General features: G+C 44.4%; 1 pseudogene; it reads right to left on the bottom strand.

The window, feature by feature from the left end:
* Positions 1–72,094: 72,094 nt before the first annotated feature.
* LOC115330381 lies at positions 72,095–120,553 on the bottom strand (annotated as a pseudogene).
* Between the last annotated feature and the right edge of the window lie 23,626 nt (positions 120,554–144,179).

Raw genomic sequence — 144,179 nt, 5'->3', positions numbered from 1 at the left:
CGTCCGTCTAAGACGCGCGAGAACTTTTTCGTGCGAGCCTTCCTAGCAAAACGCTTTCAGCAAGCAGCACTTGGTTTATCTCGCTTTACATTACCTTTGTTTTTCTCCTCGAAACTTCGTGCACTTTTGGGGAGGAACAAAATTTTCCCGCGTTCGTTGCAACTAAAGTTTTGTACGTTTTCATTTACCGGCGGAAAAGCGAAAAATTAATAAAATCCTTGAGTCGCGTCAGAAAAAAAAAAAAAAAAAAAAAAAAAAAAACGTAAGAAAGACAGAGTTATCGCTTTTATCTCCACACTTGTCAAGTCGTTCACTCGGAACAATCCACTGATACGTGAAACCGATATACATTGTGTTTCTTTATGTTGTTCATTGCACGACACTGTTAGCGCAAACATGACATTGGCACCTTTTTGTGTTTTACTTGAAAAAGGTTCTGGTGGGCGCCAAATTTGACCGCTTAGGGTTGCTGGGATATTTGTGCACTTTCCACATCATTAGTATTTTTATTTTTTATTTTTTGACAGTGGCCTTTTGAATAAAAGAAAATCAAGATTAACAGGCGATCGCTTCTTCGTGCTAATAGTGTCGTGCAGTTTGCGTGAAAAGTAAGCGCACAACATTACAGCAGCCGTCAGCTTAATGACAAAATCGTCCACAAAAATGCATTGGCACCTTTGACCGTGTGTTTTGAAACCTGGATTTATGGCTCCACGTTCAGACCACCAGGCGTGGTGAATATTTTGGTCCGTCCGAGAGCGCTGGCAAGAGAAGCTGCCGAAACGACTTTAAACTTTAGTTCCTAGGTGCCGTATATTTATCGGAAGTTGGAAATATAACGAACCCAAGTTTTCTTTACGTCAAAACCAAGAAAGCGTTCGATTATTTGGTATTTTACGTGTCTATGGTATGTGCTTTACACATCTACATACATACTGCAATCTGTTATCCTTGAAAGAAAGTTGCAATAACCTGTTCGCACTCCAAACCATTCGCAGAGGGATGCTTGCAAAGCTTCGTGCGTTTTAAAATTTCTGAAGAGTTTAAAGTAAGAAATAAATATAAATTAACCACCAGAGGTTTGAATCTTCGTTAAAACTATTAGGGGCGCGAGTTTGGACCCTTTAACGTGATTAATTACAACGAATACATCGGTTTAGAAGACACCTAGTATTGCCCACCTTTTCTTTATACCAAACCGGAAAAAAGGTTAAAAAAGGACCCCTTGAAGATTAATACGATTTCGTAGTTATCAATACTGCGCAGGGATTCTGCGCTTGAAACGACGCTCAATAAAAATTCATGTCCGAAAAGATTAAAAAGGACATCACATATTAGCTGTCAGCGTCACTCCACTCAAAAAGAGCGATGCCGTGTTGTCGCGTTCGACCAGAACGGTGCACGGAATCAGTGGAGGCAGAGGTCGAGCAAGTAGAATAATAAAACATATATTTACAACGTAAAGAACACTACTGTTATGTACAAGAAAGTAAATCCCAAAAGTCAAACCCTATCGGTCCCCGTGACCCAGTCCCCTGAATGTTGATCGTCACTCACGACCTTGAAATGCTGAAGCCGGGCAAGCTGCTTCTCGTTGTCGTCTCTGGGGTGCGATGTCGCTATGGTAGGAGTCTTGGAGATCGGTGAGGTTCTTCGCTACACTGGAGCGTGGCCAGTGGCTGGTGGCCTCGCCTCGGAGCAGAGCCAAGGACGTCCTTCTCCAAGTACACCCTTTGCTTCTTATATCCTCTTCTTCCTTCTCTTCGGCTTCCCTGTAGGCCGCTCGCCCTTCCCTAATTCTTCTTTCTCCTTCACAATCGTGACAATGCCCCCGACGTTCCAGAAATTCATACAATAAATTTTCTTCTTTCTTTTTTCCATTTTTTTGTCCTTTCTCCAAAAAAAAAAATTGGGTTGTGTGTGTGTTTATACAGCCTAGAACTTGGTCTGCCTCACAGGGGCGACGAGTCTCCCAGCTGTAGATGAGAAATTTAGCCAGTGCGGTACAGCCGCTAGCCTGGGGTCTTTAACGTGCACCACGCAGTAGTGATACACGACCGCACGCCGGTACGATGCTCATCCAGATCGAAACGGGCAGGGGTGGGGCTCGAACCCAGGATCCCTGGGTTCTGCAGCGCGAGCTTTCGCTCCACGTGCTCCGAGCTGGTGTGCGCTAGACCACTCGGCCAACGATCCCCCCCGTCCTTTCTCCGTAGGCGATTGTTCGGCAGCTGTCACGTGCACGGCACATCTGAACACTTCACTCACAGCACACAGCTTATCACGCCCAGCGCCCGCTTGCCCAACCCAGTACAAAATCGTCGGTGCGGTACTAGCAATATTCTATCTCTCAACACAACCCGCACTTGTGTCGCAGCAGGACTTTCTCAACCTTTAAAACGAAGGTACTTAATTTGACCTGCAATTACCCTATTCGCAACAAAATATAGGATTGTGGACTCTTCAATCCTCACTGCCTTAATTCATGTTGAATCATCCCCCAGCAAACAAAAAGTTAATCCAAAACATACTAGGACACACTCCTCCGTGATTATCATCTAAATCTGCTCCCTCGTCTAAATCCGACTCAAGAAATCAGCGCCCACATTATCTTTCCCTTTGATGTAGTCCACGTGGAAGCTGTAATCTTGCAGCTTCATGCTCCACCTCATGATACGGCTGTTCGTGTATTTTGCCTTACTAATGAACTCTAGTGGTTGATGATCTGTCTGAACCCGAAAGTTTCTACCGTACAAATAAATCGTAAATCTTCCCACCGCCCAAACCAGTGCTAAACCTTCCCTTTCTATTGTTGCGAAGTTCTTCTCCACCCTACTAAGTTTTCGTCTGGCGTAAGCAACTGGATGTAGCACCCCGTCTCTCTCCTGTAGGAGCACCGCTCTCAAGCTTGTGTCTGAAGCGTCAGTCCGCAATGTAAATTCTTTTCCCAAATCCGGAGCCATAAGGATTGGTGGCTCGGCTAGCAACTGCTTCAAGTGAGAGAACGCTGCTTCCTGTTCCTCTTCCCACTCCACTTCATTTCGTGCCCCCTTCTTTGTCAGGTCTGTCAGGGGAGCTACGAGCCCTGCGTAGTTGGGTATAAACTCCCTGTAAAATCCCGTCAGTCCGAGAAATGATCTTACTTGTCGTTTCGTAGTTGGTCTCGGTGAGTCCTGTATTCTCGTCAGGATCTCTTGTTTCGGAGCAATTAATCCCAATCCTATCCGATGTCCCAAAAAGCTTATCTGGTGAAATCCAATTTCACACTTTTTTGGTTTTATTGTTAGACCGGCAGAGCGCAACCTGCTCAGAACTTCCCTCGGTGTGTCGATGTGTTCTTGCCACGAGTCTGTCGCCACCAGCACGTCGTCAATATAGTGGTATGCGTCCGGTATACCCTCTAGCAGCTTCCGCATCAACTTCGTGAAAGTTGCTGCAGCGGTTTTCAGGCCGAAGGGCATGAACCTAAATTGATACAGCCCACTCGATGATGAAAATGCTGTCTTTTCCTTAGACGCCTCATCCATGGGGATCTGCCAATACCCTCTGACTAAATCAAGTTTAGAAAAGAACTTTTTGCGTCCCACCTTCGCAAAAGTGACGTCTACCCTTGGTATGGGTTCTGCATCGGACACCAGTACTTGATTCAGTCGCCGGAAATCTATGCAAAACCGGTTCGAACCGTCCGATTTTTTCACCATCACCATAGGTGCGTTATACGGCGAATTCGATCTCTCTATAACGCCCATTCGCAACATCTCCGTTATCTCTTCCTCCACCACCTCATGTACTTTTAACGGCAATGGGTACTGTTTTATGTGTATTGGTGTTTGGGTGGTCAACTTGAGGTCGCACTTGATCATGTTAGTCTTGCCTGGTAGATCTGAGAAGACCTCTCTGTAGTCAGCCATCAAGTCCAACACTTGGCGTCGTTTCTCCGTGTCCAAACTTGCCTCAATGACTACATCTTGCTCATCTTGCTGTTTCTTTAGAGGCAGCGTTGGGACATCGTCCCCGTCTCCATCGTCATTGACGTCATCGTCAGCGTTGACTTCTACTGCCAACCCGCAACTTAGGGCGACTTGTTCGTGCTCTTCTCTTTCTTCATACTTCTTCAACATGTTCACATGGAACACTTTTCTCTTACCTCCTATATCCAACTCGTAATCTACCTCGTTTCTTCTGGCAGTGACCTCGAATGGACCCTTCCACTGCATCAGCATTTTGTTGTTGTCACTTGGGAGGAGTATTAACGCCTTGTCTCCTGCTTTCATTTCTCGCTTCACACTCTTCTGGTCGTAACGGCCCTTGTACCTTTCTTTAGCACCCTCGAGACAGCGGTGTGCCATCTCGCACGTCTCCTCGAGCTTATTTCTTAACTCCAGGACGTATCCGTAAGAGGTTTTCATTTCTTGAGTCATTGCCTCATTGGACCATACTTCTCTTAAGATGGTCAACGGTCCTCGTACCCTCCTTCCATACAATAGCTCAAATGGAGAAAATCTTGAGCTAGATTGGGGCACCTCTCGGTAAGCAAAAAGTAGTGCTGGCAAGTACCTGTCCCAATCTCGAGGTCTCTCTTGGCACATTCGCCTGAGCATCTGCTTAATGGTGCCGTTGAACCTTTCAACCAGGCCGTTGCACATAGGATGGTAAGGGGTCGTTAGGAGGTGCCTCATCGACAACAAACGGCTCACCTCCTTCATAAGATCCGATGTAAAATTGGATCCTCGATCGCTGAGAATTTCTTCCGGTACGCCGTACCGCGTAAACATGTCCATTAGGGCTTCTGCCACTTCAGGGGTCCCGATTGTGCGCAAAGCCACAGCGTCCGGGTATCTAGTGGCTACATCTACCATGGTCAGTATGTATCGCTTTCCCGAATCTGACTTGGGCGTAATAGGGCCAATGATATCGATGGCTACCCTTTGGAAAGGCGTCTCTATGGTTGGCATTGTGCCCAAAGGCGCTTTGCCCACTCTTCCTTTGGGCACGGTCCGCTGGCACACGTCGCATGACCGCACATATCGGTGAATCTCGCTTTGCATTCCTGGCCAGAATAATTCTTCCGCGACCAGGCCTATCGTATTGTTTATTCCCTGGTGACCCGACATTATGCCATCATGGGCCATGGTGACGACAGTTCCTCTGAACTTCTCGGGGAGAACCAGCTGTTTTGTTTTCCTTCCCGAGCTGAAGGTACAACTCCTGTAAAGCAAATTGTTCCTTAAGAAAAACTTCAGCGTCGTTCTTCCTCCGTGCTTAGCAGTCACCTTGCCGATGTTACGGAAACATTTCTTGAGGCTTTCGTCATTTCTCTGCTCCGTGAGCATCTCTTCCGCTGTTGCCTCTAGTGGTGAAATTTGCGGTACTATCAGCCCGGTTTTCGGTTGTCTTGGTAGATCTTTATTTCTTCCCGTCTCTATCGTGTTCGCAGTGAGCATAGGCTCGTTACTGCGCGGCTCAAAGCTTGGTGAGGCCGTTTGCAATGGTTCTGAAGGACCCTCTTGAACTTTTTCGACAATACCTTCCCGGCTGTCCTCCTCTCTTTCTCCTGTCGACGTCTGCGCTACCAACCTCCTAGCTGGTCTCATCTCTTCAACCTGATTCCAATTTGGGTCGGGGTCGTCCACGCCTCGCACCATGGGCGCGTTCCCGAGCACTAAGTCGTACAACGGGTTGCTCAGGCATTTCGCCATTACTTTTCCCGTAAAGTATGGGGGCCTTACCCGGATCTCCGCTTCCGGAACATACCTTACGGTTCTGTCCAAAAGGAACACCGGACTCAACGTTCTTGTGAACGACTCGGGGGGAATCATCTCCTTTCGAACGACGACCGTGTTACAACCGGTGTCTCTCAAAACCGTTATTTTGCGGTCACCGAGACGTCCCTCCACCACAGGCATGTTTTCAACCAGAAATTTTGGAGCTCGTTCAACAGCAGCGTTCACCACTGGAATCTTGGCGCCGTCCTGAAGTGTCACGTAAGATTTATCTGCCTCGGTACACCTCGTGTGGCTTGGCACCGTCCATACACAGGACGCCTGAGGTCGGTTGTCTAGTGTCGACCCGCAAGTGTTCGCTCGGTGCCCTGTGCGGCCACAGCTCCAACAAGTCAAAGTCTTGGACGTGGACGGACGGCTGCGGCAGTTTTCTGCCTTATGGCCGACCTTGTTGCAGAGAAAGCACCGGATGGTCTTTCTACTTCCACCCCTCGCCGCTCTCTCTGTGTCTTCGGTGCTCGACTTCTTAGCCATCTCTTCCACCTTCGGCTTGCTTGCTCCTGTTGCTATCTGGGCCTCCAGATATAAATCGGCTTTGGAAGCTACCTCCTCTAGTGTGAGGCAGTCTCGTTCCCTAAGGAACACCGACAAGCGACTAGAACAACTCTGTAGAAACTGTTCAACGAGTACTTTGTCCCGGAGGGCCTCAAACGTTCGTTCCACGCCTGCAATCTCTATCCATCGGTCGAAATACCCTGCTAGTCGGGCGGCAAACTGCTTTCTCGTTTCCCCGTCATCGGGTTTTGCTTCTCGAAATCTTTCTCGGTAGCCCTCTTTCGTGTATCGGAATCTCTGCATGAGTGCCAGTTTCACTTTCGAATAATCCAATGCATCCGCTGGGGACATACGGCCAACTACTGTAAGTGCTTCGCCGGTCAAGCACAGACTTAATGTTGTGGCCCATTTTTGCTGGGGCCAATCAAGTCCCGCCGCCGTACGTTCGAACCGCTGAAGATATGCATCCAGGTCATCCCGAGCATCGTTAAATTGGGGAATCAGCTTGTGCGGACTGAAGTGATGTCTCTGTCCGTTCGTCCCTCCTTCTCCATTGTCCCTACTTCCCTCAGAGGAGGTCCCTGCGGCTTCCTGTACCGCTAACCTAAGTTGCAAAATTTCCCGCTCTTTCTCTAGTTTAGCGCATTCTAACTCTCGTTCCTGTCTAGCCATCGCTCTTTCCTCCCTTGCGCTAGCCTTTTCGTCTTCTATCCATTTCCTCAACTCGTCTCCTTGGTAGCCCAACTCTTTCCCTACCGCCAATAATTGTTCGCTATCCATACTGCATCACTCGACTCCACCAATTCGTGCACGTTCCGGCCGGCGTGATCAAATTAAGGGCATCCTGGCAGGCTCGCCAAATTGTCGCGTTCGACCAGAACGGTACACGGAATCAGTGGAGGCAGAGGTCGAGCAAGTAGAATAATAAAACATATATTTACAACGTAAAGAACACTACTGTTATGTACAAGAAAGTAAATCCCAAAAGTCAAACCCTATCGGTCCCCGTGACCCAGTCCCCTGAATGTTGATCGTCACTCACGACCTTGAAATGCTGAAGCCGGGCCAGCTGCTTCTCGTGGTCGTCTCTGGGGTGCGATGTCGCTATGGTAGGAGTCTTGGAGATCGGTGAGGTTCTTCGCTACACTGGAGCGTGGCCAGTGGCTGGTGGCCTCGCCTCGGAGCAGAGCCAAGGACGTCCTTCTCCAAGTACACCCTTTGCTTCTTATATCCTCTTCTTCCTTCTCTTCGGCTTCCCTGTAGGCCGCTCGCCCTTCCCTAATTCTTCTTTCTCCTTCACAATCGTGACACGTGTGAGGAGCAGTCCGTCAATAAAAGTTAGAAGTACCGAAGAAGCTTTATCATAGATTCGGATAGACGCAAGATGAAGCAGGAAGGTAAAGGTGGGAACAGACCTTGGCAAAGCCTGAGCGTTGGTATCGGCGCTCCCAAGAGAAAGACCGAGCAATAAGTCGACAGAAGGGTGGACAATGAAAGCAAACAAAACATTAGGCGTGTTCGTTTTGCCGCTAAGAGTTGGAGTTGTTCGAGAGCTTGTCAGCTGTATTTAGTTTTATACAAAGCGCCATTCCGGTTTTTACTTGCAAAGTAAGTTAAAATAAAACAAGATACAGACCTTACAGGTGAGGTTTTACTGATTTTTTTTGCGCATATTAGGGCGTGATCAGCGATATGGGTCCATCGGGATTGCCAACTGTGACCGCCAATGCCGGCGCCTGTAACCCGCCGTTCCCAAGCGACCCAACGAATGGGACCTTTCCCCTCGAGGTTATTATATTACTTCTACGAAGTGGAGATGTTTACAACTCCCTCGAGCACGGCGGTCTTCATCGTATTAAGCGATGGAAACAAGCCCCGAAAAACCGCTCTTGTACGTGCCAGAATCCCTTGGTGGCTTATGCTCTAAAAAAACAAAAAAGCCCTGCTCGTTTAGCTTCCCACAGAGCTGGGGATTGACCATTCACAACACATCACGAAGTGCGTCCAGCCAATGACAAGGTAAGAAAAGAAAACGGTTTGGCTTGAAACAACCTGCGGGAATCCCACCTTTTTATGTCATACCGTTCTTCGTATTTTGTAATTGGCTCTACATACTCTGCAGATATCAGGGATCGACCCATCGTCCGCCGTGCGGAGAAGCAGACGCGCAGAAATCTGTAGGCAACTAGGCATAACGTTTGCGCTTGCCTCTCCAGTTCATACAAGACGACGCTCATTGCGGACCAGCCAATTTGAGTAATATAACTTCAAGACGTTTTGCTTAGGAACGCGCTTGGTATCCATATAAACGAATATAGACGTAGGTAGTACAGATAGACGATTGAAGAGTCTTGCTTTGTCTTTATCAAAATTTCATTATAACATGGTCGAACATATGTGGAGCGCAAGTTCGTCTGCTTCTTCTGCTTCTTCGGCAGAAGTTGTGGCAAGTACGCTGAGCTCTGATTGGCTATAATTGTAGGATAGTGGGTAGACATAAAGGCAGCTTTTTTTAGGTCTACCTACTATTCTACAATCAGAGCCCATCAGAGTTTGGTGTCCTGACTTCACTCCTACCTCTGCAAAATAAGCAGACGAATTTTCGCACCGCCTACATAAATTAGAAGCGTGCACGTACTGCCGCGTCTTAACGACCAATCAGGCAAGATAAACGTCATCATTACTAACTCACAGCAGTCATCGAAGCATTATTCCTGTATTGGTCTCTTGGCCCTTTGTCTTCGTGTTGAGTGGTAATTTGACAAAGTGTCCGATACCTGAGCCCAAAAGGGTAAACGAGAAACTCGACACAATTCCTCAAGTGTTCTCTTCATCAAACACCTAATGAGCGTATGACTACGGTCGATCTCCTAGGGAACCATCGATAATTATGATGCCGTCAATTAGGAAATAATTCTGCTGAAACCAGGCTGTAGAAATACATGTAGTGTGTTTTTGGTTAGCACGGCTCCTACGGAAAAGAAATCAGATGAAGCTGAGAAGCTGCGCAGCAAAGAACAGAACCAGAACAAAAAGCCTCATTTGCCTAATTTTAAAAAAAGCAAGGGAGAGAGATAAAAAAGATAGAGAGATAGAAATAAACAAACAGAGACAGAGAGAGAGAGAGAGAGAGGAAGGGGAAATGTACAAAAGTGCTACTAAGAGCAAACAATGGCTTCGGTGGCTAGATAACGATAGCGTGGGGACTATACCTTTTTGTACACGCAACGTACGCCTTTGAACGTAGCAATATAAAAAAAAATATACATATATATATATATATATATATATATATATATATATATATATATTTGTGGCGGCATTCAATAAGTTACAGTTTGAGTTACGTCACATTCCCATACATGGCATTGATAATGCGACTGCAGAAATTAGAGAAAATATGTCTATCATTTATCCTGATTTATGTACGAAAAAACGTGAATGTCCGCCACCTTGCCTACGGCCGCATAGGAAAAAAAAAAAGATTCATTAGGCAAAATAAAGTTGAATCATGACACTAAATATACGTTTTTCTGCCTCGCATAACGAGACCGCGGTCGAGCAATTCTACTTCCCGAGTTTAATCTGGATTAGCGCATCTCTGGGTGCAGGTCGTTTTCTGACCGAAAACTTGGAAACTGGCAATAGCAAAGATTAGCCGAAAACAAAAAAAAAATTAAGAGGAGAAAAAAGAGGCGTGCATTCGGCTCTCTTAATTACGGCCCAACGGTAATCCCCGCCTCCCAGCTTAATCCCCGGATCACGCAGCGCAGGAGAAAGCCGCAATCTAACGTGGGCAATCTAACGTGCAAGGACGAGGTTGGCGGGTCACAGTGGGGTACGATCCAAGTCCAGCTTATTTCAAGCTCGCGACAGGTCCTTCATTAGCAGAGGTAAAGCGAGAATAACGGTTATAAGTTCGTTGCGTGTCGGCTTAGATAGCTGGAAGTTAGTGAGCCCCGGTAGGGCTTCTGGTTTCTCCGCTCTAATGCCTCATTCACAATGGCGGTTGAACCACGTTCGCGAAGCGGTTGCGAACGCGGTTGCGTAATGATTCAGCGCAGTTTCAACAGAGTTTCACTCGTATTTGATAACGAAAACGAGCGAATCCGCTTAGTGGTTGCGATTCGAACTCTAGTGGGATTGCAGCAGAAATGAGAAAATGCTGCCAGTGAAGTGCCACGCAGCTATACTCCGTTTCAGCTTCGGTCCGAGCGCGGCCGATGTTATGAGCTGAAGGGCCAATCAAACAGCGAAAGAGGCACAACGTCATGGCGTGCTCTCTGCCGTTGATAGGGCCAGCTGGTATTCGCCGTCTCTCTGTGCGTGCTCCTCCGCCGGCTAGTCCTATCAAGCGCAAAAAAACACGCCATGACGTTGCGCTTTTTGCGCTCTTTGATTGGCCCTTCAGCTCATAACATCGGCCGCGCTCGGACCGAAGGTGAAACGAAGTATAGTGCCGCGCTCTAAAAGCTCTAAAAGCGCGAGCATTGAGTGTATTTCGATCGCTCTCAATCCAGTGGTGTAATGTCCCGTCGGTTTCAAAGTAATCTCAATCGAAAAAGTTACGAGAGTGGGGCGGAAAATTAAAAGGCAATTCAACGATTTTTTTTTTTGCGCAAATGCTGTTTATAACGAATCCATGGCGATAACGACAGCTGCAATAAGCATTCGTTTTCGCCACAGGAAACAGAAGCCGCAAAAAATATTGAAAAAAAACGAGCAGCGTTCACCACCTCACATCGCAGCCAGAACAAGCGGCCACACGATCTGGGGGGCTAAGCTCGCCTCCGGCGGGAATCTCTCCGATGCCACGTCACGAGGGAGGGGAGGAGCTTCTTTTGACTCCGCCCCGGCGAGTTTCCCACTCCCCCTCTTACATTTCCGACCCCCCCGGCGGCGGCGAGTTCCCCAGCGTGGCTCCGATTTTTCCCTACGCTCCGCAGTGAAGGGTTTTTATTTTATTTAAATCGGGGGATCAGTGGCCGGCTGGGCTAGCGCATGCCAGCTCGGAGCACGTCGACCGAAAGGTCCGTTGCAGGACCCAGGATGCTGGGTTCAATCCCCACCCCTGCTCGTTTCGATGTTGATGAGCATCGTACCGGCGTGCAGTCATGTAACACTACTGCGGGATGGACGTTAAAGACCCCAGGCTAGCGGTTGTACGGCACTGCATGGCTAAATTTCTCATCTACAGCTGGGAGAATCTTTCCCGTTGAGGCAGAACAAGTTTTAGGCAGTATCAACATACATACAGCCCAATTTTTTTATTTAAATCGTAAATGACAAATAAGAATAGGTAACAGCAGGGACGCTAATTATACAAACATTGCTTGGATGTGGGCTAGTTGATTGGACATTGTGATGGTTTGCTTCGCCACGTAGATGCAAGAAAAACGCTCTTGATAAAGATATAAACTAAAGCAGAGTATAGACGAAAAACAACATACAGGAATGGCGCAGACTAACAACTGTGTAATTTCTTTCTCATCTTTCTCCCCCCACACCGCCACACAGCCACAATATTTTTTTTTTTTTTTTTTTTCAGAATAGGGTGCACGTGGAGCGAAAGCTCGCGCTGCAGAACCCAGGCTCGTGGATTCACCCCCACCCCTGCCCTTTTCGATGTTGATGAGCATCGTACCGGCATGCGGTCGTGTATCACTACTACGTGGTGCACGTTAAAGACCCTAGGCTAGCAGTCATACTGCACTGGCTAAATTGCTTATCTACAGTAGGTGACAATTGCGTAATGTTCTGGCATGTTCTCCTGCTGTATAAACAACTAACGCCCAATTTGCTTGTCAAAATACGGTGTGGAAGAAGAAAGATGAGAAAGAAATTACACAGTTGTTAGTCTGCGCCATTCATGTATATTTCTTTTCTTCTATCATCTGTTTTAGTTTGAATTTTATCAAGTGCGTTTATCTTGCATCTACGCAGCACAGCAACCCATCAAAATAATTGTAAAAGCCTGTAGGTAATGGTAAATTGCGTTCCTGGTTGCAGATTGCCGTAAAAACACATTTGTTTTTAGGATTCACTTTGTAGAATTTGGATTTAGGATTCACGACGGGGGCGACGGTTCATTCACGGCTCCATCGCCTCAAGCCCGGTTCGCCACGCAGTTCATCGCACAGCCACCTTACCACGTCTTTCGAGAGACGATAGTGTTGTTGAAAATGAACGTCGTCCATGTCAAACACATTGGCGTGGTTTAAATACCTATGCCGACGGCAAAACACGAACGAAAACGCTGCCATTTTGGACGCTTCTTCCTGATCTCGCGCCCAACTCGCCCAAACTCGCCTAGGTCGGAGCCGGCAAGCTCTTCCCATCCGCGGCGGCTTCTGCCACGTCACAATGACGTCACCGCATCTCGCCGCGAGTTCCGAATATGCAACTCTCCGACCGCCTCAAACCCTCCGTTTAACGTCACGATCTAGGGAGTGTCTGCGCGTGTCGTCATGCACGGCGCCGACCAATCGCGGCGGTCGGAGAGTTTGGCGGAGAACTCGCCTCGATCTCGCCGAGCCGAGCTTAGCCCCCGAGCCGAATATATGTCGCCAATGTTTATCGTAGCCACGCGCTGGGGTTGGCAAAGCGCAGAACACGCGCCAAGTTTCACATATTGTTATGATTCGCCTATTGTTGTCATTGCAGAGACTTGACACGGGCCACTACCCGAATGCCTGCCGAGCTATTGATTGTCACGAGCCCAAATCGAGTATTCACGCAATGCTTGGGTCAAACCTTTAAAGGAGCTGTGCAACAATTTTTGTACTGTGCACAAATACCGCTTAAAACGGATCCCTAACGTTAATGACCTATGAAACACGCGTTCGTTTTTCACCCCACGCAATAGAAGTCCCAGAAAAAAATTTAAGAAAAACGAGCAGCGTTCACCCCCTCAACTCGCAGCCAGAACAGGCGGCCACGTGATCTGGAGCCGATTATATGCCGCCAGTGTGGATCATAGCCACGCGCTGGGGTTGGCAAAGCGCAGGACACGCGCTGAGTTCCAGACATTGTTATGGCTCGGCTGTTGTCGTCGTTGCAGCGATTGGACACGGGTCACAACCCGAATGCTCCTCGAGCTAGCAATTGTCACGAGCCCAAGTCGAGTGCCCACGTAATGCTCGGGTCCAATCTATGAACCGCATTCAGATATCGTCACTTGGGTGTACTGCGATCCCCGAGTTACGTCATCAAATTTTGCGAAGGAGAGATTGAATGAAAATGATCGCTTTTGTCCTTGAAATTACACCGCAACAAAGGAGTTTCTTGGCCAATGGCGTTGCGTGTGAGTATCCTTGAGTCCCAGGTGTGCCGGTAAGCTCGTCTAGAGAGAAAAACATTCCAATTTAATATCGTTGCACAGCTCCTTTAAGCCGGATTCAGATATCGTCACAGGGATATTATGCCAACACTGCAACCCCCCAGGTACGTCATCAAGTTTTGCAAAAAAGAGATTGAAAAAAACGCTAGTTTTTGTTTTTGAAATGACACCGCACGAAGGAAATTCTTGGTCAGTGGCGTTGCGAGCGAGTATACTTGGGTTCCACCAGTGCTAATTGTACACTCACACGGCCATTCACACGTCCAGCATAAAGATACCGATAACATAGGTCCCTTTGCAGTCGGCGAATCAGGAAGCGCTCTTGGGTCTCGTGCACATAACATGCGCGGAGGGTCGCAAAATGATTCGCCGCCGATCATAAAGATCCCCTAGCTAAAGGGACCTTTGAGATCGCGTGAATTGGGTATCAGCTTGTGTAAAGTGAAACACAATATAAACGAATATCTCTTCAAGGTCCCTTTAAGAGGACCTGCTATACACGAGCGCAGGTGAAATGTACAAGTGTAGCCGAAGATACCATAAGTCTATAGTTAATAAGCAGAGCGCGCACCCAAGCACGTACCGGGAGGGGGGATTATACGGCAGTCACAGAATTGTGATATCATAAAAATGGACATCTATGCAATGTAAGTCGTAGCAGTAGAATCCTAGAAACAACAAACAAGCATGAAATATAATTTGGAGGACTTCAAAGGAGAGCAGAACAAACAAATGTGACAACAGTGCACGATAATCAGAGCAGCGTAATGCACAGGTAGATGAACGGAAGCTTCAAGTTAAGCTATAGGATGTTCACCAAAACTGATATTTCCATTGAATCAAGTATTCACCTGAAGATATCTTTTACTCAGTACTGTATTAAAAAAAAAACAGACGGCGTCGCGTCTCTTCGCGGCTCTCTTCAGTACTTTCACCTCTCGCACTTGCCAGCTCATAATCCTTAAATCAACAAGGAACCATGATTGACTCCAACCGTCCGACTAAGCCAGAACCTCTCGCTGGAACATTCTCCATCTATATCTGTATGTAATTTCCGTCAACCGGAGAGGTATTTCAATCTGGAGTGTCACTTAGCAGGCCAAGCAATATCGGAAAAAATTAGATTAAGAACCTGTCGCACGTCAGGAGACAACCCAAGAACTTTTATTTTTATATTTGTTTTATTGACATTTGTTTTTTCTTCAAAACTTTTCTAGCAACCTCCCCGTGACCAGCAAACTCTCTTTTCTCAGTAGAGCTATTCCCGACTTCCAGCAAGGTACCAATCCCTCTAATCTTCATGAAAGCTGCCTGTTTACAAATTATCTTTTCTTAGTTACTGTCAAGGCCATTAAGACAAATAACTAAGCGCACCAAATTTTTTGGTACAACGTAGTTTTTTTTAGTTTGATTGTTTACGGCGCATTATTTCCTGATAGCCGAGAGAGAGAAGGCAGCAATCCTCGGCCTCCCCACTGAAGTCTTCGTATTATTAATTTACACATGCTCCAGAGCACAAATAATGCAAGATTGAGTTGAAAATTTTAGACAAATTAAATCCTTACGAACTCAGGATGTACAGGCACTACCATATTTATTCTAAAATAAATCGACATTTTTATGAACAATGTCTGCGCGTGTACTTCTCTGCAACGCTCAAGAGAAGGAGCCATTGCGATTTACAGAAGACACCCGGCGAATGACGAGGCACCGATAACATCAGAACGCAGAAATGAGATCTGTGCGGATAGCATTTTTTTTTTTCAGACGCTGTTTTCGCTTTGCCGTTTGCCGGCTCCTTTTCTAAGTCTTACCGATTGGTCTTCGTCGGGTATGCAGGAAAGCCGACATGCAGGTCTTTTCATAAAAATGTCGACCAGCTATCTAATGCATACGGTAGTACTCTCTTATATAGAAAATGGGTGCACATCCATTTTCTGTCAGCACCCACAAATGGGTGCTGATAAGTTGAGGAAAACAAACAAAATCCAAAAAAAGGGAGGACGAAGCGGCGATTTGTTTACGTCATTTTGTTTCTTTCTCAATATTATTGTATGCATCTGCGACCTGTAATGTAAAATCGTTCGTCTTGATAATCAGTTTGCCTTAATTCGTGCTAATACAAGGTACGTGTCAGGTTGTCTTCTTGGCGTCTGTTAATACCTACATTCTAGTACAGAGTCGGGACTGTTTTTCTTGCACGCACATTTTTGCTAAACAAATATTCGCTATTCACTCCAACGACCGGTAAACTGTAAACAGCACAAACATTTTATGTCCAGCAATAAGAGCGTTAGAAATTCAAAGTGCCGGACTGTGGCAATAATTTCCATCTCGAAACTTTAAAAACCAAATCCCACATTGAAACGATTTTAAACTTCGAAACGTCGCAACTGTTTTCTTTTTCTTTTTTAACGTATATTCATTTGCGAAAATTCTTGAATGAAAGGGTCTCTATGGTGGTCTCCGCTCCTAATGTGGACCTTGATCTCTTCGGTTGACAGCCCCTCTTTCGTTTGGTAACAAAAAAAGAAAAAAAGAATCGCTATCGCACTGCGAAGACCCATCGTATAAAATACAATCTGCACACACTCGCTGAAATATTTTTCTTCCTTCATGAGGGCCGTGCCGCAGTGGTCATTAGAAACGACCTTGAGACATGTATAATAATCCAATTAAAGCAAAATGCATTGAAACATGCATTGAATGGATTGAAACATGTTCGAAGCATTAATGTGTTTCGAAGCTTCGAAGCATGTTTCGAAGCATGTTTCGAAGGGGGACTTGAGGCATGTCCGGAGATTATTCTGGCATCATATCTGCAGCGAACGCCGCGTCTTTTTGTATGATGTATACGCAGTGTGACAGCGGCTTGGGGGTGCAATTTATTATATCTCCGAAAATCACCGGAAATCACTGTCGGCAAAAATCAGATAAACGCTTTGTCTCCGTTTCCTTTAGTTGTGCTCTGTCAGAAAGCTCTCGCGAATTTTATCTTCTCGTTCTCGTCGATACACGGGATGATACATCTCGAAGCATGCCTGCGGGAATGATAAACGACAGCGATGCCCCAAATAAGGAAACAAAACACAAAAAAGAGAGGGAGATATGGGGGTTAAGGAAAGTGCTGCCAAAAGTCTCGTTGGTGCGGAGGGTCTTGTTACGTGGAAAACTAGAGAAACAAAACCAGTAATCGTCGTCCACGTGCCCCACATACATTTTCTAAAAACTCAACCATATAACCTCAACTCGGGCGCTTTGGGTTGTTCGGCGGTATAATTAAATAAATCCGCGTGGTTGAAGAGACCGCGTGAACGGTGCGAGAAACACGGCTTGCTTGCCGTATTTTTACAGAAAACTGGTTTTCTGATGAACATTTTAGAAGAAAATGACCTCTCTGAAGTATTCAGGCGTGGACGTCGGATGAAAGCCATTCTCCGTAGACAACCGCAGACGGAAGTAGGTACGGTGACTAGAACGTGTTTCCAATAGGTAATCACAGGTTTTTTGCGTTTCTTTTTTTTGTTGTTGACTCGCCTTCCCATATTTTTCGGTTAGCTACATCATAACTGGAGACTGCTAAGATTCCCCGGAATCACGGTGGAGACACAGCAGCGAAGGAGGGCATGGCAAAGACCTATGTTGTTGTGCAGATTGCAGCGGCTCATATTCCACGACACATTCATCGGTTACGGGTTGAGACACTGGGACTGCCAGAGTCGACTGCATGAGCTCGTCCTCATTGCGAACACCCCTGCTTTTAAATGCCAAAATTATAAAAACCGGTGAGCTACCTGAGGAACTCTTTTTTGGTGTTTGTTTTGCTGTCCGTCAGCGATTCATGGACGTTAAACAGAACAGTCGGAGAGGGGCTTGTCCCCGCGTGAAGTAAGAGAACCTCGGCGATTCATCCTGAGCTCCACGATCCCTTATGAAAAGGCCCTGCGATCATAATTAAGCGTCTACCTTTTTTGCGGTCTCCACGTCTCTTGGGGTTTGAGCAAGCCAGCGGGCACGGGGACAGTAACTAAGTATTAGTGCGTCATATTTGAACAGGACGACGCGGAAACCTCCTCCACCTACAGGGGCGACCCGCGGTGCCGAAAGCACGCGAAATGTGAGGTATTTGGTCCTGAGCTTACTGATGGTCAAAGCCGCTAAAAGCTTCTTTTTAGTCGAAATACAACATATAAGTGACGCGAAACGTTTCAATTATTTATGAAAGTAGTTTCTGTTTAGTAGTTCAGATTAGAAAACAAACAGTTGCAGTTTATAAAGTCCGGAAACCAAAAATGACCCGTCGACATACCCGCCACCAAGAGGTAAAAAAGGCGGCGCATACTAGAAAGGGGTAGTGGGATCATGTATCGACGAGCGGCGAGCGTAGAAAGGTCCCAGATGTACGCGGCGGCGCTGCGGTCGTTTACAAACTCGTGGATCTGACCGGTTCCGAGCTTTCCGAAGGCCTTCGGACAAGGTGTGGCTTGCTGTTTGGCCGTTTTGCGGTATGGCAGCGCAAAGTGGCTCCCGTTCTGAACTGATCTTTACCCCGTGTATGCTGTTGTTTGTGGCCAATGAAGTATCATCCCGCATTAGTGTTTAATCGCGCAGAAAATGCAAGGCGAGCCGCCCTGGCTGCTACTTCATACAGTCTATCCAGAACCTGCTTTAGGGGCGCCCTCTCGAGCCGTCGACACGGAGTGCGGCAGCCGTCAGCGCTCGCTGAGTTCTCTACCCCTCCTCTGGTTCACGGCCGCTCAAGCGGCCAAAGACGTAATGAAGGAGCTTATTTTTTGCTTGTTTTTGTAATTTTTATTTGCCTATAACTTTTAAAATAAAGTGAAATTCGAGAAGCGAAAAGTTTCATTAAGTTACTACGTTGAGTGCGCTCAGGTTCGGTGCAAATTAAAAACCAGGTATTTATTTTAAACAAAATATGGAAAAGGTGAAGGACAGTTTACATCTATACATTTAAATAGAATAAGCATAAAAAATAAGGTAGATGACCTAAAATATTTTTACATTCATTGAGTGTAACAGTCAAACTTATAGTACTTACTGAAGCCTGGTTATCTAAAGAAGACACGCCACCGTACCCGCAGGATTATAAGGGCGAACATCTGAGCAGAGAAGAAAAAAGGGCGGTGTTATAGACATTTATGTTAAGAATAACCTACAGTCTCAAGTTATGAATGACCTAACAAGAATGGCTGAAAATGTCTAAAGCTTATTAATTAGAACATCTAATACTGTAGTTGCTCTGCCTTGTACAAACTACCCTCTCGCAATGTGTTTGAAATCATGCGATTTCTTAAAAACGCACTATGCATCCTGGGGTCGTTGTTTGTGTCCTTCATTGTTCTCGAAGATATGAACATATATACGCTTTCCAGTAGCCGTCATTCGAGATAATTACGTGATATCATCCATCAGTATGCTTGTAACAATGTGATAACATTGCCAACCAGGGTGACTACAGACACTGCTACATCTTTTCACATGTGCTTCACAAACTATAGATAGTGGTCATATAACAGCTCAAACTATATTATACCCCTGTCAGACGGCAGCTAAAATGGCATTTACGCCAAATGGCATTCAGTGTAAATGTCATTTAGGCACTGCCACACGGCAACTCGAATGGCATTCAACCGAAATGCCATTTCAGGTAAACTGAGTTCGCAAAGCGTACTCTCGTCGGCAGCGCTCGGCACATGTGACGGGATTTTTTTTAAAAGAAGGCATTAATTGCGGAAACAATTTTTACTTCGTTTTAATTACGAAAACAATTAGTTCAACGCATATTTTGCACACACTTTACGTTCCTAAATGTTTAACCTACTCACGGCTCCAGCGATCTAGTAGGCCTAATGGCTCTGAACCCTGCGCTGAACCGCTGTAACTGTCGTGAGCTCGCCTCGGTCGGCTGTTGGTTTGTTGGTTCCATTTCCAGTTACGCTCAACATTTGCGCGTTTTTACGATGTCGGAAGGAGCGCCTGCCGGCAAGAAAAGGCCACCTGTTAATTATACCACCCGCGAGACGTCGGCACAGCTACGTGAGACGAGCACCTCGAATGCCTTCGGTAGCAGAAGCGGAACGGCGGGTTCTGTATCGGCATTCGGGCGTTTTTAGAAGCCCTCGGTTTCCAAGGCAGATGTCGCAGTCCATCACAACACCGAAACCTCGAGGAACATGTTTGAGTAAGATATAACTTTGACGGTGGGTGTAACCAACGTGAGCACGCAAAACCACGACGCGTAAGACAATTAGCGGAGCGGACGGCCGCCTAGTCTTTGTTTTGCGTGTGTGGGTCGTCGCAGCACTGCGTACCTTGAACGAGTTCACTGCACGACCGGCTTGGTCGTGGTTCATACCATTATAGCTGTCTGCGCCTAGCAGCGCTTTAAATTTCGCGTTTGTTGCGCAGGCAACAGCTCCCGAGGTTGGCTGACATGCCTTATCAAATGTACAACCGCCGTGTAGAGATTCTGGGAAGAATGCAAGACGTCAAAAAGAGGTTATTTTTCTTTTTTAAGTGGTACAAATCTTGTAAATTGTGGTCTGTTGTTCTAATAAACGTAGTGTAGGTATTCGCCACCGTGACCTTTTACATTCCCATTGACGTGCTCCAAAATGAAATAAAAAGAAATGCTGCATAAAGTCAGTCTCTGATTGTGTCTATTTCTAGCTTTCTTTGATGTTGGAGAATCCCATTCTGTTTCAAAGCTAAATAAGCTACGTATGTTTACATGATAGGTGCACATTTTTATTCCAAAACATCCCAAAAATCGTTTAATAAGGTATTGCACATATACATTGAATACAGTTGCTGCACAGTTGCTACTTAAGATATCTACATGTTCCAGAAAACATCTGCTGCTGGGGGCCACCATAGAAGTAGGCAAAGTGATCTGGCTACATTACAGAAAAATCTATAAGTTCCTGGGATCGCTGCCTCTACATAACAAGTGCAGTTTAGTTGCAGCCATGGCCACTTATGTGACATTCTCCTCACTTGTTTTCAGACGTGCAATGCAAAAGCACTCCAGAAAGCGCAACCTGTGTGAGGTAACATTGGAAAAGCCGCAATGAAAGAATGTTGCGGGGCTGACAAGGACAGTGCAATAGCCAGCATCAGGGCTGCCACTGGTAGTGACCCTAAGATACCAGTGACAATGTCGGTGATGATGCCACAAGTTCCAGAACAGGCCGACGAAGCAGGCCTTTTAATGCCATCTTTTCCCACTTGGCTCAGTACAGCTTCCAGCCTGGACGGAGAGGCATCGCAGGCCAGCACTATGGGACGTGACACATCGTAGTGTGTTAGAACATCTGAGGATTCTAGCAGACCCTTGGCACGCTTGTAGACCTCTCCTTCCATCTTCGTCCAGGCCCACACCTTATCCTTATCCAGAAGGCAATAAAGGGTTCCAACTCATGGGCAGCCCCCTTCAAAAAGCAACCATAGAGATTCAGAGCTCCCAAGAATGACTTTAGTTCTGTCTTGTTCGTCAATTCTGAAGCTTCCTTGGTGGCCTTCACCTTTTCGGCCGAAGGACTGACGTCATCCTTGTTGGTACGGTACCACAGCTACTATACTTCCTCAACTTGGAAAGCGCACTTGTTAGCGTTCAGACACAGGCCATTGTCCTGGATGCGCTGCAGCACCCTCGGCAGCCTATCGTCGTGTTCAGCTCCCGTTTGTCCTCCGATGAGAATGTCATCCGAAATAGCCTACACTTCTACAAGGCCGTTCAAGAGCTCTTCCATATAAAGATCTGGGGTTCTGCCGGGCACTGTTAGTATATTATTAGAGGTATGAAGGGAAAAAGAAGTGCCTAAGGAAAGAAGTGGAATGACGTTTCAACCAAACGGTCTTCTTCAGGTATACTAAAAGGGGAGACGACAGATCAAAAGGGTCAGATCGGCTTTGAAGTGCAGGGACGAAGGACAGGCCCTTTGATAAAATAACGTGTGCAGGGGCAGTGAGGGGTAAATCGTCAAGTATGGCAACACCATCATTCCGTTGGACGGCAGCCTCATGATTTCGGGGCAAGAAAGTGTCTAGTTTCCTTTGATTTACAGGCGAGACCATCGGCATAGAGATACGAGTTGACTAAAGAATGTTGTCAACAAGTTTGCGTGAGTGAGAATGGAAAGATGAGTCAAGGGACTTGAGGAGCCTTTTAGCGACGGTGAGCTTTTGGCGTAACTGGGCACAGTGGTCATTATGATATCTCAGATCTGCCTTCACTAGGTGGAGAGCAGCATTATCTAATATTTGTGACACTTTTTAAGGGCCGGAGAAATTCTCATTGGCAGGTTGAGAGGAGGGCCGGTGTGTTTGCACGCAAGACATGTCGGAGTGCCGCACGGCGTGGTACCGGGGAGCAAAGTCTGACGCTTTGTGGACTGGTTGCTGCGTACTGGAAAGGATCGTAAGTTGGGCTGTCGACAGGAAGTTAGGGTGGGTGCTTTAAAAATAACTTTAGAGTCTACAAGGTGGGAAGTGGTCTCCATGATTAGTTTGCCGAGCCTGGGTACGGAGGGATGGAACATAAAGATGAGGGGGTTTCGGAGTGGTTGCTATGTACTAGAAGGGATTGTAAGTTGGGCTGACGACGGTAACTTAGGGGGGTGCTTTAGAAACTACTGTAGAGTCTACGAAGTGGGAAGTGGTTTCCATGATTAGTTTGCCGAGCCTGGGTATGGAGGGACAGAACGTAGAGATGAGGGGGTTTCGGAGCGGTCGCTGTGTACTAGAAGGGATTGCAAGTTGGGCTGACGACGGTAAGTTAGGGCGGGTGCTTTAGAAACTACTGTAGAGTCTACGAGGTGGGAAGTGATCTCCATGATTAGTTTGCCGAGCCTGGGTATGGAGGGACAGGACGTAGAGATGAGGGGGTTTCGGAGTGGTTGCTGTGTACTAGAAGGGATTGTAAGTTGGGCTGACGACGGTAAGTTAGGGCGGGTGCTTTAGAAACTACTGTAGAGTCTACGAGGTGGGAAGTGGTCTCCATGATTAGTTTGCCGAGCCTGGGTATGGAGGGACAGAACGTAGAGATGAGGGGGTTTCGGAGTGGTTGCTGTGTACTAGAAGGGATTGTAAGTTGGGCTGATGACGGTAAGTTAGGGCGGGTGCTTTAGAAACTACTGTAGAGTCTACGAGGTGGGAAGTGGTCTCCATGATTAGTTTGCCGAGCCTGGGTATGGAGGGACAGAACGTAGAGATGAGGGGGTTTCGGAGTGGTTGCTGTGTACTAGAAGGGATTGTAAGTTGGGCTGACGACGGTAAGTTAGGGCGGGTGCTTTAGAAACTACTGTAGAGTCTACGAGGTGGGAAGTGGTCTCCATGATTAGTTTGCCGAGCCTGGGTATGGAGGGACAGAACGTAGAGATGAGGGGGTTTCGGAGTGGTTGCTGTGTACTAGAAGGGATTGTAAGTTGGGCTGACGACGGTAAGTTAGGGCGGGTGCTTTAGAAACTACTGTAGAGTCTACGAGGTGGGAAGTGGTCTCCATGATTAGTTTGCCGAGCCTGGGTATGGAGGGACAGAACGTAGAGATGAGGGGGTTTCGGAGTGGTTGCTGTGTACTAGAAGGGATTGTAAGTTGGGCTGATGACGGTAAGTTAGGGCGGGTGCTTTAGAAACTACTGTAGAGTCTACGAGGTGGGAAGTGATCTCCATGATTAGTTTGCCGAGCCTGGGTATGGAGGGACAGAACGTAGAGATGAGGGGGTTTCGGAGTGGTTGCTGTGTACTAGAAGGGATTGTAAGTTGGGCTGACGACGGTAAGTTAGGGCGGGTGCTTTAGAAACTACTGTAGAGTCTACGAGGTGGGAAGTGGTCTCCATGATTAGTTTGCCGAGCCTGGGTACGGAGGGAGGGAACATAAAGATGAGGGGGTTTCGGAGTGGTTGCTGCATACTGAAAGAGATCGTAAGTTGGGCTGTTGGTAGGAAGTTAGGGCGGGTGCTTTAGAAATAACTGTAGAGTCTACGAGGCAAGAAGTGGTTTCCAAGATTAGTTTGCCGAGCCTGGGTATGGAGGGATGGAACGTAATGATGAGGGGGTTTCGGAGTGGTTGCTGCATACTGGAAGAGATCGTAAGTTGGGCTGTTGGTAGGAAGTTAGGGCGGGTGCTTTAGAAATAACTTTAGAGTCTACGAGGCAAGAAGTGGTTTCCAAGATTAGTTTGCCGAGCCTGGGTATGGAGGGATGGAACGTAATGATGAGGGGGTTTCGGAGTGGTTGCTGCATACTGGAAGAGATCGTAAGTTGGGCTGTTGGTAGGAAGTTAGGGCGGGTGCTTTAGAAATAACTTTAGAGTCTACGAGGCAGGAAGTGGTTTCCAAGATTAGTTTGCCGAGCCTGGGTATGGAGGGATGGAACGTAATGATGAGGGGGTTTCGGAGTGGTTGCTGCATACTAGAAGAGATCGTAAGTTGGGCTGATGACGGTAAGTTAGGGCGGGTGCTTTAGAAACTACTGTAGAGTCTACGAGGTGGGAAGTGGTCTCCATGATTAGTTTGCCGAGCCTGGGTACGGAGGGATGGAACGTAATGATGAGGGGGTTTCGGAGTGGTTGCTGCATACTGGAAGAGATCGTAAGTTGGGCTGTTGGTAGGAAGTTAGGGCGGGTGCTTTAGAAATAACTTCAGAGTCTACGAGGCAAGAAGTGGTTTCCAAGATTAGTTTGCCGAGCCTGGGTATGGAGGGATGGAACGTAATGATGAGGGGGTTTCGGAGTGGTTGCTGCATACTGGAAGAGATCGTAAGTTGGGCTGTCGATAGGAAGTTAGGGCGGGTGCTTTAGAAATAACTTTAGAGTCTACGAGGCAAGAAGTGGTTTCCAAGATTAGTTTGCCGAGCCTGGGTATGGAGGGATGGAACGTAATGATGAGGGGGTTTCGGAGTGGTTGCTGCATACTGGAAGAGATCGTAGGTTGGGCTGTCGAGAGGAAGTTAGGGCGGGTGCTTTAGAAATAACTGTAGAGTCTACGAGGCAAGAAGTGGTTTCCAAGACTAGTTTGCCGAGCCTGGGTATGGAAGGATGGAACATAATGAGGAGGGGGTTTCGGAGTGGTTGCTGCATACTGGAAGAGATCGTAAGTTGGGCTGTCGAGAGGAAGTTAGGGCGGGTGCTTTAGAAATAACTGTAGAGTCTACGAGGCAAGAAGTGGTTTCCAAGACTAGTTTGCCGAGCCTGGGTATGGAACATAATGAGGAGGGGGTTTCGGAGTGGTTGCTGCATACTGGAAGAGATCGTAAGTTGGGCTGTTGGTAGGGAGTTAGGGCGGAACGTGATGATGAGGGGGCTGCATGGTGGTTTAGATCTTGGTTGGGGAAATAGGGTTGTTGTTGTTGTTGGATACGTTTTATTCATATTTAGAAGGGGTACGACGCGACCGGTTTCATGCCTTGTCGTGAAGGGGAAGGGAATAAGGATGCAGGAATGGGAGAGGGGGTGCGAGGGCGGGAGGGGGAGAGGGCTTACAGAAGGCTGGCCAGACCGGCCGTCCTCACGTAAGCCAAGAGTGAGTTGAAGACGCGCCTCTTGACGTCTGTGGGGCCTGTCGGTGCCGTCCAGGCCTCGAACGTCATTCCTGGCGGTGGACCGAGCTGCGCGAGTGCTATGTCCCTTTCCTTTCGCCTTGCCGGGCACTCCCAGAGCAGGTGGCGTAGGGTGGCGAGATGCGCTGAAGACTGGGTGTTAATGGAAGTATCGGGGATTAGCCCGGCGGTTTGACTGGCTTGAGGTGGCGATGTAGAAGTCGAACTACACCGGTCGCATATTGCATACTCTGGCGAACGTAGCCCGAAGCGGGCCAGGCGATACGGTGTCCATGCACAGCCGGTTGTGATTCGGCGTAGCCGGACCTCGGCCGCCCGCGGGTATCCCCTAGGGATGGAGGTCGGGCACTCAGGCAGCCGGGTGGACAGGCGCCGCTTAGTTTCGGTGCGCGGGTGCTGTGGTGGTGAAGGGCCTGTGCTAGCGTCGGAGCCAGACGGCGCATCCAAGGGTCTCTGAAGCGGCTGACCGGCCGAGGGGAGAGACAAGAACGCCCTTGCCAGCCGGTGCGCCGCTTCATTGCCCTCTATGCCCGCGTGGCCCGGAACCCAAGCGACCCTGATGTGTGCGGCCGATCCCAGGACCAACTCGAGTCCCGCTACAGCCGCCCGGATGGAGCAGACCGTTGGAGAGCGAGGGGGGGCCGAAGAAACACATGCCTTGACCGCTTCCGCAGAGTCTGTGTGCAGGATGATCTCGGTGGGAGATAGCCCTCTGGTGGCGGTGTCGCGGAGCGCCAGTTCCGCTCCCAGCAGGATCGCCCGGAGCTCAGCCTCCAGCGAGTCAAGCCCCGGTGGAAGCCGGACACCAGTGGTCGATCCCAAGGAATAGGATATAGGGCGTCGTGTCCTATATCCTATTCCTTGGGAATAGGATATAGGGCGCGAAATGTTAGAGACGCGACTGCTCGCATTGCGCAGAACGCCGAGTGGGTAGCTACTTTCAATAAAGAAGGCGGTCATCGTCTTAAAGGGGCCCTCAGGTGGATTCTGAGATCGTCTATTTATTGTCATAACTCAATCTATGGACTCTAAGCATCCTAAGAAACCCGAAATTACATACAAGGGCGGCCAATCTCGCTATTTAAAATTCAATTAAAAATTGGGGCATGCCCTCCTTTCTGTGCCGTGGCGCAGAACGCCAGAGGGTGCCATCGGACGGGAAGGCAGCAGGGGAGGGCACGTGACAGCCAATTACGAATAATGGCTTCCCAGCACACTAAATTTTCGAACATGTGCGCCTTTGAAAAATCAGTCCGCCGCGAAGCCGTCACTCGTGACTGGCTGTCGCGTGCCCTCCCCTGCTGCCTTTCCGTCCGGTGGCACCGCCTGGTGTTCTGCGCTACGGCACAGAAAGGGTGGCGTGCCACAATCTTTAATTGGATTTTTAATATGAAAACCGGCTGGGCCCTTGAATGCTATCTTGGGTTTTTCAGGATGCTTAAAGCCCATAGACTGAGTTATGCCAATAAATAGACGATCTCAGAATCCACTTCAGTGCCCCTTTAAGCTGTTGACGGAAATCAATGTCGTTGCTGCAAATCCTACAAAGGCAAAGGATCTGCAGCCTCAAACGACTTTTTGAACTCCAACACTGGTTTGCCCAGGGGACGACGCTGCACCCTTTTGTCCAAGACACCACACAGTAGACGGTCCTATAGCATGGCTGACAAGGTCTCACCAAAGTTGCAGTGTTTGGAGAAGCGGCGCGGGGCGGGGACGAAATTCGCGATGCTTTCTGCAGGCTGTTGGCTGCACTTATGAAACGCAAAGCACTGAACAATCACTGACGGGCACGGCGTGAAGTGGGCGGCGAGCTCCAACACAATGACCGCATAGGGAGTCCACTGGCACACACAACGAGCATACGACGGAGTAGATTGTCGGTCCACAAACGCTACACAGGACTGCGCATATTGGGGACTCCTCGACGATGTTGTGCACAATGAAGAAAAAGTTTAGTCGCTCCTGGTACAGGGGCCACGCTTCAATCTTTTTGGGTCGAACTCTTCGAGATGTCTCAGCCGCCCCATGATGACAACGTTAGGCTCATCCTTTTTTGCCATATGCTCTCGTCGTTGCCAAGTTGCCACGAAGCTGTCGTTGCTGAAAAAAGTGTGGTTGTGTGCCTCGGAGTTTGAATTTCTTCATTCCCGTCGTTGCCCAAATCTTTATTCAGGCAGCCGACTTGGCCGTGCAGAAAAGAGGAGTTAGACAAGAGGCACATGGTTTACGACGAGTCCCCGGAATGACAAACGGTTCGGTAAAACCAGCTTGACTCGCCTTGGCTTGACTTCTGCTGACTCGCCGATGTTGCCAGATGCACACACACAACACAAGATTCCGTTTCATTTTAAGTGCAAGATCCAGGCTTTCAATGCCGCTACCAAGCATGCACGATCATGCACTGGTAGCATCGTTCAGGGCAACATGCTCATAGCTTCAAGGGGCACTGACACATCAAAATCATATTTTTTTTTATTATCCGAAACGATTGAAAACGATGCCGGGACATTACCCTCAAAATTTGAAATTTGGGAATTCAGTATTAGTGAAGTAAAAAAACAATTTTCAAATGCCGAATTCGAAGTTCCCGCGCGATCGGCGCCGGTGCCTTGACGTCAAAAATTGCGGAGACCTGAGAGTCCGCTTCCTTTCACCACTCCCTGATGTTGCCATGGCGACCCAAAGCGAGGAGGAAAGGAGCGAGCGGAGCGAGCGCCGGCGGACCGGTTTTGAGCGGTGTCGCCTGTTTTCCGTTGGAGGATACAAATCCAGGAGACGGCACCACAACCAACTCCCGATTTTTGGTATTTCAAAAAGAAGGGCCGTAGTGCGTTCGCAATTGCGTTAAAAAACATGTTTTAGGATTGCCGTAATTAAATGTTATAGAGATGTCGCCTACAAAGCTTCTAAATTTCCTGATTTTTGACGTCACCGATCAAAAGAAGCGAGGAGGCGAGAGGCGGGAAAATTAAACGCCAAAAATAAAAAGGCGCGCGCGCGCGCGGTAAAATTTTTTTTCGCGATGCGTTTTTTTTTGCGTGTCTATGACTGCAACTTGCATCGTTTTAGACAATAAAAATAAATACGACCTTTGGGGTGTCAGTGCCCCTTTCAGCTTCACTCACGCATGAAGTAAATGAAACCATGGCTCCTGTGTCCACTCTAATTCTCCAAGTCAGTAGTAGGCTGAAATTTATCCATCACTATAAGAAGTTGGGAGTGATGCTGAGAAGTCTGGGAGGGTTGTCGCATGCACGGAATTGACCGATCGACGTGCACAAGATGATGTCCTGGATTGGGCAAGGTTCGAGCATGTTGGATGGTATCAGGAACACGTGGTTACACAGGATCCATGGGGACACGGCGGTCCCATTGACTTTGGCCATATGTGCCTGGGGCGGCACTGCTTCCCGAGTGCTAGCCAGTGCCAACCTCTGGAACATGGTCACGACACTGCCTCAGCATCCCAACATTGAGATACTGGAACTGGTAGCAGTGGTCTAGGAGAGCCAGAGGAATCACTGTAGTTGGATAGAAACATTGCAACAGATGCATCAGTCCTCTAGGCACAAAACATCTTACACCTTAGTCATATTATTCTTAAAATTGGAGATTCAATGGAGATGCAGAGCAGTTAAAATTTCACCACACAGCTAGCTTGGAACATTTCTTTGAAACTTCACAGAATGGCAAACAACTCTGTAGCTTCTAAACATAGTATTTACAGTGCTAGAAGCTGGCACTCTTGTCTCGTATCTAGAAACAGTTATTCAGTCATTTTCACCTCATCAAGGATGCACAATTGGGAAGATGATCAATCCAGTTGTTTTATTCACATTAAAGCGAATTAATGAATAACTTTAGAATGCTGACAGGAGCCATATCAGTTAGTTTTGAGTGACATTCAGTAAATGGAAGACAAGTGAATTTTTTTTTCTTTTTAATTTTGTGAGTTTCAAACAAGATAGCCTGCATTTTCTAAGAGCTAAAAAAACATGTAGGGATATTATTTCTACTAGTTCAAACTTTTTTTTTTATTATTATTTTTTTTTTTTTTTTGCAAAAAGGGTACTTACTATTTTTATTGTGCTTTGGTAGCCGCTGGTGCTGAAACTTGATGTCCCAGGTGGCATTCCTACAGCGATTCTCTATGACCTGAGGGAGTCCTGGGGCAGTTCGGTTATCCCGTGTGTGTTTAACCGTTCAGCGGTCGCGGCGGCGCTCACGATCTTCGGCCAGTCGCGTCGGAGGGATGCGATCACTTGGCAGTGGTTTGCCCCACGACGAGCAAGTTGGCGATGGTTCTGTCCTCCGCAGGAGAGTATGGCTTTGCAGCGCCGACTCACTTTGTCACTGGGGTGGTTAGGTGCACGCAAGTCACCTGGCCAACCAAGCACTCTATGTAACACAGACACACATTCACATCGCCGGCATCAGCCAAACGCCTGCTTGAAGACGCGGTACGTTAGTAGGTACGGTTAACGTCCCTGGATATTAGTGAAAAAACATCAAGGGACTTTAGGTACGGTAGCCTGTCTTCAAACCGAAGCTCGCGGAATGCTTCTACGACGGAGATGATGGACGGCCTTCTCAACAGGGGAGACGCTCGAACCAAGATCAATTCATACCGCCGTGATAGTGACGGCGGAAGCGCAATACGGCATCCAGGATCCCTCGCAGACGTAGAAGTGAGCACGGTGGCCGAAGATCGAGCGTGAGGGACAACCAGAGCAAGCAAGCACTACCGAAATTAACGAAAGAACTGTGTGAGCATGCCGTCAGCTGTAGTGGCGGAGCGCGGGAGGCCCGGCTTACGGATCGGCTTATGACGACGTTAGGTTGACTAATGGATTTCGCCCCACGCTTCGCTTTATTTTTTCGTCAGAAACTACTGAGCGCAACTTTCTATCCCAGTTTTTTGTTATATTTTCTTGTCCCAGCAGACAAAACACACAAAAACAAGTGTTTTGCCGTGTTAAAATTGTTCATTGACGAAAACGTGTTCTATGTGCACGAGACGAATTTGCGATCGCAATCGTAATAGACATCACTTAAATGTCATTTTAGTTGTCGTCTGGCAGGTCCCATCCTGAATGTCATTTGAAAACCTGAATGTCATTTGGCGTAAATGCCATTTTAGCTGCCGTCTGACAGGGGTATTATACTTCCTTAGTGACCATCTTCCTATTTTCTGCTTTGCATCTTATTTAAGTGGGGAATATATTAACGAAAAACATACGTTTTGGCACCGCCCAATAAACAGCGACTCACTACATAATTTTGGCTACCTTATAGGACAAGAAAGTTATAGTGACGTCTACAAAGAACGTGAGATGGCACGTTCCTACAAATTCTTTCAGAATAAATTTAGACAGAAATAGGATGCTGCGTTTCCCTTGAGAGAGATAAAAAGAAGGAAGAAAATAAGAAAATTGTGAGTATATGGTGACCTGTATAAAAAAATTTAAAAAACGCAAGTATCACGCTTTCACCATAAGCCGGAATCCCTGTCTTTATACTGAATTCAAAGGCTTAGAAACAAACTGAGCTCCGAACTGAAGAGCGCGAAGTGTGATCATTATCAAAATAAGTTTCTGCATGCTTACAATGATGCCAGAAATCTATGGGACACCGTAAATGATTTAACCAATAGTAGGTCAACGCGATATAATTTGAAGGAAATATTAATAGATAACATATATGTATCTGGAAAAGAATTAGCAGACGAAATGAATTGGCATTTTATTAACCTAGGCACGTACAGAGCACGACACTGTTAGAGCGAACAAGCGATCGCCGATTTTTCCAATTTTTCTCTTTGAAACCAAGGAATTTTATCCAAGTGATTATGGATCCGGAAAGATCTCATTTAGTTCTATAATGTAAGCGGTAAAATTTTGTGCTCGCTAATACTATTTAAAAGTAAAATCCGAAAATGCGTCGATGTCGTGTTCGTGCTAACACTGTCGCAATGTGTACACGGGGAAAAATGTCATCGCAGATAACACTGTATCCACGATGAATCAGATGCAGTCTATCATGCTAACTCCAACTACGTCAAATGAAGTTCGAAGAATAATTATAAACCTTTAAAAATATGTTGACGCTGGGGATGATGGAATAAAATCTTTGCCTCTAAAGCCGATCACGGGCATTATAAGTCAATTTGTCCCATATAATAAATATAATGCTTGAGTCTGGTGATTTTCTCGAAGATTTAGGAATAGCCAAACCAAGCCCTGTGTATAAGGAAGGCGGTGAGGCAATATCGTAATACTTATAGGCCAATCTCGATTCTTCCAGTATTCTCAAAGATTTTTTAACGCATTAACAATCACAGGCTAAAGAGTCTTTTTTATTTTATTTTTTTTTTGTCAGTCGCTTTAAATAATAACGCTGGCTTAATACAATCTTAGAAGACTAGGTCTGCGGAACAAGGGCTAATTTATATAAAGAATAAAATTTTGGAAAATATTGAAAACAAATTATTCACTCTTGCTATATTTTTTGACTTAAAAAGCGTTTGATACTGTGGAACACAATATTTTATTGAAAATACAAATTTGAAATTTACTGTACGCGGGGACTTGCACTAAGACTAAAAAACCCGTATCTTTCAGATCGTTGTCAAATGTATCTATAGATAAGTATTTATCTAATAAAGTGGAAATACGGCATGGCGTTCCTCAAGGCTCCATTTTAGGCCCTCTGCTATTCCTCCTGTTCGTTAATGTCATTATGGCAATACCAGGTTCCCCTGAACTAATAATGTACGCGGACGACACAAATATATTCTTCGCTCGTGCGACGAAAACGTGCGCCGAAACGTTGGCTAATGAATAACTTTAGAAATTATCAAAATTGTTGAAAATAAATCATCTACAATTAAATACAAATAAAACCAAGTATTTCATTTTTAAACAAAACAGGCGGCAGTACAAATATTTTTTGGGCGTATGCTTTGCTGAAGACTTTTCATGGAATTGTCATGTAAACAAACTAAAGGCTGATTTATTTCGGGTAACAGGATGCATTTCTAAAATACAAAATTTTATTCCTTCCTTGTTAAAACAGACATCATATTATTCCTTATTCTACTCCAGAAATAGTTTTGGTATTTTGGTCTGGGGAATTACTACAGCTGCGAATTATAATGAAGTTTTACTTTAAGGAAAAATATCTTACGAATGTGTGAAAATCATAAAGGCGACACCAGAAATTTAAGGACACAACCACTTTTCATCAAATATAATATACTTAAGGTACACCAAGTATATCACTTCAGACCTTTACTATGGATACATAAAAATAGATTTTACACCACACCAGCAAACAGCCTAAATGTATATGCCATTCGTACCCCAAAGCGAGGGATGCAAGCCATAAGATCCAACTATGGTCAACATACTTTAATTTTTTAAACAACTAAAAGTCTAATTAAAACGGAGTTCAGCAACAACACGTTTCCTGGTTTTAAAAGGAATTGCAGATGTTTCTTGGTTGGCAGTGAAATCGCATTCTCATCTGGATAGTGTATTGCACCAAGAGCATAATCACTAGGTATACCTAATTTGAAAAATATATGTTTTGCATAGGATACCCTCATATGAACTTGATGTTAATGCTGACATGTAGAAGGTACATAAGATTACATTCTAGTCCTTTTTTTTCTATCTTCGTTTTTTACGACCAACAATTACTGACGTTTATAGTGTATTTTTCTTTACCAAATTAATGTAGTGTTTATTTTATCTTCTTTCTCCGACTTGTTTTTCTTCTTTTATTTTAAGTGTATTATCTTCTGTAGAATCTGTTATTGTGTAACTATTTCAAGCTGCTAACTTTAGGGGCACTGGCTGTGTCAAGCACCGCACCTTTATCTCTACCCCCGATGCGTCAAACTCACAAAACAAATAACAAAAAAAAGAATGAAGTGACGATGCGGAGGTACGTTTCGAAAACCTAGTCTCTGCGAAAGAAATAAAGAAATCCTCACCGCCCAGGCCCACCTAAATGTAACGAGCAACATGAGCGGCTCCTTGTCGGCCAATCAAGAAAATTACGGCACAAAAAAAAAAAAAAACACCTTGTCACAATCAGCGCGCTTTGTGTCCGCCCCCCCCCCCCCCTTCCCAATAAACTCCCTCCCTTCCTCTTGTCCGAAAGTTGTAGCCCCTGGACACTCGTCACTGTTCTTCCAAAGATTCTTCGTTTCTTTTCTCTTTTTGTTAAGAATGTGTTTTGTGTGTATGTGAATTTTCTGCAACGAACTGCTACGCACTGACGCGGGAAACAAAGGCAGCGGATATCGAGTCCGGGTTCCATCTTCATCTTTCCGCCCCCTCCCCAACGCACACGAAGGAAGACACCCCGGATTTATCCAGTTGCAAGAGCCGACCTAACTAACGAAGGACGAAAGTGCGTCCGCCAGAAGATATAAAAATGCTAAGGAGAAATCGAAGCAGACCAAGAGCGCGTCTCTAATACAAATTTCCTCGGCGGAGGCTCTCGGGTGCGTGTTGGTATTTCCTCACGGAGTAGAACCATGGGGCGAATCCGGGTCCGCCGTTGACGTTTTTGCAAGCATGTCGAAAACGCGCGCCTTTCGGCAACTACTGATATGTTAGTGGTGGTGGGGGGGGGGGGGGGGGGGGGGGGGGGGGCTGCACTCCGCGAGGAGGTCCTAACACGCCTGCTGGGTTAAAACGATATTGCGGAAGCACTTCCAAGATAACCGCAGACGAACCCGACATTCGCCCCGGAAGGCACTGTGGCCTTATCCGGTTCCACGATGTTATATCGGGTCACTGGCCAGAACTGACTTGAGAATGTACACGGCGTGAAATGCGGGGTATAGTTGGCGAGAACTTATTGCGGGATCCAAACTCACGAGGAGCGAAAAAGCGGAGAAAGACATAGAAAGATTCGGTTGTGTTTGTGGTGTCTGTCCGCCGAATCGAGCAGCCCGCCGCGGAAAAGAGCAACAGTCATAATGGTGGATTACGAGGGCTGGAGAAGAGGTTTCGTAATATCCTCTACTCTTTCCGAAAGAACAACGACTAAGGAGCGACCAGAGAACGTTGCATGACTAGCCATCCGCACGACGTTGATTTCTTTGTTGTATGTTACTATTGTCGCCATGTCAGTGTTTTTTTTTTTTTTTTTTTGGGTGTTATTTGCCGGTTGGATTGTGTCAAACCGACTTTTTTACTCCTCTTTTTTTTCTCTGAATCATCCATATTCGTAAACGCCGAAACTTTTGAATTTGAACGGTTTTGATTTCAGTTTTGACGACTTGACAAGGAAAGATGCCACAAACACATATATTGATATGGGCAACATATCGTCAAGCAACGCTATAATGAAGCCCAAACAAATTACCCACAACATCATATAGTCAACTATGCACCTCAGAGATAAATCTCCGAGCAGCAGATAGCAACACCGCTAAGACGCTTAGTTTTACGGATGTATAGTATTTTCTTTCACTTCATATGTTAGGAAACTTGAAGCTATAAGCCCGAACATGTTTCCGTGAACGATGCTTGCACAGCACGAGTGCAAGCCCTGTCTTTAACATTTTTTTAGAAACCTTTTAAGGGGCTTTAACACGTGTGGGGAATAAAAGGGAGCATAAATATAGAAAACATTATCAGCAAGTCAACACGGTCGCTCTACAACGTTTCACTAAACCTTAGTTAGAACAGTTGAACAGAGTAAGCGATGCCGAGTACAAAAATATATGTCAAACAAACCACACAAAAACACACCGAAAAAAATTAAAATATCTTATACATTTTATCACAACTTCTAGCAAAAATAACTCTTATTACGACCTATGGCAAAAGCAACTTAGGGCAAAATACCTAAACAATTAAGCCTCTTTTTAGGGCATATAGGAAACAGATTAAAATTGCTTGAAAATATATACATATATATATATATATATATATATATATATATTTTATTCATCTGTACAGCAAGCCAGTGCAACTTTATGCGGCGGATTATTCCAGTTCCTGATAGTTCTAAGACAAGCTTGAATTGCGCTGAATGCCCGAAGCTCGTTCTTGTGGCTTTTGCTACATTCGACGCTGAACTTAAAGTTCCCTTTGGATTTTAAAGATATGTATTCGCACTTCGCCGCGTATGTTGAAACGCGGTAGCGCCTGTGCGCAACTAGCCCGCAACCACTTCCGGTTCTGAACTTCATGGCGGGTTTCGCAGTATTTGCGATATCAAACAGACGCGTTATCCTGTAAAAATGACAAATTACAACAGTGACAGACTTAATTCACTCATATGATAAAAGAATAATGAGTAACAAATTAGGAAATATGCATGAACCGAAAGCGTGGTGAGTCTACCCAATAGATGGCGCTACTGAGTATGTTGCCAAGCAAAAAGGCGAGTATCTAGCAGCCATACACCTTCGGAGCTTTTTTTTTTTACAGTACCTGTTTATGAACCCTCCGTTTCAAGCCGAAAGCCATACTTGCCCCGTTACGCGAAAAGCTGGCGTCGTTGTGACGAAGATAAAGAAAATACGTCGTCAAGCACTTCATTAAGCACGTCATCAAAAATAAAACATAAAGAAAAGCACAGCAACGCAGATCCTTCGTCAAAGTAGCCGGCGGGGCGCTCAAGGTCAAAGCGGACGCGTTAATCAAATAAAACACAAAGAAAAGCACAGCAGCGCAAATGCGAAGCCGTGGAGCCGGCAAGAGCGCCGTGCCTTCGCAGTGGGGGAGCGGGAGCGTGATGTCACCGCCGGACGACAGCTCAAGCAAAAGGAACACACACACACACACACACACACACACACACACACACACACACGCACACGCGCACACACGCACGCACGCACGCACGCACACACGCACACACACACACACACACACACACACACACACACACACACGCACACGCGCACACACGCACGCACGCACGCACGCACACACACACACACACACACACACACACACACACACACACACACACACACACACACACACCGAATGCAATACCGGCAGAACCAACTATTATGCTTCTAGAAACATAACTCAGAAACTCTCACCCGTGGGACCATAATGCATTTGCGTTCCTGCACGTAAGCAGTCGTCTTCGGGCGATTTTTTTTTCAGCCTCCACCGTTCTTTCTACTTTGTTTATATTCAATCAACAAATCGAACAACTTTAGATAATATTATAGGTAGAAAGGAGAGAAGAAAATGGACGATAAATTAAGACTCAAATTGTTTCTGGTTTGGCGATTTGTTCAATAAAAACGAAGCGGTCCGCTGCTTTTTTATTGAACAAATCGCCAAACCAGAAAAAAAAATTTCAATTGATTAACGGAGATTTTTTTTTTCGCTTTCGTTTTGCTCGATATTGCGCCGTTCGCCCTCCACCTTTTTTCCATCCCCTCCTTTTTGCTGCCCCAGTATAAAAACCATGACTTTCGATTTGATTCTAGTGCGACTTTTGTCTGGGGATCTAGAAATATACAATAATGAAAAAGATTTTGAAAAAAGTAGCTCCGCAAAGTTTGGAGCGGCCAGAATCGTGCGGTGTGACATCCATCACTGGTCGGGAGCGATGCAACAAAGCGTCCAGAAAATCAAGTCTTAACAATCTCTCAATACACGGGGGAAAAAACTTCACCAAGGGAAAACAAAAACGGATAATGCTTCATACAATGATTAACTGCCGAAACGCAATTTTCTTGACGGTCGGAAAATGAAATCCCTAGGCGCACGGAAAATAGTTTCGACGATACTGCTTTGTCAGCTCCTTGCTTCCTAAACCCGTAACATTTCACCCATTGGTAAATCTCTTGACTTTGTATCAAATGAAAGAAAAACTCAACCGCAATCAATTCAAATGAAGTACTTACTACGTTGCATTTACCTGTGCCCTTGCGAGCGACACGAATACAGTATGGAAGCTTTCGACAACGGACAACGGGTTTTTGTCTAAACCGAAACCAGGTTCGGTTTCCTGAATGGGTGGGCAAGCTGAGATCGGATCCCGTATGACAGATATAAAAGTCGCTCTTGCTGTCGCAATTGTATCGCAGAGTAGCAATTCACCATTTTTTGCAGATTAAATAATGAAGGTAAAAATATTAGGGATTCAACAAAACGTGATTGCATAACCTACGAAATAAGAACAGACGCCAGAAATATAATATTATTCAAACGTGGGCTCAAAGTGCACGCATAAGAACGTTGCATCGACATTAAAGCTTGACGCGCATCGTTGTCGCAAACCTTGCTCTAATGAAATTTTACCTTCACCAAGTGAGCCCAGCATGCTCGTTCATCTAATCGCGTGTGTTTTCCAAACAAGTTGTGTTGCCTTTCTTTGCTCTTGTACTTTCGTCATTTTTTTTTTAAATCTTCAAAGGCGCCTGCGGCTGTTTATTGTTGTCGAAGAAGCTTCGAAAAAAAAAAAAACGTCTTGGAAAAAACAAAAAAAAAACATGAGGAAACACAAAATATTTCTGTGAGCACGAAGTCAGTGAGTTTTCATAACGCTTCAACCGGCTGACCATACGATGAAATACTGAAGTGGCACGTCGAGAAATGCCGGTATCAGACCTTGTGGAGCAGTGCAATGGCAGGAATACATGATCTAGGGAAAAATGCAGTAAGAAAATATCCGCGATGATTTACGAACGTTCTGCTTATTTTCCTCCCGTCGTCAAGGTAGCTGATATCAAATATTCAATAATCTCCGATTTTGCCCGACTCTTTGATTTCAGCAGACGCCGCAGAATACGGTCTACCCGGAACAATACATCGAATCGATACTGTACGTATTCGAAACCCAGGAAGCGCAAGGCGCGCCATATCGTATTCACACTTCTTGCTTTCATAACCAGGACATACCCTCTAAACCAGCAATACGCAACTTGGCGGTTCGTCTGAAGTTATAGACATAAAGTCGGCAGTTTAATGATAACGGCAGGTATTTCGATTTTTTTTTTCCTTGAACCTATAGGTATATCCAAGTAAGCTTATCTACCTTGCGGGTCATTCGTTCCTCCGACCGGTGTGTGTATGAGTGGTCGTGCCTCCACATTTCGCGAAAGAAGACGCATTGATTTTTTCCGACTCCGCGGAATAGCTCACAGGGCGTTGAGTGTTTTATCTTTCTGACAACGGCGCAAGTCGGCCACAGCAAAAAAGAAAAAAGTTCTTTTTTCTCCGATTGAAGATTGACGACGCCGATTTCCCGAAACTTTCGGATGAGCGAGTCGGTCACCACGAAGGAGAGGAAGCCGTGACGTGCATGATGAGACGCGCGATGACCGAAACGACCGACAAGAATGCCGAAGAGAAAATGGTCGGAACAAAACTACGTCTGAAAACGAAGTTGAGGAGGATTTCCGGTGGCTAGATTGTTTTCCCTTTTTTGCAGGCTTTCCTACGCGTACTATATCAATATGTAGTTGTATCCTTTGGTTTGTTGTCCATTTTTCAAGGAAAAATAATGCGAAACAAGCTAGAGAGAGGGGGTTTAAGAGGACATTGCCAAGTTTATCACTAGAAAAAAAAAACGCGGAAAAAAAAATTAAAGAGTCAGTCATTTATTACCGCACGCTGGCCTCACACGGCCGCTTGTACATGTATGCTTTCGGCCAGAGAATAGTAACCCTACAAAACTACGAGGGGAAAAAGTGCTGCCGCGACTTTGCCCATGAACCAGGCGTGTATGATTTGCTTTCTCAGCACCCCATGGGGAAACACATGAAAAGCTTAAGCAGAAGCCAGCTTGTCTCTTGCCACACACGAATCTAAACACACGAGCCAACGGCGGAACCGTTTAAAACAGATTTTCTTGATTTCTTGTTTTGTTCCTACAATTCAGCATTTCAGGTAAGATGTAAGGTCTGCTAGCACATGCTAAGATTGCGGTAGTGTAACAAGTACTGAGCTTATACAGCAAAAAATAAGTGAAATGGAACATGTGGATTAGAGATTTATAGAACTTTAGACTTCGCGTGATGCTTTGAGGTTTTCTGCCCCGAACTTTGAATATGGATCCTAAAAATTCATTGAGTCTCATTTAACTTGAGAGAGTCAATAGCTGCGGTCTATTGAGTAGGCTCGGCGCAAAACGAGCTTAAAAATACCATAAAACCTTAAAAAAACACAAAAAAAAAACACGATGCGCTGTGGAACTGAGCAGGAAAGAACGCCCTGCTTATATAGTAATACTACGCACACTGTTTCTATGCGGAACGCAAGTTCGTCTGCTTCTTTTGCGTCTGCTCCGTGTTATTCGTCAATCAGAGCCAATCAGAGCTAGGCTTTCAGACGTCGCAACACCCCCTGCAAAAAAAAAAAAAATAATAAAACAAAAAAGAAAAAACAAGACGAAACAATTCGGCGTTTCAGATTCTTTTCTCAGTGTGCCCACTTGTCCATTTGAATAATTTCTGCTCCAGTGCCAATAAACGCGCGAATCGAACTGAAATAGCTACGGCAAGTTGATTTTCAACCAGGGTTTAGAGACAGCTGTGACTATGAAGCTCGAGCGTTTGCTACGCGTTTCAAACGTCGAACCAATTGGTGCCAATTCATTCCACCACCAGAGATTATCTTTTTTTCTTTCTTTCTTAAGTCCCTCCCTAATTTATTCGACGAAACAGAACGCGTACCAAACATCCTTATGAAAACACACACACACACACACACACACACACACACATATATATATATATATATATATATATATATATATATATATATAGTATTTTTTGTGTGTTTTTGTTCTGGCTTTATAATAGTGAAGGACGCGGCAGTAGCTCGGCTCAGATATCTCATTAACTAGCTCCCGAAACGATTATTTTTTTCGCGCAATAGGTGATTAATTAGGTCCCTGTCTACTCAAGAGTCAAACGCTTTTTGTAAGAACCTCGATGTTTAAAGTGAAAAGAATGAAAGAAGCTTTCGCCTATTTTACTTTTTTGTCCCCGAGATTGACTCGTCGATCAATCTAGCATAACTTTTTTTTCGATCAAACTGTAGAACTTTTTTCCCCTTTTGTTTTTAAATGGAGTGCTTACTCTTTATTTTATTGATATATATTTTCCAGAATGTCATGCAAAGCGTATCTGCGTAATTTCCTGAGAGATTAAATTGTCACGTCGGCTACATTGACTACCGGAACCGAGTTTTTTTCCAACCGATTTTCATTGGACTAACCTAACTAAAGCAAAAATGCAGACGAGTTGGTTCTTGACTAGGTTAGGCAAGTAATACGCATAATACGACGAAGACGGAGAGAAGGGCTCGACCTGTGTCTCTCTTACCATCTTCGCCTGTCTGCGAGTTGTATTTTCTTATCTAACTAACCTAAGCTAGTTAAGTTGAGTAAGTGGAATGCAGTGGACTAAGTGCTAAAACAATTCTCTTTCAGTTACGAAAAAATCAACAAGAAAATAAAACCGACGGTCGCGCGTTCCTGTACTAAAGGCGTTAAATTTATAACAGCTACTCCGGTGAACTTGTCTACGAATCAATTGTATTTACAAACTTTGACAGGTGCGTGAGTTTTTGTCCCAGATTCAAAGATTTCATCACTTTAGTGGGCCCAGTAAGGGACTCAACGACCCCCAAAATTCCTACCTAGAGCCTGTCGTATATAACGTGTCCTCGAATCAAAGGAGCCGCAGTCTTGAAGGAAAACAAAGAGACAATACTCTTTTTCCAACGAGCCAATCTGCTAGCGAAACTCTTCAAACAAATGTGCCCCAAAGGAACAAACAATGTTTACGCATGATAGAGCATTAAGTTATACAAGGGCCTCCGATATTTAATGCGGCGCTATTTGCAAGGTGTGTATATCATTTCATTTGAAAGCGGCATAATCTGTTGCATACTCAAAATCAGAACCCTTGCTAAATTCTGGAGTGTTTTGAAAATCTACAGGGATCGACAATCATACTTGGTCATTGTATGGGCGCTTTTATATTATGGGGATTCAACCAAGTTTGATCGCAGTCCAACCGGAAAAAGCTAGCGATTGAAGAGCCCTCAAATTGGCCACTCATCATTCAATAGTAGTTAGAAAAAATTGCGGAAGCATTTGTTCTATGCACAAGGTCAGCGTCCGTACCTCACCTTGCCTCATGATGTGCACCGGCTAAAGGTTCTTGTCGCTATGTCCAATCACGAGAAGGTTAAAAACAGCTTTGTTTGTAACTACAAACCGATACGGAAGTCGACGCAGTATATCACTTGGTTTCAAACTCACTCATGATTGGGCCAGGCTGCCCCCATTTTCAGATATAGTACAGCGTAGGGTGAGACGGGACGTAGTCACTCTAACTTGTTCATATTTAAACCTAGATCTGTTGATTTTCTTGTTATCAGGTATTTTATAATTTTGTCAGGGTTTTGTGGTTCATAACACGTGAGATAGAGTATTAAACAAGAGGGAAAGGACCATATCAATTCTATAAATTACGAAACGCATACCCGGTTTGATCAAACTAAGACAGTATTACAAGCTAACACCCGAGCCAGGGTGAACACATAGAAAAATGACACAACTTGCTGAACTGAAGTTGTATCAAAATGTGTTGAGTACCACAAAAATCAAAAGAATTAACGTTTTCTTTTATTGTTAAATTTTTGCGAAGCACACAAAAACAAAAATTGATGTCCCTGAAGTCATAGTCAATGCAAAGAGTAGATAAGATATGCAAATAGCAAAAGCAAAACGGGAAAGAAAGTCTAAACAATAATTTACCATAAAAAAAAAAAAAAAACGACAGTGAGCGTATAATTTTACGCGTGTGCGCTCTGCGAGAGCTTTCCATTTCCAAACGCAATCTTTTTGTTATGATCACCCAATTTCAAATTTAATCTCATGTTCGTGTCCCTCAATTTTAAATGCTGGCTGGCTTCGAGATTGGAATTACGTCGGAAACTTCAAACACACAAAACAAAAATAACGGTTTTGAACCCACAATATTCCAGAATAAGGGGAAATCAAAGCGGAGCTAATGCTTTGAACCGAAGATACTTTATTAACCAGAAGAGTGCTTCCGGGTGAAACGTTGAAGCAAGGCTGAGCACAAACATGGCGCCGGAACCATCCCACCAATGTGTCAAGTGCTCCATACATAGAAAGACTGTGACTGCCCTTACTACGACGCCATAACACTCAGCACAAAAACGTCAACGCCAGCAATATTATCAATATTAGCCCCGCCGACAAAAAACAAAAGGGACAAATGTGTAAAAAGGGATAGAAAAGAAACAAAAAACGTTCGGCATAAGTCTGACCAAAAAGCAATTTCCCCTCAGGTCATTTTTTGACACGAAGGTAACGAGGTGGCACGTGAATTCACTTCATGTCGCGCGAACATGCATAAATGAATAAAATGGGAATCAAGAACAAAAAGTAACCTTAAGATTACGATACCAGTCAACAACCTCCGACGCCGACTTCATTCATGACGAGAATGCATAACGTAAGTTAGGAAAAACAAATAAGCTACCATATTTATCTTTCTGAAGAGTTCCTGGAGAGTGAGATTAATGGAAATAAACAAAATCTCGAGAGCCGATTTTAAAGGTTTTGACCCCAGGGGAGGTTTAGGGCTTATTTTATTTTATCTAGTTTAAGATTTATTTTATAACCGTCTTTATTTACATTGATATCTTAAAGTAAACTGCTGACATACATTTTCGTTGAATTAAAAATTGGTGACTTCGTATAATTTAGATGTTTTTGTTCCATTTTCTTCATCACTAGTCACGTATTCACTAAAACAAAAATGTGTTCACTATGCGAACTTGGGAATTGTTTGACAACAAAAAGTCCGCTAGTTATCAGCAAACAAAAAAAAAAAAAAAAACTCTGCGTAACTGGCTTGCCGGTAATAATCACTGGAGAAAGGGGAACAAGGGGGACAAAGGACAAGCACAAATCTCCCAACAAAACTAGGTGACTGAAGCACGACCGAAACAATTTTGGTCGCGCACCAGTCACCTAGCGGTGTTTAGAGATTCCTGTTTGTCTTTTGTTCCCCTCTCCAGGGATCGTTATCGTCATTCTTGTCCAGCTAGTTTGATCCTTTGCATTACTTGCATTATCATCGTAGTTGGCTTTTCTGCCAATATACGCAAATGCGGAGAAGCCGCGCATCTCAAACAAAAGAGCGTGTTTTATCGCTTCACCCGTCATTCGTCCTCTCGCCATGACTCTTATTTCTCTTCAAACTTACCATAACGCCGTTCATAATTGTCATGGCGCGTTCATCCCGAACGTGACCGTATTGTATGCAATATCCCAAAACTGGGCTCGCGGAAAGAGCCACTCTCTCGGTGTGGATCGTCCTCCTTCCATTTGAGCGACCAAACTACCATTAAAAGCTTCTATTAACGTGCAAGGGCGGGCACAAAGACCCACATGCGGCGCTCTGATTCTGACAAAGTTCAGCTCAACTCTACATCACATCATGACGATACGTGCTGACCTACATGACGGCACGACTACACGCCAATCTGGTTTAGGAAAGCTGTATGTTGGGCTAGTTGGTATTGGTCTTGGGTTGCCAAAGGCATGGTAGCGCTTTTTTTGGACGAGGACAAAAGAAAGAAAGACAAGACAGACACGAGCGCTGACTGCAACTATTTAATCAACATGGAAATGAGGCATATATACACGCTTCGATCCTATCAATCAACCAACCCCAGGCCTAGCCGCCACCTGCATGAACTGCACTTCCTTATCGAAAAGGTCGATAGATGCAACGCTGACATACCCCAGCCCTGCCCTTTTTATTTCGTCTGCTTCGATAATCTCCCTAACAGTTCTATTTTTATGTTTAGCGAGTACGGAACATGAGTCAAACAAAGGTTTGCATCCGCAGTCATGGCAATGCATTGAAAGGTGGCCATCCCGATAGTTTTTTATGTTTAGACTATGTTTATGTTTAGACTATCGGGATGGCCACCTTTCAATGCATTGCCATGACTGCGGATGCAAACCTTTGTTTGACTCATGTTCCGTACTCGCTAAACATAAAAATAGAACTGTTAGGGAGATTATCGAAGCAGACGAAATAAAAAGGGCAGGGCTGGGGTGTCAGCGTTGCATCTATCGACCTTTTCGATAAGGAAGTGCAGTTCATGCAGGTGGCGGCTAGGCCTGGGGTTGGTTGATTGATAGGATCGAAGCGTGTATATATGCCTCATTTCCATGTTGATTAAATAGTTGCAGTCAGCGCTCGTGTCTGTCTTGTCTTTCTTTCTTTTGTCCTCGTCCAAAAAAGCGCTACCATGCCTTTGGCAACCCAAGATGGTTTAGGAAGATTTCATTCCTTCACTCCTTCATTCGGCGTGTCGACCTGGGCTACGCCCAGGTCGACACGCCGAAACGGGCGAGGATGGCGGTAAATAAATATCTTATACCGCACGCAGAACACTCATCGTGACACTGGTCAATTTAACAGGACACCAAACAATAGATTCGCGAAGGGGTGTTTATCTACCAAAGGCGGCGCGCATTTCATCTCCTTTCCTGCTTCGCATTTAGATTGCTAGTCTGCGGCATTTTTCGCTGCACTCTTAAAGGGATACTTCAACGAAATTTGAAATATTCCCGTCGTGTTCAAAAATAGGTTGAATATGATCCACAATATCTGTAAATGACAATCGCACGTTTGTATCTTGAGCCTGGTGGCTGTATTTTTCGTTATAAACGGCCCACTCTGGCAAGCGCTCGGAGAAGGCCCAGCGGAGACCACGTGACATCCAACGCAATCGTGACGTAGGTCGTCTCGAGACGAGCAAAGCTACGGCGAGGCTGACGTCGAGAGGATGGCCTAGTCGTTCCAGCCACCGAAGCGGCTGCTTTTGTACGAATTTTGAGTGACGGGTTAATCTTCTGTAATCTTGTAGGGGGACAATAGCGACTTCTGCGACGCACAAAAGGCATTCTCGGGAAGAGGGGAGTTCCTCCTGCCCCTCTTCTCTCGTCGTGGCCGGAGACGAGACAACCTCCGTCACTAGCTCTCAAGGTTCCTAAACGGGCATCACAAGCGAGGCGTTAGCGACATCCATCAGGTGCTCTTTGCTAATCGTTTAATTTGTTTTAAAATTCTTTTTCGCGACTTTTTTACAAGATATTGGTATGTTCGATGTGATGCTGCTTTTTTGAACACATATAGACCAAAAAATGAGCGCCGAAATTTTGTTGTAGTATCCCTTTAAATGCGTGGTAAGCTCTCGCTCCTGCTTTTTACTATGCTCCGCTGAGTGGTGTCACCTCCTCTGGAGTTGTGCATAGCATTCTCGAATCAGTGGTTGAGCGCTTCGAGCAGAGATAGAAGGAAATGTTATAACGTAATGCAGTAATGACATATCGCACTGATTTCTGCAACTTATATTTGCATATTTCAAAAAGAAGCAAATGAAAGGAAATTGAAAGGGATTATTTTTTTTAAAATCGTTTGGCGCGCTTCTTCCGAAAAGTGAGAATTATTCTAGACCTCCTGGGGATCTTCTGACGTGCAACCCAAATCTCGCTTACTCGGCACCTTCTCCGCAAATAAGCCTCAATAAAATCACGGGCACGTTAGCCCTGTTTATAACGACCCAAGTGGCGATTGAAATGTCAATACAGTTTGTTTTATGTACTCAAGCATACGCAAAAAAAAAATTGTTCAATTGCAATTGACTAGAAAAAAGTCCGCTAGTTATTACCAGAATAAACAATATAGTGCCGTATACACCTACTGTTGTCCGCTTCTTTTATAAGCCTGCAATTATAGTATGCTGTTGCACAAAATCATTGGGCTACGCTATTCTAAACTCGCTAACGTGTGCTACAAAGTGCATATACAAGTGCGCTCGCACTTTCTAGCTTTTCTTGATAGTGTCGCGAATGACAATCGATGAGGCAATGAGTTACAGAAGGAAACTAAACGTTTAATGGGAACTAACTTGTATCCAAAAAACAAATTAGAAAAAGGCTTGCGTCGCTAGGCGTCGATGGCGGCGTAGCAGCAGGACCGAGCGCTGGTGAGAGACTGACTGAGTCTCGCCACGCGGAGTCCCTTATGTATACGTGTGGACTTCTGGAACAATCGGCCTAGAAGGTTCGGCGCGTAGAACATTCGGACCTCGAACGAGCCGCAGAATTCTCGGATTTACAGGAAAGCGACATATACAAAGACAACAAAAAGGTGTATCCGTGTCCAGGTATCCCACCTGGCCACGGATACACCTTAAAAAAAATAGAACCATTCGTTTTTTTTTTCTTATTTTGCACTATAATTATTTGTCCACGGGCACGTTTGCTCGTAAGACGTGCATGGCAATATTAAGGATGTATACGCGTATTGTTTTATCTCGCGATTTTATGCTTTAGTGTGTGAAGTGATCGACGGTTTCAATTTATTATTTCTTCACGCCTCACGTGAGGTGCTAATTGCAGTTTCCAAGTAAAATAGGGTGGACGGCACGTCAGTATAAAACAAAAAGCTTTCTTTGCTTATACACAAAGGGGGGGGGGGGGGTTTGGGGGGCGGAGGCGCGGCGCTAGACAAATATTGTTGTAGCTAGCGTTGGATAGAAGAAGAATGGTGTTTAAAATTAAAACGGAGTGACGTTTTATTTTGTGCCTCAAAATGTATGTTGCGGATCATTCCCTTGGCGTGGATGCCACTGGAATACTCCCGGCTTTGCCGCTGGGCTCACACTTTTTCCCGAAAAAAGGAACGTTTCCTTTCAAGCACTTAGTCGTTGTGTTGCCTGATTTCTGCTTCCCTCTTTCTTTTCTTTTTTTTTCGCATGCCGCGCATTTTTAGGCCGTTTTCATCCTGCATTCATCAAACAACACAATTCAGAATGCGTCTTCCGAAAAAATCCGTCATGTCTAGTTCTTTACCTGAAACATCACATCAAATTGGTACATTTTTCCGCGGCGCGACATTGTAAACTCGTAAAGTTGCACTAAGACGATAAGTCTTTTTTGTGTGTGTGTGTCCGTGTAAAAGGTATAAAATATATTGGTGCTGAACGTCGGATTCCAGTAGGCAGAAGCCTGTCGACATTTAACCCCAGGGTTTGGGATTTCACACAATAATCGCCTCCGAGTCTCGAAAGTATACTGACAACCAAACGCTCCACCAAAAGAGTTTTTGTCCGATTCAAGTTGGAACATTAATTGTACTGTGTTCATTATTTAACAAGAAAGCACGAATATTTATGTATGTGGAGCATGCCTGACTAGACTTCAAATATTGACACAATTGAAGTTGGTTATACGATTACTAAACTCCTATATAAAATGTTAGAACGCATTGTCGGCCGACATCTTTAGTTTCTAATATATCGTACTGTATAGTCTCCCAGGTCGCGCTACGAGCAAAAGGTTTTTAGTGAACTGCATTAATTTTGGAAAGGGCCCATGCACGTGTGCGCACGAAAGAAGATATCACGGCGGCATGATTCTGCGCGGTCGTTTCGTTTTCAGGGGCTATTGTTAACGAGCCCTTGTATTTATCTTGCAGATGCTGAAAGGAGGATAGATAAAGGGAGAAGAAAAGGAAAGTAGAGTGTCTTTCTCGTCCTCGACATCCGAGCTGCTGCCGATCTGAAAAAACGCTGCGCGCTGAACTCGCTGTGTCCCAGCAGAACCTCGATCGAGTTTCACACGATCGAAGAGCCGACATCGGTATCCATTGCACAAAAACTTTGTGGAGGCGCATGTATTCCCATGACGGGGGCTCACATTTGATGTTGTAAATCCAGCAGTCCCTCCCGTCGTTTAGTTGCGAGCTCGAAACAGTTACGTGGGTTAGGAACAACAGAAACGTGAAACGCTGTCCTCTATCGAGCACACACTAGCTTCTGAACGATATCCTTTGGATTCCAAAGAACCTAGAATACTGAATTTATTTAGGTTTTTTTTAGTCTTTTAGTTTTCACCCTAATGCATGGAGCATGCAATACCATACCCAATGCACATGTAAAGACTCAAATATATGTCAAGGTGCTTTCATTTTGATGAAGTATTGCTGTGGTACGAGTTCCGTCTATTTTAAATTTGGTTTGGTGCACTTTGACGATGTTTGGTTGGCGCAAAATGTGCAGACATTTGCCAGATGTGTCATATATGTCCTTCGATTGCTAGGTTCGCGGCAAACGTAAATTATTTTTTTACGTCCTTACCATGTCGTTTAACACTTGCATTCTACCGTAAGGCCTCGACAACTTGGAACAGTTGAGCATTTTGCTAACGGCATTTCAAGATATTAGTAACCGGAGCAGAGAGAAGATAACTGAAACATTTGGCGTATATGAAAAGAAAAAAAAAAGTCTCGGAAAAACAAAGTCGATTCCCCCCCCCCCCCCCCCCCCCACACACACACATTTATTTATTTATTTATTTATTTATTTATTTATTTACCCTCAGGGCCAGAGGCGTTACAGAGGAGAGTGGGTATTAAAAAGTACAACACAACATACAGAGTACAATAGAAAATATAATACAGTAGTTATGGCTCTTTACAAAAAAATATTGGAAACGGCAGTTTTAAAACACTCGATATCGGGGAATTCGGCAATGGCTCCGCGAAGGTGATTCCACAATGTTGAGGCACTAGGAATAAAAGACTCATAAAAATGTTTAGTACGACAAGAAGGAATGGCAACTTTATGACGGTGATCGATGGATGCTGAAACACAATGAGGTGTTGTTAGTAGTCTTTCTTTTAGAATCTTATTATTATGATATAGCTTTTGAAACAAGCACAGACGGAACATTTTTCTACGTTGTGAAAGAAGAGGTAATGATAGCCTAGACTTCATTGCGGTCACACTGGATGTACGATGATAATTTGAAAGGATGAAACGAGATGCGCGGTTCTGAATCGCTTCTAATTTGGAGATAAGTGATTCTTGACCAGGATCCCAAACCGAAGCTGCATATTCCAATTTAGTACGAACTAATGTTTTATATAAAAGTAATTTTAATGAGCTGGGAGCAAGACAAACATTTCTTCGGAGATATCCAAGCATGCGGTTGGCGTTATTTACAATATATTCAACGTGACACGACCAGGACAGATTAGCAGATATATGCACACCCAGATATTTACACGATGATACGGTTTCAAAAGAGAGATTATTTAGACGATAAGAAGCACACGGAGTATCAAGACGGGAAACACGCATAGATTTACACTTATTAATGTTAAGTTTCATGTTCCACAAATCACACCACTCAGAAACACTATTAATATCTGACTGAAGAAGTGAGACGTCAGAATCGCCGTTAATTTCGCGATAAATGACGCAGTCATCGGCAGAGAGACTGACCGATGAACATATATTAGTGGGCAGGTCGTTAATATAAATGAGAAAAAGTAAGGGCCCCAGAACCGAGCCTTGGGGTACACCTGAGCCAACTGGAGATAAATCAGATTTGATATTATTAGCCGTCACAAATTGGGACCGGTTTGTGAGGAAGGAGCGCAACCATGCAAGAACGTTGGTGTCTAAGTTTAGTTTAGTCAGCTTGAGAAAGAGAAGTTCGTGAGATACTTTATCGAATGCCTTTGAAAAATCGAGGAATATGCAGTCCGCCAGAGATCCACGATCAAGAATGGAATGTAGATCATGTGTGAAACACAAAAGCTGAGTTTCACATGAAAATGACTTACGAAACCCATGCTGGGATGAATTGAAAAAAGAATTGGACTCTAAGCAGTTTGCAAGATGGGAGTAAAAGATATGTTCCATGATTTTACAGGGAATGCTGGTAAGTGACACGGGTCGAAAGTTATTTGGACAATGCTTTTCACCTGATTTGTGCTAAGGGATCACCTTCCGGATCTTCCAGTCCTCTGGAATACAACCTGTATCAAGAGACTGCTGAAACAGTTTACTGAGGATTATAGAGCTATACATCTTAGTATTGAGCAAAAATTTAAAGTTGGCATTATTGACACCAGAGGATGACGACATCTTTAGTTTTTCTATTATTCTCGCAATACCAACTGTGTCAATAAGAACTGGGTCCATTGGAAAAAATCTCGTAAGTGTGACAGGCAGGGTAAGTAGCATTTACATTACTAGAAAACGCCGAAACAAACACCGCGTTGAGAATGCTCGCACATTGAACGCTAGGAACTACTGTACCATCTGTACATCTCAGTGTTATAACATGCTTGTCAGTCTTGTTTACAACATTCCAGAATTGTTTAGGGTTATGTACGAGCATGGAAGGTAAAGTTTAACTAAAAAGTGAGTATTTCGCTTCTTTTAGTGCTACTTTGTAATAGTAGCTGCACATCGGTAGGTGTCCCAACGAGACTGGGAATTGCATGATTTCGCGGAACGAAACAAGCGTTTTTTCTTGTTTGACAACCTTTTCAGTGACTGGTTAAACCACGGTGATTTCCGGTTCGATCTGATCGTTCTCAATGGTATGAACGTATTTGTGAGTGAAGCCACTTCATTTTTAAATAAATTCCAGTTCATATTTATAGATCTCTCATGAAACCCTTGTAGGAACTTATCCAGAAACAGACATAGCTCACGATTAATAGCAACAAAGTCCGCCTTCTTATAATCTCTAATACATTTATAGTGGTTATCTTGATTAGGAACAGGAATGTTCAATGTGAAGTGAAGCAAAGAATGATTGCTTAAACCTGTTAACTAAGTTATGGAACTGACAAGGTCTGGGGAGGTGGTCAATACAAGATCCAAGACACTTGATGATGTGGGCGTAACTCGGGTTGGCTGGGTTACAATTTGCGAGAGATTGAAATCAGCACATATGTTCAAGAAATTGCTACACTCGGTAGAAAAGGGACAAAGATAAGGAGATTAGTACGACCATAAAATATTTGGATAATTAAAGTCGCCTAGTAACATTATTGATGCATTTGGGAAACGTACCATAATTTTATTAATTAAATCATGTAAATTGTCAACAAAAGTCGCACTGAACGATTGTGGGCGATAGCAAACACCCAAGATAAGCGTTTTGAAACGCATGCGAAGTTCAACCCAAGCAAGTTCCAGGCTGCTTACGACATCTACAGTAGACGAGATAATGTAATCGGCAACGGCAATCAAAACACCACCGCCGCGTCTTTCTCCTCTTTCATGCCGAAAAACGTTAAATCGCCTGGTACACTCAAAAAGCTCATTGCTCCCAACCTTTGCGGAAAGCCACGTTTCAGTAAGTACCACTACGTCAGCATCGCATGAGTCAATGACAGAGCTCAGTTCATCACGTTTAGATGAGACGCTTCGAATGTTAGTGAAAAGAAGAGAAAATTTATTTTTGTTATCAGACGCCAGTCCACAACCCCTCACGTGTTGTTATCGCGAAGTACTTGCCGGTGATGCGTCACCTTCAGTGTTCGAACTTCGATTCAGGCTGCGCTGGTTAGGGGTGCTAGCATGTTGAAACACACAGTCATCAACTGGGTTGTAACTGTAGGTCTTGTTATTCATGTAAAGTTGGTTGTATTTTAGTTTAAACACCGAGTTCTGCGTTTTCGAAAATTCAATCAGCTTTCTGCGTGCCTGACGTGTCGGGACAGAATAATCCTCGCTGACGGTAATGCCACTATGCTTTAATTTTGCGCTTGAAAATAAAATCTGTTGTTTTAACATACACAGGAACGGAAGATCAGGCAAAATATTCCTGCGTTGCGAAAGCGCTACTATAACTGGACTTTTCTTGTGGAAATGTTTTGCAAGTACTCAAAGTTCCATCTCTGATTAATTACCCACTAAAAAAAAACCTTTAGTTTTTTTTTTGCATTTATTATTGTTAAGTAATCCGGTTAGTTGACGTCCAAACGTATTTCATGTAAAGTACAAAATATGGTGCGAGTAGTCTGAGTATTCTTTTTGTATTCTCTCGTCCTTTCTTTTACGAGTTGATTAGGATAAATTTCAAAAATATTCTTTTGTGGTTTGGGGAGTGACAAACAAGCCACGTGCCAGCTTTTTTTTCTTTTTTTGTCTTGTGTTGGCAAGGGCGGATTTTTATTTCATTACTTAACCTTAACGTCTTTGCCCGCTTTGATATCTTTTGTTTCTGGATTTAGACTTTTTTTTTGCGTCATGCGTATAAAAAGATGCTGCCGGGGCCCGATTCATTGTTTATAATGACCCGAGAGAAGCGCGTTTCAGAGTTATTTCTTCAAAGTCGCACTTACCAAGACACGTCATGTGTGTGCCTATATTTTTGTCTTAGTTATGGTGGTCATTTATATCGGATGTTACTTCCTTGGTGATAGTAATTTGTTTTGCGAGTTTAACCCATTATTATGGGCGTTACTTTACGTCAATTTGTTGTAGTGAATTATAAAAATATCAATTACAATATATTGCTTGCTGGACTCGTTTTGGCTTCAACATCTCTACCTCGAATGGATTTTGTACGAATTTTACACACCATATTTTTATTTTGTAAGCTTAGAGGTGTCTATTTGCGGGAACGTGTTACGGGCCTCTATTTTTTTTTAGCTGAGTTTATTTTTTTTATATTGCTACATTTTAGACTGTCGTCTGTTCTTACAGTTTTGTCGAACGTTATTTCGTTATCAGAATTTTTTTTTTGTCTAACCAAGTTATACCTCGCTGCGTTCCAATTGAGTATTTGCAGTAGAGGATCTTTTAAGTTACGTAACAACGACCTCTTGCTGATCGATTTTTTTTTATATATAACTTTAGATCTTTTAAATGAAAGGACTTAAAATTGGACAACGATTCCTTGGGGATAAAATTACGAACCATAGCAGCCGTCAGGTTACAAATGTAAGGTGATCATTAAATAATTAATAGCCTAAAATGAAATATTAAACACTTCAAGCATTTTCGTGAATTAGAACAATACAATTACAGGTTTGCTGACAACGTCAAGACATGCCATATTTGCTGTTAGACCGCATAGATCTTTATTTTTCAACTATTTTCATGCAAATTTAGGTTTCGGTATTGCAGTTTTTGAGATACAGTAACCAAGACGGCAAAAGGACGACGGAATTTCCACATGGAAACCACGTCGGCCTCCGCAGCGGGCGCTGGTGGCGACTTATCGTGAGCTGATATGTGACAGCGTTGAGTTATTTGAGGGCTCATGTGGTCGTAGAAAAAGCGCGACACACTCTGATGTCTCCTACAAATCCAAGGTTTCGCCGATTTTTTTTTATCATTCGATTTGGTATGGCGGACTGCAGAGAGCTAAACGTCGCCATGGAATAAAGCGGCGAAGAATGTAGGTAGGCTTCTGTCTCCAAAGTACTGCAATAGCATATTTAGACGAGGGTCAACAAATATATACAAAAAAGTAGTAAGATAGGTTGGATATTTAAAACGATAATCATAAGATTTTATGTGGTTACATTGCCAACTATCACTTCTTAGTCGTGACTACATTTTAGAAATATTATTCTGACACATTTTTTTTTATTTATTTATGATTTATGGCGAATTCCACGGGTCGTTTTGGAGCGCACTGGGATCGACGCTTTCTGGAGCGTGTCTATTTCGTTGGGCGATCGGGATCGAAACGGACGTGTTCCACTCGTAGTTTTGAATCAGCTTCCACTCCAGATCTCGATCCAGATCCGACAAATGTCACTCCGCCAAATTCTGCGGATTCGACCGGAAGCCAGCCTTGCCAGCCCTCAGCGCGCACACGCGACTTCCTTTCTCGCCGGGCATCTCGTTTCGGAAGAATTCGTAATGGCCGCTCGCGAAGTGCCGCCCGCTCTACTGCTGGTGCTGTTTGATGACAGTTCGGCATCAAGTTGCTTGACGAGTTCTTCCAGCAGCAGCGGTTCGAGTAGCAGCGACGACGAGGATTGCTTGTTCGTCCAGCATAAACTCGACCGTCTTTTCGAGCCTTTGCAGAAGAGGCTGTAAATCGAGACGTGCTTGGACACCGCTCACGAGTATTACGATGAAGAGGCAAGTGGACCACGAAGATGCACATTGCTTATCGACAACCATATTTCACATCATGATTCACTTCGCTCGTGCTTTCAACACGTGTTAGCGCCGCGAATGCGCAAACATGTGCTTCGAGATCCGGGACCGCGGTCTGGGGATTTCCGGAAAGGTGAACATGACCACTCCTCCGGGATCGCCTTCCGTCGATCCCGGAGGAGTGGTCTGTTATATTGTGGATCCGGAGGTTGGAGCAACTCCGTTCGGATTGCGTGCTCTATCTCGGATCTAGGCTACTGATCACTGCGCGCCGCAAAATGACCAGTGGAATTCACCGTTAATCGTTTGTGAGACACCCAGTTTAGAAAAATAAAATAACTTAGATGTCTATGGGATAACTGTAAACAGCAGTCCACATTGAAGGTCTACTTGGCGATAGCAGAGTCATGTGTTTAAAAATAAAAGAAGAATTAAATCACAGTTATGTCAAAGAACCCTATTTTTGAAACGGAATCAAGCCACCTCTGAGTCCAAGTTGGCCAAACTCAAACTGCTAAGTAGAAAGCGGTATTTACAAACAAAACACAAGGTCACAACACCAAGTGTGCTTGTATTATTTCCTATTTAACAGCGACTTCCAACTTCCAACGCCGAAGGTTGCAGTCTAGCATTTTAAGTTTATTAAAGGACGAAAAAATTCGACAATTTTCAAAATAAGTTAAGGAAACCGAGAAAAAAAAACACGTAATATTCAAACAGGCGTGAACAAATTGCTAAAATTTTAACACGAAAGTGTATTATCCCAATTTTGTTTTACATCCGCAACAAGTTTATATATTATCTGTAAAAATTAAAGTTAGACCAGAAGACGAAATGATTTGAAACATTCTCTCCTGTCTTACTCCTCACATTTGTACGATTTTATTTAATAATGTGCGTGGCAAAAGTCGACACTAGGGACAATCTATCATATATAAGTCAACCGCAAAATAAATTAGAAACAGCGCGATGGCAAACCGATTGTTTGTCCCCCCTTCCAGCGGAAAGACAAACTGTCACTGGCGAGTTCAAGTGTTCGTCGTGCGTCCGTGAATCAAACTCGGAATGAAATCCGCCCCGGTACAGCAACTGCTAGCTCCAACAATGGGATCACTGGGCCTTAACTTTTGAGGGCTTCATTCCCCACCCGAGTTTCAAAGCGATACGACAATACATCACAATATATCGACGGGGCGCTATAAACAGGGCGAATGGACAGACTGTATTCTATTAATAGAAACAAATTAAAGAATACAAATACGATGATGCGACGAAAATATGCCACGCCGAGTATTTGCCCTGAAAAGAGGCGACTTCCTGTTTGAATTGACATTGGCACGCTACGAGCATGACGAGAATATGACATATGAGATCAGTTACAATAATAAGCAGCAGACACGTCGAGCGGGAGCTCACTTCCGGATGCTTGGCGAAAATGTCGACCAGAAGTTCGACCGCAGTGATTGGATGGCGCCATGGTGGAGCGCGCCGCCGACCAATCACGGCCACCGGATTCCTCGCCTACTTTTTTGCAAAGTGTCCAGATTAAAGCCCCCGAACACGCTCTAAAGATCAAGTAATGTACCTTAGCCGCTCAATACTTCGTTTCAGCTTAAGTCCGAGCGCGGCCTATGTTATGAGCCGAAGGGCCAATCATACAGTGCAAAAAGCGCAGCGTCATGGCGTGCTCTCTTCGCTTTATAGAACTAGCCTGCAGAGGAGCACGCACAGAGAAACGGCGAATACAGGCTGGTCCTATCAACTGCAGAGAGCACACCATGACGTTGTGCCTCCTTCGCTGTTTTATTGGCCCTTCAGCTCATAACATCGGCCGCGATCGGACCGAAGATGAAACGAAGTATAGTCAAAATACAGATAACGTTCCCTTCACTGGACCAGCTTCCAAAGAACAAACAGAGGGTGGGCTCAAATTTCCTGGATTTTTGTGATGCAAAGACTTTTGTATCAATAACAGCAGCTCTATAGTAAAATCCTTGTCCAAAACGTCTATCTCCTTTGGATGGTCACTGAACAATGTAATTTCGTTTTTCAACTCGACTGTGTGGCTGGTAGTATATATCATTAACCTGATGCTCTCAGTCATTATTTGTGTAAGTCTGTAACTGAAATATCTTGCCCTCACGACACGGCGATGAGGGAGGAAGTGTCATGCTACGAATCAGACTCATGGGTAAAGTGTATAAAGCAATAATCTTCAAAGGCAGCATACTCCCCCCCCCCCCCCCCCAAAAAAAAAAAAGAAGAAACAAAAAAAGAAAAGACGAACGAAAAAGATTTATGTATATATATAAAACGTCCCATCTCAACACCTTAAAATATATTTCTTTTTTATTCGAGCTTTTTGTTCTTCTCAATTTATCTACTGTTCCCGCGAATGCGAATTTGGTTTGTGCTACCGACACAAAATTTTCTCGGGGACCCACTCCCCCGAGAGGTTCTCTTCCGAAAGAAGTGCTCTCGTATTTCCAAGAGAGCGGCGCAGAACGTGAAAACACTGGCGTACACAAAGCGGAAGGAGTTGCCTTCAAGAGGCCGCCATGGCCGGAAGTGGCGTCGTAACGAGCGCAAAATTTACGAGCAGCGCACGACTTCTCGAACGAGTTTCCGCTCCACGAATTATCTTTCTCGTCACGGCGGCGTAACCTGGCATGCTGCGGATCGTAAAGCAGTCGATGTCTTTGATTTCCCGAAATCCTGCTTTTGTCGACCAGCGCCTTGGAGGTTGTATCAGAGAAAGAAAGAATCTGAATCTCACGCTGAGACAAACGACGCGAGAAAAAGACGAAGAAGCCTAAATAAAGCGCATCGTTTCTCTTAAATCTGAGCCCGTCGATCGTATTTCGCAGTATGAACCTCTCCAATGAGCGCACTAAGTCTATTTTCCCATTTACTTTACTTTCACACGATCGAAGCAGTCCAGACCGGTCATCGAATCACACGAATAAATTGCCTTATATATTTTAATATAAAAAAGAACAGTCTATCTCTTCAGGTGGTTACCCTGATTACATTTTGCTTATCAGTGTTAACAACGAATGCTTCCTATGTTCTGTGAGGACGGTGATCGTCAAATCGAAGAAATACGGTAAAAATGTTTGATCTTGGCGTACCGAAATCCCCCGCGGCACCGCACGGGTTAATAAAATGGTGCTGTTCTCCAGGTGACCGTCTTGAGCAGCTGGCAAATAAAATATGCCAAAGTTTGACCCTCGAAAAAAGCGTATGTATGCACGCGTTTCTGACGATCTGCTCAATTCGCAAACAAGTTTTGCTGCATTTCTTCTCCTACCAGACAACCTATACCCCGTCGATAATAGTGCCAACTCGCTCAACAGTCATATACGGGTTCTCTAAAAAATGTTTCGTCTGCTACCTCTGCACCTACATGAGAAAACGCCGCCAGGTGCATCACACAATCTACGCGATCTTTACCCCAGCACAGAGTTATTGCCGGTGTTCGCGCCTTATGTCGTAGTTGAAACGTTTTTGATAACATCTCTGGGCCTCGGACATTAGGAGTCATGATTCCGTGACTCGCTGCAGGCTGTGTGCGCATGCGCAATCGACCATCTAGCAGCGCGTGGGAAGCGGCAGCAAAGCTCATTTGCTCCAGTTAGCACCCGACAATGTCGTTTGTTCCGTTAGCGAGATGTCTTACTGCGACCGAGAATTGGCTGCTGCGGAGATAAGTAATTGGCTTCCTATATGCCGGCATTTTTAGCATCTCCCACAGGCATCCAGCGTTTCACGTTGCGGTGCGCGGTCAGCGTTTATAATAGTACGCTTCTAGCTGAAATACGGCGGCTGCGTGCGTTTTATTTGAGAGCTACGAACACCACTATGCTTCTTCGTTGAGTAGCGCAGCATCTTAGAGATTTGTTCATTTTATTAACGATGTTGTTGCATGATTTCCGGAAAGCCCATGGCCCAATCTGCGAGGTGAGTGAGTGAGAATACGGTTTATTGATGCTAATCTGCGAGGTTATGTGCTATCACACCAGCGACCCGCTTTCAAGTTACATGGGTTTTCGACTCAAAACGTGACATTTTATTGGTAGGGCATCCAGACAAGTGTGAAAAATAACAGTTTTTACTGAAAGCAGCAGAAAATGTGTAGGCACGCCACAGATGAATACTCAATAGAATTTCGTAAAAGCTTCTGCGCGCATCGAAAAAGCGAAATGTTATAGGTCGCAATAGAACACATCATATCATTCGTCTCGCGCACCTTCGCGTACGCCCATACCATCCCATATCTCGCAGCAGGGAACTCAACCACGTAAACACGCCAGCCCTTTTTCTACGGAAAGAAGTGACACCCTTCCCTTTGCGGTAACAAAAAAGTCCACAAATTAAACACAAAATTTCAATATAAAGTACGAACCAAATTGTTTCCGCCACGAAAAAAAAATTCAGTGTGTTTTACTTTTAAGTTTATGCCGCGCCCCGTCGAACATGAAACGCAGACTTGTTACGGCCGTGGCACGAATGTCAAGAGTTGTTTCGCACTGCGCATCAAAGACGTGCACTTCAGAATGTCTGTTCAAAGGATGCTCTGCGTTCTTCATTCCCGCGCCGACGTGAATTGCATGTGTCGCTCTTGTTGCACGACGACAGACGAAACACTTGATACGTTGGTGCGTGCGTTGTGTCCGACGAACTTTCGGGCAATAGAACCCACTCCCGAACGTCATGTTGCTTCGACCCCGTCTGAAAGAGCGAGGTGAAGGCACTAAACCCGCCATTACAACTTACAAATTTCAAAATTGAAAATTAAAAAAAAAATGATTCGGAATTTGAAAAATACCGAGATGCGACTTTTCAATGCGAGAGAGCAACGACAGAGCTTATCTTTCTAATCGTACACAGTTCGTGACTGTCAACGGCCGCAAATCTCAAATGGCAGACGTCATCTCCGATATACCGAAGGGTCTTGTTTTTGTCTTTTATTAACGACCTTAAAATAAGTCACCCCCCTCCCCCCATAGACAATGCCGTACACAATGCCATACACAATGCCGTTTCTTCGCGGATGACTCCCTCATGTTTTCGAAATTCATATGTCTCGCCGACCAAATCAACTAAGCGATTGCTTATCACAAGTATCAACATGACGTGCAAAATGGCAAATGTTTTTCAACGGTTCAAAGTGCGTAAACATGACAGCCACCAGCAGAAAACAACAGCTTCCCTTCACCTACATTATTCGCGATGTCTGCTCTGAAACCATGACACTAACTTCAAGTTTATCTTGAAATTTGCATATCAGTGATCTTGTTAAAAAAGCAACGAGAACGTTGTGGTTCTTGAGAAGGAACCTACACAACTGCACCTCTGCGACTAAATCAGCCTGTTATGAGAGCCTCATTAGCCCCATGCAAGAGTACGCAGACGTAGAATGAGACCAGTGGTTGAATACTACCATTAGTGGGCTAGAAACTGTTCAAATAAAAGCCCTGTGGTCCATCTACAATCGGTATGACAGACGGTCTTCAATGACGGAACTCTACAAGCAATCAGGCTTTCCGCACCTTGCTATACGAAAGATAGCTAGCAGGCTAAAAAATTCGGCAGAGGCACTTAAGACTGCTTATGTGTCAAAAAAGGAACTATAGTCCCTCTTTGAAATGTTTTCGATTGAAAAGCATAAAAAGCATTATAGTCTTTTTTTAAAATGTTTTTGATTGATTTTTTCGACATGTGTTAAAGTTCTTTCTGTTGATTCGGTGTGTCTGTTTGCGTATACGTTGGCCACAGACGGGAAATATTCGGACCATTTTGCTGAAGAATGATGAATTTTATTTAAAGCCGATCTTCTATGTCTAATAGCAGGTCTGCCGTGATTATGTCATCATCCGTGGTGACAATGTCTTCGTCGTGAGAAGGTCATGACAAGGTCAAGCGAAGATTATACGCCAGCTATAAGTCCCGTATAGCTGGCGTGTAATACCCCGGATAGCTTCGCATCGTAACGGTTGCGGTGGTGTCGGCGATGGTGGGATGAGGTCGATTCACAGGACCACTGCCTTGTGGTCGGTAAAATACGTTGAGAAGTATTTCAAGTGTTTCACAGCGTTAGTCCCCAACTTTAGTCAGCCAGATGGCTGCTACGTGACGTGTGCGATGACGCGAGCACTAGGCACACCTTTAGTCGGCCAGAACCGTGGAGCCGCCGTGGCGTCGAGCAAACGTGCTCGTCTTGCATCCCGGAGGTCCGGGTTCAATTCCCACCCACACCGAAATGTACAAACTTTTCTTTTCAAAGCCATTAATTTACGTTGTTTACAGGAACCTCCCTGAAACATTTGAAATAAATCCGAGCATTTTTGGCGAGTTTTTGCTCTTTGCATCGTCGGCCATTTTTGGTATCATCGCTCGGTCACGCCGCCGACGACGCCGGATTTTCGCGTTATAAGGAAAATAATGATTTCGCATTAAAAATATTTCCACCTTTTCAACGGCATCAATGGTCTAGATATTGCCGACTATGTTACAACCAACACATGTAGTCTAACCAAGCGAAACACGATACAACAATAAGATAACCTTTCTGCCACAAATATGTGTTTAAGAACAGCTTTTCTTCCACGTATAGTCGCCGAGTGGAACAGACTCCCTCCAGAGCTCGTTGGTCTAGACTCCCTTAAAACGTACTTTGTCAGCGTGCTATCACCCCTATCCAATAGCATGTTCAGCATATGAATAACGATTGACCCCCTGTATTCATCTCTCTGCCACGAAGCGTTCATATATTCAACTCCTCCTTTATTTAGTTTTATTTTGATGTTACACGTGTGCTATCTCATGCTATACTGATAACTTATCACGCTGTCCAATTTATGTTTTTTTTTTGGCAGTACTAGATTATGTTACTGTGTGCTCATGATCCTGTTCAACTCAAGATGTCTTGTTTTTGCTGTACTAGTAGTTCTCGAGTGTTGCCTCTGTCTCTGTACAGGCTGCCGGCAGGTCCTTAAATAAAAATATATATATATATTGATATCGGAACGTGAGATTTCTGACAATTTCAGATAATTAAAATTAAACTCAAGTACTCACAAGCCTTCCGTTTGGTTGATATTAAAATACCATTTGTGGACACTTAGTAAAAAAAGGAGACCGGTTGTCAGAAAAGTATTATTTAAGTAGACAAAAAAAAAATGTTGAGCTGGTCGACAGTTATTTCTTTTATTTATTATGTTATTTCCACTAAATGTCTTTATATACCCGCTAAATGAGATTCGATGCAATGGGCTTATGTTTTCTTGTCCGTTCTTATTTCTTGCATATTTTAATTTTAATTTAATTTTAATTTAGACGATAATTTCGGGAGGTCTAATTTTGTTTTCAGACATGTATATTTGCAAGTTTGCAAAACAAAAAAAAAACAAAAAAAAACATATTGCTTAGTTAACTTAAGACAAAAACGTGTGTCTAGATAAATTTAAGATGGCGGTTGTGGCTCATTCAACACAGTAGAGTGTTCCTAGAGTTAATCGAGCCTAAACTGTCGTTCCTTAGAGGGAGAAGTGCCGTGACGTTTGATCAACTCCCCCTTGTGATGCGGCCAATATCTTTATACTTTAATTTACCCATGTGCCGAAGATTATAAACTATGTTGGTGACAACGAGCATCCCAGTCCCCACTCGATGGCGATCAGACAAAAACGACGTAAGAAACAAATATGTCCATACGCATATAACAACAACCCTCACCGATCATCACATCCAACCCAACTCGGTCATTTTTGTGTTCCTCGTCGTTGTATGCGATATAACAGCGGGGCGAAATATTGCTTTGCACAAATTTTGATAACAAAATACGCATGAAAATGGAAACCCTTGTCCCACGCAGACGTTGACGATGCTATTCTTACTTTTAGGACTTTGCCCAAGAAAGGACAAGGTCCCTCTTTCCCGGAGTTCGCCTCACTAACCAAGGACTCTAAAATATCCATTGGGACGTAGAGACGCCTGTCAACCGAAGAGTCCAGGGAAATCACGTTCAACCTAATGTGTCGCGTCCCATAGCTATGTGCGAATCCCCCCCCCCCCCCTTAATTTTATCTAAATATCTTCCCAAATGTATAACGCCGAAGGTTAACGCTAGATAGAAGATTATTCCCATATGTACTTTTAACAAGGTTTTCCACTTTCCAACCCACTAGATACACCGCGCAGTTCCTTTTTACGTAAATTTATTAAAATATTTCTTCATAAAAATTAACCCTCGAAAGCTATACGTGTTGACGTTGAAGTAGAGGAGAAGATAATAAATGTTTGCGTAGCAGGAGACCCGCAGGGCAAAGCACGACAACCTGGCATGCGATGACGCGCTTGTCAGTAACGCACGAGTCTCCTAGTTCCTCCTGAGCCGTGTTATCTTTCTCCCGGTGTTTTAAATGATCAGAATGTATGAAAAAAAGCAAGGTCTTCAAAGCGCGAAAGTTGCATGAACAAACCTCTTGAAAGTGTCAAGCAATGGCTTCACTCCCTTCGCACTGTTGCCACACTTTTTGAAGTGCCAAAAGATGCGCTTTAACGGCGAGCCAAACGACTCGGTAAATGTGAAGTGCAGCGGCTCTACAAAAAACGGCTGGGCTCGGAACACACGTGCTTTTTTTTATTTTCTAGTTGCAATAACATTTGGAAACATGCAGATCGGAAAGAAACACTGTTCTAATGTCATCTCCCAACAAGGCAAAGCTGATGTTGGAGAAAGCAACCAAAAACCGGTGTTCCACCGCGCCCATCCCTCTCCCCCCTCCCCAACACACACAAAAACACACACACACACACACACGCGCGCGCGCACACACACACACACAGTGTCCGAACGTTCGAACACACACGCTGTGTCCGATCGTTCTGCATACCGCGCGGCGCACACCACAAGGGACTGGCAATGCCTGGTATGCAAAGAACATTGGAGTCAAGCATTCCCGCCGTCAGTATGGATTGAGTGCATGGAATGCAAGGAGTGAGCTCGTAAAAGAGTGCGTTGGTGCATTTCAAGTGTTTTTATTGCAAAGAGTGAAGAGGTTTTTTTAAATGTGTCTCACTGTACCCCACTACGTTGTTTCATTTTGAGCCACAGGACGGGACAAAAATGGAGATATTGTGACTTTCAGATATTGTTGTTTTGTTTAATGTTTCGCTTGCTCCCGTTAAGTAATATTTACTGAGCATAAAGCCGACATCTACCCCCATGCTGTATTCGATTTTAATATTAAAGCAAAAATAAAAATTGTTACTGAAACGAAAATGTTTTGTCTCATTTGGCCACACCTTACCGTACGTACACTCTCAAGCCAGACAACTTCAAGCCTAAACTGTCCCCCGACTACAAACAAAAACGAGGAATTTGCGCGAAGTGCTCGCTGTACAAATCCGCATTTTTATTTTTGAAGCCGTGCACTATGTTCGAGTCTTGGATTGTTACCCTTCAACTATTTACCCGCAGTCACAGTACAGCGCTGGATAAAAACACTCCAACCGAGAGAGCTTTTTAAACAAGCTAAAAAGCCGACGAATGCAGCAATACCCTGATGTATTCACAATAAATGAATGAATGTCTGAACACTTAGAACTCGCGCTGTGAAATGTACCACGCAGAAATATTCTTCCCGAAGAAAAAAAGAATAACACAACCTATGCCATGTGCGGTGGTTCAAGTGCTTACAATTAAAGTGGATATTCATAGCACTATTCTACGAAAAAAACAAAACAATATTCAACATCTCAAAAAAGAAAGCAGTGTGCATGTCGGGTTTCACATATCCTTACGTAATAAACCGCACGAAATGCTTAGACTGTCAAGGATACTGAAAAATATTACTCAATTTGTTGGATATAAAGAGATCGTGGAACGTTGGATTCCAACTACAGCCGAAATGTCTTTTAATTCAGCAAATGGAGAGGAAAATAGACGCGCCAACTGACCCATACCTATGAGGAGTGCCAACGTAAATACCCGGTACTGGAACAACCGCATACAGCAGCGGCCTCGTGCCGAAATATCCGAGTCGAGTTGTCCGGTACCAAAATATTTGTTTTCCCCCTCAAAAAGGCAAAACATAAACATAAACACAAAGATGAAAAGAAGGAAAAAACACATAACCTAAGCTTTGTGGGTGAAGATAGGGCACGAGTATAACATCTCGCAGCATCTAGCAAAAAGAAAAATGACGCGTCATTGCTCCTTGTTGTCCCGTTCCTGTCTACACCGCAACACGTGATTAGCTTTATCAGGCGTCGCCCATTTTTCCTGCCAGCGATTATTGCCATGACCGCAACCACGTTGACGCTTCCTTTTGGTCCGCCAGGGTGGCATTCGCGCCTTGTCTGTATAAGCGAACAAACAATACCAGGGAAAACACGACCAATTGGAAAAGAAGCTGCGACGGTACCTGCGAATTACGCTAATGGATCATTAGCACGGGCTGAAACCATTCACGGTGTTGAGGGCGTCGTCAACACGCAGATATTTTATGTTGATCGCAGCTTTGTTCTTTGTAAGGCTCCCTTTGACAGGAGCGCTGGGCGCAAATCTGCGCACATGTCCACGCTACTCTCTACTATTATTGCAATAATTAGCAGGTACATTCTGTCGGCCCGCCCAAATCCTGCAACAATTCCCCATTTTTCAACGGAACATAAGAGATAAAGAAACGATAGGTGTTGTGACTAGAGGAATATTAGCGTAAATTACTTGTATATATAAAGTGTCCCAAGCGGACCTTCCGTTGTGAACAAGGCGGCAGAATAGGCGTTTGCACATAGAAAGTTCAGGCTTTCACGCATTGTGCACTGAGCAGGTTAGTTTTAGCATGTAAAGATTTCAAGGCGCAGCTGTCTACCTGTAAAAAAAGATTAGGTAAAAAAAAACTTGCGGAAGCCAAGGTTGGGCGCGTTCGCGGACGACCGAATGAGCGACGCTATTTACTCGTGGCGCCATCTCGCGATAGGCCTAGCGAGCAGACGACGCGTAGGGTGCGCTTGGGACAGCCTATATAGTGTCTGACAGCTTTAGAAACGCACAGCGCGGCCAAAACCAACCATATTATTATAAATTTGCAGCCAATGAGTATGGGGGAGTAGCTGACACGAGCACGTAAGAACAAATCACGAATCATTTATAGCGTCAACTTAAAAGCTGGGCCTAGCCTCTCTTAAGCTCTCAATGACTAGAGTAACTGACAATTTAAGAAATGCGCTTAGGTTTGCGCTCCTTGCTTGGTTGTTCTTATTGGCCGTAATGCCGTAATCTCATTTACTGCCGAAAAATATTAAGATGCAAAAGATACGTCATGCCCGAGTTTCTTCGGCTGTCGGTGATTATTGTTCATTCTCTCCATATCAATGACAATTACCTAACAAGATTTAAAAAAAAATGATGTTTATTTTTGCTTCTGTTCTGGCAAGTATAAAACATTTGCTTGAGAGCTGAAAAAGATATATCGCAAACAAAAACCGGCTCGGGGCCACCCTTTTCTGGCCCGAAAAATTAAGTAAGAATCGCTACTTTTTGTTCGCTCGCTTACAGTCAGACCTCACGGGGTCACGTGACGTCATCGTGATGACGTCATCGCCATCGTCAGTGATGACGTCACACGTGAAGTTGACGTCATCAGTGACGCCAACGCGATGATGACATCGTCACTGGTGACGTCACTAATGACGTCATCAGTGACATCATTGTGATGATGACGATGACGATGAGTACGAGGTCATCAGTGACGTCACGCGTCCCATAATGCACCGCGCGGTTACGCCGACGCCGACGGCGACGTCGACGCCGCTCAAGCCGGAAAGGGTCGCCTAAGAGCTGCGCTTAAGTGTTCCAGCACTTATCCTGAAAATTGAGACCAAATTAATCCCAAATTAAAATTCGCACAGCGCGAGCAATAGCCATGCGAACGCTGGTCTCGCGTTCACATTATCTTTACTATTGCAGTAGATCTTTCTTGAAGTGTCGATACACCCATCGTGGCTACAAGAAAAAAGAGTCCGGCAATTCAAATGTAACGACACTAGGATATCAATGAAGTACAAAACGACTACCTTTTGAAAAGGATATTCTAGTCGCAAAGTGCTTCAGTTGCTCCCTTGTCTGCATTAAGCCTGTCACTGTGATTTAATATGGCACTACGTGCTGACCATAATGTACTCTGCTAATATTAACTTGATGGAAAAGTGCTTCATTCAGAGGATATCACGTCCGTTCGGAGCAGCTCTCCTTTCCTCTAACCCCACAAAATTTAAGCTGAGGTCCGTTTCTCCATATATACGTACATATATACATAGCTGCACCAATTTCTGAGATGAGTCAGGATTTTACTTTGTGTAAGTTCATAATCTTGAGCATTTCGTGTTTTTTTATTCCCTCCCCCCCCTTCCCTCCCCCCCCCCCCTTTTTTTTCCACAGACGCCCACGTGCTTTTGTTTTCCCTTGGCCGGAGCCGTTTTAGAGAGAGTTGGACTATTTATTGGGAAGTATAGGAGGCAAATGAGGAGGCGCCATTGGTCGAAAGCGGGATGGGCGTGCTCCATGGCGTCTTCAGAAATTCGAATGTGGCCAACCAGCAGCCGTAAAAATTACCCTGGGGGTGGTCGCCAGAACCTAAATTAGTAAGGGCGTCGGAATATTTCTCGCTGACTGAAAATATGGTCCACGTGATATTGCAATCACGGTCATCCAAAATCATGGCGGAAGAGCGCAACGAGTGAAATGATCGACATAATCCGTACGCCAGGCGCCGAAGGATGTGGCGGTTTGAATCCCGGCCGAGGTGCCCGCAATCTAACGGAGGCTTATTGCGGAGAGGACGCAGTGTAACCGAGCTTTCGGTTGCACGTCAAAAGATCCCCAGGTGGTCTAAATTAATCCTCAGTCCTCCGCTGGGGCGTGCCAGATGCCCGCCGCTGGTTTGGCACGCAAAACCCCCAAATTTGACTTTAGGCGCCGAAGGGCGGGAATCTGCCGTCCGAGCGGTCAAACTCTGTCCGAGCAAAATAGAGTTCGAGCGCACATAGATTGTTACTTCTTTTTGCACAATCAGAATCGAAACATCACGTGTACCATATTTCCAACTATAAAGAGTTACTACATTTAAACCATGCGCTTTCATTGAAACTGTTTCTCGCTACCACCGCTAGGGGATTCTTTTCGGCTTCTGGTTGGCCAAGAGAGCTTGCCAAGCCTTCTATTTGCGTCTAGTGCATACCCTGGCTCTGCCCGCTCCTACCGAACTCTCTCTATACACGGCTCTGCACTCGACCTCCATTAATGACTGCGCGCACTTGGTTCCCTTGTCGTCGCGCGTCTTCAGCGCGTTTCCTATGTCGCCTTTCGAGTGACGTCATGCTCTTTGAGAGTCGATGAGCTGAAGAGGCATTCTGGAGCACTTGCTCGTCGTATATTAGTATATGATTAATGTTTCCTTTTTTTTCTATTTTGATAAAAATAAGTCTTGAAATATCTGAGCCATGTAACGCGCAATTGAGTTTATATATACACTATAGTCCCACGTTTTATGAAAATAAAGTTATAGCGCAGGCAGACTGGTGAGGATTAACCTTTAAAAGAAACTTGAAAGGGGTGAAGAACGAGAAGAATTCAACGTAGAAAAGAAAGCAACAGAACGAGGGAAGGTAACGTCTCAAACTAAACTTTGTCGAAGGAGGTTTAAGTAAATGAAAGATGCTACGTTTAGTGATTTTCTGGTGTCTAGAGCATAGATAAAAATATGACTTATGCACATCTCCCGCCCTCGTTAAATTCTATATTTATATATATTATTTTTTTTTAAATCGCACTTTACAAGAACAGAGGTTCAAAAATATCTCTAACAATTTCCCCCACTAGAGTCAACAACGCCCAACTCTAGCGTCCTTCTTAAAAAATCAGTTGTGGTAGACAGAAAAAAAAATATTTCATTAGAGTATCTTTTTAATGTAACAAATTAAATAAAAAATAAACGAGGTTTACACCTCCCTGTAAGGAGGAATCAGAACGCAGCTCTTGAGAAGAGGAGGGAAGGGTATGGAGAAGACGGTACGCATCTTTTCCTCCTTCCTCATATACTCCTCCCCTGCTCCCCGCCCCCTCCCCCTTCTCTTCCTCGTCCCTCTTTTTACTCCTCCTCCCTCCTCCTTCTCCATCCTCCTCCCTCTCCGCGTCGCGTCAGTGTTGGCGTCGGCGACGCCGACGCGTCGCGAAAAAAGTGAAAGTCGTTTACCACTCCCTGTAACGCCGAATTGGAGCGCAGCTCTTGAGGAGGAGGAGGGAAGGGTACTGAGGGCCACGTGTTCTCGGGGGGGGGGGGGGTCACGTGACCCCCCCCCCGAGGGCACGTGACCTTGGTGGGGTCACGTGGGGGCAAACACGTGCCCCCTCAGAGGTCACGTGACCTCGGGAGGGGGTCACGTGACCTCGGGGTGCCACGTCTCCCCAGGTCACGTGACCAAAATTTTTCCGCTAGATTTAGCGGGGAAATTTTTTCCGCTAGATTTAGCTGAGAAATTTTTTCCGCTAGATTTAGCGGGGAAATTTTTCCGCTAGATTTAGTGGGGAAATTTTTTCCGCTAGATCTAGCGGGGAAATTTTTTCCGCTAGATTTAGCGGGGAAAGTTTTCCGCTAGATTTAGCGGGGAAATATTTTCCGCTAGATTTAGCGGGGAAATTTTTCCGCTAGATTTAGCGGGGAAATTTTTTCCGCTAGATTTAGCGGGGAAAATTTTCCGCTAGATTTAGCGGGGAAATTTTTTCCGCTAGATTTGACGGGGAAATTTTTCCGCTAGATTTAGCGGGGAAATTGTTTCCGCTAGATTTAGCGGGGAAATTTTTTCCGCTAGATTTAGCGGGGAAATTTTGTCCGCTAGATTTAGCGGGGAAATTTTTTCCGCTAGATTTAGCAGGGAAATTTTTCCGTTAGATTTGGCGGGGAAATTTTTTCCGCTAGATTTAGCGGGGAAATTTACCCATAATGCACCGCGCGGTTACGCCGACGGCGACGCCGACGGCGACGCCAACGGCGACGGCGACGCCGCTCAAGCCGGAAACGGGCGCCTAAGAGCTGCGCTCTAAAAGCGTTACACCGACTTGTTACGGTTACGCCGACGGCGACGGCGACGCGTCACAAATAAGCATTACGCTGACGCGTTGCGGTTACGTCGACAGCGACGCCGACACGTCACGAGAAAGCGTTACGCTGACGCATTACGGTTACGCCGACGGCGACAGCGACGGAGACGCATTACGATAAAGCGTTACGCCGACGCGCAACGGCTACGCCGACGACGACGGCGACGCCGACACGTCGCGAAAAAGCGTTACGCCGACGGCGACGCCGCCGCGTCACGAAGAAGCGTTACGCCGACGCGTTACGGTTACGCCGACGGTGACGCCAACGCCGCTCAAGCCGGAAACGGGCGCCTAAGAGCTGCGTTCTAAAGGAAACGTAGTTTTGCCAAAACCGTTTGGAGCGTTCACTGAGCATCCTATTGAAACTGAGCTGATATTCTTCCAGGTAATCTTAGATGCTCACAACTGCTGTGACGACCTTTTAGAGCGTAGCTCTTAGGCGCCCATTTCCGGCTTGAGCGGCGTTGCCGTCGCCGTAGGCATAACCTCGCGGTGCATTATGGGTAAATTTCCCCGCGAAATTTAGCCGAAAATTCTCCCCACTAATTTAGCGGAAATATTTCGCCGCTAAATCTAGCGGAAAAATTTCCCCGCTAAATTTAGTCGAACATTTTTTCCCGCTAAATCTAGCGGAAAAATTTTCTCGCTAAATCTAGTGGAAAAATTTACCCACTAAATTTAGCGGAAATATATCCCTGCTAAATCTAGCGGAAATTTTTCCCCGCTAAATTTAAAGGAAAAATTTCGCGGCTTAATTTAGGGGGGAAATTTCCCCAATAAATCTAGCGGAAAAAGTTCCCCGCTAAATCTAGCAGAAACATTTCCCCGCTAAATTTAGCGCAAAATTTTCCCCGCTAAATTTAGCGGAAAGTTTTCCCCGCTACATTTAGCGGAAAAATTTCCCCGGTAAATCTAGCGGGAAATATTCCTCGCTATATTTAGCCGAACATTTTTCCCCGCTAAATTTAGCGGAATAATTCCCCCCTACATCTAGCGAGAAAATTTCCCCGATAAATCTAGCAGAAAAATTTCCCCGGTAAACCTAGCGGAAAGATTTCCCCGATAAATCTAGCAGGAATATTTCGCCGCTAAATCTAGTAGAAAAATTTCACCGCTAAATTTAGCCGAACATTTCTCCCGCTAAATCTAGCGGAAAAATTTCCCGCTAAATCTAGCGGAAAATTTACACGCTAAATTTAGCGGGAAAAATTTCCCTGCTACATCTAGCGGGAAAATTTCCCCGCTAAATTTAGCCGAACATTTTTCCCGCTAAATCTAGCGAAAAATTTTACCCGCTAGCGGAAAAGTTTTTCTGCTAAATCTAGCGGAAAAAATTTCCCCGATATATTTAGCTGAACATTTTTCCCGTTAAAGCTAGCGGAAAAACTTCCCGCTAAATCTAGCGGAAAAATTTACCCAATAAATTTAGCGGAAATATTTTCCTGCTAAATCTAGCGGGAAAATTTCCCCGCTAAATTAAGCCGAACATTTTTCCCGATAAATCTAGCAGGAAAACTTTCCCGCTAAATCTAGCGGAAAGATTTTCCCGCTAAATTCAGCGGAAAAGTTTCCACACTAAATCTAGCGGAAAAATTTCTCTGATAAATCTAGCGGAACTATTTAGCCGCTAAATCTAACAGAAAAAATTTCCCCACTAAATTTAGCCGAACATTTTTCCCGCTAAATCTAGTGGAAAAAATTTCCCGCTTAATCTGGCGGAAACATTTACCCGCTAAATTTAGCGAAAAAAAAGTTCCCTGCTAAATCTAGCAGAAACATTTCTCCGCTATATTTAGCCGAACATTTTTTCCGCGAAATCTAGCGGAAAAACTTTCCCGCTAAATCTAGCGGAAAATTTTCCCCGCTAACTTTAGCGGAAAAATTCTCCCGTTTAATATAGCGGTAAAATTTCCCCGATAAATCTAGCGAAAACTGTTTTGCTATATCTAGCGGAAAAAATCTCCCCGCTAAATCTAGCGGGAAATTTTCGCCACTAAAGTTAGCGGATAATTTTCCCCGCTACATCTAATTTCCTCGATAAATCTAGCGGAAACATTTCGCCGCTAAATCTAGCAGAAAAAATTCCCCGCTAAATTTAGCCGAACATTTTCCCGCTAAATCTAGCGGAAAAACATTCCCGCTAAATCTAGCGAAACAATTTACCCGCTAAATTTAGCGGGAAACATTTTCCTGCTAAATCTAGCGGAAATTTTTCCCCTCCAAAATTAGCGAAAAAATTTCCCCGCTATATTTAGCAGAAAAATTTCCCCGATAAATCAAGCGGAAAAATTTTCCCGCTAAATCTAGCGGAGAAATTTCACCGCTAAATTTAGCGGAAATTTTTCTCGCGAAATATAGCGGAAAGTTTTCCTCGCTAAATTTAGCGGAAAAATTTCCCCGCTAAATCTAGCGGGAAAATGTCCCTGCTACATCTAGCGGAAAAATTTCCCCGCTAAATCTAGCGGAAAAATTTCCCCGCTAACTTTAGCGAAAAATGTTCCCGCTAAATCCCTATATCTAGGGGAAAAATTACCCCTAAATGGAAGGCGAACAGGAAGAGAGGAGGGGCGTAGCGTCCTCCTCGTACCTTCCCCTCCTCCTCCTCAAGAGCTGCGCTCTAATTCGGCGTTACAGGGAGTAGTAAACGGCTTTCATTTGTTTCGGTGTTATTCAGAAAGAAATTAGGTAGAAAAGTATAGCAACAACGCAGCACCCCAGTGACACGAAAGTCCAGTCGGACGACTCAAAGTCTCGTGCTCCCGTCAATAGGCGACTTGGAGTTCAAGATGTAGCTGACATCCGGGGATGGTTTGGTGAGGCGAAAAAACCTCAGAAAGGTGTTCCGCATTCCTGAACTGCACAAGCAGTAGACGTGAAAGTTGATGGCAAAGCTGGCCATCCCCGTGTCATTGGCGATGGCCCGGAACAACTGGAAGCCGTAGTTGAGCGCCTTGTCAACGCCGATGAGCACCGTTAGAACAGCTGCAGTAGTCATGCACACGCAGAACATAATCACGATAGCCGTCAGAAGGATGACCAAACGCTAATCTCCAAGAAGGTTTCTCGTGTCTCCTGTCTCTATTGCTGCTAATCATAAACTTTTGCCGATTCTGCTTGAATCGGCGAAAAGTAAGATGACGGTAGTTTGAAGATAGAGTGGGTAATCAGGCGAGCTGGTTGATGTTACACATTTTTTAAAAACCAGAGACGACGGACGATGAAAGAGCTTTTTCGTCCTCCGTCGTCTCCGATTTTTCAAAAAATTTGTAACATCAACCAGCAGGCCTGCCTCCTCACTCTCTGTTCAATCATCCTACCTGATGCAGGCATTGTTCCGTGTACGTCGTTATATCTATCATCTCTTCCGCCGTCGTCGGTGTTTGTGTTCGGCTTTTTAAAGATCAGCTTTGAGACGTTTTGTGTGTTGTCCCGTTTTTCGTCGTCAGTCGTCTCCGGTTTTTCAAAAATGACGGCAGTGTTCAGCACAGCCACCACGAGAACCCGACCAATCCTCACTAAGACCTCCTGAACCAGAAGGTGTGTCTTCAAGACAGGTCGCGACACGAACACGTTGTCGCACGGAACGTACTGAGTTATGTTGGCCAGTTCGTCTCATAGAGGCACGGGCTCTTCTGGAAGGCCACTGGTACGTAGAGAACTCCAGCAGCTACGTAGGCGGTGACCATGGCCAGCTTGGCACACATGGAGTTGTGAAACTCCCTGTATCGCAGGGGCAGGCACACAGATCAGCAGCGGTCGACGGTGACAGCCACGACAATGAAGACGCTGCTGGCCATGAGCGCGTTCACCAGCGGCATCTCGACGTGGGCGTAGTAGAAGGCGGCCGAGAATGCGCGCGGCTGTATGCCATGGAGCCGCAGCATCGGGAGCACAGCAACGACCAGCGCCAAGAGGTCCGAAGTGGCCAGCCAGATAAGGTACACGAACGTGACAACTTTGAGGTTTAGCCTCGTCAGCACGACCAGTTGAGGATTCCCACGATGCCCACAGCAATGATCACGAACGGCACGACACGGTACACTGTTAGCAACAACCGTATATTTAGCGAATATTTGGGGTGAAAAACACGCTATTTACACAAATTACCATAAATTTACACGTTGAGTAACAGATAGGTCGTTAAAAAAATCATGCGAGGTTGTAAAAAACGTGTTTTGGTTCGGTCATACACGCCTAGCCGTGTAGCCGACCTCGAAAACACGCATCACCCCCGACGACGACCGCAGCACTGCCGGCTATTGAAGCACCGGAATGCTTGGGGACACACCTAGAAAGGACCGTCGAGACAAATGCCGCGGAAAGAAACATGTCTCGGAGACAGATGTGCACCAAAATCAATTACGCCATGTCGCTGGACGTGGCGAACCCCGCGCTTACCGCGCTCGCTGCCATTCCTGCCATTGATTCTGGTCGATGGCATTGCGGCTTCTCTCATGTCGCCCATGTTTGTATTTATTTTAGGGATCTTGATAATAGTTTCTTACATACCACAAATAAAGTTATGGGCCTAATTACTCGTTCTAAACAGTTAAAATGGATATAAAAAGCGTGCCCCCGATCTGAACACGTGATATTGCAGTTGGTTTCGTTTTGGCTTTGTGGCTTCTAGGTAGGCCGGCTTGACACGGTCGGTCGTGACTACGTCACGACGGCCGTTTATGTCTAGTGTAAAGGCGCAAAGGTCTTGGCTTGCCGATCCAGCACTCTGAACGGGCCGTCGGAGGACATAGAGTTATTATAATTATTATAATAACACTATGGTCGGAGGATCCGGATGCAAGGGCCGAGGGAGATGTGCTCTTGCATAATCGTCGAAATCCCAAGCGGTTGCCGCGTGCCGTGCCGCGGAGAACGTTCCCCTGGATTGCAGGTGCTCAGAGCCGATCATTACGTCCGGGTCACCATTCTGTAGCGCGTTCGATGTTGAGGACGGAATAGATGGTGCGACCGACTCCGAGCTTAGGCGAAAACGTTCTGTTTATTTTCTCGTGCCGCCGGGCTCGTATCGACGAGTTGCGTTGTCGTCTTTTATCGGCGGCTTGGTAGGCCGATGGACCGCCACAGCTTCAACCCTTCAACTGCAAGCGAAGGTGCCGCCACTTTTTATGCACCCTCCTCAGAATTTACTACGCTCCGTGGTGGCCGCCGTATTAAAAATGTATACCAGTTGCTGCATCTGTAGGTCATCTTTAAGTTAGAGCTGACAGACAAAATCTGGCCACGGCGCAACGCTAAAGTACGCTGGAAGCTAGAGCCGGTTTGCTTTCGTTACTTTTGTTTGGTCGGTAAAAATCGGGCAACAACCCACGTTTAGCTTGACTCCGGTATTGTTTTGGTTTGTCGGGACGCTAGAAGCTCGTAGGTTTGCAAGCACATGTTGCGAAGACGTGACCGGAGAAGTGCCCCTGTGATGTTCCCAGAAGAAGGAAAGTATCAATCGTAATCATCGTGTGTGCTTTGAAAGCGAAGCGAGCCACAGGGTCCACGAGTGCGCAACCACAAGCCAAGGTTCACGACAGCGCAGCGTTGACTTCGGCGATCTCGTTCTGTTTGGTGCAACACGGCGATGCGAAAAAAAGCTGAAACGTTCGTCGTGTGTGGTGCGGTGCCCTTGGAGGTAGAAACCCACACTAACACGGAGCGCAAATTGGTTGTTGCGGGGTGGAGGTGCAACGGATTCAGTACCGTCGTCGTCAGCTGATCCGGTCCAGCTGGTCCGGGAGGACGCAGCGAGCATTTTTAAAAGTAAATCTTCCTTCGTTCCGTTTCAGACGGTGGAAGTATCCCGACACATACCGTGAGTAAGAAGCAGCGGGCGTTTTCAACAAAATTACGTCGTTTTAATTGAATAATGGACTCCGGATTGTTATCCTAAATCTGCCGTTTTTATGCTTCTTGTTGGACTGCGTTTGCACAGCACGCACACCGCTCGAGTAGATGATTCGGTCCTGCAACGAGTTTGTTGCGCCCATCATGAGGCATAAATAAATTAGGACAAGGTTTCCTACCTGCCCACAGATGCATGTACTGAGACCATTTTTTACGTAGTGAACGTTGTGCTTTTTCTTTATTTTGGGAAGAGGCGTTAATTGGTGCATGTTTTATGGTACGATCACTTGAGAGTTGAGAAATTAGAGAGCGGGCAAGCTTTCCCAACATTGTCTCTTTCTCTCTGGAACTGCCCTGTTTCAGTTTCAGTAGGCATATCTACTAGCAGGTACAAACTGCTCTAAAGCAGCTAAAAAACATGAAGCTTAGGACGGTGCGGACTCCGTGTTTCGCGCTTTTCGCAAGGTGACAGGGTAAATGCTTTTTTGAGGTATGCGGAATATGCAAGCGATTTTGTTATGCCCGTCGTTTGCGTCTCTCCAGCAAAACGAATAAGATGATCTACAAAGGCGCAATCACAAGCCAAGATTTACGATAGCAGTGCGTTTGCTTCGGTGATTCGTGTAGGTGTATTTTACCCTGCTCTCTGCAACACCGTGTCACGACGAAGAGCTGGAACGGTCACGTTTTGTGCTGGCCTCCCGGTTGACAGAAACCCGCGTCGCCCGCATCGGCACCGAGTGCGCTTGGGCTGTTGATGCTCAAGCCTTTCATCCGCGGCTTGTCGCCAGCTCATCCTGCTGCTCAACGGTGAGGAAGCGGCGAGAGTAACCTCTGAAGTGAATGTAAATCCTTGTTCATTCAGTTATCCGTTGTCAAAGTGTGGAAGATGTCCAACGGTTACTGAGGGCGGGAACTACAAGCGTTTTGCCTTGCTTTTATAACCGAAATCAGACCAACGACATAACTGCCTTGCGTACTCCAAAATGACGGAAGCAATAAGTTTCAACAGGTCGAGTACGTCACCGGGGATGTAGGCGAGACGGTGCACACTGTCTAACGCTTGCAGTATCCACGAGTGGTACCAGGAAAGCGACGTCAACAGAGAAGGAGCTCGCGATTTAGCATAATGCGGTGCTACGGGCCCGTGTCTCTTCAAAGTTCGGGGTGGTGGCAGTACAAAAAAACGACGCATCAGCGCCCCACACCAGTGTTCACGAATAACACCGGTCACAAACTCCCTAGCCCCACCGCTCCACTCGACACCGACACGACATACGACAACAAACTGCATCAAAACGCCCCAAAAGTGAAGACGTCTGCTCCCGTACTGTAACCGCTGCAACTAGCGGAAGTGAAGTGTTGGGCGGATGTCCTTCACAAGAATATATAAAAAATGCTTTGCGCTAGGAACATTTTCATTTATTATTGTATACGTAATGACAAAATCCCAATAATTTGTTTTCCTATCCGATTCAAGCTAGTCGGACTGCTCATAACACTGGTCAAGAAAAAAAAATAACAAAAATTTGAACTTTTTCATGACCGGTTTAAAATTTATTGTTAATAGATCGTTATTTGTCGCAACGGACTAACATTATAGATTTTGCCTCCATACTTTTTAAATGCAAACAGTTCTAACACACGGCTGTCCATTGCGCGGTGTTTTGTGTCTTCTTCTATAAATCTGTAAAGGTCAGCGACCAAAGAGCTCACCCGCACATGTCAAGCTTCTATGCGCCGCGGGGAGAAACGAATATCGAGTAGGAAGTGTGGGGCATAGAGGTTAGTGGTGTCGGGCGTAGTGTCGTTGTTGTGTTTGTGTTCATGTCGGTGCTGTGTAGTACGTGGTACTGGTGTTGCCTGCGTTGTATGTAGGGTTGCTGTCTAGTCGTAGTCGTTCGCAGTGTGTTAACAGACTCGTCTTTTTTTTTTTAAGATATAGGCTGCTCGAAATTTCGATAGGTGTCGCAAGTTACCGCCCGATTCTAAATAGTTTGCTTAAGTTATTTATCCATGTGAGTTCGGCATTCGTTTTTTTCTTGTGTAGCGGCTCCGTTGAAGCTACCGACGCCGCCGACCGCCGATGACGCACGTACGTACCTTTGCACGTAGCTACGTCCGCCGCTTGGAGACTTTACTGTGTATAAAAGACATCGAACGAGAACTAACGCGTCCTGTCTGCTTTCAATTCGGCTGAAAGGCGCGCGGCTCGCTGGACTCGTCTCTCGCCTGTTCTCGGCCGCTGGCCGCCATGTTTCATGTGGAACACGCTCGGAACGTGTTTTACACGGCACCTCATGTGTAAACGAATACCGCAGATGGCTCCGTGTAAAACGAACACGTTTCGACGTGTCCGCTATGGGACAACGGTTTACACGTCTGGGCGTGTTATTTTTGCTAACAGTGTAGGCGAAGAAGTTGAGCGTGTCTATCTTCTGCTTGAGGAGCAAAGTCTCCTGGTCGCTTGCTGAGCGGTGCTGCTACGTCAAATGCTCGGATGACGTTGCTGACTCCTCCACAACAATAGGATTGAAATAAGGGCACGCCACCATCTTGTTCTGAAACCAGAAGCAGTGGTAGATATTACTCCATGCTATCAAATCTATGGGCAACTTTTTGAACATTGCATAAAAATGAAAGGCGTTTACAACTCCCTGGAGTGCCGAATTAGAGCGCAGCTCTTGAGGAGCAGGAGGGGAGGGTACGGAGGGGAGTGTATGCCCCTTCTCTTTTTCCTCTCCTACCCTCCTCCTCTCCTGCTCCTTTCCCATTTTGAGGGAAATTTTTTCTATATTTCCCCCTAAATTCAGTGGAAAAAATTCCCTGCTAAATTTATCGGGGAAGGTTTTCCGCTAAATTTAGCGTAGAAATTTTTCCGCTAAACTTAACGGGGAATTTTTTGCACTAAATTTAGCGGGGAATTTTTTCGCTAAATTTAGCGGCGAATTTTTAAGTTTAATCTAGCGGGGAGTTTGTTTCCACTAAATGCAGCTGAGAGATGTTTCCGCTAAATCAAGCGGGGAATGTATCTGCTAAACTTCGATGGAAATGTTTCCTCCTCATCCTCTCTCGTGACCGTCGTGACGTCGCATGTGATGTCAATATTGGAAACGTCCCATAATGCAACGTGCGGTTATGCCGACGCCAATGGCGACGGCGACGGCGACGCCGCTCAAGCCGGAAACGGGCGCCTAAGAGCTGCGCTCTAAAACGAATAAAAATGATTTAGCACAGACCATGGGATACTTGATCTAAGGCTAAATATCTTTTCACAAACTCAAGAACCTTTGAGTTTGAATTACTGTTTTCTATTCGTGCATTACTAAACTAGAAAACTTGGAAATATCGGTTGGAATAACTTGCGTTTACGTATTTTGGCCTCGCCAAAGCATGTTACCGTTTTTAAACATGTCTACCTTTTCCTAAAATATAGTTCAATGTGTAGAACACGTCATGGTGGTAAGCGCCCACTGTTCCTCTGAGAACTAGTTCTTGTAATTCTTTATTTTAGAAGCCGGCATCAGGTCAATTTACGTCTTTTTCTTGCTTCACTGAGCCTGAAAGATGGCATCGAATTATATTCTTTAAAGCTAACATTAGTGTGCTAAGATGGAAGGTCACAGGACACTTGTCAGTGAACAGCCAAACTTTGATTCTCTCCCCAATTAAGTTTTTGATTTGTATGGAACATTATTTTTTTTTCTTGCCTTTCAGCCGTAGTATTTCAAATCTAAGCACAACTGGAACTCGGTGAGAGCTCGTTTGTGTGTCTGTGTGTTTTCGTGTTGTTTTCTGTGTGCGCTATACTTATATGTTTACACTCCATTTATTTTATTAAAGGACGTCTGGTGAACCAACACATAAATTATTCAAGTAAAAGTGTTATCGACGCGTCTCTAAGTCTCAAAACTTCCTCGATATGAGAACGAGGAAAAACGGCGACTGAGCTTGAGCAGTCTATCGATCGAAAAGTAAGTTTTCTTGCATGCTCCCGTCGATCGTTTGCGCGTCGGCGTGTCGCATAACTGAGGAACGCCTACACTACTGGGCCACTAGAAAGGCTTATGACACATCAAGGAAAACATTACAACCGCAAAGAGAGAAAAAAAAAAAAAAACTCGTCACGCCTCCTTTTGTGCTTTGCCAAACATGCCTCTTCTAAAAATAAATCGTTTCAGATTGGTACGGACAGGCAGTAATCTAGCTCCCTCGAGCTTCTCAACCAAAAACTAGACGCCAGACGCTCAACTGATTCTGTCTACTTTTTAGGAACATCAAGAGTTGCAAAGTTTTGCTTATTTTAGTGTTCTTATTTGTTAAAATGGTACTGTTTCAAAATCAACTAGATCAAAAAAATATTTAATTAGAGTTCGCGTACTTATTATCCAGATGGGAAAAAAAATCGGGAGAAATACTAAGTCATAAAATAAATAGAAAAACTTTTCTCGTCTATTTGAGGCGGCACGCATTAGAGACATGCACCTTCGATTTACTTTTTAAGTCTAATAACTTTTGTCTTGGGCGTTTGAAAGCAAGGACAAGTAGAAACAAGTGCTTCAATTTAATATAATCTTGTGATATATATATCAAAGAATCAAAGTTTTCAGGAACCCGCCGAAAGCCAAAAAACGGCGGAGCCAGGATTTGAACTCTGGGCCTCCCAATGTCCGGTCGGGTGCGCTAACATGTATACCACCTCACCTTGACTTACTGGCGTTTCCTACCTGTCTTATTAATGTACAATAAACGAAATATATCCAATCGGAGGTGTTCTGGAAACACACGCCGCCGCGAGGAACGCGGTACGACGCCTGGTGTCACGTGGTACGTGCTCGTTTGTGCTCCAGGAATCCTCCCACTGTTTGTCTCGTCCCGTGTACATGTAGTATTCTTTGTTTATGAGCTTTAGAGGCACGGTATCATCATCATCTGCGAGAATCAAGAGCCACGTTATTGAATATACAACACGGGCACTTCACACCATCGTACGTGGTCCCCGAGGAGGATATAAACGAACATACGCAGATGAATAAACCGCACTTAATCCAATGAATAAAAAAATCAAGTTTTCAGAAACCCGCCGAAAGCCAAAAAACGGCGGAGACAGGATTTTTTGGCTTTCGGCGGGTTCCTGAAAACTTTGATCCTTTGATTCATCGGATTAAGTACGGTTCATTCATCTGCATATGTTCGTTTATATATATATATATATATATATATATATATATATATAATTAACAAAGAGGGAAGAAGGTTATTATTTAGTTTATTGCATTAAAGTTAGGGATTCCCAGCTCCTCGCCCTATTTTTCGCCGGCTCTCTTTTCCTTTCCCTAACTTTAATGCAATAAATTCAATAATCACCTTCTCCCCTCTTCGTTCACAATATTACTACGGCTGCACTTGTCAATTTGCGCTCATTCCCATTAAATATACATATAAATTATTTTATTTTTGCAACGCCTTGTATTTTGTTATGAGGCGGTCAGATGCGACAGAAGCGTTCGGATGTCTCAATTAATTCGAACGCAGCCTATATCTCTCCAGTGGCGCACTGTAAAAACGCTATCGAATCAAATATAACGAGGAAGTCGGCTAGTTCATTGAAGCCTCAAGGTTATCTCGGAGGCAGCATAAAAGCTCAAACATCGTTGTTGGAACGAGCCGTTCTTTACGGGAAAAGAATCAAAGAATAGCACAAAGTCGTCTTTTCGTGAGAGGGCTACCGAATGGAAAAGAAAGCCTCTTGGCCAGCGTTGGTTTGCCCAAAGTGCGCTTACTCTGTTTGTGAGGACGGAATTCGAAGGGCCTACACGAGTATCGTAAACCGGTCATGCGTGCTTGGTCAGGGCCGCTGGACGAAACTGGAGTGCACGCCATCGTCTCGAAGTATTCAGGAAGTATGTCGACTTTATGCGAGGCTCAATAGCTTCCCTAGAGTTAAATAAAAATTTAAAAAAAGGCAGATGGGGGCACGTAAAGGCAGTCAACTCTGCATCTGGGATGAGTCAGACATTTTTATTTGCTCTATCAAGATACATATGCGTATATACGTATAAAATATAAAACATCTGAGATGAGACTGACTTTGAAGATGGCCTTTGACAGAAAAGGCGAAACCGATTGATGTCAAGCTGTGAATGCATATTTTCATTTAAATGATAAAAAAGTGAAGATAAATCAACCATACTTGATCGAATGAATGAAATTCTACCAAGCTGCCGGAAGGCCGTCCCCAGAAATTTGTCCCAACGAATGTTTGCGCCATCTGTTAGTGGGTTACGGCAGCGCTTCCTTAAAAGCCCATGTAATCAATATACAAATATAGCCATAACACCAAAACATTACGATTTCAGCAATTTGTCATGCTGCTACTCTATTCTAGCACATACTGCTATTCTTGTGCCAAACTTTCAAGATGATGATGTGTAAGCTGCAGGCTCCTCGGTCGAATAAACTCTTTGGTGTATTGCCACTACGTATAGTATCCAAGTTAATCAAAGTATACATTCTATCCTTGGCTAAGGACAACTGGTTATGAATATACAAATTAAATAAAATCCCTCCACAATATTATGGCGAAATCTGTAGTGTCTATAATGCGTATTGCATCTGTAGGAAAATACATTTCGGAGGAACCTCTCACGAATTTTTGAAAAACAGCGATGTTCAAACGAGCGCAATTTAAAAATACAGCGAAATACAAGATTTGCCAAACGACCGCAGTAAACCAAAAACATCCATTATACGCTGGGTACATTCGCTTTTTCCTTAAACTTATTTTCTTGGGTTTTGGAGACCAAGTTTCCAGATGAGATGGTTTCGTTCTCATTTATACGTTTACGATCATTTATAGTATTATGCTACTGACAACAATAAAATAGTGAACAAAAACAACTGTCTGTATTATGACAATGTAAAATTATTTTAAACCCTTTTAAATTATTCTCGCTAATTACTAATGTTATGCGATTAAAACAGTGATTTTTATTAATGGGAGCACTGCGGTGAATAAACAATTCATGAAGGGATGATCGTTCTTGTGAACTTAACATCCACATGTCAAAACTAATATTTACTTACTAACTGTTCACATCAAATTGATTATCCCAATCAGCCTGCACACAAGAAGCACAAAACAAATCGGAAAAAAGCGTTTTGAAATACCCGACTTGATATCGCATTCTTGGAACAGGGATGGAGCCTAAGATTTCGAAATAGCGCTCGCTTGTCGTCGGCGGCCCTAAATTTTTTTTTATTTCGTCGCCGGTTAAGAATTTGGCCGATCTCATAAAGTTTCTGGATAAGGCGCGTGTGCCGGAATTCGAAATGATCAACGAATGCCTAAAAAAAAAGGCGAACCATAACTTTTTCAAGTCAAGCTTTCTGAAAGATGGCTAAGTTTAGAGGATTTGCCACAGCAGCGGCGTATATTCAGGGCCCTAAATTTTGTATTTCGTCACCAGTTAAGTTCTCGGCCTACCTCAAAAAGGTCCTGGATGAGGCGCGAATGCCAGAATTTCAAAAGAAGAACGAATACATAAAAACAGCCGAACCATTCCCACTTCAAGACCGGTTTTCTTAAAAAGGGATTCTTTTTGGAATATTTCCAGCTGTACTGTGATGGGCTTGAGGGCTCTAAATTGTATATTCAGCCTTTAGTTGGGAACTAGGTTGTCCTCAAATAGTTCTCTGGCGAAGCGCGTGTGGCCGAATTTCAAAAGATGAACAATGCGTAAAAACGGCCGAACCATCCCCAATTTGAAACGAGTTTTCTCAGAAAGGATCCATTTTGAAGAATTAGCAATCGTACGAGGATGTGATCGACGGCTTTATATTTTATATTACGTCTTTAGTTGAGGACTGAAATGTCCTCAAAATGTTCCCTGGTGAGGCGCGGGTGCACATAGTTCAAAAGGTGAACGGATGCGTAGACACGGCCGAACTATCCCCCTTTCAGACAGGTTTTCACGAAAATGAATCATCTTGAGGTATTCCACATAGTATCAGGATAAGCTCGAGGGTTCTACATTTTATATTAAACCTCGAGTTGGGAAGTGGGTTGTTTTCAATAAGTTCGGTGGTGAGGCATGGGTGGCCAGATTTCAAAAGATTAAGGAATCCGTAAAAAACAGCCGCACAATTTCCACATTTAGACCGGTTTTCTCAAGAAATATTCAGTTTGGAGTATTTGCCATAGTAACAGGGTCGCCCCGAAGGATGTTTTTTTTTTATTCCGCCTTTAGTTGGTAACTGGTTTTTTTCTCAAGACGTTCCGTGGCCAGGCGCGTGTGCCCCGATTTCGAAAGATGAACGAAAGCGTAAAAAAGGCCGGACCATTCTAACTTTGAGACGATGCTACTGGGTATGCGTTGATTTTCGATGATTTGGCACGATGAACGCGCATGAGGAAATCATCATCCCCAGTTTCGCGCCGCCAGCCTTGCGCCTGTTGCACGAGTGGTAGCTTTAGCGCACCACCACATTTCTCTTGCGCTGTGATTCTTTGTAAAATTTATCGATTTAGTGGTTTCCGATCACGTTCAGGAAGTTTCTAATTTGAAAAATATATGTTCTTTCTTGCAACTTAAAGCTTTTCAGCAAATTCTAGTTAATTATTGAACTTACCGTGACGATTAACCCCATATAATATGTCCCCTGGCCGTACAACTGACGTGATTGGACTGCATTAGAATAGCCTTAACACATTTTAAAAACGATGTGGGAAACCTAAAATTGTGAACCCTGTATACATAATATCAATAAAATGAATTTAATATTTTTGTACATTCGAACGTGGTGTAAACGCCGTATCAGCGATAGTTTTTATACTTTGTTTTAGCTTAAGTTCAGACGCAGCCGACACTACAAGCTAATGGACCAATCAAACAGCGTCAAAAGCGCAAGTCACTGGGCTGCTCGGCCCGGATCCTTATAATATTAATTCTATACTCTTCTTTGATATTTTAGCCCATTCTAGGCTGCCATCAAGTATTTCTTTTTTTGTTTCTTTATGACATTTTTGAATGTGCTGCGTGTGTGCAAGTAGTGATAACGCGCCACTTCGAGTAAGTCACCCGTCCGTCGCCGACGCAAGATGCGTGGCGCCTTTCTCTTAGTGTTTGTAAGCACAATTTTGCACAATTAAACCTTTTGTTTTATATTCATCTGCTCTTTTTATTGCTCTCAACATTGAACCAGGCGGAAAGGGGATTAAATAAACGCGTAGAAATTCGAGTGACTGAAATACATATGCTGACAATCCATCCATCCACTGGCTTCAATCTACTTTTTTTCCTTTTGTGCGCGTTTTTTGTAGGAAGTGTGACTTTTCTTACGTGGCTTTATTGATGTATGGCTTCTAGGTGCGGGTGGAACTTCAACCAAGTTTTCAGGCATGGTTGAAAGGGCAGGCAGCGCAAAAATCACAACTGGTATACAAAGAGAAAGAAATGTGGCCACACTTGCAGGAGCATCACGATAGATTTACATCTCACACACTCAATGCTGCTGATGATCCGAATTAATTGAGAAATTACGCATATAATTTGGTTTTGGTTCTTTTTGCATCTCGCTTCTAAGCAAAAACGCCAATGCAGGAAAGCTGCGTGCTGCTCGAAAACATGTTAAATGTAGTATAGGCCATGGAAAAAGAATCACAAGTCAGACAGCCGAAGGACAGGGTCAAAGTAAAGAAAGAGCAAAGGCATATACCAGGTATTTATTTATGTATGTTTACGTTGCTCGCACTTGACCCTTGCTGGATTCGGATAGTACTTCAATGGACCCCACTGGTGGTATCTGTAAACTTGTTTATAATATCCATCAAGTAATGTACAACACACATAAATGAATTGGTGTTTAGACTGTTATTCGTCCCTTCTTGACAATTTAAGTTTTACAGGCTCTAAAATTGAAGTTTAGCTAAACCAAATTCTCCTGAGCCTAAAATACCAGAAGCATTTCTCTCACAACCTGTCACCCTTCACAGGTTCCGCATTTTCTGCAAATAGTGCAGCATCTTCCATGTGACAGACGTTCGTATGCTTACTGTTCCTCCCGTATTCCTGTGTTGTCGGACGATCTAGCTGTAGTGAATTTGGAGGCTGGAAAAGCCTTTGGGAACCTGAAGCAGTTTTTTTGTTTATTTAAAAATGACATTTTATATTAAACGGTGCATTTCCCGAATACACTAAACTTGAAAATAAATAAGAATAATCTCCGGGAAACGTATAAAAATGTCAAATTACTGCAGTGCTGTGCATCTTTCGGGCAGTTTAATACATCTCATACAGCCAACTGGGAGCCATTTGGCCGATTTTTTAGCTGTCATACAAACACGTTTCCAATAATTGTGCGTGTTCTAAGAGAAATCATGCCTGCATGCGTGTATGAACGATAATAATGTTTCACGGAGAAGCTACATTTATGTAGAACAACCCTGCTCCAGAAGCATTTTAAAGGCCTTCGTGCCCAGGGCATTTAAAGAATCTGCGAACCAGCGCATGCTGGGTGACACCCGCAGATTCGGGGTCGCAAGCTAATTTGCCGACTTCCCAAAGGTCTTTGATATGCCCGCGATGGAGGGTGTAAAATTCTCCTAACTCATGAACATGCAAGGAAAAACATTTCTACGTCTGAAGCACTTACGCAGCCATTTCACCGACCCCTGGCACGATGGCTTTCCGACGTGTAGACGGACGGAAAGGTTCATCGGTGGAATTGCCTCCGCCGACAGTTTTTGTAATTTTAACCTAAGTATAAAAATAAAAGTGACAAACACGCTTAGAAGAGGTACGGAAGCAAGACGGCACCCAACGGCCGACGTTGATGGTGCCTTTTTCGTCCTTAGTTCCCCGATGGCCCATACTTTCTTTAACCTCGACGTCTTCGGGTGAATAAAGCTGATACCGACTTCCTTTCAGGATTTGCATTGCGGCACTGAACAGTATGTCAGCATGATCGCAAACCAGGAAACGGGGACACGGAAGCAAGCCCGATGCGAGATCGCAAAGTGGAGTCCTTCCCCTGACGTCACGGCGCATCTCACCCAATCAGGGCGCGGTGACCGCAGCGACGCCTGTTTTCACCTTCGGGATAATACTCCGTTTCACCTTACGATCGCTCGGATGCTACGAGCCATCCAAGCCAATAGGGAGTCTTCGTAGACCGCGTTTCCCCCTCCGCTAAGCCCTCCGCAACGAAGAAACCGCCACTGCGCATGCGCCCCGATGGCCTTGACTGTAGAGTTCCGGGTATCGTAGCGGGTTCGGAGAGCGTTACGGGGCGGCGAAAACGATCTACGAAAACTCCCCAAGGACATCTCCCCCAAATCGTTGCTCCTCCTTCCGATGATAAGCTGATTCTAACACGACGTAGGATTGGCTCCAATGAATCGCAGCGTCTGTAGCGGTCCATCGTAGGATAAAAGGAAGTATAGCTTGTCTCGGATAATACCGGACTAGACCAAAGCAATTCAATCACGCACGACGGTATGCGACACCGAGGACGCCGCAGGTAAATGGACCGTTGTAACGTATTCCCGGAGACGACCGTTCGTCTGTGATCCTCGGTCCACTTTTTCGGGAGATTTGGCAGACCGCAACAAATCGGCTTGATCAAGCGAAGCTGGGACGGTAAGCCAAAGAATGCCCAGTGAAAGTACGCGTGACATGATTCAATAAACGGCACAGGCAGAGGAATCCTGATGAGTGAAAAAAAAGGTAAGGGCGCAAAGGAGCTGGTGGTGGTTAAACGTTTTGACAAAAACCCCGAGACTGGGTAAAAAACGGACGGACAATTACAAAGTCTCAAAAATTGAGACTTTGTGTTTGTCCTTCCCTTTTTGACCCAGCCTCGGGGTTTTTGTCGAAATGTTGGACACTGATAATTTCCATCGCATTAACCGCCTTATACAAAAAAATTTCGCGCAAAAGAGAGAATAAACACAGACCCGGTGGCAAACAAGATTTATACGCGCATAATAAATTGATTTCAAGAGGGCGGATAAATTCATACGCCGCGTTAAAATACGGACAAACAAAAACGAGAAGTACGTTTCCGGACTTGGCTGTCAAGCTATCACCTTCATTTTTCTCTCTTCCAGAGCGCTACAACAGCTGTTACTCTGCGACAAAAAGATAACAGGAACACATTTATGATAGAACAAAAGGTACTAATCAATTGGAGTGATACAAATATTTTCTAAGCAAAAAACACGCACAAGAATGGTGGTCAAAGGTGCTTTCGTTTTCCGGGTACCTGGAGCTGTCCCACAACAGCCGACCTTGAAGTGTGAGCTTGTCTTGGGAATGCGACTGTGGTATGACGTCAGCTCGAATCTATGATGCCTGGTACACATCCCTGACTATACTTCGTTTCGGCTTAAGTCCAGGCGCATTCGACGCTACGAGGTAATGGTATGCGAAGCAGCGATCAAAAAAGCGTGAAACACTATCAGTCTAAAAAACTAATTCAATGTTTCAGCCTAATCTATTAGTGCTGAAACATTGGAAAACAGAAAAAGCATACACTCAAAAAAACGTCTGTGCGTCTACTTTCACGCACAGCACTCGGAGAACCAATCAAAGCGAACTTTCGGAGGCAGCTCAGCAAATGACGATGCCGAAACATCTGTTTAGACCAAAAAACGCGGTCTGAGTTGTGACATTAAGCAATACAAGCGTGACGTTTTGCATTGCTTAATGTCTCGACTCAGACTGCGTTTTTTGGTCTAAACATATGTTTCGGCATCGTCATTCGTTGAGCTGCCTCTGTAAGTCGCTCTGAGTGGCTCTCCGAGTGTCGCGCGTGGAAGTAGACGCACATACTTTTTCTAGACTTTTTTCTGTTTGCCAATGTTTCAGCGATAATAGATTACGTACATACACATGACAAACACCATAATGGTGCGCTTTTAACACGTCTGATTGGTCCCATCAGCACGTAGCGTGGAGCGCATGTGGACTTAAGGTGTAACGAAGTATAACGAATACAGTCGTACTGTCCTTTGAATGCAATGTTGCTGGTGTCGTTTGTTTGTTTTTGTCCCCTTGTGACGTGCGAAGAACGCAACCGCACAACAAGTGCCTGCGACTTAGATGCCACGTTATTAATACAGACACTCTATGACATTACACAGCGCCAACGTCATCGGGCGCGATATATCGGGTCGAGCTAAACACTCGGTAAACACGTCGGCCGGTGAAGAGTTTCGCGTTATCTGAAACGCATCGCGTATAGACGTGAAGAGCCACGCATTCCGGAGAGTAGTTCCAGGCCCTGTAATTTTGAATCTCAAGCTATGAATACGACATTTGAAATCTTCATATTCTCACTGATGGCCTAGGAACGCCGGGCATGGCGAGTCCGGATCTTTTTATTATCGCACTGCAGCTAATAGAATTGCGGAATTATAAATATACGGCGAGGCACAGATGAACACGTGTCTTCAGCTGCCAGTTCGAGATTAGTTCAAAGATGGTTAGTTCTGCGCCATGCCGGGTGTCAACATCTTGCGACACTGCTTGCCCTTTTCTTTGTTGAGGCCGACAAAATTGACGGAGTAGTGGTAAGAAGGAGGTCCCATGTGGTTAGAGCGAGTGTCCGCAAGTATGCTCTTCACGACATCACACCTCTTCTATTGGACGGGGAAACGGTTATTGTGATACAAATATCGCTAATTATTGTTTTCGTGACGTAGTAAGTTATTTTAAGAAGGAATTCCGATAACTAAAAATACTGGAATAAAAGACCAAGTCATATCGGTGTGTTGTTTTTATGTACGAGCTTGTTTGTTTAGGATGGTATTTCTTCTTTAATCTGCTACCCCTAATCACTACTTATCTTAAGTTTATAGCTATAATTTTAAGCCTTATTTTATTCTCCCTTGATACCCTGACAATTACTGTTGCTTTCATTGCCTTGTTTATTTCCGTTCGCCCTCTCTCTCAGTACGTAAATTCTTCGACACAAAATATTGTCTATATTTTTTTTTTTGGAGGGGGGGGGGGATACAGCAACCAAGTTTACTCAATCTGTTTAACTACGCCGAAGTCAACTTCTGGTTACACTGCCTACTGACACTCATACCACCCGTGTTCCAAGCTACCCCGTTGTTGTTTCGAGCTTGTTAAGGACTCGGGTTTACTGAAGTGGCACTAGTTCCACTCCTATACCGTAAAATATATATATACGTATTACTGTGGCGATACCCGAACGACAGCGAACTGAAACTTGCGGCGACAAGAAACTATAGTTATATGTAATACCCCCATTACACGGGCACCACCAAACGTGGTTAACTCAATTTTAACTGCTGTTTTGCGTCACTACAGTTACCGTATTATACTCTCAGACAGCGAATTTCAAAAGAAGTGAGGAACGCGCGCGCACTACTTTTATGGGTGCTCAAGATTCTCAAGCGCACGTTCGCCCATAGCCTTGACTGCATAGCCGCAGAATGTTGTCCGCAGGTATTGCGCGCTAACTGTCGCTTAGTGTAACTGCACTTAAGCGTGTCTGTACATGAAAGGTAGGAGGATATAGCGAGTCTTTCTGCGTGCGAAGCATCATACATGAGCAGAGCTTTTTAGCGAGACTTAACGACTAACACGAACCAAAGTCAGACGCTCAAAGGAGACTGCTCAGTGTTTTTGCTTAATGAGAGAGCCGCACCCAACTGCAGTCCGGACCAGGAAGGTATTAATTTCCCTGCAAGACAGCATGAACAGACGTTAGCCCGGGCAGCAGGGATCAAAAATCAAACAACGTTTTCCTGACAAAAAAAAAAAAAAAAGAAATTTAAGAGGAGTTTGGTTAAAAACAAGAAAGTAAAGGGGGGGGGGGGGGGGGGGGGCGCTGCTCATCATGAGCTAGAAAAACTGGAGTTATGCAAAATGCACCACGATAAAACCTCTCACAACCATCATGAGATGCAGAAAACCGGCGGCCCGTCTCTTCGCCAATGGGACACAAGTATTGTCTTACACCCATCTTATCTGAAGAGGGTAATTCAAGGAGGAAGCCCAGCAAATTAATCCTTTTCCATGCACACTGATAAACATGTCAATGCGGCGAGAAAGTGAGGGAAAGGACGAGACGGAGAGCACGCGGAGTCATAAAAACGCCGAGATCTGATTTGTATGATTAGTGGGTAGACCTAAAGCCAGCTGTTTTTGTCCCCACCGTACTCGTCGAACGCGTTCGATATGCGAAAGCTCAACGCCAGACGCCGACGTTCCGTGTTCAAACGCTTTCGACGAGCGTAGGAGTGTAGGGGTTACAAAGGGCGCTAGCTTTCGGTCTACCCACTAATCGTTTCAACGAGAGCTCGGCGTCCTGAACTCCCCGCGCGCTGTCGTCTTCTCGTCTCCCTCGCGTTCTCGACGCATTGATGACAAACGGTTTTATTGAGGTGTTTAATACAAAACAGCTCAGTTTGTTTATTTAAAAGGTGTGGTGAAAAACATGCCATAGTTTCGACCAATACAATCACAGAAGCAACATGAACTGCTTGCTTGGGCCACAAACTCTTCGAGGCTGCAGGCTGTCTTGTCTTGGCAGTACAGTAATTACGTTAGCCCCACTCGAAACATTGTCGGGGCGTTTCCAGCCACCGGACACCGCCCTCAAAGCAATCCCTTCGTTGAAACAATTCCAAAGTGTTCTACAAATGTGAAAACTATGAAGCAGTCACTGAATCATTAGAACATAAGGCAAAACGCTGCCCAATACGGCGTAATAAATTAGCCGTCCAGCCCCGTCACTGGCCACTTGTGTTATTTAATTTTAGCCTATTATGTTCTGCCTAACCAGCGTGCTCTAAGTTTATATAGGCTTCGTCGGCCCGACCTCTTGGCGGTGTTCGTGTCCATCGTTTTGGTGTGAGACTGACACCTTGCGCCCTCTGCTCTCAAGGGCAACATTGCATAAGAGATTCGCTTCATTAGAGCGTTAAACAAGCGAAAAAATCTTTCTTTGCAGACACAACAAACACACTTTCTTAACAAACATTGTATTCTTAAAATCCACCAAATATTTGTTCAGACCACGTTTCAAAAGTTGCATTGTGAAGGACTAGAGATTTCGTATTTTTCGCTGCACATAACTAGGTGTCTGTACGCTAGTGATACTGGGCCCGACCGAAAACGTTCGATTAATGCAAACATCAGTGTGGTGTTTAGTAATACTGCAGTAAAAAAAAAAGAAAACCATGAGTTCAAGGACAAAGAGCAACGAACATTTTTTGCTAAACTAATAAAGGATTAACGAACCTAATCATAATTATTAGCACATCAGTGGTAACAGAAGAAGCAGTAGAGACAGCAGAGGAAATAACTCATCAGCCCCGCCAATGCAAGAAAATAAAATGCAAATATAAAAGACTAGCCGCCTTTTGCTTGCACAAGAGAACCCAATTAATTAACGGTTGCGGCCCAATATTTTATCTTTCAACAGGCCAGAGTTGTTGAACTCGAAATTTCCATGGTGAGGAAACCGTCCCTTCGGGATCTGGTGACAACTAATAGTGCATCAGACCTTATGATGTTCTTTAGTATCAAATATTTTTGTAGACCGCAGAAGAAGGGAAAAATAGTACAATAATGCTTTTTAATTATATTCCTTAATGAGAGTATGTTAAGAATGGGTTATGCAGTCAGGCGGACAAATATGAAAGCGCGCAAAAGGGCAATTTTTGGAATTGTTCATATAAGCCGTCAACGTATTTGTGGATTGTTCCCAAAAGCAGTGCAGACTTCGTACGTTGCACCCTCAAACCGCTGGGGAACTAAAACCAAAGAGAAGCTGCCTTTTTTTTTAAGTCACAACGTTGTAACATGAATTAGAAAGAAGAGAAAAGATAAATTGCTTTTGTGTGCACATTTTGTTTTATTCTTCCCAACGTAGCTTATCCTGGATAACTAGAAACCCATGCCCGTTCGTTTAAGAAATAAAAATATAGTTATACAATCTCGGCGGCCTCATTTTGAGGCCCTGGTGCATTGCTGAGCGGTGCCCTCTCACGACCCGAGGAAGACGAGTTTATAAATAACAAAACCAGACTGGCACCGCGCAGGCCATCCGGCTGTCAGTATATTAGTTGTTTATAGATGATGGGTGATTGAATCATAAGCGTTGAGTCAACTTAAATGCTTGTACTTAAAATGGAAGCCGCCATCTTGCCCAATCTATCTTTGTTTCGCGATGGTTACACCGTCCTTATCCGCCTTAAGATGTCCGTATATTTTTGGTGAGAGATAAATTTAGTAAGAGTTACTAAAGGTCTCCGAACGTACAACGATGAAATGGTTAGGAAAGAAATGGGAGTTGGGATAAGTTTACAACATGTATATTAGAATGCTGTAGTACTTCTTTTACCATAAGTCAAACCGCTGCCGAAGTTATAAGCCGACAGAAACATTCAAGCAGCACCAAGAGCGCCACGTCACGGTGTTTGTGGTTCTTACGTGCATCTGCTACTAACCTGCTCTACAGATCAAGCGGTGTGAATGTGCCATGACCTCGCAATTTTGGCCAACGTATTTTGCTGCTCTAGATTTTAAATGAGCTCCGACTCTAAGCCCATCTATCCAACGAGGTAGATGGGCTTAGAGCGATAAACTGGCATCCCGTTAACGAGGCCAAAGTGACCCCCCCCCCCCCCCCCCCCACCTGGCTGCCGCCATGTTGTACAATTTTGACCACTAGACAGTTGACCGCACAAAGTCCTGAGGCTACTACGCAAAACTGAGCCGAGATTTCTATGGCAATAGCCGTAAGAAAACATGACAAACTATTTTTCAATACTGTTAGCCCCAGAGATCAGTGTCTACACTGTTAGCAAAAATAACACGCCCAGACGTGTAAACCGTTGTCCCATAGCGGACACGTCGAAACGTGTTCGTTTTACACGAGGCCATCTGTGTTTTTCGTCTACACATGAGGTGCTGTGTAAACTTAACACGCTACACCGTGTCTGCCTTCCGCAAAACCGTTTCGAGCGTGTTCCTTATGAAACATGGCGGCCAGCGGCCGAGAACAGGCGAGAGACGAGCCCAGCGAGCCGCGCGCCTTTCAGCCGAATTGAAAGCACACAGGGCGCGTTAAAAAATTGGCTTGCTCTTTATGTTTATACAGCCTTGATAAAGATGCGCCTCAACGGGTAATCGGTCTCTTAGCTGTAGATGAGAAATTTAGCCAGTGCGATACAACCGCTAACCTGGGATTCTTAACGTGCAACACGCAGTAGTGATCACACGAACGCGTGCCGGTACGAAACTCATCCAGATCGAAACGGGCGGGGGCGGCGGGGATCGAACCCAGGAGGTTCCCAGCGCAAGCTTTCGCTCCACGCTCCGAGCTGAGACGCGTTAGCCCACTCGGCCACTTCCTCCCTTAGGGCGCGTTAGTTCTCGTTCGATGTCTTTTATACACAGTAAAGTCTCCAAGCGGCGGACGTAGCTACTTGCCAAGGTACGTACGTGCGTTGTCGGCGGTCGGCGGCGTCAGTAGCTTCAACAAGCCGCTAGACAAAAAAAAAAAAAAAATAGCGAATGCCGAACTTACATAGATAAATAACTTAAGCAAACTATTTAGAATCGGGCGGTAACTTGCGCCACCTATCGATATTTCTAGCAGCCTGTTTTAAAAAAAAGAAACACGAGTCTGTTAATACTGCGAACGACCACGACTACACAGCAACCCTACATACAACGCAGGCAACACAGCACACAGCTACACAGCACCGACATGTACACAAACACAACAACCGACACTACGCCCGACACTTCCTACTCGATATCCATTTCTCCCCGCGGCGCATATAAGCTTGACATGTGCGGGTGAGCTCTTTGGTCGCTTACCATTACAGATTTATAGAAGAATACACAAAACACGGCGCAATGAACAGCCGTGTGTTAGAACTGTTTGCATTTAAAAAGTATGGAGGCAAAATCTATAATGTTAGTCCGTTGCAATAAATAACGATATGTTAACAATAAATCTTAAACCGGTCATGAAAAAGTTCAAATTTTTGTTATTTTCTTGCTTGACCAGTGTTATGAGCAGTCCGACTAGCTTGAATCAGATAGGAAAACAAATTATTGGGATTTTGTCATTACGTATACAAAAATAAATGAAAATGATCCTTGCGCAAAGCATTTTTTATATATTTTTGTGAAGGACATCCGGACTTCCGTCCAACACTTCACTTCCGCTAGTTGCAGCAGTTGCAGTATGGGAGCAGACGCCTTCACTTTTGGGGCGTTTTGATGCAGTTTGTTGTCGTATGTCGTGTCGGTGTCGAGAAGAGCGGTGGGGCTTGGGAGTTTGTGACCGGTGTTATTCGTGAACACTGGTGTGGGGCGCTGATGCGTCTTTTTTTTTTTTTTATACTGCCACCACCCCGAACTTTGAAGATACACGGGCCCGTAGCAGTGCATTATGCTGAATCGCGAGCTCCTTCTCTGTTGACGTCGCTTTCCTGGTACCACTCGTGGATACTGCAAGCGCTTAAACAGTGTGCACCGTCTCGCCTACATCCCCGGTGACTTACTCGACCTGTTGAAACTTATTGCTTCCGTCATTTTAGAGTACGCAAGGCAGTTATCTCGTTGGTCTGGTTTCGGTTATAAAAGCAAGGCAAAACGCTCGTAGTTCCCGCCCTCAGTACACGTTGGACATCTTCCACACTTTGACACCGGATAATTGAATGAACGAGGATTTACATTCACTTCCGAGGTTACTTTCGCCGCTTCCTCACCGTTGAGCAGCAGGATGAGCTGGCGACAAGCCGCGGATGAAAGGCTTGAGCATCAACAACCCAAGCGCACTCGGTGCCGATGCGGGCGACGCGGGTTTCTGTCAACCGGGAGGCCAGCACAAACCGTGACCATTCCAGCTCTTCGTCATGACACGGTGTTGCAGAGAGCAGGGTAAAATACAGCTACACGGATCACCGAAGCAAACGACTGCTATCTTAAATCTTGGCTTGTGATTGCGCCTTTGTAGTAGATCATCTTATTCGTTTTGCTGGAGAGACGCAAACGACGGGCATAACAAAATCGCTTGCACATTCCGCATATCTCACAAAAGCATTTACCCTGTCACCTTGCGAAAAGCGCGAAATACGGAGTCCGCACCCTCCTAAGCTTCCCGTTTTTTACCTGCTTTAGAGCAGTTTGTACCAGCTAGTAGATATGCCTACTGAAACTGAAACAGGGCAGTGCCAGAGAGAAAGAGAAAAAGGTGAGAAAGCTTGCTCGCTCTCCAATTTCTCAACTCTCAAGTGATTGTACCATAATAAATGCACCAACGCGTCTTCCAAAATAAAGAAAGAGCACTACGTTCACAACATAAAAAATGGTCTCAGTACATGCATCTGTGGGCAGGTAGAAAACCTGGCCTTAATTTATTCACGCCGCATGATTGGCGCAACAAACTCGTTGCAGGACCGAATCATCTACTCGAGCGGTGTGCGTCGCTATGCAAACGCAGTCCAACACGAAGCATAAAAAACGGCAGATTTAAGAACACAATCCGGAGTCCATTATTCAATTAAAACAACGTAATTTTGTTGAAAACGCCCGCTGCTTCTTACTCACGGTATGTGTCGGGATACTTCCACAGTTTGAAAGGGAACGAAGGAGGATTTACTTTTAAAAACGCTCGCTGCGTCCTCCCGGACCAGCTGGACCGGATCAGCTGACGACGACGGGACTGTACCCGTTGAACCTCCACCACGCAACAAACAATTTGCGCTCCGTGTTAAAAGCGTGGTTCAAACAGACCCGGAATACTAAGCACCGCACCACACGCGACGAATGTTTCAGCTCTTTTTCGCATCGCCGGGTTGCACCAAACAGAACGAGATCGCCGAAGTCAACGCCGCGCTGTCGTGAACCTTGGCTTGTGGTTGCGAACTCGTGGACCCTGTGACTCCCTTCGCTTTCAAAGCACACACAGCGATTACGAATGCTACTTTCCGTCTTCCAGGAACATCACAGGGGCACTTCTCCGGTCACGTCTTCACTATGTGCTCGCAAACTCCGAAGCTCTATGCGAAGCTTATCGCGTCCCGTCAAACCAAAACAGTAGCGGCGCCATGCGTACTTGCCAGATTTTCTCCGGTCAAACAAAAATAACGAAAGCCAACCGGCGCTTGCTTCCAGCGTACGTCGGCGTTGCGCTTGCGCCGTGGCCAGATCGCTGGCAGTTGAAGATTGAAGCAAAAACGAAACCAACTGCAATGTCACGTGTTCACATCGAGGACACGCTTTTTATATCCATTTTAACTGTTTGGAACGAATAATTAGACCCATAACTTTATTTGTGGTGTCTAAGAAACTGTTATCAGGACCCCTAAACTAAATACAAACATGGGCGACATGAGGGAAGCCGCATTGCCATCGACCAGAAGATGGCGGCGAGAAACGGTAAGCGCGGGTTTCGCCAACGTCCTGCGACATGGCGCAATTGCTTTTGGTGCATATCTGTCTCCGAGACATGTTTCTTTCCGCGGCATTTGTCTCGACGGTCCTTTCTAAGTGTGTCCCCAAGCAATCCGGTGCTTCGATAGCCGGCAATGCCGCGGTCGTCGCCGGGGGCGATGCGTGTTATCGAGGTCGGCTACACGGTTATGCGTGTATGAGCGAACCAAAACACGTTTTTTACAACCTCGCATGATTTCTGAACGAATCATCCGTTACTCATCGTGTATTTTTATGGTAATTTGTGTAAATAGCGTGTTTTTCACCCCAAATATTCGCCAAATACACGGGACTTGCTAACAGTGTAGCTCTTATAAAAATACAATATACAGCACCGCGGCTGACAGCATCTAGCGGAGCCATTACGAAGCTTCCCAAGTTGTTTTGTCGTAAAAGCACATTTTGAACTTTAAACAAACGAAACGTAACTTATCTCGTCTGTACTGTTATTAAAAAACAATAAGCAAGCATCTGTGAGCGGTAAGGCTTAAAATCTAGGCGTAAAACTATAAGGTCACGTGTCTAGCGATCAAAAATGTGCAACATGGCCGCGGCCGCGTGAGGGGCCACTTTCAGCTGCCAGTTTATCGTTTTAAGCCCCTCTACCTTTTTGGGTAAACGCAACTATTAGGAAAGTCCGTTTGTTACATTATGAAACCAGCCCCCGTTTGGCACGTGCCGGAACACATTTGAAACCTATGAAGACAGCCTATAAGATGCAGAATGACTATACAGTCGCGAAGTCGAAAAAACCGCACTGCTCGCGCTTTTGCGAGTAAGCTGGGCGATAACATACGCCGAGATGGACAATCAACGCAGAAACAATACGATTTCGGTGGAGCGTGTTCGCCAACATCTGCTCCTCCTATACAATTGGTTCGACCTCAGCTAGGGCTACGAGCCGAGGGAGCGCCAATAGTGCGGAACCAAAAGTGCATCTTGACGGCGCTCGATTATTTTGTACGCTCGCCATCACCAGCTAAGCGGACCCCACACAGATCACGTCCCATTCCGAAGGCAGCAAACGTGCAAAGTCAACGAGTGCCAAGACGATTCATTTTTGGTTTTTGTGTGCTGCTTGACTGGCTTCGTATATCGTGGCACTGGCTGCGGTCAAGCCTAAAAAAAATAGGAATATAACATTGGTTACACTCGGACAAGAGTCCAAGTAAAGGCTAATTTGCCCTTAAACACACGGCGTCGAAAATGACGTCTCCCTGCTTCGATTAATTCGGCGCTGCCTCTAAGCGCCTTCTTCAAGCTCTTGCACATGTTTGACGAGGCCGACCTGTTCGGAAGCCTACAAACTCTAAGAAACTCCTGTGCATCTCACTTTCAGGCATAGCAGGCAAAAAGCCAATTACATCTAGACGGATAGAACTTTGTGAATGAGGAAGCGGGAAACGTGTTATCCGAAAGCAGAAGTGTGCGACGTGACATCGCTCGTGATGAAAATCCGTGAAAGTAACTCAATGACAGTCAAATCACATAGTATCGCCTTTTTGTGTATACCATTTGCTCTTATTTTGGCGTAGTCTTTTCCGCAAAGCAAACTGCCTGTCTTTTTTATTTTTTTTTTCTATTCTGCAGAAAAAATGAGCGCAAAATGCATTTTTATGTGCAAGAAAAGCCTATTACCTTTGATACGCCCCTTGAGTTCAGAGATACCTTTTAAAGTGGGCTCACGCCCAAGACACATCTCCGCGCCCAACGCCAGAAAAAAAAGCCAAAAAAAAACAACAACGATTTTACAAATGTATTGAATAGAATAAAACGCAGTTTTTTCTCCTTAGCGAAAACTTTCCAGCACCAGTGTCCCCAAATCCCTTCAGAGACGCTCGCGGCGCCTGCCACCATGGGAACACTTCATTCTCGTGAAATATGCAAGGAGACGCGTGTATACGTAGTACACGTATTCGTATATACTTGCTTCTTTTGCCAGCGTGCTTTTCGCCCTCGATTCACGTTTCTTTTTCATATGTTTGCCGCGTTTTCATTCCATTGTGATCTACTTCATTTGGGTTTCGACTGTAACACACGCGCTGAGAAACTAGAAAAATCAAAGTAAAAAAAAAAAAAGAAAAAAAGGCTCGGCGTACACCTAAGCACTCCTCATGAGTTGTGAAGGCGAAAGCATGAGTGTCGCTTTTGCGCGCGTCCTCGTGAAGTTGCCGCGCCTCGCTGACATCGGCCGTGCCGCCACTCTGTCGGCGGCACGGAATCCCTCGCAGGAATCGCCGAGCGCGCCAGCCAATTTCTTTTTTGCCGGTGCGCGGGCACGCAGCGCCATGAGGTGGCCGTTGATTGAAACTGACGAGCGGTGGCCTCCCTCGGCTTCATTTACTTGCCGTTTTGCCTGGCTTTTTGAGCGGCTTCAAAGCTGGGATGCCTCAGATTGCTGCCTCACGAATTTATCTGCCGTTTGGCGTGGTTGATGACGTCCGCTCGCTCTATAAAACAGTTAATGTTTTCGCATTAAAAAAAAGCGTCAAGTTTAAAGCCGTTTTACAGCAATAGCTGTTATAGGCTCTTGCCACCACTCGAAATGATGTCCGTTGTTGATTTTGTAGTTGTTGTAGTTGTAGTTATTGTTCTAGTTGTTGCCGTTGTTGATATTGTATTCGGCAATGTCTTTCGTCGATGTTGTCAAATCTTTGAAAAAGATCGGCCGCCGCCCGCAGAAATTGAACCTGGGTACGCCGCGTATACAAAGCGGAGGCGTTATCGCTGAGCTACACCACAGCGTTAACAACCAGCTTTAAATTTGAAATTCTGGTAGTACTCAATGCTCACTGCACGCGTTCTCTAAAAACAAAACAAAAATACCGATGACAAAATGCCGTTGTAGAACCCTTGAAGGCCAAGAGCTCGTGTCGGGAAACGCACTTTCACGCGCTCCGGAACAAAAAAGAAACAAAGTGTTCGGAACAAAATGCTCAGATATACATTTTTTTACGAACGCTTTTGTTCACGCTGCTGATGGTGCGTAATAAGGTGCGTTAACCATGAAATGGGTTCACGCAACTCATGGTGCGCACCTCATGGTGCACATGGTGCGCGCCGCGTTCACGCACCTCATAATTCGTCTTTGGTCACCTCATGGGTACCAACGACTTCGCCGTGACTTGTCGCAGCTATCTCCGTAACTGTGTTGTGGATTAACACAAAACTGTTCAATTTTTTTTTTTCCGAATGCCTTTCTCGGGTGAGAACCCTAGAGAGCAATTGCGCTCACGGGAGGAACGTTTGGTGATTTTGGGAAGAGTATACGATATTTTCATTTTAGATTGTGTCGCTTCTGTTTGGCCCAATTGAAACCGGGGAGAGCGACAATTATCGATTGTGGAACAAAAAATAATAATCAGAGAAAAAAGTCTTTATTGGCTTCCTTGCTTTAAGAATTGATGGCTGTGCCGTAAACCCGCAACGCGCTTGAATGTTCTTATCCGTCCTGCGCACCCTGCAGCTTTACCCCATTCCCAGACAAAATTTGTTCTCAGCAGTGCAAAGGAACTTGGTGGGCGCCAGTGTTGCAGAATGGGCACCCGCATTTTATTCCAATTCCATTCTGGGGATTAGAGCTTCCAACATTTCCATTCCTTTTAACTACTTGGAATGAAAACATTGGGCCCATTTCCACTTCTGGAGTGGCTGAACTCGACCATTCCCTTCCTCTGACTTCTAAACGCAAAAAAGTGGCCATTGACACATTGACACATTTTTAGCAACACACTGTGTTGTTAAAAATAAGCAACGTAAAGCTGCTGACGTTATAAAACACGGAGGCAACTGAAAAAGTATGCCAGCGGTTCCTCAAATCATCCATTTTACTAAGCCAAAGGGTGGTCGCACAAAGCGCTTCCCGGCACTTGGTGTCACTGCAGACATCGGTCACGCACCAGTCACCTAGCTTTGCTTGGAGATTTGTGTTCTTCCTTTACCTGCTTTTGTAGTCCTTCGTTGTTTGCACAGCAGGAGTTTTGTCTGCAAGAGTATGGAGACATTGTTACTCACTGTAGATTAGAAATTTATCCAGCGCAGTACCACTGCTAGCGTGGAGCCTTTAACGAAAATCACGCAGTACTGATACACGACCGCACGCCGCTACGATGCTCATCCAGATCGAAACGGCAAAGTACCCACAACGCACGCCTGAACGACTTGCTTCAACGACTGAGTTGTAGAGGAGAAAGACACCGAAGGCCCATTGAAGACAATTAAAACAGAAAAAAGGACCAAGCATACAACGGGCGGTTGATGTTTATAGAAAACACACAGACACACACACACACACACACACACACACACACACAAATTACTTTAAGCAGCGTCCAGGGCTCTGGGCGACTTGCCGCGTCCAGGGCTCTGGGCGACTGGCGTCCCGGTGATTGGCGCCGCATTGTGGCGCTCGTCGCGGCTTCGTATCATCGATCCTACAGATTTAGCCACCGCGGAACGAACACGCCGACATCCGTCACCTTTTTGTTTTTATTTTCAGATTATGTTTTGTTTTTGCCTCCCTTCGGGAATGTTCCTTAAACAACAAGAAAAGAACACACACACACAGACATAAACACAAAGCGTACTTCTTTAGCATCTATGGCCATTGTGCTCTTGGCATAGTCCGATATACTCTGTTCTCACCTTATGATGTACCGCGATGGAAGCTACAAGCTACACAAGCCAATTTGTAGCCGCGTTTACATGAATGCGACTTAGTCACATCGAATCCAATTGCCGCATTCAATGCGGTCACGTAAACGGCATAATGCGCTAGGGAAGCGCATCGGATTTTAATCGCTAGACAGAGCTGGATCGAAACGGCGAATGCGCATTTATTCGATTCATGTAAACATGTAAACGGAGGTCGCATCGCATTTTGGAACGGGGAGTATCATGGGAAAGTGCTCGTTGCGGAAGTAAGTGAACAGCTGAGGACATGGCGGCGGCTAAGCTTGTCGGTGGCGGCGGACACGGCCCCGTGTGGTCACCCGCAGTTTTCTCCCGAGAAGGAACGCGAGCTTTTATTGCCAAACCATGTGAGCGGAATGTAGCTTAGCTGCTTGGTGAGGGCGGCCCCTGTCTAAGCCTTGCGAAACACAATTGGCGTGGCCGAGGGAGTCCTTTCGGCGCAAGCAGGAATGACGCCGAGAGCTCTGGTCACTGCATGGTAGCGCAGAACTAGCTACTCCTAGTGTCCTACCTGGGTGCCGTTCCTGGATTCGCCGGAGCCTTTTGGGCCCGGAATCCGGTCGCGGTTGGCAAGGTTTGGCGAGGCGAAGCGCGGTGGCGTCCTCAGAGTGGTTGGAAACGCTCTCGCTCGCCAGGCCGTGCGCACCACGTCGCCTCTGATCCAGAGCGGTCCAACCGGCCGACTCGGAGCCCAAAACGCTTGGGTTTTGATGCTTCTACCGTTTCGTGACTTCTTGCACAGCATCGAAGACAGCGGGCACAATCTCTACGCTCGCCGAAGGCGTCGAAAGGTTTCCACGTGCGATGCACCGGAAAATGTGGTCACGTAGTAAGGCCGGTGCCGGAAACGCTTTGAGCTTCGACACGGCGTGGCGCCACCTTCGCGTAGGGCTTGGTGCGCATTCATGTAAACATTGCCGCGTCGGCTTCATTCGAAGGAGGATTGGAGTTTATGCGCTGAAGTGTTATTCATGTAAACTCGGCTAGAAGTTCGTAGCTTGTCTCGTGACTTCGCGCATTCCACCTCGCTCCGCCCAACCGGAAAGTCACGTGACACTTTCCCAGCTATGAATTGGCTCCGGTGGCTCGTAGCGTCTTTTGCAGTTCATCGCAAGATGAAACCAAGTATACAAGTGCACGCCTCCATACCGACTTCCCGACGCCAGTTCGTACTGGTAGATAGACGTGGAATAGACTTATTTGTTGCATTATTATTGAGCTGTCTCCATGTTGCCGCTACCATTTGTTTAGTGAAAACTGAGCCGCTGACCCCACCGTCGCGAATATTTAGTTGACTTCCCGCCACCACACGCAAGAAGGCGCGGCTCACGTTTTATTACGCCGAACCGTTTCCAATGAATCGGTAACCATTATATAAGATTACGGTTCCGTTCCGGTTCGGGTTCATTAGGGAGTTTTCATAGACCGCGTTTCCCTCTCCGCTAAGCCCTCCGCAACGAAGAAGCTGCTTCTGCGCCTGCGCGCCGACGGCCTTGACTGTAGAGTTCGGGGTATCGTAGCGGGTTGGGGAGAGCCGTTGCGTGACGGTGAAAATCATCTACGAAAACTCCCTAGTATAAAATGTTTATTTTTGTTACAGTCTTGTTCCGGTTCAGTTAGAAATAACGGCTTCGTTCCGGTTTTCCGTTCGGTCCGACAAGCTGGGTAACAGTTACAGGCTAATCGCGCATGATTACAAACAGCCGCTTAGTCGCGTCTCGCGTCGCCGGGAAAGACACCTTGTCCGTCTACAACTATACAGTTTGGTTGCTTCACTGAGTGCGAGCCATTTTCATCGTCGACGGAGCATACACCAGTGATACAATCAAGCCATGAGGCGCCTCCAGTGCAATGATGCTGTTTCAAGAGCCACTTACCATGCCCTAACAAATTGCACTATTAGCCCATAGGCCCTAAATGAAAATCAGCACAGCTTGCGTAAGAACCGCGCACGTCTCATTCCAACTCCCTTCAGAGCGAAAGGAATCTAATTCCATTCTCATTTTATTCCGCGGTTGCGAAAGTGCGTAATGATTCCGAAATCATTCCAATTTTGGGGTGGCAACCCCGCAACACTGGTGGGCGTGTTGAAATTCTGTGTTAACTTTATTGTGAAGGCGTCTTTATTTTTCTTAAATATGCTCAGGTGAAGCCAAACCGGTGATTACAAGGTATATATATATATATATATATATATATATATATATATATATATATATATATATATAGATATATAGATATATAGATATATAGATATATAGAAAGAGAGAGAGAGAGAGCAACACGAAACCAATTTCACGTCGAGATGTGATAATTTGCAGGGAAAATTTAGAATAAACAGCAACTCGTACAAAATATGGTTATATGGATATGAAGGAGGAGGTATTCGACATTTTTACAAACATATCTGAAGGTGGCGTTTTAGAAGAAGACAGTAACAGAAAAAGGTCTCTCTTCAGCCCTGGTGGAAGAATATCAAGGTCTCGTGAGAAGAGGATCGTGGCTTCGCGTCTTCATTTTAGTTCCATCGATAAAATCCGAAAATTAATTTGTTATTCGCTGAGACAGATGTAATGCGTCTAGTAGTCACGCTCCGCAAAAACGGACCGACACTGTGATAAAAAAAAGTACTTAAAACCGCTAATTGTCTCTAAATAAAAAAAGAAAATAAAAAACCGAGTTGTAACGAAGTTTCTGAGCAAAAATATTTCCCGCTCAAATTAAATTTCGACCAACTAACCGCCTTATTTTGGGAAATGAATAATCCGAAACAAAATAAAAGTGGAGAGATGAGAAAACAAAACTAACGGAACGAACGAAAAAAACAAACAAACAAAAGCTTGGATCTTGAGCTTACATTTCATTTTACAACATTCTACTTGGCACACATACGATGCTAAAAAAAAAATGGCTAATCCAGAAAACACTTAAACATAAAAGAAGAAAGAAAAGAGGTGTGCCTCAGAGCTTCGAGCCTCTTCTCCGAGAGAGCTGAATGACAAGAGTCGTTTCGAGAGTGCTGCACTCGAACACCGAGTGCCGGAAATCAAATTCGTCTGCGAGAGCCCGCCTTAAGTGCCGACCCGAAAGAACGAGACAACCAAAAAGTGGAGCGCAAGATCCCGGGAAAGTCTGTCCTTGACATTGCTTCGTGCGAAGAATAGAAAGAGTCGTCACGTTGGACGACCTCTCTCGTCGCGGGGGAAGCGCGATCCTCGTTTTAATAGAAACCCCAATAAATGTCACAAAAAAAGAAGTCCACTGAAGAAAGTTTTAAATTCAACGGCTGATTGCTTTCGCCTTTATTGGAACTCCATAAATGACCATGTTCGGTAGTATGCTATAGAAAAAAATAACGCTAGAACCGGTAATACAGACGCACTCTTCACGTCTCATTTGGGTATGCGGATCAGTTAGCAGCGTGCCGTTTACGGAAAAGAAAAACAATATGAATTCGGTTAGTATGCTTTTAATCTTGACAACAGTCAATTAATATTTTTATGTTATTAAGTTTTAAGGGAAACTAAAGCCTCAATAAAAACAGATCCCGCCCCCCCCCCCCCCCCTTTTTTTTTTATTTACCAACCGCAGCATCAGCAGTAAAACATGGAATTCAACGCGTCTTTATTCATTCAATCAGTCCAGTTTACGTTCTCGATTTAATTAGCAGTCGTGTTTCTTTCATTTCCATAAAACGTCGATAGCGAGTTGAGACAAAAGGTTCCGAAGGCGACGCGAAGAAGTAAGCAGAGCCAAGGATAGCGCGCTAATGCGCAGAGCAAGTCGTCTGCTACTTTCGTTGGGGTTGCAGTTACGTCAGAACGGCGCAGCGTTCTGATTGGCTTTGATTCGGGTAGACCCCACTGCTAGATGCCTCGAGATGTACCCACTATTGTATTCAATCAGCCAATAAGAGCTTGGCGTTCTGACATCATTGCAACCCCTGTCCAATGAGCAGACGAACTTGCGCTTCGCATAGGATAGAACGTGGAAGGTAGAGCGTTCACACTCACGTCCGCAATGCGGTGAAATGCTGCGTCTCTACTTTCCCGCGAAAAGCTGTTTAAAAGATAGCTTTGTGGCAATTGATAAAAAAAAATGTTCAAACACAAAAATGCTAAAAGTGTTGACGTAAGTACGTTAAATGTTGTGCTCGGATCGTAGTTAGGTATTTATTACCTAAGCTTTTTATTAAACGTAGCTCAATATGCACAATCGTAATGCACTTTTGACTTTTCCAATTATGCTGATCGAGAAAGAAGAAGCAGGGGCATTTTGTTTTTCATACTGTAGCTTCACTAGATTTTTTTTTACATTCCCAAAGTAAGTTTCTTTTTTTTTTGCGTGTTCTTTTTAAGGTTAAGGTAGTCTTTCCGACGAAAGAGCACGACTAAAAACCCAAAAGGAGGACCTGGACTAGTAACACTATGATGCCTGTAACGCGTCTCCGCCAACTGTGTTTAACGCATCTTAAAATGTGGTCCATCGATTTCTGTCTTGTGACGTCATGCGCTCGCGTGCCGCGATCCTGGCGGTTCACAGCAGGGGCCGCGGATGTCGCAGACGCCTGTTCTACTGCAGGTCAATCTCGAGCTTCACATTCTATTGAAGCTTCGGCATACAGGAGTTGGGATGCCGCGACGACAGCGACACTCGCGTTCTCTCGTGATTTTTTTTGCCAGAACTTCGACGCCAAACCGCCAGGATCGCCACATCCGACGGCATGACACTCCGGCTTTTGGGACGTGATTTGTTGATACTTCAAAACTACTTTTGATGCATAGGCGAAATAGGACGCGAAACACAGCTGTCGGATGCGCGTTCCAAGCTCCAAGCCGGTAAGCCACGGCTCAAAGCTGCCGTCCTGCTTATATACTTCTGCTGCGTCACAGGTGCCGTCCTAGGAGACCCGGCCGACAAGCGGGCCCGGTGTGACCGCTGCCCGGCAACTAATTCGATTAGGCTGGCACGTCCACGACTGTCAGAACAAAGAAGACGATTCCGGGGAAGGCCGGACCCAGCTACCGTTAATTGCTATTCTCGGAAGTCAAGCCCAGGCTTGGGCCAGTGGTGAGCGAGACAAAAGCTGGTATAGCAAGTCTGGTGAAAAGACTCGTTCTGGTTGGAGGCACTTCGAGGGTCACGAGATTCAGATGTTCTGCAATGAATTTTTTTTTTTTGAAGGGAAGAGTACATAACGCTGGCGAATGATGTCCGGTTCTCTCGTGCGCGGACAACAGCAGACGATGCAGAGTACATGTGCTGGCTCATAGGCAGAAGGATCCATCCCCGTGCTCTTTGTCGTTCGTGCCCCGCAAGTGGAACACGTAACATTCAACTGTCCTTTTTTAAGCAATAGCTTCAGGGAGTTTCTTTCGCAGAAATGCCGGCTTTGGTGTCGGCGAGACGTGGCCTGTCCCGCCGGCTTTTCTGCGACAGGGTCATGCGACAAGGTCTGTGACAGGGTCATGCGATAGAATCATAAGTCCTCAGCCACATAACTTCAAGCGAAAATTTCAAACAACCCTTAATGCTCGCATGAGATCACGCGTGGAAGGGAAGTGGTCAGAACATGACATTTAACATGAACTAAAGGTCGCCGCATGTCTAAAGTGATTTTACTTTATAACGTAATTCATTTGCCTTAAGGAAACATTTTGAAGAGTATTAAGTGGAGGTCGGGATTTGAACCCACGACCCTTCGGTTGCAAGCAAGACACGCTTGCACAGCTTGGGAACGAGCGGTGTTTATATGTTTAGCTATTGCGTTCCCCTCTTAAAGGTGAAGCTTCGGCGTCCTCCTGTTATTTTAGGTGCCATTTTTAGTTCAGATTACGCGGTATATACGGGAAGAAACACGACGCGTGGCAACGGTTTATTGTTTTGCTGAATGTCACCAAATTGTTGAGTAGATAGTAAAAACGATGCCCCAATATACAACAAAAAATGAACAATTATTTATGACCAAACTTTCAGCTTTTATGGTAACCAGTCGGACTCAATTGGCGATGTTGAATGTACGTTTTTTATTTGATATTAAAATTAGATTTTATATTTGAAACCTATGATTCTAAATACCATATATTAAGGTCAAACAAGGTTTGGTAACAGTTTCTCTCATGATTTTCTTTTTATTATTGTTTGATGCGCGGGTTTTGTAAATATCGCGTACAGCTGTTCCAAAGATTATAGCAAAGATTATCTTCAATTGATAAAAACCAGTCTGAAAGCAATATGGCCTTCATATTAACAATACCATCAGCAGTGATTCAACTACACATTCAGTGGACAATGTGCAAAGCCGAGGCGCCCCTAGCCGCTCAGGTGCATTCTGAGAAACATTTGTGAACGAAGATTTCTTTCGGTTTCCTCCATTGGGCCGCGGACACCGCGGACCTGCACCACGCCCATCAACGCAGCGTACCTCGCTGAGTCTTCGTAGGTTGACATACGTGTCCCTGTGGTGCAGTAGGTACACATCTCTTGACTGTATCAGACGGTAACTGATTGAAGGCAAAGGCAAGCCACGCCGCTTCATCGAAACTAAACCTAATGTCGATTGGCGTACACTGTTCTGCGCACTGACATCTCCTGGGTGTTTGTTTTTGATGTCGACAGACTTGGAGGGCCAGCACCAAAATTAGCATAGGACTTGCACAATGTGTTTCTGCCGTGTTTTATCCCTCATTCTTAAGCCATCTTCTTTTTTCACTTTGATTGCACCAGTGCATTGGGGCTTTTACTACCACCTTGTTTTCCTCTTTTCTAAACTTGAATCTCAAACTGTCTGATAAAGTCATGCGAAGAGAAGTATACTTACTGAATCACATGTACAGTCATGCATATACTAAACAGCTCCACGCGAGCGGGTTTTTTTTTTTTTTTTTTGAGGAGCGTTCAATTGGTGGTTTATATTCGATCTAGCGGTGACGTCAAGACTCATACATGGGAAGGAGGTAGAGGGGAGCCCATCAACGCGGACTGCCGTTATCATCTGCGCCTGTACCACCGCGTTCTGATTAAAAGATGCAGAGGATCATGGAAACGGCAAGCTCCGCGACTGGCGACTACGTGTTTGAGGGCCTGAAGAAAACATTAGTCAAATTAACTATGAGCTCTTTGCAATCAGACCGCCTTCACACAGGCGCAGGTGATAACGGTAGTTTGCGTTGATGTGCCCCCCCCCCCCCCCTCTCTGCTTCACATGGACGAGCCCTGACGTCAGCGATAGTTCGAACGTAATCCACCAGTCAAGCGCTCCACACAATAAAACGTCCGCTCGCGTCGAGCTATTTAGTATCCGCCATGACTGTTCACGTAAATTAACCTACGAAGACTCGGCGAGGTGCATTGCGTTGACGGGCGTGGTGCAGGCAAACGTTTACGTAACGCGTTAACAGTAACGAGGTACGTCTACCTAGTTACTTGCTTCTGTAACGAGTAGCGTATCTAGTTACTTTTTTACAGCGAAGCTGTATACCTCTACCAGCCAAGGAAATCTTCGTGTCGTTAGCGTTGTAAGCAGAAAAACTCCCGGTGAACAATTGAAGGCAAAACAGCATATCTCCTCTGAAGTCAGGCGTACAGCATACAGCTCAGTATCCGTTTAAATAAAGAAAACCATAAAACAAGCATTAACAAAACAGGCATCAACACCAGATGATGGGCGATAAGGCGCGTGTGAACAATAGGAACACCCTGCCACGCGTTCCGGTAAACATGAGGCTTGCAGCTGCTTCGAAAGAGGTCGACGTCATTAGAAGTCCTCGTGTGAAATGCAAACCGCATAATTGATGATAACTGCGCCTGCGAACAATGCGAAGCATCTTCCTTCTCACCGCTTGTGGGTCCCGGTAAAAATTACAGTTGTGTAAGCTACTCCGACTGGAATAGTACCTAACAGCATAGAAAACACGTAGTGAAGTTACCACACTTTCATATATAGCATGTATTTCACCAATGCAACTCAATCTACCACCATTCATGGATCATGCATTGATTTAACTTTAGCAAAGAATATCTCTACAGTGAGAACTGAAAATCTCAGTGTGTATCACACTGATCATAAAGTAGCCGCGAATGTCGTTGTGAAGTAATAAAGGGTGGTGGTTAAGTACATTTTACTTGTCTCTGGTTTCACTCTTTGTAGAGCCACGTCTGTGAATTTTCAAGTAACGTCGCAATGGGTAATCGTTGTGCGTGTCGTATACAGCTTCGCTGTCCAACCGCCTTCACAGCGTGAATTGGAGCCATTTTTTTTTTTTTATAAAAGCAATGAATAACATGTTAAGCTACTTTTAAGGCTATTCTAATCTGAGTTTCCGACAAAGGCAGATGGTCAATCCGAAAAACAACTAATTGATATGAGAGCATACAACGTTTATCGCTGAACACGTCAATGGAACTTTACAGCTGGGAATGTCCTTCACCCAGCAAACACAATAAGGTTCGTTGGTTGAACCTTCTAGAATAATCTACAGACCGAATGTAAACCCGGAGCTTGCCAAGACGGGAGGCACAGAACGCATTGTCAACTTAAAGCTTTAGAAGAAGAGAGAGCAAATGAGAGAGGGGAATCCCAGATTCACCAGCTCTTTCTGAAGCCCAACACTGCCGCTCCTTCGAGCGCGTCAGTAGAATGACTCATCAGCGTCGCCGGAGATGTATTCTCAAGGAAGCGGGGAAGCATAACTGATGAAAACGTCGAGACGCAACTACTGCTTCAGTGCAACGACTATTGAAAAGAAAACAATAGACCATGAAACAAAAGTAGCTGTGTATTTGGTGATCGAAGTAGCGAGAAAAGTAATGATTATAATGCAATTGAATGCAAAGGTGCAACCGACTTGAACAAGAATGACGAGAATAATCCCTGGAGAAGGGGAACAAGAGGGACAAAGGACAAACACAAATCTCCAAACACAGCTGGGTGACTTGTGCGCGACCAAAAAAATTCGCCTGGCCCGGGTTTTTTCGGTCGCGTACCAGTCACCTAGCTGTGTTTCGAGATTGGTGTTTGTCCTTTGTCCCTCTTGTTCCCCTTCTCCAAGGATTATCTTCGTCTAGAAAAGTAACTGGCCACTTTTGAGGTGAAGTAACACGCTCCTTTTGAGGATCTAACGAGTAACGTATTTAGTTAGTTTTTGAACCAGTAATGGTGTTTAGTTACTTGTTTTAGATTAGAGTGCAGGTCTTAGGCGCCCGTTTCCGCGTTAAGCTGCGTCACCGTCGGCGTAACCGCGCGCGTTGCATTAAGGGACGTCACAGTCTCCCGATAAATTTACAGTTTTACCGCTAAATTTAGCGGCGAAACTGAATGCGGAGTGTTGCATTATGGAACGCCACAGCACACCAATCCAGTTTCCCCGCTAAATTTATCGGGGAATTAAATTGGTGTTAAAGTCATGTGACATCAATTTCCCTCCTAAATCTAGTCGAGAAACTCCATTCGTTCATAGGTAGCGTGACACGAAGTCATGTGACGTCATTCCCCCCCCCCTTAATTTAGCGGTGAAATTGAATTCGTGTTGAGGTCACGTGACGTCGAGTTTGGAGCTAAATTTAGCAGGGAAGCTGTGGGAGGAGGGGAGGGCATGGAGGGGGAGGAGGTGAAGGTAGGGAGGAGGAAAATGGAGAGTACAGAAGAGGAGGAGTGGAGGAGTGGAGGAGGGTACGAAGGAGGAAAAGGACATGGAAGAAGATGAGGGTGCAGAACCAGTATGTGAGGAAACTTATCTTTATTTGTATATATATATATATATATATATATTTATTTATTTCAGTACCCTCAGGGCCCAGAGGGCATTACAGAGAGAAGTGGACAAGAATAACAACAAAACAAGAAGACACACACAAAAAAGCAAAGGCCAACAATGTACTTCTACAAGAAAGAAAAACAAATTAAGCCTAATATGTAGTAGCAAAAATGATTAACTAAAATGCTTAACTAATGCAGCTCTAAATAAATCAATGTATGGTATGTTTACTAGATATGCGGGAAGGTGGTTCAAATCAGAGGACGTTTCAGGAATGGAGGAGTCAATGTATGCTGAGGTTTTGCAGTGAGGTCGACTTTAAAGTGATGATTGACGCGCGTAGATATAAAAGATGGGCTGAGGAATAGTCTGTCCTTCAGTGAGGCATTAAAATGAACAATTTTGTAAAACAAGCATAGGCGTGATATTTTTCGACGTAGTGAAATAAAAGGCAGAGATAGAGTTGCTTTCATTGATGAGACACTAGCCATGCAATGGCAGTTGCAGAAAAGGAAACGTAGGTTACGATTTTGCATGGCTTCGATGTTATTCATGAGCGTTTTTTGTTTTCTTTCTTGAATCGTTTACCATAGTATATCGCAAAAGCAAAATACCTCAAGAGCTACGCACTAATTTTGCATTACAGAGATTCGTAAACGTCTTTCCTTTTCGGGGGTGAGGTGTACATGCTTCATTGCAAGTCCGTTGTGTCCGCTTGCGGCTGTCCGTAATCCCATGAAGGGAACCGAAACTAAAAACTGTATTGACAAATGTCTCCCAGAAAGCACCTGAGCCGCTAGGGGCGCCTCGGTTTTGCACATTGTTCATTCTATCACTGATATACTACATTAGAGGAGATAGAACAAAACAACGGTATACAAAAAAATTAGGCGATAAAGCGTGGGCAAGACAGACAAACATGCGTACATCCAATTATTCACTCGCGCCATATAAGTCGGGTGCGAATAAAGTATACAGTGTAATTTGTAGGGTTGATTTGTTTTTTTCTCCTTAAGCCGAAGGTTACACTGCTCATACGTTATAAAAAAGAACAGGCTTCAAACACGAGTTACCGCCATATCCGGGGTGCGAATGCCGCGTGCCAGGTTTTATTTTTGAACTCATTGTCATGGGGCATTCGAAGCATGAATCTCGCAGTGACTTGCGTTCGAATCTCTTTGTAAAGTGTCATTTGTATGATGTGTAAGCAGTGTGACCCCTGCTTTGTAGTACGATCGACAAGAGCACGTCACGTGAACCTCCTTTTCTATCGCCAGGGGTTAACCATTTTAATTCCAGAGACGCTAAAACAATGTAACAATTACAGACCATTCTTATGCATTTCTAGCGTACTTCCGCATATGTTATGGTAGTTTTGCTTTTTTTGTAGACGAGTGCCGCCATACTGCAAATGGTTTATTATTTCGGTATAAATATAGCCTACTAATTTCGTATTTATCTCAAGCCCCCAAATTTGCTGTTAACCCCAATATAAAAACACACGCTCCACTGCAAAAAAAGAAACGCTTTATATTTACGTCAATCATGTATCCATCGCGCTGTTTCTATTCTTGGTGGATAGTAAGTTCCTGTTCTACCTACACTCTAAAAAAAGCCCGTGCATCCGGTTTCCCACAAAACACTCGGAGAGCCAATCACGGCAACTTACGAAGGCAGCTCGGCGAATGACGATGGCGAAACATATGTTTAGACCGAAAAATGCAGTCTGAGTTGTGGCATTAAGCAGTGCAAGCGTGACGTTTTGCATTGCTTAATGTCACAACTCAGACTGCGTTTTTTGATCTAAACATATGTTTCGGCGGTGTCATTCGCTGAGCTGCCTCCGCAAGTTGCCGCGATTGGCTCTCCGAGGGTTCTGGTTGAAAGTAGACGCATGGGCTTTTTTTAGAGTGTACCCCCCCCCCCCCCCCTACTCCCTCCCCGTGACGAAGGTGCATGCAACGACGAAGCGTACGTTGCACTTTCACCAGTCACGTAAAAGCCTTTTAATTTAGCGAGCAATCTCTCGCCCGCCGAATTCCGCAAGTTTTGTTCACTCAGCGTACAATCTTGTTGCTCTTTTTTATGTTAACTTTGCGAGGCGTAATGAAAACGGGCTGAAATCTTATACATCCCTCCTCTTTGCAATACTCTGCAACTAAACGGTAAGTAATAATAATTGAAACGAAGATGCCGGTAACAATAAAAGCTGCCACCCGGAAACAAACCGTAAGAAAAAAAGAGAATATGTCTGGCAGATGAGCTCTAACCTCATATGTAAAAACCCATGGGAAACTTTTCAACTTAACCTGCCGAGAACAATTACGGCCGAGCAAAGCAGATAACATAACATCTGCTCATGTTATGTTATCTGCTAACGTAACATGAAACTCAGGCAGAAGATATTTCCACGCGCGTTGGCGAGCGAGCGCGTGCGTGGCCGATTGGTTACCGCGCTTGACTTCCGTGCGGAAGCCCAGGGTTCGATTACTCGGAGCGGCGTGTCTTTCATTTATTTTTTCAATTTAGATTTCTGCTAAATTCGAGAACCTTGTTGATTGTTCGAGGTCCGAATCTTCTACACGTCGAATCTTCTACGTCGATTGTTCCAGAAGCCCACGCGTGTACATAAAGGGCTCCGCGTGTTCAGCCGCAGTCAGTTTCGCCCCATCCTTCAATCCAGCTCTTACGCCTATTTCCACGCCCACGACGCTCTGTTGTTATCCTCTGTTTCCTTTTTCTTTTGGGCACAAGTTCGCTCCCTTAAACCTTCAGTTTACTCAGTTATTCGCCGCCGCATCATTTGTCATTCGTGACAATATGCATCCGCTGAAAACAAAAGCACGTCCAAATATCACGAAGAAAACAAGGGCCTCGTTCTCTTCGGTGTCGCATTATCGCCGCTCGAGTAGATGGCGTCGGGAGACGAGAGATCACAATGACGGAGTCCGCTAACGATTCCCCCTTGTCCATTATATCGACGACGGACGAGACGCCGGCCACGCGGTCGTTCCTTCAACGATGTCGCGCTGAATAAGTTAGGAACAGCGATGGATTCATCCATCACAGAGGTGATAAAGTAAGAACGAGTAACAAAAAGAACTGCGCGCAAAAAATCGAAAGCGTACTGGAAGACCTTCCGAAAATCGTTAATCGCTATAGTTTTTCCACAAGATTTTCCGGTTCATTGGCTTTCCTCCTACGTTTTCTCTACGAGACTTACATTTTTATATAAACTATTAACGCTAGATGAAGGCAAGCCTATTCTTGATGTAATAAATAAATGAACAAAACGTGCCTTTATTAACATTGAAGTGATTCGCCCTTATCGCTAATGCCGTAAGGCAAGCAATGAAGCTTTGTAATTTTAACGCCACTAAAACATGTTTTGTTCATTCATTGAACAGAGCATTGCGTTATCCTCCCGGGAAAACAGAAAACGAGAGCACATGAAATTCAGTGTTTCCAGTTGGATTGCTTCTTTCAAGCGCGAAATATCTTAACGACACTTCTTTCTGCAAGGCTAAAATCACACCGGAATTGCTAAGTGAGCCAAGGGACAGTCATATTCTTGATCTCCCGGCACAATCTCCCGACACACGTGCAGCGATAAATTAAAACGAAGGCGGGAGAAAACAGCTGAACATAGCGCACGTCCCTAAGACAGACGCGTTGACATTAAAGATGCCCTGGGTAGGTTTTTAAAATTGCCTAAATAGAGTTATAACTCACTCTGTTGGCTCTAAGCATCCTAGAAATCCCTAATCATGACGTTACGTGGCCGATTTTTCTATTAAAAAAAAGCAATTCAAATCGCAACACACCGAGGTCCTCGCCGGCGATGGGAGGAGCATGCTCCGAAACCAGGACCATGATCAGCAAATAGTGATATCTCAAATGCCCGCGGCTTTTTGCTCATATAGCCCCAACTACGATTCAACCGAGCGAGCGATCGCTCGCCAGCCGACGATCCGACGGGTCACTCCCGCGAAAAACAAGCAAAAAAAAAAACAACATATTGTTCTGTTTTTGAGGCGATTATTGCAGTATTATATAACCTCTCTCTCCGCGCAAAATGAATTTTTCAACTACTTTTTTTCATTCTTATATTTACAAAAGCATAGACATTTTCTAATAAAACAGCGTTTGCAATATCAACAAAATGTCGCGTTTTCATTGGTTACATTTCGTCCTGGCTTCCTGGACATTGCTCCTCCCATCGTCAGAGGTGACCTCGATGTGTTCAATCTTTGATTGATGTTTTAATAGGGAAATCGGTGATACATATTTATAATTTATGAATTTATAGGATGTTTAGAGAACACAGAGTGAATTATATACATATTTAGGCGATCTCAGATACCTCCTCAGGGAACCTTTACAGAAAAAATGAAATGATTTTTTAACTTTTTTCTCCTCAACTTCAATCCTCTACTCAAAAACGAAATCAGAAATCTCGTTCTCGTAACGTGTTTGGGCACCAAATGCAATGACTTCAGGCTTCCAACGTGCTTTTTAAGCACACGATGGAACTTGTCATTCTGAAGTAATGATTAGTGCCGTCACGGTACTCATTAACCACGAAAGCGAATCCAGGTATTCGTCCACAGATTGATTCTTGACGAGCACATACGTCCGAATTACGCAGTGCTCGTGTCCAATGGGTGATCGGGGTTCGGCTGACCCACTTGAGCACCACAGATGTGTCAAGGTGAAAGGCGGAGAGCTTTTTAAGGAAAGAGGATACGAAATAGTCCGCTATTTTGTTTTTAATTTAGGCTTTCTGTCTTAGGCTTTCTACGCTCGTGCACTTGTTTTATTTTGGCGCACTTAACGATATGCAATTAGTAAAACTCCAATATATCCCAGCCGAAAAATCATTTTATGGTCTCTTTAAGGTGCTCTACCTATCGAGCATGCTTCTTTTGCATGCGTGCTAGGAAAAAAGAGCCACTTTTTGTTTTTTGAACTGCCTGCCTTTTGACATTTTTATTTTGCATTGGCATACCAAGATGTTTAACCAACACGCCCTCTTTATTCTATCTATAATTGAAATAGAGTTTAACTGGCGGCGCTCTTGATGGTTTTAGATGCGTCTGTTTTGTGCTCCAAACTAGCTGACGCGTTGCTGCCATTTATACCATTCAAAATAAGAGTAAAAGTGGTAATTAAACCGGAGAACCACAACAGTTCACATCAGCTGATCGGCATGCAGAGATAAAAAAGTAAACTTTAATCAGGACGTCAAAATGGAAACACGGTTTACTGTAAGTTGTCAGCATGGAGAGAGGTGATACGAGAAGGGGGAAACAATGAAGAGGCTACGCCCGTCTTCTTTCTTGTAAAAGAGATTTGTGCTTCTTTGTGTTCTGCATTGAAACTCAATGCGCCTCCGCGTTGTTTAGTTAATTTTCTCGGTGGTGAAAACAATCCCGTGATAACAATTTTTGAATTGATATAACACACAGGCATTGAGTCACCTCGCAGTGGTTAAGGTTTCGCAGTGTAATTAAAGCAAGCTTGTCTGCTCAAGAAAAAAAAAATATATTGTCTGAGATGGAAAAGTCTCTACGAGCGTAAACTGAGGATAAAAGTTTAATCGACGAATTTTGCGAGAAAAAAATACCAAATGAGCGTCGAAACATCAGCAGTTAACATCGCTGTGTCGGCGTGACAGCTGCCGGGAGTGAGAGTGAGTGAGTCGGCAAGGCCGCGGTCGGCTCCTTGTCAGCTACATTCGGTATCTCGAATATTCGACCTAGCATGTTCGGAAGTGAGCTAGGGCAAGGTTGACTCGGAAGGGCTATTCTGGCCTTCTTATCTTTTACACTTGAGGTAAGAGTAAGCTCGAATCTCCTAGAAGTACGAAGAAGCGTTCTTTTTCGGTCATGCCCGCGTCAATATTTACGTTTTGTTCAAATACCTATCTAAGCTTATGCACTAAGATAAAGTTAAAGCAAGTAGGCAAGCGACCGGGTTAAGAATGGGTTAAGGGGTGCACTACTATAAAAGTAGATAAGCGTATAGTAACTCTGAAAATCGAGCTCACGAAAAGGTTTACCGACTTGCTAATTCGTGATACAGGTGAAAGAGTCCACGTGATATAAAAGTGCAAATGTCGTAAAATTAAATCCAATGCCGTCATAAAAAAAGTAACGCCTTATGCAAGCTTGACATACGCAAGGCAACAAATCGCCCTAGCTCCCGTCTTTGTAACACGAACTAATTGTATTTGTTATGCATTTCGCATGTGATGATGACAACAAAATAGAATCCGGCAATGACACTTTCGTGCAGGGATCATAAAACAAGCAGATTAAGAAACTAGGTTGCAAAGAAAGCAGTTAAGCTATTAACAAGCTTCCTTTGTGTTCTCAGTCCAAATATCGTCGCACATTAAACATGGCAACTGTAAATTGAGCTCGTTCCAACTTTCTAATTAACAGGAGCCTCTGCATTATACCGTAAACGAACAAACACCTAACGGAAGGGTGAACATTAATACCGTTCTTTTTTTATCGAATTTGTTCGCACTTCCATTTTAGGGTTTTCGCTGTTTCGAACGTTACCCTTGGTAATGACATTTTGACAAAGTGGGAAGCTGCACTATATACAAAGGAAGCTACTTGTCACTGATAGACAATGGTGTTCTCAAACAGCAACGTTGTAAACGTGACAAGAACAAACCCTGCGAAGTTTTACGGCAGCGTTGGCGATCGTATAAAATTGCGCATCCTAGGCGACGAGTCTAGTGCCGAAACCGCCTTAGTCCCAGATATGGTAATACTCCCGGTGTGTAAACGTTTTTAGAACTGAAATAATAAACGTTGGAGCCACAGAAAGACAGTTCAGTTTAGAAAGTGGAAAACTCAGAAGAACCGTTCACTATATAGTACTTTTACGCCTATTATAAAGTGTTCACCTAAAACCCAAAGGTGTTATTAAAAATACCTTAAGCAATAAACAGGAGTAATTTATAGACTAAGGTAAACATAGATACAGAAGCTTCACAAAATAGAAAATGTTACCTCTAACTCATCTAGTTATATAATTTTTAAATAGTGAAATTTTGGCACTGGTTGTAACATGTATACTCAGTAAAAAGCGAACAATGTCACCGGCAGTACTAGTGGAAGGTGGTAAATGCATGAATTGTATAAAAACCTCACTTGTCTCCAGTTACTGACACACTTAGTACTGCAAAAACAATGTGTTACTCGAGCCCAAATGGGAAACGTCAGCTGAAATAACGGCTGCCAGTCTCGACAAAACAACTGCCAACTGCCTTCACGCAGCAACGTCATTAAAGGGGTACTCCGCCGATTTTTGAGCTACCTCAAATAACTTTATTTTCTGACTCCCCGGCCTTTACCCTTTCTGGTATGCTATTTAGTATCGTGAAATTCATAATAGTTATTGCGAAATCGGCAAATGAAAATCATGTAAAAACAAACATTCAAATATACCCGCCCTTTTCAGGGCCGTGACGTCATTGGAAGGTCAGCTTGCCAGTCGGGCGAGCAGTCTAAAAAATAGAATATGCCAGTCATTTGTTTCGTGATGGAGCGCGGGTACTGGAGCGAGCTTCCAAAGCATTCATTTGACACCATGAAACTGCTTCGAATCAGTTGGGAACAAATTCTACAGTCCAAAGAGTGAACCCCTGCACTTCCACTGACGTCACTTTTTCATTGTTGCCAGTAGAGAATTTCAGTTTGAAAAACACGGTGAGGACCAAAATTGTAAATTCAATAACTTCGGGAAAAAAAATTATTCTGAGCTAATATTTGGGATACTATTTTGGCGATGTTGTTTGGCGAGTTTAGCAAAATTTCAAGCAAATCGGGGACCATGAAGAAATTGGCGGAGTTCCCCTTTAAGGTTATTATCACATCACACAGCACGTAACTCCCACACCGCCAAGCCAAACATAAAATAATGCACACACTTATCTTTCAAACCTTGATTTAAATAAGCTATTAAGTATTCACAACGTTCAGTATAGGCGCTAAGATTAGGTGCATGCCAGAGCAAAGGCATTCTTGATTTGCAAAATAGTTTCGGTCTCGCTCACAAAAGAATGTTTATCAGTAACGTCAAGTAGTTTAACAGAACAAAACGCCATTTTTACGTACTTTATAAAATCTAGTATGCGGTTTCATTTTACCAGCCTTAAAAGAAAGCAACAAGAATTGTTAACTTATTTTATAAATATTAAAACTGAGTTAAAATGTGCACTAGGTGGCGTAGATCGACTCTGATTTTGCACCATTTTATCAACTTGAGTTGAAGCTACTAGGCATATGCTCCAACCCGCCCCAAAAAGGTACCTTGAGACTTCTCCTTGCAGAGACACTTCAATATAAAAACCGAAGTCACTGTCACTCTAAATGCAAGAGAGTGTTAAGCTCGGCTCGTGGAAGAGCTCAGCTTCCAGTCAAACAAAAGAATATACATAATAAAAAATCTCCCACAAAATCGTGAATGAACGACTTGGAACTGATACGAGGTTCATTAAAGCCATCACAAAGTACCCCCGTTCTCATTATGGTAAAGGATCGAAAGACGACGAAGCACCTGACCTTTGTCACTTGCAATGAAGATAAGAAGGACCTCAAGCAAAACAAAATGTTAGCAATCATTAGTCGGCCTTTCCCGGTAATGGGATCTGACGAAGGAAGAAAACCTTGATTCCTTGCCAAATTAATACACTTTTTTTTTCATCTGGAACGAGCGAAAAGGTGGTTTGATAATGCGCATATGGAAATTGCTTCCCTCTATGTATAGTTGCGCCACGTAAAATTAATGAAAGAAACATTCAGTAAAACTGTGACGACAGTTGTAAATATTCTTAAAAAAGAAATATCGCACCTTTGAGAAAGAACTTCAGTGTAAGCACCTATATTTGAATACCGTTGGTAGGCAGCTGATTTTTTTTTTTTTTTCGATTTACCACACATTTTCAGTTTTTGCTGTTTTCAGTGTGAACGGACGTTTATTCGTGTGTATTGTTTTGGCAAAATATGTAGTTAATGATTTAATAAAATACCCCAGAAGAGCGGCAGAATACCGCCCCGTTACAGCTTTAAGTTCAAGGTCATTCAAACTTGATATTTCGCTGAAGATTGACCGCAAAATAATTTGTTGCTCTTCAGCAGTATAAGTTAACATATTGAAATATACATTCGAGCCAAGGCACGTCGAATTGTAATACAGTACGGCGTTTCATAAAATTTGTTGGCTCCCATTAACCGGTGCTCTTTTAAATATATTGCCCATTAATGCGACTATAAAGTTTCTATCTAATTCTTTCGCTATTTCATAAATATACGAGTGAATTAATCATTTTTCACTTTACGCACCTTGCTTTTTGTAACCCAACTTTGTGAAGTCACACTGGGAAACCTCTGCCATTTCTATGCTGAAACTTGTAACTACACTTTGTTGTAAACTTTTTGGGGGCGCAGCCTGGGTGGTAGAACCAGAAAAGCGCTGATTCAGAGCACTGGAACGCGTGCAGCAATAAGTGTGCAAACGTAGTTGTTTCCACCGTTACCGTGTAAGGTCATTTATCGTTCCCTTTAATTTTTGTAATATTTAAACATTATTGTGAATATTTTTTGTGTAAATTGTTCATCTTCGTTTTTAGCGTGGGCACTAGTCATCGCCACACGGCACACAGAAAACCCCACGAAAAAAAGGGCGTATTTCACCTCACACAGGAGGTCAAGATATTTTTGAAGTACAAGTAAAGCCGCGCGCGCTGTAAATAAAAAACCGAAGACTTTTACTTGCTTTCATCACTCTTTGTTATGACGCCTACGATCGTGTCCTAATTGACTGCGCTGGGTGTCCATTAAGCAAAGAAAAAAAAAAGCGAAAAAAAGCGAGGCACTTTCAGTGTAGTGACTGGAGTAAACGGCACGTTTGGTCACTCGAACAACGCCGATAAAGTGCGATGAACGTGATTCTTAATCGGGAAGGGGGGACGGAGAGGAGGGGGGGGGGGGAGTGCTTGCACGCATTTCCCACGAGTACCGCTGAATGGAGTGTGGTCCGATGTCATAAAGACTCTTGAAAAGGCCTCGACACGCTAGTCGATGAGAGGTTTTCACAGCTCCGGTCGTGGCAGCGCCGTGGAAGGCACGGGAAGGTGCTTTAACGCGCAGGTATGGCGAGCATCGTCCTAATGGCTTGCGCATATGCAAATACCGCAACGGTCCTTGAACCGGTCCGAACGCCCCGCGAAAATTGGAGCTTGCGCTTCCCTGACTATACAGATGAATAGCGCGCTACCTCGCGTGAGATGCAAATGCAGTCCCAACACTGGCGCGCGAATTCCAATACACAATACAAACACCGTGTTATTTACACCACCTGACGCCCGCCGTCGTCTCAGCACACATTCATTTGTTCCAGCTCTTCACCACGCCCGCTCCCGGCAAATCACATACCCCACTGCGTCAGCGACGAAGAACATAAAAAAGAATTAAGCTAAACCAAACAATTGGGCGAGTGGTCGGCAAAATTACAATAACGTACAAAAAAAAAAACCCAAAAAAGTGGACCTCGTAAGCAAGCGGAAGGGCTATCATCAGAGGGTAAGAAAATATTTTGTTTCGGGACGTCGTATAGGAACGATCAGCGAAGCGGATCACAGCTGTCATAGCTAAGCTGCAAAAAACAAGAATGCCTTTCGGTGAATACAGACGAGCGCATTGAGGTTATGGTCGATAGCGAGTACTGCTGGCGGTTGCCAAACTTCAACAACGTACTACAGGGGCATAATGTGCGCATAGCCGTAGACTGTCGAAATTGCGTGCGGACGTTCCTGTTGCAACGACACTGCTTGCCGTGAAGACTTTGCACACAAAGACACACACAAACAAAAGATCTAAATTGGGCGAGGCTATTTTCGCACGGCTTGCACAAAAGAAACTAACCAACGCGACTGTAAGTATAGCAACAACAACGAACGAGCGAAGAAAAAAAATGGTGTGAGAGCGAAGAAACAAAATGGTATCCGGACATGAGCCAGAATCTAAACATGAATAGGTATCATTTGATTCTAAGCATGGTTCTCTTGTACAATAAGCAAAGGAAAGCCTGAAGGAAGTGTTAGAAAGACGTGACATAAGTATTCAAAATTTGAGACGAATACGTAATTTGGTCTTCTTGTTTAGTGACTTGGCACGTTGCTTGCAGCATTACATCTACATGAGATGCTTCTCGAGACTACACTTCACCCAAGCGTATTTGGCACTTAAACTAAAGCATATGAATGCCCAGAGTTCGAAAACTGGTTTTACCGCTTATTTTGATTTAAGGAGATTCCGTAAAACTTTGATTCATTCGATTAAGTGCGGCTCATTTGTCTGCATATTTTCGAATATTTCCTCTTTGGAGGCCACGTGCAATGATGAAAAGGGCCCGCGATATATCCACAAACGTGGCTCTTGATTATCGCAGATGATGATAATACCGTGTCTCTAAAGCTTATAAAGAAAAAAAAAACAATGCATGTACACTTGGCGAGACAAACGATGAGAAAATTTCTGGAGCAAAACGAGCACGTAGACGTGCCAGCAAGCGTCGTGCCACGTGTCACGCCGCGGTGTGTGCTTCCAGAACACATCTGATTGGAAACATTTTGTTTCTTGCGAATGCCCGCCTTCATGCCCGCCTTGACAATGGGAGGCCCTGACGTTCAAATCATGGCTCCGCCGTTTATTTTAACTTTCGGCGGTGTAGCAAAAACTTTGGTTCGTTCGATCAAGTACGGTTCACTCATCCGCATGTTCGATTATTTCCTCTTTGGAGACCACGTACGACGATGAAAATTACCCATGCCCCCTTCTCAGCGCATAGCAGAAAACTAGAATCAATTCTGCGTCAGAAGATGAATCTTTTTATAACCATTGCATTATGTTAGATTTCAAAATGCTATTTAAAGTTCCACTCAATTCTCCTCTCCAGTCCATCCGGCACGGTTCAAGTGTATGCGCCGCAGAAGTGAGGGAGAGGAGGACACGAAAGAGCGTGTGAACGTGATAACGCCGAGCTCTGATTGGAATGATTAGTAGGTAGACCTAAAGCTAGCTGCCTCTTGCTCCACTGCACTCATCAAACATGTTTGAATGCGAAAGCCGAACGTCAGACACAGGCGTTCCACGTTCTAACCCGATTGATGAGTGCAATGGAGACCAAGGAGGTGAACGACTAGTCGGTAGACCATTAGGTCTACCCACTGATCATTCCAATCAGAGAGCGGCATTTTGACATATTCGCGCGTTCTCGTCTCCTTCTCTCCTTCATTTTCTCAACGCATACTAAGCAAAACGATCTTTCCATCTTTTTTTTTTTTTTTTTTTTCTTTTCTCTAATGATTGGAAATTAAGAAAAATATAGGCGATGGTTCTCCGGGGCACGGCACGACGTCGACTGCGGTCTCCTGTAAAAGATACTTTGCCTCAAGCTGGGTGTTATAAAGGAGAAGCCTACAACCGTGCTTGGGTATTGAGATTTTTTCACAGAGTAGACCCACGAAGCAAATCCAGGGCCTTGATTGGGCTATTTGAGCATCCCGCTCTTTTATATGCAGATGACAACCGTGACGCTTTCGCGCTCGTTGTTCGTTGTTTGAGACATGACGGCTCGTGAACGTAAAGCGCGCAGCGTTGACACACGACGTGCCATAGTTGAGAAGGCAAGCAAATTCCGAGGCGGCATCATCTCAAGAGGCGGCATTTGTGTATGTGGGAAGCACTGACAGCTGTTTACCCAAATCGCAAACTCCCCCCCCCCCCCCCCTTCTTTTTTTTACAGTGTGAACCGGGCTAACGTGAGGAGTTACAAAAGAAAGCCGCCGCCGCGTGTGTCTGGTTGCCGGCGAGCGCGCGTTTGCGACGTGCTTGAAGAAAGGCCAATCAGGGGCCCTGGATTCAACCAATGGCTTTACTTCACGAGAAAACAGCTACGCGGCCTTGCTTCAACTAAACTCAAACGTTTTTCTCTTCACCTTTTCGTTTGTTAGTGGCCTTTTAGACAACGATACCGATTGTCCCACAAAAGTTCGTCTCAATATGTGGCTTGTCAAAGCTATATTTTCCTTTAATGATCGACAACGTATAGACATCAGTCGGAAAAGTTCCATAGCGTCGCTGGTTCCTATGGGCCTTTTTTTCAGTTATTTACCCTTCCTTTTTGGCGTATTTCCAGAAAACCCTCTTTAGTGCACAAAACAAACAAAAAAAAGCGCTATAGTGATTTAGATTTACTGATGTAAAAATATCCCAATAATGAAGAAACACAGTTGGTGATTACCTGATTTCTAAGCTTCTAAGGGTGATTTTAACACAAAATTCTTATAGTTTCAATTACCGTATTTACGCGAGGAATAACCGCACTGTTTTTTTAAGAAAACCTGAGGTTTCGCTTTTCCGCGGAGCACGCAGATTGCCAAACACCGCGCTCGGCAGCATTATTCGAGCTGTTCACAGGACAGAGATAACGTCTTCGTGCGAAGATACAAACTGTGAAGATTGAATTTATATAGAGAATCAGTGGTCTCCATCTGGTTATTCACCATGTTATTTATGCACAACGCAATGATCGGCTGGACATGTGTTCTGTGGGAAAGTAGACGCAAGGGCCTTGTTCATATATAGTGCGGCTATTACTCGAGTAAATGCGGTCGAAGGTTTTGGTAATGCAATTAAAATTTTTCAGAACTTGATCACTGCATTGAGCTCAATACTAATATTTTATTTTATTAGTAGATGGATTTTTAATATTCTCTGTTGTCACTCAAACATTTCTCGTGTACACTCTAAAAAAGCCCGTGCGTCAACTTTCCCGCACAACACTCGGAGATCCAATCACCGTACCTTACTGAGGCAGCTCAGCGAATGACGATGCCGAAACATATTTTTAGACCAAAAAAGCGCAGTCTGAGTTGTGAAATTAAAGGGATTGTCCGGTCCAAACCGGAAGTACTTACGTTCTTGCGCTCGTTACGTCCAGGGAGCCTTGATGTAGACGAAGGTCATTTTTATTTTGATATATGATCTCCCGTTATTAATTAAACCTTTCATGAGCCTATGTACGAAACTGCACCCCAAATTTCTCCAGTGTCAATGGCTGACATCTGTAGGTGCTGCGTGACGTCACAAAACACAAAGGTTTGTCGGATGGTCAGGATAACAAGCGTTACCGGTCGATGGATGTCTTGTATTTTGTTTCGAATTATATAGTCTCCTAGGCTGTACCCTACTTAACTACGGTTCTTTTAATGCAGTTCCCAAGCATGTGCAAAAACAGTCACGCCTTTTAGCATTAAATTACTCGCAGAAAGCCATAAGCTTCGAGCAAACGTATGCCGTTTCGAGCAAACACAACTGCGACGGCCACCGATCGAACTAGGGGCGCTTGCAAAACAAAGGATGCAGATTTTGCCTCTGAAGCGGCACCTAAGTACACGAAGCGGCATCTGGGTACACATGTCAGCGGATCCACTGAATCGGTGATGAGGCTGCGGGTCGTTCCCTCAGAGGCGACGTCCGCGGGTCAAAGACAAACGGCGAATCGTTCAAATGCATGTCGTCACTTGACTTGGACGAGCTTGGTGAATCGTAGTCACGCTCCATTTTCACACACGGGTCAAACAGAATCGGGCTGCACGCGTGCTAAATACAACTTCTGGTATTTCCAGATGGCCTAGCTGTTGGTTTCGGTTTCGCTGCATAATCAAATTGATTGATCCGATTTGGGCGAGGAGTGGATGGACGTAGTTTAATATCGTTGGCACAGCATCGCACCTCAGCTTACGAGCCTTCTGTCCGCTTAGAGCTCAGCTCGTAGCTCTCTTCTGTGAGATGATTGCTGCATAAGCGGGATCTCGATCTTGACGGGAATCTAGTCCCTACGCACGGCGACGATCCACTTGGCTCAACACTGCACGTCTCACGGAAAAGTGTGGAACGTCATGTCTTGGCTCGCACGTGCTGCCCGGTGGTTGTGGCACCCAACCGCGCAACAAAAAACTCACCCAACTACAAAACAAGTCGAGCACAACAACAAAAACGAAGCACGCTGAGGCAGACAAAAATGCTCGCTTTGTGTTTTGTTACGTCAGAGCTTCAATGTTGCCAACAAAAGCAGCGTTTACGCTAGAATGCGATTGGAGCAGCTTAAATTCAATTACTCAAGCAGAGGGGCATATAACATTTAGATATTGCACGTACGATCTGTCTCGAGGCAATAACAATGATATTCAATTGTTTTCTCGAATACGAAATTTGACCGGACAATCCCTTTAAGCAATGCAAGCGTGACGTTTTGCATTGCTTAATGTCACAACTCAGACTGCGCTTTTTGGTCTAAAAATATGTTTCGGCATCGTCATTCGCTGAGCTGCCTCAGTAAGTTACGGTGATTGGCTCTCCGAGTGTTTTGCGGGAAAGTGGACGCACTGGCTTTTTTTAGAGTGTATAGCTTCTGCCGCCCGCCAAACACTACTCAATCTACTATGCGACCCAAAATTTCACAAAAAAGAGTTTCGGCGAGCATAAGTAACAGTGGTGTGTTCGTTATGAAGTGCGTAGCAGAGGTAGAAAAGAATTTATGAAAGCTCTCAATTTCGATGGGAGCCGGTTGTGCCTTCACGGAAGTACCCCACTTCATATTGTTTATCATTAGAAATTACGATGGCGCCGGCAGAGTTTAGCGATCTATATCTCACAAAACATAAAGTTCTCCGGAATTGGTGCGCTGACTGAGCATCGCTTCGTGACTTCGCCGGTTTTTTTTTCTGATTGCAACGTTGTTTCTAGGCAAGATTTTTACGGCACTTGTTTGTGCAGCTGGGTACACAACCAATCTCCAGAACCAGAGGTCGGCATTTTAGGTCGCCCTCACTCACCCTCACTCTCGCAGCTACACTCACCTAAACCCCTCACTCAAACTGACCCTCACAGTTACACTCACCTTCAGCCCCTCCCTCACCCTCAGCCTCACAGTCACACTCACCTTAATAATAATAATAATAATAATAATAATAATAATTATTATTATTATTATATTTATTTTGCACCAAAAATACATGATGCAGGAGGCCTGCAGAAAAAGCTGTCACATAGGCAGCTTGACAAAGCCGAAGGCCCGCATACTGGCAGCGTCGGGGCAAGATAAGAAAATAAACTATATAAATAAAAGTGGAAACATTGTGACGAATCTTTTTACACAAAAAGATAAATATACAAAAAAAAGATAAAAAACTATACATATTAGAAAATAAAAATAAAAATGGACACGCAATGGTGAATCTGCTTACACATAAGATATAGTAAACTGTACATCACGCAAGAAAACCTTCAGCCCTTCACTCACCCTCACTGAACCTCACGGCCCTCACGCACTCACCACCCTCACGGCGCTCACGCACTCATAGCCATCACGCCCCTGAGGCACTCATGGCCCTCACGCCACTCAGGCCCGCTTCAGGTGGGGCAATTTCGCCCAGAAACTTGACGTCGTAACAGCAGCAACACGGGCCGCCCACGTTCACAAGCAGCAACCGAATTGCTGCAATTCGCCATAATCATCATTAAATTTTATTTGTCTTGCACTATTTAGACACACAATTACGTGCTATAAACGTGTTTTTATGCATTTAAATCTCGTTGAGAATGCTAATGCATCTTCCTGAAACAGTTTAGTTTCAAAAATGATCAATATCAAACCAGAAGCAAGTCTTTTGTTGTCATCATCACCGGCACGAGGTGTCACGTGAAAATATCGCGTCCCTGGTTGGATGCAGCAGCTTCAAACGTCTTCGAATTGCTCCGAGTTGCTCGCTTCTTTCGAGCCGGACTCGATCTCAGGAATTCGTGTTGATCCAGGGAAAGCTAGAGAACAACCCGCCAGCAACACCAAAATTGCTGAGAAAGTTTGTTCGTCTGAAGGGGGCCTCACGTACTCACCGCCCTCATGGCCCTCACACCCTTCACACACTCACCGCCCTCACGGCCCTCACACCACTCATCGTCCTCACGCACTCATGGCCCTCACACCCCTCACGCATCCACGGCCCTCACGCCACTCACGGCCCTCACGCACTTATTGCCCTCACACCCCTCACGCCCCTCACACACTCAATGCCTCACGCACTCACGATGTACACAGCCCTCACGGCCCTCACTTACCCTCAGACTGATGAATTTCCCTGGCTCAGAAACTCACTCACCCTCACCTCACCTGTGAAGATGAGGGTGAGTGAGGGCGAGTGAGGGCCCTCATGTGTGAGGCTTGCCGAGGTTTGTCCAGAACTATAGATCCCGCATCCAGTGCGCCTCCATGTCAAACATTCGCCTAATTGTCGATGTTAGATTAGTTCTTGAAGAAGGCATATATCTTGCGTACTCATCGACATTTTATGAATAGAAAAGAAATTTTCTTAAAGCTTCTTTTTTTTTGCTTTTAATATACTTTACTTTTGAGACAAGTTGAGAGTTTTATTGTCGATCCTCAGCATACAAAACGACAAGGTGCAATCTTTTCTTTTGTCTTCATTCGTCATACTTTAAAAAAACGCAACAAAATCGAATAAGGAAGGTCTTGATTTGAAACACAAAGTGCCTAACTATACGGGTCATGACGCGACGCAAAATTTGTGCAAACAACCGAACCGTCGTTTCCGACCAACTTTGTCGTGCGAGCGAAAAAGAAAACGTGGGTCACGTAAGCGAGAAAAAAAAGTACAGCCGAAGTAGCGTAACAAATTACTGCGAGACAATTTTCTCGAACGCCCGACGGTTTTCACTTTCGTCCGCGGGATATCACCGGAGCGGAAATTCTGCTCTTCTGTGAAAGAGATTGCCCCGAAGAGTCGTTCGTACCGTGGGGTGACGGATTTCGGGTGAAGAGTGGTCCTCCGATCATTCCACCCGAACAGAAGTTGCACCGAACACTCGCATCTTCTCTCCGGGCAAAACAAAATATCGAATCTGAGCTTAGGAGAAACCCAGCTGTGACCTAACCTGGATAACCGGCGGGGCGTGACACAGCGCGTCACCGAAGCGCAATGAGGGGAGCGAGACTAAGAGGAGCAACTTGAAGAGGTCGGTAAGAGTTCTGCTTAAGCGACGCTCTCAATGATGGGTTGGCGACGGACGTGCTACGCTGTTCACTTTCTTGGCCACGGTAATCAGGAGTGATAATGGAACGTTTAGTATTGCGCATAGGGGCCAAGGCAATCGTTGTGCGTTTGTATTAGCGTTGCAGGCTCTACGCTGCGCACGCGCGATCGTAGCCATGCGCCAATCCAAGACCGCGGTCTGGGCTCCGCGCACGCGCAGTGTGGAACGCGCAACGCTAACGCACAACACACAGTGCTCGTGTTTGCTGGAATACGCAGTACTTAAACTCACCAATGAAAGAAGTTGAGATAAAAGTAACGTATTTGTTCTTGGTGTTATTTGTTCCGTGTCCGGAGAGTCTTGAGAAATTGCGCATCTGTGAAATGATACTTATTTTAAGTTACTTCGTAAACAAAAATAGAGTGCGAATTACTGTAATTCATTATATGATAGAAATATTTACGCATTTAATTTCAAAGCAATAGAAATTGTCTTTTCGAAATATGGCGATGGTCCTTTACAACTGAAAACTGAATCACTGTTTTATTCTGATGCTTTACACAGCAGAGATTGTTTTCTTGTCGAAATATGGCGACGATCGTTTACAAACGACAACTGGATCATTGTTTTATTCTGCTCCTCTACGCAGAACTGTCGATACTTTGGCCTACAACAACAAAACTTTAACTAAAGTAAGAGGAGACCAAAAAAAAAGTTAGATAGAAATGGAAATATGGAAAGGACAAATAAGTTATTGCGCTACAATTGGTCTGAGCTGCTCAATACTTTAAATAAAAAACGAAAAAGAAAGTAGCCTAAAATTGATCTTAAAACAACGTGTGTGTCGCAAATACAAGACATAATTTTGCGTATCGTAGCACTTTAATTATAGTTACGCCTATACAACGAATTATAGTACATGACATGTTTAGCACGAACGTGCAATTGCAAATTGATATCTTCTATTTTTGCGCCCTAATAAAATATAATCATACCACTGGCGCAAGCGAAGTAGCATAATTTGGCACACATCTAGGTTCTACACTTTGGTTTTTGACACTAAACTGTACTAGTGAAACAAACAAAAAGTTGCCAAAGTTATGTCCGCGCTGGTTGTGTCTGCAGTGTAAGTTTCTTATCTGTAGCTTGTAAGGGAAGCCAAAGAGGTTCTTGAAAAAAAAAAAGGAGTTAAAAGTGAATTTTATAAAATTGTTATCCCTTAAATTTGAATATTACGTTCCTTTTCCCTAAGATATAATCAAACGCGAAAGAACAGGAAAAACCTCCGACCAGTTGTTACGCCATAGGATCTCTCGGCCGCAAAGTGCGTCTCGCTAATTTGAGCAGCTCGTGCAATCGCAAGATTGCCAGTTATATGCCGCCGCAATGGCACCAGTGGTGACATATGTTTCTTACCATTTTTGAAACTTGCAATAGTGCGTGTGCATAGCCTTGTAGGCACTGCGCGAGAGCGGAGTTTCCAAAAACTCCTTTAACGATGTCGAGTTCCGAGAAAGAGGGGCTTCAGCAGTATTTTAAATAAAATTTTCCGCAGCCTCGGCGAAACAAATTGCAACATAATTTCAATATTCATAATCCTGGAGGCCAAATGAAGACGAATAAAGTGTTTTTCCTCAAATACAAAACCGCTTCAGTTTCTTATAAGGAACTAGATGTAGTAATATCTAACAAAAACGACAAATCCTCGAGGAGTCGTTATTATATCTAACCTATCATCTTAATTTGAATAACGTTCTCCTGAACGGCAACTTGAAGCCGCTCACTTTTCATCAGTCAGGCAGGTTCCTTCTTTATCATTGTAAATTGCGAGCAGGCACATGTAGAAAAAATAATAAGAACAAAACGTCCCCAAGTGCTCACCGTTGCTGAGCTTGGGGCCAGAGCCTCGGCAGCAGCGTAAAGTGACAGGAATCTGTCATAAAAACCGAGGGCCCAAACCGGTGCGAAGACTACAGTTTTATTTTATTGCTAGAGTCCCGTTCTTAGGTGCCTCGGGGTAGTGGCTTCAGTTTATTGTTAATGCCGAAAAACAGAAATAACATTATAAAAGAAAGTGGGCCTGAAGCGCTTCTATCTTAGTGCCCAATCTGCGCAACAAATTGTGGTAGTTGTTATTTTTATTGTTTTTTTTAGATTGCGAAAGACCGTGAGAATTGTGTCCTCCCGGAAAAAAAAAAACAATTCGATTTTGCAACCGAACAAGAAATCAGCGGTTGTTTACATTTTTATCTGACAGACTGAAAACTTCTCCATGTATAAAAAAAGGCGTACAAACTTGCCATCTGAACAAAACTTAGAACACCTAAAAAACATAAATATGTTTGAAAATTGCACTGTATATTAAAACTCTTTAGTTAATTTTCTAACTGTCGTAAGCTCGCATTTTTTGAAACCAGCAAAAATCTTTGCACCTAACTAAAAGTAAAAAAATCAAAAAGTAGTACAATGCGTAATTCAGTATACGCGCAGAAGAGTCATAAAAATCCTCAGGTAAAACAAATACGCTTGTCATATTCCGTAACAATGGGCAACACTGTATGAATGCTCCGCGACGTTTGTTTCTTGTCATCTGTGTATTAAGACTATAAGTTACAATACAACTGAACGCAATTATTAATGCTAGCACAATCAAAAGAGTGTCCGACCACACCGATTAATATTATCTCTCATTTAAGCACACAAAAAATCGCCAGTTGTTCGCTAAGGAGGTTCCGTCATATACGTCAGAAAAATTGTATTAACAAGTTGGAGGATCCACAGCAAAACTTCTATCAAAAACAAAACGCCAGTTTTCGAAGCATACACCTAACAAACTGTGTAAGCTAATTAGTTTCTATCAAATTGTTTTAAGTTCTACGCTAAACTTTAGCTGTTTCTTTTTTTGTCCTGGTGATATTTTGAGACTCTTTTCAAAACTAGAACAAATTATTGCCGCGCTGAAACGTCAACTCACCTTTGATTCATCTCTCACGCAGATGTCATTTTTGAAGTTTAATTACATGTTTCTTATTACGTCATGAAAGGACAATACACCTTGAACTTTTTGTATGGGGCATGAGACGCCGCAAGCTTAATTTACTATACTAATTTTTAAAAAAAGCCAATAATAATGTAATATTCACGTCCACTTTAATATATAAACATTTGATTTTCGTGATTTTCGACTAATTGTTCGTAAGTGCATTTTTCAGCGAACAAAGGACGAAACTTGCGGTGAGTTTAATGCGGAGTCAAGACAGATATCTCTGCCGTAGAACCATAGAGCCATCATTCAAATTATTCCCGCAATATCACTGATAAATCTGCGTTAAAAAATAATTGATAATATTTGCGGGAATGGCCGTTCAGATGTTCAGTTTGTTTTAAAATGTAAACACCCGTACGTCTTAATCTCGCGGCACGGCTCGTTTTATTTTGTTGTTTATTCTTCACAAAACATGTTGCCTCAAATTCATCGAATGCTTTGATTAAACGAATCTGTAAAACGAGGGGAATGTGTGTCATGAATAGAAAGGTCGATCGTCTGAACCAATCAATTATTTGTAACGTGACGTTGCAAACTTCTTCGTAGTCACAGGTAAGTATCACCCAGGGGAAAACAAAACACACACTAAAAAACGCCGATTCACTGGACTGTGGACGCATTGCGCAGCGTCTAAAACTCCGCGAAAGCAAATAACTGCGCATGCCAGGACGAGTTCAGAAGAAAGCCGAGTAGAAAAAAAGGGCAGCGCGCTTTGGGCGATTGCTGGAATTGCTCAAAGCAGCAACACAAGCCGGATAGATCGTCAATATCTTCGCTCCGCAAAGGAATCCTGAAACAAACACACAAATTAAAGGAGAAACGAATCGGTAACAGATATCCCTTGAAATTATTCCCTCTCCACGTGTTCGAAGGCGTAACAAGAGCAATACCCCCAAAGAACAATGCCGTCCGCTCTCTGATGGTATTGCGTTCGGATGCGGGTTTTGTGCTAGCTGCATCAGTATCAGGTCCGGGCCGGAAATTGCTCTGCCTTCGAGAAAAATCTTTTCTCGTACACCGGCACTTTCGTTCTCCTCTTTTTTTTTTTTTTTCTTTTTGTTTTCAGGTTTCAATGTTTAGAGTACAAACAAAATGCATTAAAAAAACTAAAAATCTCTGGACGGTGACATTAGATGTCACCGTCCAGAGATGTCACCGTGCAGACGGTGACATTAGACAATAGGGAGTTGTAGTAGACCGTTCCCGCAGACCGCTAAGCACCCGCATAGCGCTCCGTAATCCGCCACAAGACCTTGAACTATGCGGACAAGGCCGGCGGCGCGCACGCGCAGCTGCGGAGGTTTCTACACGGATACCGTAGCGCAGGAGAAAAACGATCTACTACAACTCCCTAATCAGACAATCAACGTAGATGTCACCGTCCAGACGGTGACATTAGACAATTAAATCAATGTTTTCTGAAAACGGCGTCGCAGTTCACATGCCCAGTATGACGTAAGCTACGATCTTTACTCCCGTCACCCTATGATTTAAGATTGCTATATCTGTTTTAACCTTTATTTTTTTGCTTTTATTCAAAAAAGCTTGAGAATTTCTCTTCCACCCCCCCCCCCCCCCCTTTCCCCGATTAACCGGGGATTGGATGAAGGTGCTTTTCGCTTTAACCACGTCACAAGAATGGAGGGACATACAAAACGAGACTCTGTTTCCAAGAGTATCTAATAGCCCACATAATGCGCACCGCAAGGCAAAGACGCGGCACTGAGTGCAGTAACGCTTAACCCGCTGTTGCTAACGACAGGTCTACTTGATTCAGTTGCTCCCTGGAAGTTTATTTTTGGCAAGTGGATTATAGCATTGAGTTGAATGCATACTTTTAATGTAAATATTATCCTGTGAACTTTAAGGGACCAGTGCCGCGTAATATTTCTTAGGCCTTTTTCACAGACCCCTCTTTTATACCTTGTTCAAGAGAAAACAAAACGCACAAAAGAAATCTGTGCATGTGACTAGGACTATCACCAAAGGGAAAATTGGCTCTTCTAAAATTTCAATATTTTTATTTTTTTAAGTAAGAATAGTCACTTGTACATTTTGTGTTTGCATAAAACCCCCTCAACGCGCAAGCTACGTTAAAAATTCTAGCGCTAAACAAAACTCTCGTTCGTCTAAAAGAAAGATAAAAAAGAAAGCGATTTTAAATTTAAACTGGTTGCACTGATGTCGCCAAGGACGCGATGCTTCCGAAAAAAAAAATGTTTTAGTGTGAGCGAAGATTTAAAACAACGTTATACTTCTTACATGTGCTTGAACGTAGGTGTTTTATTTTTGAGTTTAAAACAAATATAAAAACTAGCCCTCGCAAATACTTCGCGTCTCGTGTAAGCGGACGCTTTGCCTCGGAATTATGTTCCTTTGCTCGACGGACAAGTCCTGCCGCGCTCTTTAATCTTTATTCACGGGCACAACCTGAAAAAAAGGAAAAATAAAAAAAATAATCGTTCCTTTGAACCCCCCCCCCCCCCCCCTCCCCGGCCCCCCAACAGACACACAACACACGTTTTCTTTAGTACGATTAAGACAGGGGAGAAAATAAATACAATTACCTCGAAAACCGATCAATAGATATTTCGGGAGATTGCGTAAATACCGAGTGCGGAAACAATCTAATGTCACCGCACTCGGTATTTACGCATTCTCCCGATATATCAATTGGTCGGTTTTCGAGGAAATTTTATTTATTTTCTCCCATTGATGTCCGTGTACCAATTCTTGGCTACAGACGTTGGCAAGCAGGCGCGCTTCGAGAGCTACCCTGGCCACCGTAGATGAAAAACGCTTTGTTTGCGAGCCAGTCTGGAAACCATGGTTACGCCTCAGCAGTGCTCGACTATCAGACGATCTATATACCCACACCAGCAGCAAGATGGCGGCGCCGAGAGGCCGTGCTTGCAAGCGTTTATAATCACAGACATCCCGTGAAACGCAGGGAGTGGCGAGTTTTGAGTATCTTACAATTCGCTCCGCAACCAACCAAATTCAAACATTAACCGATTAAAAAAAAAAGCGCCGATGAACGAACCTCAAAAAATAAAGCGTGATCATAATGGCACAGGCCATTTGTTTCTTAAGCTTTAACGCAGGTGTAGCACTGCTCATGCATCAAACAAAAGACAGTTCGCAGACACGAATCACCGCAATATCCGTGGTTTGAATGCCGCGTTCCAGGTTTCTTCTTGAACTCGTTGCCATGCGGCATTCAAAGCACGAATCTCGCGGTGGCGCGTTTGAATCTATTTTCAGACGCCATTTTGTGCGGTGTATAAACAGCGTGACCCGGCTTTAGTGACTGTATAATCATCTGGATTCTTGAGCGTTTTAAATTTCTTCATTTTTTTTAGAAGAAATGTTGGGATTAGGTTAGCTAAAAGCCAAGTTGAGAGCTTATTTTATCTAGATGAAAACGGCGAGTAGCTTGCCACACTTGGCCAGCCGTTCCCACTGCTCAAAACACGAGTAATTTTTTTTTTCGGCTCGGTTGTTACAAATGTTTCAGTCACCATTAAAGTAAGCCTCTTCTCTGTGTGCCTGCGTGGGCAATAAGAGCTAAAACACCCCATCCGGGGCCCTTTTTTTTTGCGCGTCTGCCGTCCACGCAAGCTTTATATTTTCTCAACAAAATAGATAATTGGGCGAGTTTCTACTTTTTTATGTTGAAAAACCGTGACTGGAGAGGAACGAAGAAAAAGACTGGAGGACAAGAACGTTGACTTTTCTCTTAATTGGACAAACAGTCTCTCAATCTGTCAAATATGGAATATATGTCAAGTATGGAACCCCAACTTCGCAGTCCATATCGGGTTTTAACTATACGTCTTTCTTAAAAAGCTGGCAGGTAAGCCAATGAAGCACGAAAGACTCGTTCAACTCATATCGCCCCCGACAGCGTACGTCTCTTGCGCTTTAGGACGCAGGCTGTACAACGTTCTACCACCAAAACGCGCCTTCCTTGGGATGTCTGTGATTATGGATGTTTGGAAGTACGCCCTCTGGGCGCCGCCATCTTGCTTCTGGTGTGAGTATAGATCGTCTGATAGTCAAGCATTGCTGAAGCGTACCCATGTTTTCCAGACTGGCGCCCAAACAAAGCCTTTTCCATCCACGGTGTCCAGACTAGCTCTCAAAGCGCGTCTGCCTGCAAACATCTATAGCCGAGAATCGGTCCACGGACATCAATGGAAGAAAAAAAAAAAAGAAATTTACCTCGAAAATCAATAGATTGATATCTCGGGAGATTGCGTAAATACCGAGTGCGGGAACGATCTAATAGAACCGTCCAGAGATTTTTTTTAACATTTTTTAGGCATCTTTTTTTTTTAGATACGGGAACCTGGAAGAAAGAAGAAGAAAAAAAGGGCCGATTGACAAGGGACGTAATTCTCGAAGGAGCAGCAATTTTCGGCGCGGACTTGCTACTAATGGAGCTAGCCCACAACCCGCATCCGAGCGCTATACCGTCAGACAGCGGACGGCATTGTTCTTTGGGGTATTGCCCTTGCCTCTATACCTATACGTAAAAATAGTACGGAGCGTCTTAACACTACTCGCTATACCGCAGACTGTTATTTATATATACACAAAACATGCGCAGTAAAAACAAACAAAAACTTTCAGCCTTTCCACTCTGGTGAAGAAGGAAGATCAGTGGAGCTGTACTGTGGTGGGAATGAAGTAATGGCCAGCCGCAAGTCGACAAGCCAGAGTGGAAAGGCTTGAAACGTTGCCGCCATCTATGAGCGACAGCGGCAACTAGACAACCGGCAAGCCGGTTGAATGGTTACCGCCGTCACTACTAGATGGCAGTAGCTGTCCAGAGTTTTGTGTCCAGATTTCTTTGCCCACAGACACGATACTGGGGAAACTAGAACTTCACAGCTCCGCTGTAAAAACTTCTGCTTTGAAGAGTGAGACAAATTAACATTTTGCAGACTTCATTGTGGTTGTTGCAAGCTCATCAGCGCCGTAGAAACTCACAAAGCAGCCGTTTGCCTGAAGTTGTCTTAATCGTACTAAAGAAAAAGAGTTTGCATGTGCGTCTGTGTGTGTGTGTGGGTGGGGAGGGGGGGGGGGGGTCTTCAAAGGATCGATTTATTTTTTTAATTATTCCTTTTTCTTCCTTTTCAGGTTTTGGAATGAAGAGCGTGGCAAGACTTTCCCGTCGAGCAAAAGGACAATGCCGAGGCAAAGCGTCCGCTTACACGAGACGCGAAAGAGTTGCGAGGGCTAGATTTTATATTTGCTTGAAACACAAAAACAAAATACCTACATTCAAGTACATGTAAGAAGTATAACGCTGTTTTAAATCTTCGCTCGCACTAAAATATTCTCTTTTCCGAAGCATTGTTTCCTTGGCGACATCACTGCAACCAGTTTAAATTCAAAAATCGGTCTTTTTTTTCTCTTTTTTTTAGATGAACGCGAGTTTCTTTTTAGCGCTAGAATTTTGAAAGCTGCTTACGCGCAGTGGAGGTTTTATGCAAATACGTAAAAAGTAATTAAACATTCTGACCTGAAAAAAAAAAAAGAACGGGTATTGAAAATTTAGAAGAGCCAATTTTCCCTTTGTTGATAGTCCTCGTCACATGCAAAAATTTATGTTGTTTTTTGTTTTTTTCTCTCGAACAGGGTCTGAAAGAGGGGCCTATGCAAAAAGCCTAAAAAACAGTACGAGGCACTTAATTGTCCCTTAAAGTTCACAGAAATATATTTATATGAAAAAAGAAAAATGCATTCAACTCAAAGTTACAATTCACTTGCCAAAAATAAACTCACAGGGAGCAACTGTATTAAGTAGCCTGTTGTTAGCAACAGTGGGTTAAGCGTTACTGCACTCAATGCCGTGTCTTTGTCTTCCGGTACGCATTATGTGGGCCATCAGATACCGTGCTTGGAAACGCAGTTTCGTTTTGTATGTCCCTCCAATCTTGTGACGTAATGAAAGCGAACAGTGCCTTTCTCCGATCCCCCGTTAATCGGGAAAAAGAGAAATTTTTGAGTTTTCTGAATAAAAGAAAAAAAAGTTAAAACACACCTATACTTCCTTTCAGCTTCGGTCCGAGCGCGGCCGATGTTATGAGCCGAAGGGCCAATCATACAGCGCAAAAAGCGCAAAAAGCGCAGCGTCATGGTGTGCTCTCTGCGCTTGATAGGACTAGCCGGCGGAGGAGCACGCACAGAGACACGGCGAATACCGGCTGGTCCTATCAACTGCAGAGAGCACGCCATGACGTTGTGCTTCTTTCGCTGTTTGATTGGCCCTTCGGCTCATAACATCGGCCGCGCTCGGACCGAAGCTGAAACGAACTATAGTGGTTTTAATTCACACGTTGATGGGAGTAAAGATCGGAAACTCGACTAAGACGCCGTTTTCTGAATATATTGATTTAATGCGGTGGGTACAAGTTCGTTGTCGGAACAATGTAAAACGCGAACATAGAAGTAAATAGAGAGAGAGAGAGAAAGGGTAGGAAAGGTAAATTATTACTTTGTTAAATCTAGAGGTGGAAAGGAAAAAAAAATGGGAGGTGGGCAACGCCTATGACATTCCGTTGGTCTACGAAACGAAGCGTTAGACTTCCACGCGCCGGAGTTCGCCCTGTCACAAGAAGATAGTAGGCTTTTATTATAATGAGAGAGACGCAGCGTAAGGGTAAGGGGCCATGCGTGAACACTAAAGGTTTACGCCCACTTGAGGATGAAGTTTTTGTTGTTTGTTTTAGGAAGGCAAGCCTTGGACATTCACACTACTGATACAGTACACAGAGGGAGAAAATATTAGGCGCTATATCCAGCTCTCTACGAGTTACAGCTTCAACCCGCAAGCGTGAAAAGAAAAAAAAGAAGTGTCTCCATTGTGTCTCCATTTTATACGTTGTGTACATTGCCATCAAAAACGCGAGAGCAATGCTCTGCAACTCGTTTCGCTTGCACCAGTACTCGGGCTAGAAAAGCGCTAAAACGCCAAATCGCTACAGCATATGCCTACTGCAATGCTACGCACAACTCTTCAGATGAAGTACAACGTTCATCTCGCTGACGCTAGAAACAGCGGGATTAAAAACAAACTTGGGGACAATCACGCTGTGTGCTGCGTTTAGACAGCGGCAGCAGTGCTCTTTATTCGACGATATAAAGATGACAATCGTCATATCGTCGTAGAATTGTTTCGCTATATTTAGCGGGAAAACTGAATTCGTGCATATTTCACGTGACGTCAATGTTTACTCTAAATTTAGCGGGGAACCTTAATTGGAAGGTAGGTCCCGCGATGTCAGTCCACGGGATATATATTATCCCGCAAAATTTAGCGGGGAAACGCAGTTGGTGCTTAAGTCACGTGACGTCAATCTTCCCTCTAAAATATAGCGAGGAAACTAAAATTGGTGCACAGGTAAGGTGACATCATTTTTTCCGCTAAATCTAGCGGGGAACTTGAAGTCGCCTCCAAGTCTCGCGGCGTCAGATTACGTGACATCAAGTTTCCCGCCAAATATAGCGGGGAAACTTTTCGTTTACTCTCACGCCGTCACGAAACCGGGGGGACGGGCCCGTAGCAGCTACCGCCCCAAAATGTTAGAATGGTCTCTAGTTCAAATGCTCTGTCCTCCGTGAAGTTCGCAAACGAGCGATGCCGCTGCCTGTACTGGGCTAACGCGGTAGCTCCGCCGTTCCCAGAATGGATCACTGTGTCTGCCTCGTGGTAGTCTCCAGGAGATGTGTGACCGGTGCTCGCTTTCCCAAAAGGGTGTCAAAGTGATTCTGCGATATTCGGAATCAGCGTACAGTATCAGCCGCAGGGTTTAACGACACTACCGCCATCACACTCCGGACCACTGTCGTTGCGGCGCTTCTGTCGGACTTCGTAGCATATACATATACTACACGCCGATGCTTCATCGCGGGACTCCTTTGCCCCCGCGATCGTTTCATGTGCCCTTCTGTCTCATCCTGCCTGCCTACAGTGTCCCAGCTCGTGCCACCGGAATCTACTCAAATAACCACTCGTCCGACTCTTCCGGTCTCGGCTGTCGAGGTGATGATCTCGAGGCAAAGTGGACCACTCGAACTTGTGCAAATCGAGAACTATACATCGTTCTCTTCGGGAAATGCGACAAAGTCAACAAAAGAACCTACTTTTCTTAAAATTTACTTTTAACGTGAACACTCGACTTCGGTCGCTTGGGTTTTTCCCGCTAGCCCATGATATTTGTTTCCACGTAACTCTTTATCCCCGCAGAGTCGCTTCCCAAATTAAGCTGGAACCGACTTATACTTGTTCTCTCTACGCAGGCGCTTTTGCTTTTAGCGATGAATGATAACATAACTTATTTACCAAGTCAAAAGTGGGTTGCTTTCCGTCTTATTTAGTGTCAAATTCCCATGCACTGTAGTTCCTCTTTAAGAAAACTCGTGCCAGCCTTTATCGACTAACACCGGCGTAGTCTTACTTTTCTTTTTTTATTTCTTACACGTCATCCGCCGTACGACAGTAGGAAATATTGATCGCGACAGCCCCTTCACTTTCAAAAATTGAGGCATCGTATTTACCCTGAGGAACGTATATTAGTAACTTAGTCCAACTACACATCGATTATTCATCCACATATATGATCGTTCTTAGCGCCATTTTGACATATTTTTGTAAACTCAGATTTACGGGTGAAGACAAAAATTAATCTGAGTTTCGTACATAATTAACGCTATAATTTTTCATTTCAAATGGTATTTATAAAAGCTCGCAAAGGTATTTCATGGTTAATTTAGGTTAGGTCATTAAAGTGTCCGGTATCTTTAGCGTAGCAAACTAGATGCTACTATTAAGCTAGAACATAAATCGGTGCGTGTTCTTCACGCGTGCGGCCAGCGCACGCCGCACACATAACTTAAGAAACATTCTATTTATCTTTTTAAATTGCATTTGTCCTAAAACGAAAGAAAATTATCCAACTATCTAAAAAAAAAAGCGAAATGTCGATGTAATGTATCTGGTCATCAAGAATAGCAATAAAAACCGCAAGAAGAAAATATCCAGTTCAGTAGAAACATGACAAACAATGTTTATCTTGAAATATATTTTGAGCCATATGTTTGCGTCAGAGTTGCCTAAAATTGTTGTGCTTTTTTTTCCGTATCGAACACTAAACAGAGTGAATCAACCCTCCCAGAGTGCTTGAGACCACGCTCTGGCCCCTTTTTTCCCATCGGGTCCAAAACCTACTCGGCGAAGAATGGTATTCTTCCACAACCGAGCTGCGAACACGGAGTAAAAAAATAAACGCTCTCTCTTTTTCTTTCTCCCTCTTTCCCTCTTCCTACTACTTTCTATGCTCAGCAAAAACAAAGTCACAAACAGATGACGCACGGAACGTAAAAAAGAAAAAGCACATTAAAGACGTATCATCAGCGATGCAGTGCCCGATTTGTTTATTTTCTGAGACTCGGTTGTTGCTCGGGGAGGTTTGAAAAGAGCGATCTTTAAATTTGCTAGGTTCACAAGAACACAAGTCACATGAAAGAAGAAAAAGAACTTACCGGAATCCGCTCCTTCCCGAGGCGCTAAGCGGTTACAAAAAATAAATGGCAAAAATAACGTGAAAATGTCTACGAAATCTTGCAAAGAAAACTTTTCAATCTCAGAGCAATCTCACTTGTTCTGAGCTTATATTTTAACTCAAAATCACAGAGCTAGTCTAAAAAAAAAAAAAAAAAATTCAAACCAGATATGTCGGGCTTTAATCTAGAAGAGTGCTTCAAATTTCTTTACAAAGAAAACATAAAAATCAACGCGAAATAAACCAAAATATGAGAGTAACAGAGGTTGTCCACAAAGTGCCATTGACTTCTGGGTGGAAAAATCTTATGATTCTTTCACTTACCGTGGTGTCTTTATATTGTGCCGTCTTCTTAGAAGCAACTAGCGATTAGCGCCGTGGCAAACAAGGCCAAGCACAGAGTGCTAGAAACTAAAAGAAACAAAGGGTAACTACATCGGATGTATTTGCTCCTCGTTTCTTTAGAAAAGCCGCGCTGCCTTCTAAGTCAGCGCGGCTCATTCTGAATCAATGTAAATCTTCTAATTATAATATTATTATTAATACATAAGTATATAAACCCATGCAGACTTCAGTTGTATGTGCGAATAGTTTAAACATAGAAGACAAAAACGTGAAAAAAAATGGAAACAGACACAATATGCCCCCGTGTGACACAGGCGCTGTCAACAGGGTTGCTCTATCATGTGGCAAACGTAACGTCGGCCAAACTTACAGGTGCGTAAAGGAGAGGACAAGAGAGCATGCAGCATTCGTCAAGGACACTACAGCATGTCCTCTCCCAGCTCATTGCCGCTACTGTCAATGCAGTGCTGCGTTCGGCGGCATCACCATCCTTGTTAGACAAGCCCGTAAGCATGAGTAATGCTTGAAACTATGGCCATTTCAAAAACAAATAAGCGTGCGACAGCGTGCCTTTCATCAAGCTCAACACAAAAGGAAAAGTATTTGCAGTTTTTCACGTCCTCCTGAGGTGCAGGTCATTTCAAACTGAGATTTGATGTGGCTCTCAGAATGAAGGAGAGAAAGGAGAACCAGATAGTCTGGGATGACGAAGAGGAAAAAGTATTAATATACTTCTTCGAAGAACAGAGGAAGTCCAACGTTACCTCTGCTGTTGTTGTCTGTTTTTTTTTCAGTTTTTTTTTCATGATTATCTTTTTATGTTGAAGCTGGCCCTATCTTATAGGACACGGCCAGCATGCACTAACAAGCTCAACTGAAGGCCGTAGCAGAGATAGACTGGTGAACTGTCCCTAAAAGAGATGAGCAAACTCTAAACAGAAAAACAAATGTTATTGCTGATAGATTAGGAAAGCAAGAGGGAAATTGGAAGAGACAAAGGGCGGGCTCGAAATATGTTTTTTTTTTCACTTGCACACACAAAATAATATACACGTAAATATTAACACAAGTAGAAAAACACACCACCACTCACATGCCCACAGAAACGTATGAAAATAAAACGCACACAAACTGCCAGATACAAAAGCAAACAAATGTTCACGAAGCAACGAACACGCACCAGCACACTCATGCAAAAACACACGCACACGTGTTCACAAACACACACACGTACACCACCATAAACACGGGAAAAAGACATACAGATAGTCCCAAATCATGATAGAATTGACAAACAAGTGATCTTCATGCAAGTTTTGCATGGCCGATGTAGAAAGCAAGCAACACAATACAAGCGTTACCTTCATTGCAAAAATGACTTCCCGAATTTACTAAAGGCCGCTTTTTCGCTGTTCCCTAAAACAACAACATCCCACGGGGAATTTGTTGGAATCCTCAAGTTAACTCGCTTCCCTCTTCAAACGTACTTATTTCCCTGTCAGGTCTTTCTTTTTCCTTCTCTCCATGTTCCTTTTTATAGCTACGTTTCTGCGTAGAATCCTCTTCCTCATAGCCCTGCCCACCATAAGTCAAGAGCAACAGTTTTCTATATTCCGCTAGAGTTAATTTACTTTATTTTCCTTCCATCTCCGCTTTTCCAAGGCAAAATAAAACACTAACGGCACACTGTCGGACGCGCGCAGAAAACAAAACGTAAACAAAGAATGTCTGTCTTTTTTATTTTTGTCTCCCAGCGCTTGGAAGAAAAAAAAAACACACACAAACAACAAAATACCGAATGCATGAGAAACTAAATTTAGCGCCGATTTGTGTAGTGTTTGCTCGTGTTTTTTTTTTTTTTTTTCTTCTCGAAGGCGCGTTTTCTTTTGGGGTAAACACGGCTGTCGACTTTGTAGCCGAATGAATGCCCTACCCAATACCTT

This window comes from Ixodes scapularis, unplaced genomic scaffold, assembly GCF_016920785.2.
Source record: "Ixodes scapularis isolate PalLabHiFi unplaced genomic scaffold, ASM1692078v2 PGA_scaffold3__209_contigs__length_174095766, whole genome shotgun sequence".
Taxonomy (NCBI): domain Eukaryota; kingdom Metazoa; phylum Arthropoda; class Arachnida; order Ixodida; family Ixodidae; genus Ixodes; species Ixodes scapularis.
The sequence above is the reverse complement of the archived record's forward strand: the minus strand, read 5'-3'. Positions and strand labels throughout refer to the sequence as shown.